Genomic DNA, 125,282 nt, shown 5'->3' on the forward strand with positions numbered 1-125,282 from the left:
GGGGGCCCCATTCTGTGGCAAAAAGGGGTCCAGAGCGCACTAGAGGGGTGCTAAGGTGTCTACATAGTCCAGAAATGTCTCTGGGGAAGAAGGGAGAAATCTGGAGGAGTTGCGAGGAGACTGGAGGGGATCTAAGGGCTGTGGGGGAGCAGAAGAGAGCTGGGGGGCCCCATTCTGTGGAAAAGAAGGCTCCAAAGTGCACTAGAGGGGTGCTAAGGCATCTACACTGTCAAGAAATGCCTCTGCGGAAGAAGGGAGAAATCTGGAGGAGTTGCGAGGAGACTAGAGGGTGTTTAAGGGGCTGGGGGGCCAGAAGAGAGCTGCGGGGCCCAACTGTGTGGAAAAGAGGGGTCCAGAGCACACTAGACGGGTGCTAAGGCATCTACGCTGTCAAAAAATGTCTCTGGGGAAAAAGGGAGAAATCTGGAGGGGTTGCGAGGAGACTAAAGGGGGTCTAAGGGGTCTGGGGGGCCAGAAGAGAGCTGGGGGGGCCCATTCTGTGGCAAAGAGGGGTCCAGAGCGCACTAGAGGGGTGCTAAGGTGTCTACATGGTCCAGAAATGCCTCTGGGGAAGAAGGGAGAAATCTGGAGACGTTGCGAGCACACCACAGGGTGTCTAAGGGGTCTGGGGGCCAGAAGAGAGCTGGGGGGGGCCCCATTCTGTGGAAAAGAGGGGTCCAGAGTGCACTAGAGGGGTGCTAAGGCATCCACCCTGTCAAGAAATGGCTCTGGGGAAGAAGGGAGAAATCTGGAGGGGTTCCGAGGAGACTAGAGAGGGTCTAAGGGGTCTGGAGGTCGCAAAGATATCTGGGGGACACAACTGTATAGAAAAGAGGGGTCCAGAGCGCACTAGAGGGGTTCTAACAGGTCTACATGGTCTAGAAATGCCTCTGGGGAAGAAGGGAGAAATCTGGAGGAATTGCGAGGAGACTAGGGGATGTCTAAGGGGTCTGGGGGGCCAGAAGAGATCTGGGGGGGCCCATTCTGTGGAAAAGAGGGCTCCAGAGTGCACTACAGGGGTGCTAAGGCGTCTACTTGGTCAAGAAATGTCTCTGGGGAAGAAGGGAGAAATCTGGAGGGGTTGCCAGGAGACTAGAGGGTGTCTAAGGGGGCTGGAGGTCCCAAAGATATCTGGGGGGCACAACTGTGTAGAGAAGAGGGGTCCAGAGCACACTAGAGGGGTGCTAAGGGGTCTACACTGTCCAAAAATGGCTCTGAGGAAGAAGGGAGAAATCTGGAGGGGTTGTGAGGAGACTAGAGGGTGTCTAAGGGGCCTGGGGGCCAGAAGAGAGCTGGGTTGCCCATTCTGTGGAACAGAGGGGTCCAGCGCACTCTAGGCGGGTGCTAAGGCATCTACACTGTCAAGAAATGCCTCTGGGGAAGAAGGGAGAAATCTGGAGGGGTTGCGAGGAGACTAGAAAGTGTCTAAGCGGCCTGGGAGAGCAGAACATACCTGGGGGGCACAATTGTGTAGAAAAGAGGGGTCCAGAGCGCACTAGAGGAGTGGTAAGTGGTCTAAACTGTCAAGAAATGGCTCTGGGGAAGAAAGGAGAAATCTGGAGGGGTTGCGAGGAGACTAGAGGGTGTCTAAGGGGCCTGGGGGGCCAGAAAAGAGCTGGGGGGCCCCATTCTGTGGCAAAAAGGGGTCCAGAGCGCACTAGAGGGGTGCTAAGGTGTCTACATAGTCCAGAAATGTCTCTGGGGAAGAAGGGAGAAATCTGGAGGAGTTGCGAGGAGACTGGAGGGGATCTAAGGGCTGTGGGGGAGCAGAAGAGAGCTGGGGGGCCCCATTCTGTGGAAAAGAAGGCTCCAAAGTGCACTAGAGGGGTGCTAAGGCATCTACACTGTCAAGAAATGCCTCTGCGGAAGAAGGGAGAAATCTGGAGGAGTTGCGAGGAGACTAGAGGGTGTTTAAGGGGCTGGGGGGCCAGAAGAGAGCTGCGGGGCCCAACTGTGTGGAAAAGAGGGGTCCAGAGCACACTAGACGGGTGCTAAGGCATCTACGCTGTCAAAAAATGTCTCTGGGGAAAAAGGGAGAAATCTGGAGGGGTTGCGAGGAGACTAAAGGGGGTCTAAGGGGTCTGGGGGGCCAGAAGAGAGCTGGGGGGGCCCATTCTGTGGCAAAGAGGGGTCCAGAGCGCACTAGAGGGGTGCTAAGGTGTCTACATGGTCCAGAAATGCCTCTGGGGAAGAAGGGAGAAATCTGGAGACGTTGCGAGCACACCACAGGGTGTCTAAGGGGTCTGGGGGCCAGAAGAGAGCTGGGGGGGGCCCCATTCTGTGGAAAAGAGGGGTCCAGAGTGCACTAGAGGGGTGCTAAGGGGTCTACACTGTCAAGAAATGGCTCTGGGGAAGAAGGGAGAAATCTGGAGGCGTTGCCAGGAGACTATAGGCTCTCTAAGGGGGCTGGGGGGCCAGAAGAGAGCTGGAGGCCCCATTCTGTGGAAAAGAGTGGTCCAGAGTGCACTAAAGGGGTTCTAAGGTGTCTACATGGTCCAGAAATGCCTCTGGGGAAGAAGGGCGAAATCAGGAGGGGTTGCGAGGAGACTAGAGAGGGTCTAACGGGTCTGGTGGCACAGCAGAGAGCTGGGGTTCCCATTCTGTGGCAAAGAGGGGTCCAGAGCGCACTACAGGGATGCTAAGGTGTCTACATGGTCCAGAAATGCCTCTGGGGAAGAAGGGAGAAATCTGGAGGGGTTGCGAGGAGACTAGAGGGTGTCTAAGGAGTCTGGGGGGCCAGAAGAGAGCTGGGGGGCCCCATTCTGTGGAAAAGAGGGGTGCAGAGCGCACTAGAGGGGTGCTAAGGTGTCTACATGGTCTAGAAATGCCTCTGGGGAAGAAGGGAGAAATCTGGAGACGTTGCGAGCACACCACAGGGTGTCTAAGGGGTCTGGGGGCCAGAAGAGAGCTGGGGGGGGCCCCATTCTGTGGAAAAGAGGGGTCCAGAGCACACTAGAGGGTTGCTAAGGCGTCTACACTGTCAAGAAATGCCTCTGGGGAAGAAGGGAGAAATCTGGAGGGGTTGCGAGGAGACTAGAGGGTGTCTAAGGGGTCTGGGGGCCCAGAAGAGAGCTGGGGGGCCCCATTCTGTGGAAAAGAGGGGTCCAGAGCGCACTAGAGGGGTGCTAAAGCGTCTACACTGTCAAGAAATGCCTCTGGGGAAGAAGGGAGAAATCTGGAGGGGTTGTGAGGAGATTAGAGCGTGTCTAAAGGGTCTGGGGGGGCAGAAGAGTGCTGGGGGGGGCATTCTGTGGAAAAGAGGGGTCCAGAGTGCACTAGAGAGGTGCTAAGGTGTCTACATGGTCTAGAAATGCCTCTGGGGAAGAAGGGAGAAATCTGGAGGGGTTGGCAGGAGACTGGAGGGCGTCTAAGGGGCCTGGGGAGCCAAAAGAGGGCTGGGGGGCCCCATTCTGTGGAAAAGAGGGCTCCAGAGCGCACTAGAGGGGTGCTAAGGTGTCTACACTATCCAGAAATGCCTCTGGGGAAGAAAGGAGAAATCTGGAAGGGATGCGAGCAGACTAGAGAGTGTGTAAGGGCTCTGGGGGGCCAGAGGGGAGGTGGAGGACCCAATGCTGTGGAAAAGAGGGGTCCAGAGTGCACTACAGGGGTGCTAAGGTGTCTACACTGTCAAGAAATGCCTCTGGGGAAGAAGGGAGAAATCTGGAGGGGTTGCGAGTAGACTAGAAGGGGTCTAAGGGGTCTGGAGGTCCCAAAGATATCTGGGGGACACAAGTGTATAGAAAAGAGGGATCCAGAGCGCACTAGAGGGGTTCTAACAGGTCTACATGGCCTAGAAATGCCTCTGGGGGAGAAGGGAGAAATCTGGAGGGGTTGCGAGAAGAGTAGAGGGTGTCTAAGGGGCCTGGGGGGCCCGACCAGAGCTGGGGGGCCCCATTCTGTGAAAAAGAGGGATCCAGAGTGCACTAGAAGGGTGCTAAGGCGTCTACACTGTCCAGAAATGCCTCTGGGGAAGAAGGGAGAAATCTGGAGGGGTTGCGAGGAGACTAGAGGGTGTCTAAGGGGCCTGGGGGCCCAGAAGAGATCTGGGGGGCCCAATTCTGTGGAAAAGAGGGGTCCAGAGCACACTAGAGCGGTGCTAAGGCATCTACACTGTCAAGAAATGCCTCTGGGGAAGAAGGCAGCAGTCTGGAGGAGTTTATAGCACATTAGAGGGTCTAGAGGGGCCTGGGGGGCCAGAAGAGAGCTGGGGGGGCCCAATTCTGTGGAAAAGAGGGGTCCAGAGCGTACTAGAGTGGTGCAAAGGCGTCTACAGGGTCAAGAAATGGCTCTGGGGAAGAAAGGAGAAATCTGGAGGGGTTGTGAGGAGACTAGAGAGTGTCTAAGGGGGCTGGGGGGCCCAAAGATATCTGGGTGGCCCCATTCTGTGGAAAAGAGGGGTCCAGAGCGCACTAGAGGGGTGCTAAGCTGTCTACATGGTCCAGAAATGCCTCTGGGGAAGAAGGGAGCAATCTGGAGGGGTTGCGAGGAGACTAGAGGTTGTCTAAGGGGCCTGGGGAGCCAGAAGAGAGCTGGGGGGGGGCGTTCTGTGGAAAAGAGGGGTCCAGAGTGCACTAGAGGGGTGCTGATGGGTCTAAATGCTCCATAAATGCCTCTGGGGAAGAAGGGCGAAATCTGGAGGTGTTGCGAGGGGACTAGAGGATGTCTAAGGGGTCTGGGGGCCAGAAGAGAGCAAGAGGGCCCATTCTGTGGAAAAGAGGGGTCCAGAGCGCACTAGAGGGGTGCCAAGATGTCTACATGGTCAAGAAATGCCTCTGGGGAAGAAGGGAGAAATCTGGAGGGGTTGCGAGGAGACTAGAGGGTGTCTAAGGGGGCTGGGGGGCCAGAAAAGAGCTGGGGGGCCCCATTCTGTGGAAAAGAGGGGTTCTGAGAGCAGAAGAGGGGTGTTAAGGCATCTACATGGTCCAGAAATGCCTCTGGGGAAGAAGGGAGAAATGTGGAGGGGTTGCGAGGAGACTAGAGGGTGTCTACGGCGTCTCGGGGGCCAGAAGAGAGCTGGGGGGGCCCAATTCTATGGAAAAGAGGGGTCCAGAGCGCACTAGAGGGGTGCTAAGGCGTCTACACTGTCAAGAAATGCCTCTGGGGAAGAAAGGAGAAATCTGGAGGGATTGCCAGGAGACTAGAGGGTGTCTACGGCGTCTCGGGGGCCAGAAGAGAGCTGGGGGGGCCCAATTCTATGGAAAAGAGGGGTCCAGAGCGCACTAGAGGGGTGCTAAGGTGTCTACATGGTCCAGAAATGGCTCTGGGGAAGAAAGGAGAAATCTGGAGGGGTTGCGAGGAGACTAGAGGGGGTCTAAGGGGTCTGGGGGGCCAGAAGAGAGCTGGGGGGGCAAAATTCTGTGGAACAGAGAGGTCCAGCGCGCACTAGAGGGGTACTAAGGCATCTACACTGTCAAGAAATGCCTCTGGGGAAGAAGGGAGAAATCTGGAGGGGTTGTGAGGAGACTAGAGGGTGTTTAAGGGGTCTGGGGGGGCAGAAGAGAGCTGGGTGGCCCAATTCTGTGGAAAAGAGGGGTCCAGAGCGCACTAGAGGGGTGCTAAGTCGTCTACTTGGTCAAGAAATGGCTCTGGGGAAGAAGGGAGCAATCTGGAGGGGTTGCGAGGAGACTAGAGGGTGTCTAAAGGGTCTGGAGGTACCAAAGATATCTGGATGGCCCCATTCTGTGGAACAGAGGGCTCCATAGTGCACTAGAGGGGTGCTAAGGGGTCTACACTGTTAAGAAATGCCTCTGAGGAAGAAGGGAGAAATCTGGAGGGGTTGCAAGGAGACTAGAGGGTGTCTAAGGGGCCTGGGGGGCCAGAAGAGAGCTGGGGGGGCCCAATTCTATGGAAAAGAGGGGTCCAGAGTGCACTAGAGGGGTGCTAAGGGGTCTACATGGTCCAGAAAAGGCTGTGGGGAAGAAGGGAGAAATCTGGAGGGGTTGCGAGGAGACTAGAGGGTGTCTAAGGGGTCTGGAGGCCCAGAAGAGATCTGGGGGGCCCAATTCTGTGGAAAAGAGGGTTCCAGAGTGCACTAGAGCAGTGCTAAGGGGTCTACACTGTCAAGAAATGCCTCTGGGGAAGAAGGGAGCAATCTGGAGGAGTTTCTAGCACATTAGAGGGTCTAGAGGGGCCTGGGGGGCCAGAAGACAGCTGGGGGGGCAATTCTGTGGAAAAGAGGGGTCCAGAGCGCACTAGAGGGGTGCTAAGGTGTCTACATGGTCCAGAAATGCCTCTGGGGAAGAAGGGAGAAATGTGGAGGGGTTGCGAGAAGACTAGAGCGTGTCTAAGGAGTCTGGAGGTCCCAGAGATATCTGGGTGGCCCAATTCTGTGGAAAAGAGGGGTCCAGAGCACACTAGAGGGGTGCTAAGGCATCTACATAGTCAAGAAAAGGCTCTGGGGAAGAAGGGAGAAATCTGTAGGGGTGCCAAGAAGACTAGAGGGGATCTAAGGGGTCTGGAGGTCCCAAAGATATCTGGGGGCCCCATTCTGTAAAAAAGACGGCTCCAGAGCATGCTAGAGGGGTGCTAAGGGGTCTACATGGTCTAGAAATGCCTCTGGGGAAGAAGGGAGAAATCTGGAGGGATAGCGAGGAGACTAGAGGGTGTTTAAGGGGCCTGGAGATCCAAAATATATCTGGGTGGCCCAATTGTGTGGAAAAGAGGGGTCCAGAGCACACTAGACGGGTGCTAAGGGGTCTACACTGTCAAGAAATGGCTCTGGGGAAGAAGAGAGAAATCTGGAGGGGTTGCGAGGAGACTAGAGGGTATCTAAGCGGCCTGGGGGAGCAGAACATATCTGGGGGGCACAATTGTGTAGAAAAGAGGGGTCCAGAGCGCACTAGAGGGGTGGTAAGTGGTCTAAACTGTCAAGAAATGCCTCTGGGGAAGAAGGGAGCAATCTGGAGGGGTTGCGAGGAGACTAGAGGCTGTCTAAGGGGGCTGGGGGGCCAGAATAGAGCTGGGGGGCCCAATTCTGTGGAAAAGAGGGTTCCAGAGTGCACTAGAGGGGTGCTAAGGTGTCTACATGGTCCAGAAATGCCTCTGGGGAACAAGGGAGAAATCTGGAGGGGTTGCGAGGAGACTAGAGGGTGTCTAAGGGGTCTGGAGGTCCCAAAGATATCTGGGGGACACAACTGTATAGAAAAGAGGGGTCCAGAGCGCACTAGAGGGGTTCTAACAGGTCTACATAGTCTAGAAATGCCTCTGGGGAAGAAGGGAGAAATCTGGAGGGATTGCGAGGAGACTAGAAGGTGTCTAAGGGGACTGGGGGGCCAGAAGAGAGCTGGGGGGCCCTATTCTGTGGAAAAGAGGGGTCCAGAGTGCACTAGAGGGGTGCTAAGGTGTCTACATGGTCCAGAAATGCCTCTGGGGAAGAAGGGAGCAATCTGGAGGGGTCGCGAGGAGACTAGAGGGGGTCTAAGGAGTCTGAGGTTTCCGAAGAGAGCAGGGGGCCCCATTCTGTGGAAAAGAGTGGTCCAGAGTGCACTAGAGGGGTGCTAAGGCATCTACATGGTCCACAAATGCTTCTGGGGAAGAAGGGAGAAATCTGGAGGGGTTGCCAGGAGACTAGAGGGTGTCTAAGGGGTCTGGAGGTCCCAAAGATATCTGGGGAGCACAATTGTGTACAAAAGAGGGGTCCAGAGCACACTAGAGGGGTGCTAATGTGTCTACACGGTCAAGATATGCCTCTGGGGAAGAAGGGAGAAATCTGGAGGGGTTGTGAGGAGACTGCAAGGTGTCTAAGGGGTCTGGGGGGGCAAAAGAGAGCAGGGGGGCCCCATTCTGTGGAAAAGAGTGGTCCAGAGTGCACTAGAGGGGTGATAAGGTGTCTACACTGTCAAGAAATGGCTCTGTGGAAGAAAGGAGAAATCTGGAGGGATTGCCAGGAGACTAGAGAGTGTCTAATGAGTCAGAGGGGCCCAGAAACATCTGGGGGGCCCCATTCTGTGGAAAAGAGGGGTCCAGAAGGCACTAGAGAGGTGGCAAGTGGTCTACACTGTGAAGAAATGGCTCTGGGCAAGAAGGGAGAAATCTGGAGGGGTTGCGAGGAGACTAGAGGGTGTTTAAGGGGCCTGGGGGGCCCGAAGACAGCTGGGGTCCCCATTCTGTGGAAAAGAGTAGTCCAGAGCACACTAGAGGGGTGCTAAGGGGTCTCCATGGTCAAGAAATGCCTCTGGGGAAGAAGGGAGAAATCTGGAGGGGTTGCGAGGAGACTAGAGGGTGTCTAAGGGGGCTGAGGTTTCCGAAGAGAGCAGGGGGGCCCCATTCTGTGGAAAAGAGGGGTCCAGAGCGCACTAGAGGGGTGTTAAGTCGTGTACATGGTGAAGAAATGCCTCTGGGCAAGAAGGGAGAAATCTGGAGGGGTTGCGAGGAGACTAGAGAGTGTCTAAGGGATCTGGGGCCCCAGAAGAGAACTGGGGGCCCAATTATCTGTAACAGAGGGCTCCAGCGCACACTACAGGGGTGCTTAGGCGTGTACACTGTCAAGAAATGCCTCTGGGGAAGAAGGCAGAAATCTGGAGGGGTTGCGAGTAGACTAGAAGGGGTCTAAGGGGTCTGGAGGTCCCAAAGATATCTGGGGGACACAAGTGTATAGAAAAGAGGGATCCAGAGCGCACTAGAGGGGTTCTAACAGGTCTACATGGCCTAGAAATGCCTCTGGGGGAGAAGGGAGAAATCTGGAGGGGTTGCGAGAAGAGTAGAGGGTGTCTAAGGGGCCTGGGGGGCCCGACCAGAGCTGGGGGGCCCCATTCTGTGAAAAAGAGGGATCCAGAGTGCACTAGAAGGGTGCTAAGGCGTCTACACTGTCCAGAAATGCCTCTGGGGAAGAAGGGAGAAATCTGGAGGGGTTGCGAGGAGACTAGAGGGTGTCTAAGGGGCCTGGGGGCCCAGAAGAGATCTGGGGGGCCCAATTCTGTGGAAAAGAGGGGTCCAGAGCACACTAGAGCGGTGCTAAGGCATCTACACTGTCAAGAAATGCCTCTGGGGAAGAAGGGAGCAGTCTGGAGGAGTTTATAGCACATTAGAGGATCTAGAGGGGCCTGGGGGGCCAGAAGAGAGCTGGGGGGGCCCAATTCTGTGGAAAAGGGTCCAGAGCGCACTAGAGGGGTGCTAAAGCGTCTACACTGTCAAGAAATGGCTCTGGGGAAGAAAGGAGAAATCTGGAGGGGTTGTGAGGAGACTAGAGAGTGTCTAAGGGGGCTGGGGGGCCCAAAGATATCTGGGTGGCCCAATTCTGTGGAAAAGAGGGGTCCAGAGCGCACTAGAGGGGTGCTAAGGTGTCTCCATGGTCCAGAAATGCCTCTGGGGAAGAAGGGAGAAATGTGGAGGGGTTGCGAGAAGACTAGAGCGTGTCTAAGGAGTCTGGAGGTCCCAGAGATATCTGGGTGGCCCAATTCTGTGGAAAAGAGGAGTCCAGAGCACACTAGAGGGGTGCTAAGGTGTCTACATAGTCAAGAAAAGGCTCTGGGGAAGAAGGGAGAAATCTGTAGGGGTGCCAAGAAGACTAGAGGGGATCTAAGGGGTCTGGAGGTCCCAAAGACATCTGGGGAGCCCCATTCTGTAAAAAAGACGGCTCCAGAGCGTGCTAGAGGGGTGCTAAGGGGTCTACATGGTCTAGAAATGCCTCTGGGGAAGAAGGGAGAAATCTGGAGGGATAGCGAGGAGACTAGAGGGTGTTTAAGGGGCCTGGAGATCCAAAATATATCTGGGTGGCCCAATTGTGTGGAAAAGAGGGGTCCAGAGCACACTAGACGGGTGCTAAGGGGTCTACACTGTCAAGAAATGCCTCTGGGGAAGAAGGGAGAAATCTGGAGGGATTGCAAGGAGACTAGAGGGGGTCTAAGGGGTCTGGGGTCCAGAAGAGAGCTGGGGGGGGCCCATTCTGTGGCAAAGAGGGGTCCAGAGCACACTAGAGGGGTGCTAAGGGGTCTACATGGTCCAGAAATGCCTCTGGGGAAGAAGGGAGAAATCTGGAGGGGTTGCGAGGAGACTAGAGGGTGTCTAAGGGGTCTGGGGGGCCAGAAGAGAGGTGTGGGGCCCCATTCTGTGGAAAAGAGGGGTCCAGAGTGCACTAGAGGGGTGCTAAGGTGTCTACATGGTCCAGAAATGCCTCTGGGGAAGAAGGGAGAAATCTGGAGGGGTTGCAAGGAGACAACACAGGGTGCCTAAGGGGTCTGGGGGCCAGAAGAGAGCTGGGGGGGCCCCATTCTGTGGCAAAGAGGGGTCCAGAGCACACTAGAGGGTTGCTAAGGCCTCTACACTGTCAAGAAATGGCTCTGGGGAAGAAGGGAGAAATCTGGAGACGTTGCGAGGAGACTAGAGGGTGTATAAAGGGTCTGAGGGGCCAGAAGAGAGCTGGGGGGCCCAGTTCTGTGGAAAAGAGGGGTCCAGAGTGCACTAGAGGGGTGCTAAGGGGTCTACACTGTCAAGAAATGGCTCTGGGGAAGAAGGGAGAAATCTGGAGGCGTTGCCAGGAGACTAGAGGCTCTCTAAGGGGGCTGGGGGGCCAGAAGAGAGCTGGAGGCCCCATTCTGTGGAAAAGAGTGGTCCAGAGCGCACTACAGGGATGCTAAGGCATCTACATGGTCCAGAAATGCCTCTGGGGAAGAAGGGCGAAATCTGGAGGGGTTGCGAGGGGACTAGAGAGAGTCTGACGGGTCTGGTGGCCCAGAAGAGAGCTGGGGTTCCCATTCTGTGGCAAAAAGGGGTCCAGAGCGCACTACAGGGATGCTAAGGCGTCTACATAGTCCAGAAATGCCTCTGGGGAAGAAGGGCGAAATCTGGAGGGGTTGGGAGCACACTAGAGGGTGTTTAAGGGGTCTGCGGGGCCAAAAGAGAGCTGGGCGACCCTATTCTGTGAAACAGAGGGGTCCAGAGCGCACCAGAGGGGTGCTAAGGCATCTACATGGACCAGAAATGCCTCTGGGGAAGAAGGGAGAAATCTGGAGGGGTTACGAGGAGACTAGAAGGTGTCTAAGGGGTCTGGAGGTCCCAAAGAAATCTGGGGGGCACAATTATGTGGAGAAGAATCGTCCAGAGTGCACTAGAGGGGTGCTTAGGCGTCTACACTGTCAAGAAATGCCTCTGGCGAAGAGGGAGAAATCTGGAGGGGTTGCGAGCACACTAGAGGGTGTCTAAGGGGTCTGGGGGGCCAGAAGAGAGCTGGAGGGCCCCATTCTGTGGCAAAGGGGGCTCCAGAGCGCACTAGAGGGGTGCTAAGGTGTCTAGACTGTCAAGAAATGGCTCTGGAGAAGCAGGGAGAAATCTGGAGGGGTTGCGAGGAGACTAGAGGGTGTCTAAGGGGTCTGGGGGCCCAGAAGAGAGCTGCGGGTCCCAATTCTGTGGAAAAGAGGGGTTCAGGGTGCGCTAGAGGGGTGCTAAGGCATCTGCACTGTCCAGAAATGCCTCTGGGGAAGAAGGGAGAAATCTGGAGGGGTTGCCTCTAGAGTAGAGGGTGTCTAAGGGGCCTGGGGGGCCTGAAGACAGCTGGGGTCAAGATTCTGTGGAAAAGAGTGGTCCAGAGCACACTAGACGGGTGCTAAGGTGTCTACACTGTCAAGAAATGCCTCTGGGGAAGAAAGGAGAAATCTGGAAGGGATGCGAGCAGACTAGAGAGTGTGTAAGGGCTCTGGGGTCCACAAAAGAGGAGGAGGACCCAATGCTGTGGCAAAGAGGGGTCCAGAGTGCACTAGAGGGGAGCTAAGGCGTCTACACGGTCAATGAATGGCTCTGGGGAAGAAGGCAGAAATGTGGAGGGATTGCGAGGACCATAGAGGGTGTCTAAGAGGGCTAGAGGCCCACAAGAGAGCTGGGTGGGGGGCCATTCTGTGGCAAAGAGGGGTCCAGAATGCACTAGACGGGTGCGAAGGTGTCTACATGGTCTAGAAATGGCTCTGGGGAAGAAGGGAGAAATCTGGAGGGGTTGCGAGAAGACTAGAGGCTGTCTAAGGGATCTGGAGATGCCAAAGATACATGGGGGGCCCCATTCTGTGGAAAAGAGGGGTCCAGAGCGCACTAGAGGGGTGCTAAGGTGTCTACACTGTCAAGAAATGCCTCTGGGGAAGAAGGGAGAAATCTGGAGAGGTTGCAAGCACACTAGAGGACGTCTAAGGAGTCTGGGGGGACAGAAAAGACCTGGGGGAGCCCAATTCTGTGGAAAAGAGGCGTCCAGAGCGCACTAGAGGGGCGCTAAGGTGTCTACACTATCCAGAAATGCCTCTGGGGAAGAAAGGAGAAATCTGGAAGGGATGCGAGCAGACTAGAGAGTGTGTAAGGGGTCTGGGGGGCCAGAAGAGAGCTGGAGGGCACCATTTTGTGGAATACAGGGCTCCAAAGTGCACTAGAGGGGTGCTAAGGGGTCTACACTGTCAAGAAATGGCTCTAGGGAAGAAAGAAGTCTGGAGGGGTTGCGAGGAGACTAGAGGGTGTCTAACGGGTATAGGGGTCCCGAAGACAGCTGGGGGCCCCATTCTGTGGAAAAGAGTGGTCCAGAGCGCACTAGAGGGGTGCCAAGGCGTCTACACTGTCAAGAAATGCTTCTGCGGAAGAAGGGAGAAATCTGGAGGGGTTGCGAGGAGACTAGAGGGTGTCTAAGCGGTCTGGGGGAGCAGAAGAGAGCTGGGGGGGGCATTCTGTGGAAAAGAGGGGTCCAGAGCGCACTAGAGGGGTGCTAAGGCATCTACACTGTCAAGAAATGCCTTTGGGGAAGAAGGGAGAAATCTGCAGGGGCTGGCGAGGACCACAGAGGCCGTCTACGAGGGCTAGAGGCCCACAAGAGAGCTGGGGGGGGGCCGTTCTGTGGCAAAGAGGGGTCCAGAGCGCACTAGAGGTGTGCTGATGGGTCTACACGCTCCAGAAATGACTCTGGGGAAGAAGGGAGAAATCTGGAGGGGCTGCGAGGAGACTAGAGGGTATCTAAGGGGCCTGGGGGGCCAGAAGAGATCTGCGGGGCCCAATTCTGTGGAAAAGAGGAGTCCAGAGCGCACTAGAGGGGTGCTAAGGCATCTACACTGTCAAGAAATGCCTCTGCGGAAGAAGGGAGAAATCTGGAGGAGTTGCGAGGAGACTGGAGGGGATCTAAGGGCTCTGGGGGAGCAGAAGAGAGCTGGGGGGCCCCATTCTGTGGCAAAGAGGGGTCCAGAGCGCACTAGAGGGGTGCTAAGGTGTCTACATGGTCCAGAAATGCCTCTGGGGGAAGAAGGGAGAAATCTGGAGGGGTTGCGAGGAGACTAGAGGGTGTCTAAGGAGTCTGGGGGGCCAGAAGAGAGCTGGGGGGCCCCATTCTGTGGAAAAGAAGAGTGCAGAGCGCACTACAGGGGTGCTAAGGTGTCTCCATGGTCCAGAAATGCCTCTGGGGAAGAAGGGAGAAATCTGGAGACGTTGCGAGCACACCACAGGGTGTCTAAGGGGTCTGGGGGCCAGAAGAGAGCTGGGGGGGCCCCATTCTGTGGAAAAGAGGGGTCCAGAGCACACTAGAGGGTTGCTAAGGCGTTTACACTGTCAAGAAATGCCTCTGGGGAAGAAGGGAGAAATGTGGAGGGGTTGCCAGGAGACTAGAGGGTGTCTAAGGGGTCTGGGGGCCCAGAAGAGATCTGGGGGGCCCCATTCTGTGGAAAAGAGGGGTCCAGAACGCACTAGAGGGGTGCTAAAGCGTCTACACTGTCAAGAAATGGCTCTGGGGAAGAAGGGAGAAATCTGGAGGGGTTGCGAGGAGACTAGAGGGTGTCTAAGGGATCTGGAGGAACCAAAGATATCTGGGGGGCCCAATTCTGTGAAAAAGAGGGGTCCAGAGTGCACTAGAGGGGTGCTAAGGGGTCTACACTGTCCAGAAATGCCTCTGGGGAAGAAGGGAGAAATCTGGAGGGGTTGCGAGGAGATTAGAGCGTGTCTAAAGGGTCTGGGGGGGCAGAAGAGAGCTGGGGGGGGCATTCTGTGGAAAAGAGGGGTCCAGAGCGCACTAGAGGGGTGCTAAGGTGTCTACATGGTCTAGAAATGCCTCTGGGGAAGAAGGGAGAAATCTGGAGGGGTTGCCAGGAGACTAGAGGGTGTCTAAGGGATCTGGAGGTCCCAAACATCTCTGGGGGCCCCATTCTGTGGAAAAGAGGGGTCCAGAGCACACTAGAGGAGTGCCAAGGCATCTACACTGTCAAGAAATGCCTCTGGGGAAGAAGGGAGAAATCTGGAGGAGTTGCGAGCACACCAGAGGGTGTCTAAGGGGTCTGGGGGAGCAGAAGATATCTGGGGGGCCCCATTCTGTGGAAAAGAGGGGTCCAGAGTGCACTAGAGGGGTGCTAAGGCATCTACACTGTCAAGAAATGCCTCTGGGGAAGAAGGGAGAAATCTGGAGGGGTTGCGAGGAGACTGGAGGGCGTCTAAGGGGCCTGGGGAGCCAGAAGAGAGCTGGGGGGCCCATTCTGTGGAAAAGAGGGCTCCAGAACGCACTAGAGGGGTGCCAAGATGTCTACATGGTCCAGAAATGCCTCCGGGGAAGAAGGGAGAAATCTGGAAGGGTGGCAAGGAGACTAGAGGGTGTCTAAAGCGTCTGGGGGGCGAGAAGAGAGCTGGGGGGCCTGATTCTGTGGAAAAGAAGGGTCCAGAGCATACTAGAGGGGTGCTAAGGCATCTACACTGTCCATAAATGCTTCTGGGGAAGAAGGGAGAAACCTGGAGGGGTTGCGAGGAGACTAGAAGGTGTCCAAGGGGCCTGGGGGGCCAGAAGAGGACTGGGGGGGCCCATTCTGTGGCAAAGAGGGGTCCAGAGCGCACTAGAGGAGTGCTAAGGTGTCTACATGGTCCTGAAATGCCTCTGGGGAAGAAGGGAGAAATCTGGAGGAGTTGGGAGCACACTAGAGGGCGTCTAAGGAGTCTGGGGGGACAGAAAAGACCTGGGGGGAGCCCAATTCTGCAGAAAAGAGGGGTCCAGAGTGCACTAGAGGGGTGCTAAGGCATCTAAATGGTCGAGAAATGGCTCTGGGGAAAAAGGGAGCAATCTGGAGGGGTTGCGAGGAGACTAGAGGGTGTCTAAGGGGCCTGGGGGGCCAGAAGAGAGCTGGGGGGGGCGTTCTGTGGAAAAGAGGGGTCCAGAGTGCACTAGAGGGGTGCTAAGGCATCTACACTGTCAAGAAATGCCTCTGGGGAAGAAGGGAGCAATCTGGAGGGGTTGCGAGGAGACTGGAGGGGATCTAAGGGCTGTGGGGGAGCAGAAGAGAGCTGGGGGGCCCCATTCTGTGGAAAAGAAGGCTCCAAAGTGCACTAGAGGGGTGCTAAGGCATCTACACTGTCAAGAAATGCCTCTGCGGAAGAAGGGAGAAATCTGGAGGAGTTGGGAGGAGACTAGAGTGTGTCTAAGGGGCCTGGGGGGCCAGAAGAGAGCTGCGGGGCCCAACTGTGTGGAAAAGAGGGGTCCAGAGCACACTAGAGGGGTGCTAAGGCATCTACACTGTCAAAAAATGTCTCTGGGGAAAAAGGGAGAAACCTGGAGGGGTTGCGAGGAGACTAACGGGGGTCTAAGGGGTCTGGGGGGCCAGAAGAGAGCTGGAGGGGCCCATTCTGTGGCAAAGAGGGGTCCAGAGCGCACTAGAGGGGTGCTAAGGTGTCTACATGGTCCAGAAATGCCTCCGGGGAAAGAAGGGAGAAATCTGGAGGGGTTGCGAGGAGACTAGAGGGTGTCTAAGTGGTCTGGGGGCCAGAAGAGAGCTGGGGGGGCCCCATTCTGTGGAAAAGAAGGGTCCAGAGCATACTAGAGGGGTGCTAAGGCGTCTACACTGTCCATAAATGCCTCTGGGGAAGAAGGGAGAAACCTGGAGGGGTTGCGAGGAGACTAGAGGGTGTCTAAGGGGCCTGGGGGGCCAGCAGACAGCTGGGGGGCCGAATTCTGTGGCAAAGAGGAGTCCAGAGTGCACTAGAGGGATGCTACGGCGTCTACATAGTCCAGGAATGCCTCTGGGGAAGAAGGGAGCAGTCTGGAGGAGCTTCTAGCACATTAGAGGGTGTCTAAGGGGCCTGGGGGACACAAGAGAGCTGGGGGGACCCATTCTGTGGAAAAGAGGGCTCCAGAGCGCACTAGAGGGGCGCTAAGTCATCTACACTGTCAAGAAATGCCTCTGGGAAAGAAGGGAGAAATCTGGAAGGGTTGTGAGCACACTAGAGGGTGTCTAAGGCATCTGGGGGGGCAGAAGAGAGCTGTCAGGGCCCATTCTGTGGAAAAGAGGGGTCCAGAGCACACTAGAGGGGTGCTAAGGCGTCTACACGCTCAAGAAATGCCTCTGGGGAAAAAGGGAGAAATCTGGAGGGGTTGCGAGGAGACTAGAAGGTGTCCAAGGGGCCTGGGGGGCCAGAAGAGGACTGGGGGGGCCCATTCTGTGGCAAAGAGGGCTCCAGAGCGCACTAGAGGAGTGCTAAGGTGTCTACATGGTCCTGAAATGCCTCTGGGGAAGAAGGGAGAAATCTGGAGGAGTTGGGAGCACACTAGAGGGCGTCTAAGGAGTCTGCGGGGACAGAAAAGACCTGGGGGGAGCCCAATTCTGCAGAAAAGAGGGGTCCAGAGTGCACTAGAGGGGTGCTAAGGCATCTAAATGGTCGAGAAATGGCTCTGGGGAAAAAGGGAGCAATCTGGAGGGGTTGCGAGGAGACTAGAGGGTGTCTAAGGGGCCTGGGGGGCCAGAAGAGAGCTGGGGGGGGGCGTTCTGTGGAAAAGAGGGGTCCAGAGTGCACTAGAGGGGTGCTAAGGCATCTACACTGTCAAGAAATGCCTCTGGGGAAGAAGGGAGCAATCTGGAGGGGTTGCGAGGAGACTGGAGGGGATCTAAGGGCTGTGGGGGAGCAGAAGAGAGCTGGGGGGCCCCATTCTGTGGAAAAGAAGGCTCCAAAGTGCACTAGAGGGGTGCTAAGGCATCTACACTGTCAAGAAATGCCTCTGCGGAAGAAGGGAGAAATCTGGAGGAGTTGGGAGGAGACTAGAGTGTGCCTAAGGGGCCTGGGGGGCCAGAAGAGAGCTGCGGGGCCCAACTGTGTGGAAAAGAGGGGTCCAGAGCACACTAGAGGGGTGCTAAGGCATCTACACTGTCAAAAAATGTCTCTGGGGAAAAAGGGAGAAACCTGGAGGGGTTGCGAGGAGACTAACGGGGGTCTAAGGGGTCTGGGGGGCCAGAAGAGAGCTGGAGGGGCCCATTCTGTGGCAAAGAGGGGTCCAGAGCGCACTGGAGGGGTGCTAAGGTGTCTACATGGTCCAGAAATGCCTCTGGGGAAAGAAGGGAGAAATCTGGAGGGGTTGCGAGGAGACTAGAGGGTGTCTAAGTGGTCTGGGGGCCAGAAGAGAGCTGGGGGGGCCCCATTCTGTGGAAAAGAGGGGTCCAGAGCACACTAGAGGGTTGCTAAGGCGTCTACACTGTCAAGAAATGGCTCTGGGGAAGAAGGGAGAAATCTGGAGGGGTTGCGAGGAGACTAGAGGGTGTCTAAGGGATCTGGAGATCCCAAGGATATCTGGGGGGGCCCAATTCTGTGAAAAAGAGGGGTCCAGAGTGCACTAGAGGGGTGCTAAGGGGTCTACATGGTCCAGAAATGCCTCTGGGGAAGAAGGGAGAAATCTGTAGGGGTTGCGAGGAGATTAGAGCGTGTCTAAAGGGTCTGGGGGGGCAGAAGAGAGCTGGGGGGGGCATTCTGTGGAAAAGAGGGGTCCAGAGCACACTAGAGGGGTGCTAAGGTGTCTACATGGTCTAGAAATGCCTCTGGGGAAGAAGGGAGAAATCTGGAGGGGTTGCCAGGAGATTAGAGCATGTCTAAAGGGTCTGGGGGGGCAGAAGAGAGCTGGGGGGGCATTCTGTGGAAAAGAGGGGTCCAGAGCACACTAGAGGGGTGCTAAGGTGTCTACATGGTCTAGAAATGCCTCTGAGGGAAGAAGGGAGAAATCTGGAGGGGTTGCGAGGAGACTAGAGGGTGTCTAAGGAGTCTGGGGGGCCAGAAGAGAGCTGGGGGGCCCCATTCTGTGGAAAAGAGGGGTGCAGAGCGCACTATAGGGTTGCTAAGGCGTCTACACTGTCAAGAAATGCCTCTGGGGAAGAAGGGAGAAATGTGGAGGGGTTGCGAGGAGACTAGAGGGTGTCTAAGGGGTCCGGGGAGCCAGAAGAGAGCTGGGGGGCCCCATTCTGTGGTTAAGAGGGGTCCAGAGTGCACTAGAGGGGTGCTAAGGTGTCTACATGGTCCAGAAATGCCTCTGGGGAAGAAGGGAGAAATGTGGAGGAGTTGCGAGCACACTAGAAGGCGTCTAAGGAGTCTGGGGGGACAGAAAAGACCTGGGGGGAGCCCAATTCTGCAGAAAAGAGGCGTCCAGAGCGCACTAGAGGGGTGCTAAGGGGTCTACACTATCCAGAAATGCCTCTGGGGAAGAAAGGAGAAATCTGGAAAGGATGCGAGCAGACTAGAGAGTGTGTAAGGGCTCTGGGGGGCGAGAAGACAGCTGGGGGGCCCCATTCTGTGGAAAAGAGGGGTCCAGAGCGCACTAGAGGGGTACCAAGGCGTCTACACTGTCAAGAAATGGCTCTGGGGAAGAAGGGAGAAATCTGGAGGGGCTGGCGAGGACCATAGAGGCTGTCTAAGAGAGCTAGAGGCCCACAAGAGAGCTGGGGGGGGGGGCATTCTGTGGCAAAGAGGGGTCCAGAGCGCACTAGAGGGGTGCTGATGGGTCTACATGCTCCAGAAATGCCTCTGGGGAAGAAGGGCGAAATCTGGAGGGGTTGCCAGGAGACTAGAGGGTGTCTAAGGGATCTGGAGGTCCCAAAGATCTCTGGGGGCCCCAGTCTGTGGAAAAGAGGGGTCCAGAGCGCACTAGAGGGGTGCCACGGCATCTACACTGTCAAGAAATGGCTCTGGGGAAGAAGGGAGAAGTCTGGAGGAGTTGCGAGCACACCAGAGTGTGTCTAAGGGGCCTGGGGAGCCAGAAGAGAGCTGGGGGGCCCCATTCTGTGGAAAAGAGGGGTCCAGAGTGCACTAGAGGGGTGCTAAGGCATCTAAATGGTCGAGAAATGGCTCTGGGGAAAAAGGGAGCAATCTGGAGGGGTTGCGAGGAGACTAGAGGGTGTCTAAAGGGCCTGGGGGGCCAGAAGAGAGCTGGGGGGGGCGTTCTGTGGAAAAGAGGGGTCCAGAGCGCACTAGAGGGGTGCTAAGGCGTTTACACTGTCAAGAAATGGCTCTGGGGAAGAAGGGAGAAATCTGGAGGGGTTGCGAGGAGACTAGAGGGTGTCTAAGGGGCCTGGGGGGCCAGAAGAGAGCTGCGGGGCCCAACTGTGTGGAAAAGAGGGGTCCAGAGCACACTAGAGGGGTGCTAAGGCATCTACACTGTCAAAAAATGTCTCTGGGGAAAAAGGGAGAAATCTGGAGGGGTTGCGAGGAGACTAAAGGGGGTCTAAGGGGTCTGGGGGGCCAGAAGAGAGCTGGGGGGGCCCATTCTGGGGCAAAGAGGGGTCCAGAGCGCACTAGAGGGGTGCTAAGGTGTCTACATGGTCCAGAAATGCCTCCGGGGAAGAAGGGAGAAATCTGGAGACGTTGCGAGCACACCACAGGGTGTCTAAGGGGTCTGGGGGCCAGAAGAGAGCTGGGGGGGCCCCATTCTGTGGAAAAGAGGGGTCCAGAGCACACTAGAGGGGTGCTAAGGCGTTTACACTGTCAAGAAATGTCTCTGGGGAAGAAGGGAAAAATGTGGAGGGGTTGCCAGGAGACTAGAGGGTGTCTAAGGGGTCTGGGGGCCCAGAAGAGATCTGGGGGGCCCCATTCTGTGGAAAAGAGGGGTCCAGAGCACACTAGAGGGGTGCTAAAGCGTCTACACTGTCAAGAAATGGCTCTGGGGAAGAAGGGAGAAATCTGGAGGAGTTGCGAGGAGACTAGAGGGGGTCTAAGGAATCTGGAGATCCCAAGGATATCTGGGGGGGCCCAATTCTGTGAAAAAGAGGGGTCCAGAGTGCACTAGAGGGGTGCTAAGGGGTCTACATGGTCCAGAAATGCCTCTGGGGAAGAAGGGAGAAATCTGTAGGGGTTGCGAGGAGATTAGAGCGTGTCTAAAGGGTCTGGGGGGGCAGAAGAGAGCTGGGGGGGGCATTCTGTGGAAAAGAGGGGTCCAGAGCGCACTAGAGGGGTGCTAAGGTGTCTACATGGTCTAGAAATGCCTCTGGGGAAGAAGAGAGAAATCTGGAGGGGTTGCCAGGAGACTAGAGGGTGTCGAAGGGATCTGGAGGTCCCAAAGATCTCTGGGGGCCCCATTCTGTGGAAAAGAGGGGTCCAGAGCGCACTAGAGGGGTGCCAAGGCATCTACACTGTCAAGAAATGGCTCTGGGGAAGAAGGGAGAAATCTGCAGGAGTTGCGAGCACACCAGAGGGTGTCTAAGGGGCCTGGGGAGCCAGAAGAGAGCTGGGGGGCCCCATTCTGTGGAAAAGAGGGGTCCAGAGTGCAGAAGAAGTGTGCTAAGGCATCTACACTGTCAAGAAATGCCTCTGGGGAAGAAGGGAGAAATCTGGAGGAGTTGCGAGGAGACTGGAGGGCGTCTAAGGGGCCTGGGGAGCCAGAAGAGAGCTGGGGGGCCCATTCTGTGGAAAAGAGGGCTCCAGAACGCACTAGAGGGGTGCCAAGATGTCTACATGGTCCACAAATGCCTCCGGGGAAGAAGGGAGAAATCTGGAAGGGTGGCGAGGAGACTAGAGGGTGTCTAAAGCGTCTGGGGGGCGAGAAGAGAGCTGGGGGGCCCGATTCTGTGGAAAAGAAGGGTCCAGAGGATACTAGAGGGGTGCTAAGGCGTCTACACTGTCCGTAAATGCTTCTGGGGAAGAAGGGAGAAACCTGGAGGGGTTGCGAGGAGACTAGAGGGTGTCTAAGGGGCCTGGGGGGCCAGCAGAAAGCTGGGGGGCGAATTCTGTGGCAAAGAGGGGTCCAGAGTGCACTAAAGGGGTGCTACGGCGTCTACATAGTCCAGAAATGCCTCTGGGGAAGAAGGGAGCAGTCTGGAGGAGCTTCTAGCACATTAGAGGGTGTCTAAGGGGCCTGGGGGACACAAGAGAGCTGGGGGGCCCCATTCTGTGGAAAAGAAGGCTCCAAAGTGCACTAGAGGGGCGCTAAGTCATCTACACTGTCAAGAAATGCCTCTGGGAAAGAAGGGAGAAATCTGGAAGGGTTGTGAGCACACTAGAGGGTGTCTAAGGCATCTGGGGGGCCAGAAGAGAGCTGTCAGGGCCCATTCTGTGGAAAAGAGTGGTCCAGAGCACACTAGAGGGGTGCTAAGGCGTCTACACGCTCAAGAAATGCCTCTGGGGAAAAAGGGAGAAATCTGGAGGGGTTGCGAGGAGACTAGAAGGTGTCCAAGGGGCCTGGGGGGCCAGAAGAGAGCTGTCAGGGCCCATTCTGTGGAAAAGAGGGCTCCAGAGCGCACTAGAGGGGTGCTAAGGTGTCTACATGGTCCAGAAATGCCTCTGGGGAAGAAGGGAGAAATCTGGAGGAGTTGCGAGCACACTAGAGGGCGTCTAAGGAGTCTGCGGGGACAGAAAAGACCTGGGGGGAGCCCAATTCTGCAGAAAAGAGGGGTCCAGAGTGCACTAGAGGGGTGCTAAGGCATCTAAATGGTCGAGAAATGGCTCTGGGGAAAAAGGGAGCAATCTGGAGGGGTTGCGAGGAGACTAGAGGGTGTCTAAGGGGCCTGGGGGGCCAGAAGAGAGCTGGGGGGGGCGTTCTGTGGAAAAGAGGGGTCCAGAGCGCACTAAAGGGGTGCTAAAGCATCTACACTGTCAAGAAATGCTTCTGGGGAAGAAGGGAGCAATCTGGAGGGGTTGCGAGGAGACTGGAGGGGATCTAAGGGCTGTGGGGGAGCAGAAGAGAGCTGGGGGGCCCCATTCTGTGGAAAAGAAGGTTCCAAAGTGCACTAGAGGGGTGCTAAGGCATCTACACTGTCAAGAAATGCCTCTGCGGAAGAAGGGAGAAATCTGGAGGAGTTGCGAGGAGACTAGAGGGTGTCTAAGGGGTCTGGGGGGCCAGAAGAGAGCTGCGGGGCCCAACTGTGTTGGAAAAGAGGGGTCCAGAGCACACTAGAGGGGTGCTAAGGCATCTACACTGTCAAAAAATGTCTCTGGGGAAAAGGGAGAAATCTGGAGGGGTTGCGAGGAGACTAAAGGGGGTCTAAGGGGTCTGGGGGGCCAGAAGAGAGCTGGGGGGGCCCATTCTGTGGCAAAGAGGGGTCCAGAGCGCACTAGAGGGGTGCTAAGGTGTCTACATGGTCCAGAAATGCCTCTGGGGAAGAAGGGAGAAATCTGGAGGGGTTGCGAGGAGACTAGAGGGTGTCTAAGGAGTCTGGGGGCCCAGAAGAGAGCTGGGGGGCCCCATTCTGTGGAAAAGAGGGGTGCAGAGCGCACTAGAGGGGTGCTAAAGCGTCTACACTGTCAAGAAATGGCTCTGGGGAAGAAGGGAGAAATCTGGAGGGGTTGCAAGGAGACTAGAGGGTGTCTAAGGGATCTGGAGATCCCAAGGATATCTGGGGGGGCCCAATTCTGTGAAAAAGAGGGGTCCAGAGTGCACTAGAGGGGTGCTAAGGGGTCTACACTGTCCAGAAATGCCTCTGGGGAAGAAGGGAGAAATCTGGAGGGGTTGCGAGGAGATTAGAGCGTGTCCAAAGGGTCTGGGGGGGCAGAAGAGAGCTGGGGGGGGCATTCTGTGGAAAAGAGGGGTCCAGAGCGTACTAGAGGGGTGCTAAGGTGTCTACATGGTCTAGAAATGCCTCTGGGGAAGAAGGGAGAAATCTGGAGGGGTTGCCAGGAGACTAGAGGGTGTCTAAGGAGTCTGGGGGGCGAGAAGAGAGCTGGGGGGCCAGATTCTGTGGAAAAGAAGGGTCCAGAGGATACTAGAGGGGTGCTAAGGCGTCTACACTGTCCATAAATGCTTCTGGGGAAGAAGGGAGAAACGTGGAGGGGTTGCGAGGAGACTAGAGGGTGTCTAAGGGGCCTGGGGGGCCAGCAGACAGCTGGGGGGCCGAATTCTGTGGCAAAGAGGGGTCCAGAGTGCACTAAAGGGGTGCTACGGCGTCTACATAGTCCAGAAATGCCTCTGGGGAAGAAGGGAGCAGTCTGGAGGAGCTTCTAGCACATTAGAGGGTGTCTAAGGGGCCTGGGGGACACAAGAGAGCTGGGGGGCCCCATTCTGTGGAAAAGAAGGCTCCAAAGTGCAGTAGAGGGGCGCTAAGTCATCTACACTGTCAAGAAATGCCTCTGGGAAAGAAGGGAGAAATCTGGAAGGGTTGTGAGCACACTAGAGGGTGTCTAAGGCATCTGGGGGGCCAGAAGAGAGCTGTCAGGGCCCATTCTGTGGAAAAGAGTGGTCCAGAGCACACTAGAGGGGTGCTAAGGCGTCTACACGCTCAAGAAATGCCTCTGGGGTAAAAGGGAGAAATCTGGAGGGGTTGCGAGGAGACTAGAAGGTGTCCAAGGGGCCTGGGGGGCCAGAAGAGAGCTGTCAGGGCCCATTCTGTGGAAAAGAGGGCTCCAGAGCGCACTAGAGGGGTGCTAAGGTGTCTACATGGTCCAGAAATGCCTCTGGGGAAGAAGGGAGAAATCTGGAGGAGTTGCGAGCACACTAGAGGGCGTCTAAGGAGTCTGCGGGGACAGAAAAGACCTGGGGGGAGCCCAATTCTGCAGAAAAGAGGGGTCCAGAGTGCACTAGAGGGGTGCTAAGGCATCTAAATGGTCGAGAAATGGCTCTGGGGAAAAAGGGAGCAATCTGGAGGGGTTGCGAGGAGACTAGAGGGTGTCTAAGGGGCCTGGGGGGCCAGAAGAGAGCTGCGGGGCCCAACTATGTGGAAAAGAGGGGTCCAGAGCACACTAGAAGGATGCTAAGGCATCTACACTGTCAAAAAATGTCTCTGGGGAAAAAGGGAGAAATCTGGAGGGGTTGCGAGGAGACTAAAGGGGGTCTAAGGGGTCTGGGGGGCCAGAAGAGAGCTGGGGGGGCCCATTCTGTGGCAAAGAGGGGTCCAGAGCGCACTAGAGGGGTGCTAAGGTGTCTACATGGTCCAGAAATGCCTCTGGGGGAAGAAGGGAGAAATCTGGAGGGGTTGCGAGGAGACTAGAGGGGGTCTAAGGAGTCTGGGGGGCCAGAAGAGAGCTGGGGGGCCCCATTCTGTGGAAAAGAGGGGTCCAGAGCGCACTAGAGGGGTGCTAAGGTCACTACATGGTCCAGAAATGCCTCCGGGGAAGAAGGGAGAAATCTGGAGACGTTGCGAGCACACCACAGGGTGTCTAAGGGGTCTGGGGGCCAGAAGAGAGCTGGGGGGGCCCCATTCTGTGGAAAAGAGTGGTCCAGAGCGCACTAGAGGGTTGCTAAGGCGTCTACACTGTCAAGAAATGGCTCTGGGGAAGAAGGGAGAAATGTGGAGGGGTTGCGAGGAGACTAGAGGGTGTCTAAGGGATCTGGAGATCCCAAGCATATCTGGGGGGGTCCCAATTCTGTGAAAAAGAGGGGTCCAGAGTGCACTAGAGGGGTGCTAAGGGGTCTACACTGTCCAGAAATGCCTCTGGGGAAGAAGGGAGAAATCTGGAGGGGTTGCGAGGAGATTAGAGCGTGTCTAAAGGGTCTGGGGGGGGCATTCTGTGGAAAAGAGGGGTCCAGAGCGTACTAGAGGGGTGCTAAGGTGTCTACATGGTCTAGAAATGCCTCTGGGGAAGAAGGGAGAAATCTGGAGGGGTTGCCAGGAGACTAGAGGGTGTCTAAGGGGGCTGGAGGTCCCAAACATCTCTGGGGGCCCCATTCTGTGGAAAAGAGGGGTCCAGAGCGCACTAGAGGGGTGCCAAGGCATCTACACTGTCAAGAAATGCCTCTGGGGAAGAAGGGAGAAATCTGGAGGGGTTGCGAGGAGACTGGAGGGCGTCTAAGGGGCCTGGGGAGCCAGAAGAGAGCTGGGGGGCCCATTCTGTGGAAAAGAGGGCTCCAGAACGCACTAGAGGGGTGCCAAGATGTCTACATGGTCCACAAATGCCTCCAGGGAAGAAGGGAGAAATCTGGAAGGGTGGCGAGGAGACTAGAGGGTGTCTAAAGCGTCTGGGGGGCGAGAAGAGAGCTGGGGGGCCCGATTCTGTGGAAAAGAAGGGTCCAGAGCATACTAGAGGCGTGCTAAGGCGTCTACACTGTCCATAAATGCTTCTGGGGAAGAAGGGAGAAATCTGGAGGGGTTGTGAGGAGACTAGAGAGTATCTAAGGGGCCTGGGGGGCCAGAAGAGAGCTGTCAGGGCCCATTCTGTGGAAAAGAGTGGTCCAGAGCACACTAGAGGGCTGCTAAGGCGTCTACACGCTCAAGAAATGCCTCTGGGGAAAAAGGGAGAAATGTGGAGGGGTTGCGAGGAGACTAGAGGGTGTCCAAGGGGTCCGGGGAGCCAGAAGAGAGCTGGGGGGCCCCATTCTGTGGAAAAGAGGGGTCCAGAGTGCACTAGAGGGGTGCTAAGGTGTCTACATGGTCCAGAAATGCCTCTGGGGAAGAAGGGAGAAATCTGGAGGAGTTGCGAGCACACTAGAAGGCGTCTAAGGAGTCTGGGGGGACAGAAAAGACCTGGGGGGAGCCCAATTCTGTGGAAAAGAGGCGTCCAGAGCGCACTAGAGGGGTGCTAAGGTGTCTACACTATCCAGAAATGCCTCTGGGGAAGAAAGGAGAAATCTGGAAAGGATGCGAGCAGACTAGAGAGTGTGTAAGGGCTCTGGGGGGCGAGAAGACAGCTGGGGGGCCCCATTCTGTGGAAAAGAGGGGTCCAGAGCGCACTAGAGGGGTACCAAGGCGTCTACACTGTCAAGAAATGGCTCTGGGGAAGAAGGGAGAAATCTGGAGGGGCTGGCGAGGACCACAGAGGCTGTCTAAGAGGGCTAGAGGCCCACAAGAGAGCTGGGGGGGGGGGCATTCTGTGGCAAAGAGGGTCCAGAGCGCACTAGAGGTGTGCTGATGGGTCTACATGCTCCAGAAATGCCTCTGGGGAAGAAGGGCGAAATCTGGAGGGGTTGCGAGGGGACTAGAGACGGTCTAACGGGTCTGGTGGCCCAGAAGAGAGTTGCGGTTCCCATTCTGTGGCAAAGAGGGGTCCAGAGCGCACTACAGGGATGCTAAGGTGTCTAAATGGTCCAGAAATGCCTCTGGGGAAGAAGGGCGAAATCTGGAGGGGTTGCGAGGGGACTAGAGACGGTCTAATGGGTCTGGTGGCACAGAAGAGAGCTGGGGTTCCCATTCTGTGGAAAAGAGGGATCCAGAGCGCACTACAGGGATGCTAAGGTGTCTAAATGCTCCAGAAATGCCTCTGGGGAAGAAGGGAGAAATCTGGAGGGGTTGCGAGGAGACTAGAGGGTGTCTAAGGGGTCTGGGGGGCCAGAAGAGAGCTGGGGGGCCCATTCTGTGGAAAAGAGTGGTCCAGAGTGCACTAAAGGGGTGCTAAGGTGTCTGCATGATCTAGAAATATCTGGGGTAAGAAGGGAGAAATCTGGAGGGATTGCAAGGAGACTAGAGGATGTCTAAGGAGTTTGAGGGGCCGGAAAAGAGGTGCGGGGCCCCATTCTGTGGAAAAGAGGGGTCCAGAGCGCACTACAGGGGTGGTAAGGCGTCTACATGGTCCAGAAATGCCTCTGGGGAAGAAGGGAGAAATCTGGAGGGGTTGTGAGGAGACTTGAGAGTATCTAAGGGGTCTGGAAGTTCCAAAAATATCTGGAGGGCCCAATTCTGTGTAAAAGAGGTGTCCAGAACACATTAGAGGGGTGCTAAAGCATCTACATTGTCCAGAAATACCTCTGGGGAAGAAGGGAGCAATCTGGAGGGGTTGCGAGGAGACTGGAGGGGATCTAAGGGCTGTGGGGGAGCAGAAGAGAGCTAGGGGGACCATTCTGTGGAAAAGAGGGTTCCAGAGCGCACTAGAGGAGTGGTAAGTGGTCTAAACTGTCAAGAAATGCCTCTGGGGAAGAAGGGAGAAATCTGTAGGGGTTGCGAGGAGACTAGAGGGTGTCTAAGGGGGCTGGGGGGCCAGAAGAGAGCTGGGGGGGGGCATTCTGTGGAAAAGAGGGGTCCAGAGTGCACTAGAGGGGTGCTAAGGTGTCTACATGGTCCAGAAATGCCTCTGGGGAAGAAGGGAGAAATCTGGAGGGGTTGCGAAGAGACTAGAGGGTGTCTAAAGGGTGTGGAGGCCCCAAAGAAATCTGGGGGGCCCAATTATGTGGAAAAGAGGGGTCCGTAGTGCACTAGAGGGGTGGTAAGGCATCTACATGGTCCACAAATGCCTCTGGGGAAGAAGGGAGAAATCTGGAGGGGTTGCGAGGAGACTAGAGGGTGTCTAAGGGCTCTGGGGGCCCAGAAGAGAGCTGTGGGGCCCCATTCTATGGAAAAGAGGGGTCCAGAGCGCACTAGAGGGGTGCTAAGGCATCTACACTGTTAAGAAACGTCTCTGGGGAAGAAGGCAGAAATCTGGAGGGGTTGCGAGTAGACTAGAAGGGGTCTAAGGGGTCTGGAGGTCCCAAAGATATCTGGGGGACACAAGTGTATAGAAAAGAGGGATCCAGAGAGCACTAGAGGGGTTCTAACAGGTCTACATGGCCTAGAAATGCCTCTGGGGGAGAAGGGAGAAATCTGGAGGGGTTGCGAGGAGACTAGAGGGTGTCTAAGGGGCCTGGGGGGCCCGACCAGAGCTGGGGGGCCCCATTCTGTGGAAAAGAGGGCTCCGGAGGGCACTAGAAGGGTGCTAAGGCATCTACACTGTCAAGAACTGCCTCTGGGGACAAAGGGAGCAATCTGGAGGGATTGCAAGGAGACTAGAGGGTGTCTAAGGGGCCTGGGCGGCTCGAACAGAGCTGGGGGGCCTCATTCTGTGGAAAAGAGGGGTCCAGAGCACAATAGACGGGTGCTAAGGTGTGTGCATGGTCTAGAAAAGGCTCTGGGGAGGAAGGGAGCAATCTGGAGGGGTTGCGAGGAGACTAGAGGATGTCTAAGTGGTCTGGAGGTCCCAAAGATATCTAGGGGGCACAACTGTGTGGAAAAGAGGGGTCCAGAGCGCACTAGAGAGGTGCTAAGGTGTCTACACTGTCAAGAAATGCCTCTGGGGAAGAAGGGAGAAATCTGGAGGGGTTGCGAGGATACTAGAGGGTGTCTAAAGGGTCCGGGGGGCCAGAAGAGAGCTGGGGGGACCCATTCTGTGGAAAAGAAGGCTCCAAAGTGCACTAGAAGGGCCCTAAGTCATCTACACTGTCAAGAAATGCCTCTGGGAAAGAAGGGAGAAATCTGGAAGGGTTGTGAGCACACTAGTGGGTGTCTAAGGCGTCTGGGGGGCCAGAACAGAGCTGTCGGGGCCATTCTGTGGAAAAGAGTGGTCCAGAGCACACTAGAGGGGTGCTAAGGCGTCTACACTGTCAAGAAATGCCTCTGGGAAAGAAGGGAGAAATCTGGAGGGGTTGCGAGGAGACTAGGGGGTGTCTAAGGTATCTGGGGGGCCAGAAGAGGGCTGGGGGGACCCATTCTGTGGAAAAGAGGGGTCCAGAGCGCACTAGAGGGGTGCTAAGTCGTCTGCTTGGTCAAGAAATGGCTCTGGGGAAGAAGGGAGAAATCTGGAGGGGTTGTGAGGAGACTAGAGGGTGTCTAAGGGGGCTGGGGGGCCCAGAGATATCTGGGTGGCCCAATTCTGTGGAAAAGAGGGGTCCAGAGCACACTAGAGGGGTGCTAAGGTGTCTACATAGTCAAGAAAAGGCTCTGGGGAAGAAGGGAGAAATCTGGAGGGGTGCCAAGAAGACTAGAGGGGATCTAAGGGCTCTGGAGGTCCCAAAGATACCTGGGGAGCCCCATTCGGTAAAAAAGACGGCTCCAGAGCGTGCTAGAGGGGTGCTAAGGGGTCTACATGGTCTAGAAATGCCTCTGGGGAAGAAGGGAGAAATCTGGAGGGATAGCGAGGAGACTAGAGGGTGTCCAAGGGGCCTGGAGATCCAAAAGATATCTGGGTGGCCCAATTGTGTGGAAAAGAGGGGTCCAGAGCACACTAGACGGGTGCTAAGGGGTCTACACTGTCAAGAAATGCCTCTGGGGAAGAAGGGAGAAATCTGGAGGGATTGCAAGGAGACTAGAGGGTGTCTAAGGGGGCTGGAGGCCCAGAAGAGAGCTGCGGGGCCCCATTCTGTGGAACAGAGGGCTCCAGAGTGCACTAGAGGGGTGCTAAGGCATCTACCCTTTCAAGAAATGGCTCTGGGGAAGAAGGGAGAAATCTGGAGAGGTTCCGAGGAGACTAGAGGGGATCTAAGGGGTCTGGAAGTCGCAAAGATATCTGGGGGACACAACTGTACAGAAAAGAGGGGTCCAGAGCGCACTAGAGGGGTTCTAACAGCTCTACATGGTCTAGAAATGCCTCTGGGGAAGAAGGGAGAAATCTGGAGGGATTGCGAGAAGACTAGAAGGTGTCTAAGGGGTCTGGGGGGCCAGAAGAGATCTGGGGGGGCCCATTCTGTGGAAAAGAGGGCTCCAGAGTGCACTACAGGGGTGCTAAGGCGTCTACTTGGTCAAGAAATGTCTCTGGGGAAGAAGGGAGAAATGTGGAGGGGTTGCCAGGAGACTAGAGGGTGTCTAAGGGGGCTGGAGGTCCCAAAGATATCTGGGGGGCACAACTGTGTGGAAAAGAGGGGTCCAGAGTGCACTAGAGGGGTGCTAAGGGGTCTACACTGTCCAGAAATGCCTCTGGGGAAGAAGGGAGAAATCTGGAGGGGTTGTGAGGAGACTAGAAGGTGTCTAAGCGGCCTGGGGGAGCAGAACATATCTGGGGGGCACAATTGTGTAGAAAAGAGGGGTCCAGAGCGCACTAGAGGAGTGGTAAGTGGTCTACACTGTCCATAAATGCCTCTGGGGAAGAAGGGAGAAATCTGGAGGGGTTGCGAGGAGACTAGAGGGTGTCTAAGGGTCCTGGGGGGCCAGAAGAGAGCTGGGGGGCCCCATTCTGTGGAAAAAAGGGGTCCAGAGCACACTAGAGGGGTGCTAAGGCATCTACACTGTCAAGAAATGCCTCTGGGGAAGAAGGGAGAAATCTGGAGGAGTTGCGAGGAGACTAGAGGGTGTCTAAGGGGCCTGGGGGGCCAGAAGAGAGCTGCGGGGCCCAACTGTGTGGAAAAGAGGGGTCCAGAGCACACTAGAGGGGTGCTAAGGCATCTACACTGTCAAAAAATGTCTCTGGGGAAAAAGGGAGAAATCTGGAGGGGTTGCGAGGAGACTAAAGGGGGTCTAAGGGGTCTGGGGGGCAAGAAGAGAGCTGGGGGGGCCCATTCTGTGGCAAAGAGGGGTCCAGAGCGCACTAGAGGGGTGCTAAGGTGTGTACATGGTCCAGAAATGCCTCTGGGGGAAGAAGGGAGCAGTCTGGAGGGGTTGCGAGGAGACTAGAGGGTGTCTAAGGAGTCTGGGGGGCCAGAAGAGAGCTGTGGGGCCCCATTCTGTGGAAAAGAGGGGTCCAGAGCAAACTAGAGGGTTGCTAAGGCGTCTACACTGTCAAGAAATGCCTCTGGGGAAGAAAGGAGAAATCTGGAGGGGTTGCGAGGAGACTAGAGGGTGTCTAAGGGGTCTGGGGGCCCAGAAGAGATCTGGGGGGCCCCATTCTGTGGAAAAGAGGGGTCCAGAGCACACTAGACGGGTGCTAAAGCGTCTACACTGTCAAGAAATGGCTCTGGGGGAGAAGGGAGAAATCTGGAGGGGTTGCGAGGAGACTAGAGGGTGTCTAAGGGATCTGGAGATCCCAAGGATATATGGGGGGGCCCAATTCTGTGAAAAAGAGGGGTCCAGAGTGCACTAGAGGGGTGCTAAGGCGTCTACACTGTCCATAAATGCCTCTGGGGAAGAAGGGAGAAATCTGGAGGGGTTGTGAGGAGACTGGAGGGCGTCTAAGGGGCCTGGGGGGCCAGCAGACAGCTGGGGGGCCGAATTCTGTGGCAAAGAGGGGTCCAGAGTGCACTAGAGGGGTGCTACGGCATCTACACTGTCAAGAAATGCCTCTGGGGAAGAAGGGAGCAGTCTGGAGGAGCTTCTAGCACATTAGAGGGTGTCTAAGGGGCCTGGGGGACACAAGAGAGCTGGGGGGCCCCATTCTGTGGAAAAGAAGGCTCCAAAGTGCAGTAGAGGGGAGCTAAGTCATCTACACCGTCAAGAAATGCCTCTGGGAAAGAAGGGAGAAATCTGGAAGGGTTGTGAGCACACTAGAGGGTGTCTAAGGCGTCTGGGGGGCCAGAAGAGAGCTGGGGGGCCCATTCTGTGGAAAAGAGTGGTCCAGAGTGCACTAGAGGAGTGCTAAGGTGTCTGCATGATCTAGAAATATCTGGGGTAAGAAGGGAGAAATCTGGAGGGATTGCAAGGAGACTAGAGGATGTCTAAGGAGTTTGAGGGGCCGGAAAAGAGGTGCGGGGCCCCATTCTGTGGAAAAGAGGGGTCCAGAGCGCACTACAGGGGTGGTAAGGCGTCTACATGGTCCAGAAATGCCTCTGGGGAAGAAGGGAGAAATCTGGAGGGGTTGTGAGGAGACTAGAGAGTATCTAAGGGGTCTGGAAGTTCCAAAAATATCTGGAGGGCCCAATTCTGTGGAAAAGAAGGGTCCAGAGTGCACTAGAGGGTTGCTAAGCTGTCTACACTGTCAAGAAATGCCTCTGGGGAAGAAGGGAGAAATCTGGAGGGGTTGTGAGGAGACTAGTGGGTGTCTAAGGCGTCTGGGGGGCCAGAACAGAGCTGTCGGGGCCATTCTGTGGAAAAGAGTGGTCCAGAGCACACTAGAGGGGTGCTAAGGCGTCTACACTGTCAAGAAATGCCTCTGCGGAAGAAGGGAGAAATCTGGAGGGGTTGCGAGGAGACTAGGGGGTGTCTAAGGGATCTGGGGGGCCAGAAGAGGGCTGGGGGGACCCATTCTGTGGAAAAGAGGGGTCCAGAGCGCACTAGAGGGGTGCTAAGTCGTCTGCTTGGTCAAGAAATGGCTCTGGGGAAGAAGGGAGAAATCTGGAGGGGTTGTGAGGAGACTAGAGCGTGTCTAAGGGGGCTGGGGGGCCCAGAGATATCTGGGTGGCCCAATTCTGTGGAAAAGAGGGGTCCAGAGCACACTAGAGGGGTGCTAAGGTGTCTACATAGTCAAGAAAAGGCTCTGGGGAAGAAGGGAGAAATCTGTAGGGGTGCCAAGAAGACTAGAGGGGATCTAAGGGCTCTGGAGGTCCCAAAGATATCTGGGGAGCCCCATTCTGTAAAAAAGATGGCTCCAGAGCGTGCTAGAGGGGTGCTAAGGGGTCTACATGGTCCAGAATGCCTCTGGGGAAGAAGGGAGAAATCTGGAGGGATAGCGAGGAGACTAGAGGGTGTCCAAGGGGCCTGGAGATCCAAAAGATATCTGGGTGGCCCAATTGTGTGGAAAAGAGGGGTCCAGAGCACACTAGACGGGTGCTAAGGGGTCTACACTGTCAAGAAATGCCTCTGGGGAAGAAGGGAGAAATCTGGAGGGATTGCAAGGAGACTAGAGGGTGTCTAACAGGGCTAGAAGCCCAGAAGAGAGCTGCGGGGCCCCATTCTGTGGAAAAGAGGGGTCCAGAGTGGACTAGAGGGGTGCTAAGGCATCTACACTGTCAAAAAATGCCTCTGGGGAAGAAGGGAGAAATCTGGAGGGGTTGCGAGGAGACTAGAGGGGGTCTAAGGGGTCTGGGGTCCAGAAGAGAGCTGAGGGGGCCCATTCTGTGGCAAAGAGGGGTCCAGAGTGCACTAGAGGGGTGCTAAGGAGTCTACACTGTCCAGAAATGCCTCTGAGGAAGAAGGGAGAAATCTGGAGGGGTTGCAAGGAGACTAGAGGGTTTCTAAGGGGTCTGGGGGAGCAGAAGATATCTGGGGGGCACAATTGTGCAGAAAAGAGGGGTCCAGAGCGCACTAGAGGAGTGGTAAGTGGTCTAAACTGTCAAGAAATGCCTCTGGGGAAGAAGGGAGAAATCTGGAGGGGTTGCGAGGAGACTAGAGGCTGTCTAAGGGGACTGGGGGGCCAGAAGAGAGCTGGGGGGCACAATTGTGCAGAAAAGAGGGGTCCAGAGCGCACTAGAGGAGTGGTAAGTGGTCTAAACTGTCAAGAAATGCCTCTGGGGAAGAAGGGAGAAATCTGGAGGGGTTGCGAGGAGACTAGAGGCTGTCTAAGGGGACTGGGGGGCCAGAAGAGAGCTGGGGGGGGGGGCATTCTGTGGAAAAGAGGGATCCAGAGTGCACTAGAGGGGTGCTAAGGTGTCTACATGGTCCAGAAATGCCTCTGGGGAAGAAGGGAGCAATCTGGAGGGATTGCGAAGAGACTAGAGGGTGTCTAAAGCGTCTGGAGGCCCCAAAGAAATCTGGGGGGCCCAATTATGTGGATAAGAGGGGTCCATAGTGCACTAGAGGGGTGCTAAGGCATCTACATGGTCCACAAATGCCTCTGGGGAAGAAGGGAGAAATCTGGAGGGGTTGCCAGGAGACTGGAGGGCGTCTAAGGGGCCTGGGGGGCCAGCAGACAGCTGGGGGGCCGAATTCTGTGGCAAAGAGGGGTCCAGAGTGCACTAGAGGGGTGCTACGGCGTCTACACTGTCAAGAAATGCCTCTGGGGAAGAAGGGAGAAATCTGGAGGGGTTGTGAGGAGACTAGAGGGTGTCTAAGGGGGCTGGGGGGCCCAGAGATATCTGGGTGGCCCAATTCTGTGGAAAAGAGGGGTCCAGAGCACACTAGAGGGGTGCTAAGGTGTCTACATAGTCAAGAAAAGGCTCTGGGGAAGAAGGGAGAAATCTGTAGGGGTGCCAAGAAGACTAGAGGGGATCTAAGGGCTCTGGAGGTCCCAAAGATATCTGGGGAGCCCCATTCTGTAAAAAAGACGGCTCCAGAGCGTGCTAGAGGGGTGCTAAGGGGTCTACATGGTCCAGAATGCCTCTGGGGAAGAAGGGAGAAATCTGGAGGGATAGCGAGGAGACTAGAGGGTGTCCAAGGGGCCTGGAGATCCAAAAGATATCTGGGTGGCCCAATTGTGTGGAAAAGAGGGGTCCAGAGCACACTAGACGGGTGCTAAGGGGTCTACACTGTCAAGAAATGCCTCTGGGGAAGAAGGGAGAAATCTGGAGGGATTGCAAGGAGACTAGAGGGTGTCTAACAGGGCTAGAAGCCCAGAAGAGAGCTGCGGGGCCCAATTCTGTGAAAAAGAGGGGTCCAGAGTGGACTAGAGGGGTGCTAAGGCATCTACACTGTCAAAAAATGCCTCTGGGGAAGAAGGGAGAAATCTGGAGGGGTTGCGAGGAGACTAGAGGGGGTCTAAGGGGTCTGGGGTCCAGAAGAGAGCTGAGGGGGCCCATTCTGTGGCAAAGAGGGGTCCAGAGTGCACTAGAGGGGTGCTAAGGAGTCTACACTGTCCAGAAATGCCTCTGAGGAAGAAGGGAGAAATCTGGAGGGGTTGCAAGGAGACTAGAGGGTTTCTAAGGGGTCTGGGGGAGCAGAAGAGATCTGGGGGGCACAATTGTGCAGAAAAGAGGGGTCCAGAGCGCACTAGAGGAGTGGTAAGTGGTCTAAACTGTCAAGAAATGCCTCTGGGGAAGAAGGGAGAAATCTGGAGGGGTTGCGAGGAGACTAGAGGCTGTCTAAGGGGACTGGGGGGCCAGAAGAGAGCTGGGGGGCACAATTGTGCAGAAAAGAGGGGTCCAGAGCGCACTAGAGGAGTGGTAAGTGGTCTAAACTGTCAAGAAATGCCTCTGGGGAAGAAGGGAGAAATCTGGAGGGGTTGCGAGGAGACTAGAGGCTGTCTAAGGGGACTGGGGGGCCAGAAGAGAGCTGGGGGGGGGCATTCTGTGGAAAAGAGGGATCCAGAGTGCACTAGAGGGGTGCTAAGGTGTCTACATGGTCCAGAAATGCCTCTGGGGAAGAAGGGAGCAATCTGGAGGGATTGCGAAGAGACTAGAGGGTGTCTAAAGCGTCTGGAGGCCCCAAAGAAATCTGGGGGGCCCAATTATGTGGATAAGAGGGGTCCATAGTGCACTAGAGGGGTGCTAAGGCATCTACATGGTCCACAAATGCCTCTGGGGAAGAAGGGAGAAATCTGGAGGGGTTGCCAGGAGACTGGAGGGCGTCTAAGGGGCCTGGGGGGCCAGCAGACAGCTGGGGGGCCGAATTCTGTGGCAAAGAGGGGTCCAGAGTGCACTAGAGGGGTGCTACGGCGTCTACACTGTCAAGAAATGCCTCTGGGGAAGAAGGGAGCAGTCTGGAGGAGCTTCTAGCACATTAGAGGGTGTCTAAGGGGCCTGGGGGACACAAGAGAGCTGGGGGGCCCCATTCTGTGGAAAAGAAGGCTCCAAAGTGCAGTAGAGGGGAGCTAAGTCATCTACACCGTCAAGAAATGCCTCTGGGAAAGAAGGGAGAAATCTGGAGGGATAGCGAGGAGACTAGAGGGTGTCCAAGGGGCCTGGAGATCCAAAAGATATCTGGGTGGCCCAATTGTGTGGAAAAGAGGGGTCCAGAGCACACTAGACGGGTGCTAAGGGGTCTACGCTGTCAAGAAATGCCTCTGGGGAAGAAGGGAGAAATCTGGAGGGATTGCAAGGAGACTAGAGGGTGTCTAACAGGGCTAGAAGCCCAGAAGAGAGCTGCGGGGCCCCATTCTGTGGAAAAGAGGGGTCCAGAGTGGACTAGAGGGGTGCTAAGGCATCTACACTGTCAAAAAATGCCTCTGGGGAAGAAGGGAGAAATCTGGAGGGGTTGCGAGGAGACTAGAGGGGGTCTAAGGGGTCTGGGGTCCAGAAGAGAGCTGAGGGGGCCCATTCTGTGGCAAAGAGGGGTCCAGAGTGCACTAGAGGGGTGCTAAGGAGTCTACACTGTCCAGAAATGCCTCTGAGGAAGAAGGGAGAAATCTGGAGGGGTTGCAAGGAGACTAGAGGGTTTCTAAGGGGTCTGGGGGAGCAGAAGATATCTGGGGGGCACAATTGTGCAGAAAAGAGGGGTCCAGAGCGCACTAGAGGAGTGGTAAGTGGTCTAAACTGTCAAGAAATGCCTCTGGGGAAGAAGGGAGAAATCTGGAGGGGTTGCGAGGAGACTAGAGGCTGTCTAAGGGGACTGGGGGGCCAGAAGAGAGCTGGGGGGGGGGCCCCATTCTGTGGAAAAGAGGGATCCAGAGTGCACTAGAGGGGTGCTAAGGTGTCTACATGGTCCAGAAATGCCTCTGGGGAAGAAGGGAGCAATCTGGAGGGATTGCGAAGAGACTAGAGGGTGTCTAAAGCGTCTGGAGGCCCCAAAGAAATCTGGGGGGCCCAATTATGTGGATAAGAGGGGTCCATAGTGCACTAGAGGGGTGCTAAGGCATCTACATGGTCCACAAATGCCTCTGGGGAAGAAGGGAGAAATCTGGAGGGGTTGCCAGGAGACTGGAGGGCGTCTAAGGGGCCTGGGGGGCCAGCAGACAGCTGGGGGGCCGAATTCTGTGGCAAAGAGGGGTCCAGAGTGCACTAGAGGGGTGCTACGGCGTCTACACTGTCAAGAAATTCCTCTGGGGAAGTAGGGAGCAGTCTGGAGGAGCTTCTAGCACATTAGAGGGTGTCTAAGGGGCCTGGGGGACACAAGAGAGCTGGGGGGCCCCATTCTGTGGAAAAGAAGGCTCCAAAGTGCAGTAGAGGGGAGCTAAGTCATCTACACCGTCAAGAAATGCCTCTGGGAAAGAAGGGAGAAATCTGGAAGGGTTGTGAGCACACTAGAGGGTGTCTAAGGCGTCTGGGGAGCCAGAAGAGAGCTGGGGGGCCCATTCTGTGGAAAAGAGGGGTCCAGAGTGCAACAGAGGGGTGCTAAGGTGTCTGCATGATCTAGAAATATCTGGGGTAAGAAGGGAGAAATCTGGAGGGATTGCAAGGAGACTAGAGGATGTCTAAGGAGTTTGAGGGGCCGGAAAAGAGGTGCGGGGCCCCATTCTGTGGAAAAGAGGGGTCCAGAGCGCACTACAGGGGTGGTAAGGCGTCTACATGGTCCAGAAATGCCTCTGGGGAAGAAGGGAGAAATCTGGAGGGGTTGTGAGGAGACTAGAGAGTATCTAAGGGGTCTGGAAGTTCCAAAAATATCTGGAGGGCCCAATTCTGTGGAAAAGAAGGGTCCAGAGTGCACTAGAGGGTTGCTAAGCTGTCTACACTGTCAAGAAACGCCTCTGGGGAAGAAGGGAGAAATCTGGAGGGGTTGTGAGGAGACTAGAGGGTGTGTAAGGGGTCTGGGGGGCCAGAAGAGAGGTGGAGGACCCAATGCTGTGGAAAAGAGGGGTCCAGAGTGCACTAGAGGGGCCCTAAGTCATCTACACTGTCAAGAAATGCCTCTGGGAAAGAAGGGAGAAATCTGGAAGGGTTGTGAGCACACTAGTGGGTGTCTAAGGCGTCTGGGGGGCCAGAACAGAGCTGTCGGGGCCATTCTGTGGAAAAGAGTGGTCCAGAGCACACTAGAGGGGTGCTAAGGCGTCTACACGCTCAAGAAATGCCTCTGGGGAAAAAGGGAGAAATCTGGAGGGGTTGCGAGGAGACTAGAAGGTGTCCAAGGGGCCTGGGGGGCCAGAAGAGGACTGGGGGGGCCCATTCTGTGGCAAAGAGGGCTCCAGAGCGCACTAGAGGAGTGCTAAGGTGTCTACATGGTCCTGAAATGCCTCTGGGGAAGAAGGGAGAAATCTGGAGGAGTTGGGAGCACACTAGAGGGCGTCTAAGGAGTCTGCGGGGACAGAAAAGACCTGGGGGGAGCCCAATTCTGCAGAAAAGAGGGGTCCAGAGTGCACTAGAGGGGTGCTAAGGCATCTAAATGGTCGAGAAATGGCTCTGGGGAAAAAGGGAGCAATCTGGAGGGGTTGCGAGGAGACTAGAGGGTGTCTAAGGGGCCTGGGGGGCCAGAAGAGAGCTGGGGGGGGCGTTCTGTGGAAAAGAGGGGTCCAGAGTGCACTAGAGGGGTGCTAAGGCATCTACACTGTCAAGAAATGCCTCTGGGGAAGAAGGGAGCAATCTGGAGGGGTTGCGAGGAGACTGGAGGGGATCTAAGGGCTGTGGGGGAGCAGAAGAGAGCTGGGGGGCCCCATTCTGTGGAAAAGAAGGCTCCAAAGTGCACTAGAGGGGTGCTAAGGCATCTACACTGTCAAGAAATGCCTCTGCGGAAGAAGGGAGAAATCTGGAGGAGTTGGGAGGAGACTAGAGTGTGCCTAAGGGGCCTGGGGGGCCAGAAGAGAGCTGCGGGGCCCAACTGTGTGGAAAAGAGGGGTCCAGAGCACACTAGAGGGGTGCTAAGGCATCTACACTGTCAAAAAATGTCTCTGGGGAAAAAGGGAGAAACCTGGAGGGGTTGCGAGGAGACTAACGGGGGTCTAAGGGGTCTGGGGGGCCAGAAGAGAGCTGGAGGGGCCCATTCTGTGGCAAAGAGGGGTCCAGAGCGCACTGGAGGGGTGCTAAGGTGTCTACATGGTCCAGAAATGCCTCTGGGGAAAGAAGGGAGAAATCTGGAGGGGTTGCGAGGAGACTAGAGGGTGTCTAAGTGGTCTGGGGGCCAGAAGAGAGCTGGGGGGGCCCCATTCTGTGGAAAAGAGGGGTCCAGAGCACACTAGAGGGTTGCTAAGGCGTTTACACTGTCAAGAAACGGCTCTGGGGAAGAAGGGAGAAATCTGGAGGGGTTGCGAGGAGACTAGAGGGTGTCTAAGGGATCTGGAGATCCCAAGGATATCTGGGGGGGCCCAATTCTGTGAAAAAGAGGGGTCCAGAGTGCACTAGAGGGGTGCTAAGGGGTCTACATGGTCCAGAAATGCCTCTGGGGAAGAAGGGAGAAATCTGTAGGGGTTGCGAGGAGATTAGAGCGTGTCTAAAGGGTCTGGGGGGGCAGAAGAGAGCTGGGGGGGGCATTCTGTGGAAAAGAGGGGTCCAGAGCGCACTAGAGGGGTGCTAAGGTGTCTACATGGTCTAGAAATGCCTCTGGGGAAGAAGGGAGAAATCTGGAGGGGTTGCCAGGAGATTAGAGCATGTCTAAAGGGTCTGGGGGGGCAGAAGAGAGCTGGGGGGGCATTCTGTGGAAAAGAGGGGTCCAGAGCACACTAGAGGGGTGCTAAGGTGTCTACATGGTCTAGAAATGCCTCTGAGGGAAGAAGGGAGAAATCTGGAGGGGTTGCGAGGAGACTAGAGGGTGTCTAAGGAGTCTGGGGGGCCAGAAGAGAGCTGGGGGGCCCCATTCTGTGGAAAAGAGGGGTGCAGAGCGCACTATAGGGTTGCTAAGGCGTCTACACTGTCAAGAAATGCCTCTGGGGAAGAAGGGAGAAATGTGGAGGGGTTGCGAGGAGACTAGAGGGTGTCTAAGGGGTCCGGGGAGCCAGAAGAGAGCTGGGGGGCCCCATTCTGTGGTTAAGAGGGGTCCAGAGTGCACTAGAGGGGTGCTAAGGTGTCTACATGGTCCAGAAATGCCTCTGGGGAAGAAGGGAGAAATGTGGAGGAGTTGCGAGCACACTAGAAGGCGTCTAAGGAGTCTGGGGGGACAGAAAAGACCTGGGGGGAGCCCAATTCTGCAGAAAAGAGGCGTCCAGAGCGCACTAGAGGGGTGCTAAGGGGTCTACACTATCCAGAAATGCCTCTGGGGAAGAAAGGAGAAATCTGGAAAGGATGCGAGCAGACTAGAGAGTGTGTAAGGGCTCTGGGGGGCGAGAAGACAGCTGGGGGGCCCCATTCTGTGGAAAAGAGGGGTCCAGAGCGCACTAGAGGGGTACCAAGGCGTCTACACTGTCAAGAAATGGCTCTGGGGAAGAAGGGAGAAATCTGGAGGGGCTGGCGAGGACCATAGAGGCTGTCTAAGAGAGCTAGAGGCCCACAAGAGAGCTGGGGGGGGGGGCATTCTGTGGCAAAGAGGGGTCCAGAGCGCACTAGAGGGGTGCTGATGGGTCTACATGCTCCAGAAATGCCTCTGGGGAAGAAGGGCGAAATCTGGAGGGGTTGCCAGGAGACTAGAGGGTGTCTAAGGGATCTGGAGGTCCCAAAGATCTCTGGGGGCCCCATTCTGTGGAAAAGAGGGGTCCAGAGCGCACTAGAGGGGTGCCACGGCATCTACACTGTCAAGAAATGGCTCTGGGGAAGAAGGGAGAAGTCTGGAGGAGTTGCGAGCACACCAGAGTGTGTCTAAGGGGCCTGGGGAGCCAGAAGAGAGCTGGGGGGCCCCATTCTGTGGAAAAGAGGGGTCCAGAGTGCACTAGAGGGGTGCTAAGGCATCTAAATGGTCGAGAAATGGCTCTGGGGAAAAAGGGAGCAATCTGGAGGGGTTGCGAGGAGACTAGAGGGTGTCTAAAGGGCCTGGGGGGCCAGAAGAGAGCTGGGGGGCCCCATTCTGTGGAAAAGAGTGGTCCAGAGCGCACTAGAGGGGTGCTAAGGCGTTTACACTGTCAAGAACTGACTCTGGGGACAAAGGGAGCAATCTGGAGGGGTTGCGAGGAGACTAGAGGGTGTCTAAGGGGCCTGGGGGGCCAGAAGAGAGCTGCGGGGCCCAACTGTGTGGAAAAGAGGGGTCCAGAGCACACTAGAGGGGTGCTAAGGCATCTACACTGTCAAGAAATGCCTCTGGGGAAGAAGGGAGAAATCTGGAGGGGTTGCGAGGAGACTAGAAGGTGTCTAAGGGATCTGGGGGGCCAGAAGAGGGCTGGGGGGACCCATTCTGTGGAAAAGAGGGGTCCAGAGCACAATAGACGGGTGCTAAGGGGTCTACATGGTCCAGAAATGGCTGTGGGGAAGAAGGGAGAAATCTGGAGGGGTTGCGAGTAGACTAGAAGGGGTCTAAGGGGTCTGGAGATCCCAAAGATATCTGGGGGACACAACTGTATAGAAAAGAGGGGGCCAGAGCGCGCTAGAGGGGTTCTAACAGGTCTACATGGTCTAGAAATGCCTCTGGGGGAAGACGGGAGAAATCTGGAGGGTTTGCGAGGAGACTAGAGGGTGTCTAAGGGGTCTGGAGGTCCACAAGAGAGCTAGAGGGCCCTATTCTGTGGAAAAGAGGGGTCCAGAGTGCACTAGAGGGGTGCTGAGGCGTCTACACTGTCAAGAAATGCCTCTGGGGAAGAAGGGAGCAATCTGGAGGGGTTGCGAGGACACTAGAGAGTGTCTAAGGGGTCTGGAGGTCCCAAAGATATCTGGGGGACACAATTATGTGGAAAAGAGGGGTCCAGAGCACAGTAGAGGTGTGCTAAGGTGTGTGCATGGTCTAGAAATGCCTCTGGGGAGGAAGGGAGCAATCTGGGGGGGTTGCAAGGAGACTAGAGGATGTCTAAGGGGTCTGGAGGTCCCAAAGATATCTGGGGGGCACAACTGTGTGGAAAAGAGGGGTCCAGAGCGCACTAGAGGGGTGCTAAGGTGTCTACACTGTCAAGAAATGGCTCTGGGGAAGAAGGGAGAAATCTGGAGGGGTTGCAAGGAGACTAGAGGGTTTCTAAGGGGTCTGGGGGAGCAGAAGATATCTGGGGGGCACAATTGTGCAGAAAAGAGGGGTCCAGAGCGCACTAGAGGAGTGGTAAGTGGTCTAAACTGTCAAGAAATGCCTCTGGGGAAGAAGGGAGAAATCTGGAGGGGTTGCGAGGAGACTAGAGGCTGTCTAAGGGGACTGGGGGGCCAGAAGAGAGCTGGGGGGGGCATTCTGTGGAAAAGAGGGATCCAGAGTGCACTAGAGGGGTGCTAAGGTGTCTACATGGTCCAGAAATGCCTCTGGGGAAGAAGGGAGCAATCTGGAGGGATTGCGAAGAGACTAGAGGGTGTCTAAAGCGTCTGGAGGCCCCAAAGAAATCTGGGGGGCCCAATTATGTGGATAAGAGGGGTCCAGAGCGCACTAGAGGGGTGCTAAGGTGTGTGCATGGTCTAGAAATGCCTCTGGGGAGGAAGGGAGCAATCTGGGGGGGTTGCGAGGAGACTAGAGGCTGTCTAAGGGGACTGGGGGGCCAGAAGAGAGCTGGGGGGGGCATTCTGTGGAAAAGAGGGATCCAGAGTGCACTAGAGGGGTGCTAAGGCATCTACATGGTCCACAAATGCCTCTGGGGAAGAAGGGAGAAATCTGGAGGGGTTGCCAGGAGACTAGAGGGTGTCTAAGGGGTCTGGGGGCCCAGAAGAGAGCTGGGGGGCCCCATTCTGTGGAAAAGAGGGCTCCGGAGCACAATAGAGAGGTGCTAAGGCGTCTACACTATCCAGAAATGCCTCTGGGGAAGAAGGGAGAAATCTGGAGGGGTTGCGAGGAGACTAGAGGGTGTCTAAGGGGTCTGGGGGCCCAGAAGAGAGCTGGGGGGCCCAATTCTGTGATAAAGAGGGCTCCAGAGCGCAGTGGAGGGGTGCTAAGGCATCTACACTGTCAAGAACTGACTCTGGGGACAAAGGGAGCAATCTGGAGGGGTTGCGAGGAGACTAGAGGGTGTCTAAGGGGTCTGGAGGTCCCAAAGAAATCTGGAGGGCCCAATTCTGTTATAAAGAAGGGTCCAGAGCGCACTAGAGGGGTGCTAAGGCATGTAGGTATTCAAGAGATGGCTCTGGGGAAGAAGGGAGAAATCTGGAGGGATTGCAAGGAGACTAGAGGGTGTCTAAGGGGCCTGGGCGGCTCGAACAGAGCTGGGGGGCCTCATTCTGTGGAAAAGAGGGGTCCAGAGCACAATAGACGGGTGCTAAGGGGTCTACATGGTCCAGAAATGGCTGTGGGGAAGAAGGGAGAAATCTGGAGGGGTTGCGAGTAGACTAGAAGGGGTCTAAGGGGTCTGGAGATCCCAAAGATATCTGGGGGACACAACTGTATAGAAAAGAGGGATCCAGAGTGCACTAGAGGGGTTCTAACAGGTCTACATGGTCTAGAAATGCCTCTGGGGGAAGACGGGAGAAATCTGGAGGGTTTGCGAGGAGACTAGAGGGTGTCTAAGGGGTCTGGGGGTCCACAAGAGAGCTAGAGGGCCCTATTCTGTGGAAAAGAGGGGTCCAGAGTGCACTAGAGGGGTGCTGAGGCGTCTACACTGTCAAGAAATGCCTCTGGGGAAGAAGGGAGCAATCTGGAGGGGTTGCGAGGACACTAGAGAGTGTCTAAGGGGTCTGGAGGTCCCAAAGATATCTGGGGGACACAATTATGTGGAAAAGAGGGGTCCAGAGCACAGTAGAGGGGTGCTAAGGTGTGTGCATGGTCTAGAAATGCCTCTGGGGAGGAAGGGAGCAATCTGGGGGGGTTGCGAGGAGACTAGAGGATGTCTAAGGGGTCTGGAGGTCCCAAAGATATCTGGGGGGCACAACTGTGTGGAAAAGAGGGGTCCAGAGCGCACTAGAGGGGTGCTAAGGTGTCTACACTGTCAAGAAATGGCTCTGGGGAAGAAAGGATAAATCTGGAGGGGTTGCGAGGATACTAGAGGGTATCTAAAGGGTCCGGGGGGGCAGAAGAGTGCTGGGGGGCCCCCTTCTGTGGAAAAGAAGGCTCCAAAGTGCAGTAGAGGGGCGCTAAGTCATCTACACTGTCAAGAAATGCCTCTGGGAAAGAAGGGAGAAATCTGGAAGGGTTGTGAGCACACTAGAGGGTGTCTAAGGGGTCTGGGGTCCAGAAGAGAGCTGGGGGGCCCATTCTGTGGAAAAGAGTGGTCCAGAGCACACTAGAGGGGTGCTAAGGGGTCTACACTGTCAAGAAATGCCTCTGAGGAAAAAGGGAGAAATCTGGACGGGTTGCGAGGAGACTAGAGGGTGTCCAAGGGGCCTGGGGGGCCAGAAGAGGGCTGGGGGGCCCAATTCTGTGGAAAAGAGGGGTCCAGAGCGCACGAGAGGGGTGCTAAGTCGTCTGCTTGGTCAAAAATGTCTCTGGGGAAGAAGGGAGAAATCTGGAGGGGTTGTGAGGAGACTAGAGGGTGTGTAAGGGGCCTGGAGATCCAAAAGATATCTGGGTGGCCCAATTGTGTGGAAAAGAGGGGTCCAGAGCACACTAGACGGGTGCTAAGGGGTCTACGCTGTCAAGAAATGCCTCTGGGGAAGAAGGGAGAAATCTGGAGGGATTGCAAGGAGACTAGAGGGGGTCTAAGGGGTCTGAGGTCCAGAAGAGAGCTGGGGGGGACCCATTCTGTGGCAAAGAGGGGTCCAGAGCGCACTAGAGGGGTGCTAAGGGGTCTACATGGTCCAGAAATGCCTCTGGGGAAGAAGGGAGAAATCTGGAGGGATAGCGAGGAGACTAGAGGGTGTGTAAAGGGGCCTGGAGATCCAAAAGATATCTGGGTGGCCCAATTGTGTGGAAAAGAGGGGTCCAGAGCACACTAGAGGGGTGCTAAGGGGTCTACATGGTCCAGAAATGCCTCTGGGGAAGAAGGGAGAAATCTGGAGACGTTGCGAGCACACCACAGGGTGTCTAAGGGGTCTGGGGGCCAGAAGAGAGCTGGGGGGGGCCCATTCTGTGGAAAAGAGGGGTCCAGAGCGCACTAGAGGGGTGCTAAAGCATCTACACTGTCAAGAAATGGCTCTGGGGAAGAAGGGAGAAATCTGGAGGGGTTGCAAGGAGACTAGAGGGTGTCTAAGGGATCTGGAGATCCCAAGGATATCTGGGGGGGCCCAATTCTGTGAAAAAGAGGGGTCCAGAGTGCACTAGAGGGGTGCTAAGGGGTCTACACTGTCAAGAAATGCCTCTGGGGAAGAAGGGAGCAATCTGGAGGGGTTGCGAGGACACTAGAGAGTGTCTAAGGGGTCTGGAGGTCCCAAAGATATCTGGGGGACACAATTATGTGGAAAAGAGGGGTCCAGAGCACAGTAGAGGTGTGCTAAGGTGTGTGCATGGTCTAGAAATGCCTCTGGGGAGGAAGGGAGCAATCTGGGGGGGTTGCAAGGAGACTAGAGGATGTCTAAGGGGTCTGGAGGTCCCAAAGATATCTGGGGGGCACAACTGTGTGGAAAAGAGGGGTCCAGAGCGCACTAGAGGGGTGCTAAGGTGTCTACACTGTCAAGAAATGGCTCTGGGGAAGAAGGGAGAAATCTGGAGGGGTTGCAAGGAGACTAGAGGGTTTCTAAGGGGTCTGGGGGAGCAGAAGATATCTGGGGGGCACAATTGTGCAGAAAAGAGGGGTCCAGAGCGCACTAGAGGAGTGGTAAGTGGTCTAAACTGTCAAGAAATGCCTCTGGGGAAGAAGGGAGAAATCTGGAGGGGTTGCGAGGAGACTAGAGGCTGTCTAAGGGGACTGGGGGGCCAGAAGAGAGCTGGGGGGGGCATTCTGTGGAAAAGAGGGATCCAGAGTGCACTAGAGGGGTGCTAAGGTGTCTACATGGTCCAGAAATGCCTCTGGGGAAGAAGGGAGCAATCTGGAGGGATTGCGAAGAGACTAGAGGGTGTCTAAAGCGTCTGGAGGCCCCAAAGAAATCTGGGGGGCCCAATTATGTGGATAAGAGGGGTCCAGAGCGCACTAGAGGGGTGCTAAGGTGTGTGCATGGTCTAGAAATGCCTCTGGGGAGGAAGGGAGCAATCTGGGGGGGTTGCGAGGAGACTAGAGGCTGTCTAAGGGGACTGGGGGGACAGAAGAGAGCTGGGGGGGGCATTCTGTGGAAAAGAGGGATCCAGAGTGCACTAGAGGGGTGCTAAGGCATCTACATGGTCCACAAATGCCTCTGGGGAAGAAGGGAGAAATCTGGAGGGGTTGCCAGGAGACTAGAGGGTGTCTAAGGGGTCTGGGGGCCCAGAAGAGAGCTGGGGGGCCCCATTCTGTGGAAAAGAGGGCTCCGGAGCACAATAGAGAGGTGCTAAGGCGTCTACACTATCCAGAAATGCCTCTGGGGAAGAAGGGAGAAATCTGGAGGGGTTGCGAGGAGACTAGAGGGTGTCTAAGGGGTCTGGGGGCCCAGAAGAGAGCTGGGGGGCCCAATTCTGTGATAAAGAGGGCTCCAGAGCGCAGTGGAGGGGTGCTAAGGCATCTACACTGTCAAGAACTGACTCTGGGGACAAAGGGAGCAATCTGGAGGGGTTGCGAGGAGACTAGAGGGTGTCTAAGGGGTCTGGAGGTCCCAAAGAAATCTGGAGGGCCCAATTCTGTTATAAAGAAGGGTCCAGAGCGCACTAGAGGGGTGCTAAGGCATGTAGGTATTCAAGAGATGGCTCTGGGGAAGAAGGGAGAAATCTGGAGGGATTGCAAGGAGACTAGAGGGTGTCTAAGGGGCCTGGGCGGCTCGAACAGAGCTGGGGGGCCTCATTCTGTGGAAAAGAGGGGTCCAGAGCACAATAGACGGGTGCTAAGGGGTCTACATGGTCCAGAAATGGCTGTGGGGAAGAAGGGAGAAATCTGGAGGGGTTGCGAGTAGACTAGAAGGGGTCTAAGGGGTCTGGAGATCCCAAAGATATCTGGGGGACACAACTGTATAGAAAAGAGGGATCCAGAGCGCACTAGAGGGGTTCTAACAGGTCTACATGGTCTAGAAATGCCTCTGGGGGAAGACGGGAGAAATCTGGAGGGTTTGCGAGGAGACTAGAGGGTGTCTAAGGGGTCTGGGGGTCCACAAGAGAGCTAGAGGGCCCTATTCTGTGGAAAAGAGGGGTCCAGAGTGCACTAGAGGGGTGCTGAGGCATCTACACTGTCAAGAAATGCCTCTGGGGAAGAAGGGAGCAATCTGGAGGGGTTGCGAGGACACTAGAGAGTGTCTAAGGGGTCTGGAGGTCCCAAAGATATCTGGGGGACACAATTATGTGGAAAAGAGGGGTCCAGAGCACAGTAGAGGGGTGCTAAGGTGTGTGCATGGTCTAGAAATGCCTCTGGGGAGGAAGGGAGCAATCTGGGGGGGTTGCGAGGAGACTAGAGGATGTCTAAGGGGTCTGGAGGTCCCAAAGATATCTGGGGGGCACAACTGTGTGGAAAAGAGGGGTCCAGAGCGCACTAGAGGGGTGCTAAGGTGTCTACACTGTCAAGAAATGGCTCTGGGGAAGAAAGGATAAATCTGGAGGGGTTGCGAGGATACTAGAGGGTGTCTAAAGGGTCCGGGGGGGCAGAAGAGTGCTGGGGGGCCCCCTTCTGTGGAAAAGAAGGCTCCAAAGTGCACTAGAGGGGCCCTAAGTCATCTACACTGTCAAGAAATGCCTCTGGGAAAGAAGGGAGAAATCTGGAAGGGTTGTGAGCACACTAGAGGGTGTCTAAGGGGTCTGGGGTCCAGAAGAGAGCTGGGGGGCCCATTCTGTGGAAAAGAGTGGTCCAGAGCACACTAGAGGGGTGCTAAGGGGTCTACACTGTCAAGAAATGCCTCTGAGGAAAAAGGGAGAAATCTGGACGGGTTGCGAGGAGACTAGAGGGTGTCCAAGGGGCCTGGGGGGCCAGAAGAGGGCTGGGGGGCCCAATTCTGTGGAAAAGAGGGGTCCAGAGCGCACGAGAGGGGTGCTAAGTCGTCTGCTTGGTCAAAAATGGCTCTGGGGAAGAAGGGAGAAATCTGGAGGGGTTGTGAGGAGACTAGAGGGTGTGTAAGGGGCCTGGAGATCCAAAAGATATCTGGGTGGCCCAATTGTGTGGAAAAGAGGGGTCCAGAGCACACTAGACGGGTGCTAAGGGGTCTACGCTGTCAAGAAATGCCTCTGGGGAAGAAGGGAGAAATCTGGAGGGATTGCAAGGAGACTAGAGGGGGTCTAAGGGGTCTGAGGTCCAGAAGAGAGCTGGGGGGGACCCATTCTGTGGCAAAGAGGGGTCCAGAGCGCACTAGAGGGGTGCTAAGGGGTCTACATGGTCCAGAAATGCCTCTGGGGAAGAAGGGAGAAATCTGGAGGGATAGCGAGGAGACTAGAGGGTGTGTAAAGGGGCCTGGAGATCCAAAAGATATCTGGGTGGCCCAATTGTGTGGAAAAGAGGGGTCCAGAGCACACTAGAGGGGTGCTAAGGGGTCTACATGGTCCAGAAATGCCTCTGGGGAAGAAGGGAGAAATCTGGAGACGTTGCGAGCACACCACAGGGTGTCTAAGGGGTCTGGGGGCCAGAAGAGAGCTGGGGGGGGCCCATTCTGTGGAAAAGAGGGGTCCAGAGCGCACTAGAGGGGTGCTAAAGCGTCTACACTGTCAAGAAATGGCTCTGGGGAAGAAGGGAGAAATCTGGAGGGGTTGCAAGGAGACTAGAGGGTGTCTAAGGGATCTGGAGATCCCAAGGATATCTGGGGGGGCCCAATTCTGTGAAAAAGAGGGGTCCAGAGTGCACTAGAGGGGTGCTAAGGGGTCTACACTGTCAAGAAATGCCTCTGGGGAAGAAGGGAGAAATCTGGAGGGGTTGCGAGGAGATTAGAGCGTGTCTAAAGGGTCTGGGGGGGCAGAAGAGAGCTGGGGGGGGCATTCTGTGGAAAAGAGGGGTCCAGAGCGCACTAGAGGGGTGCTAAGGTGTCTACATGGTCTAGAAATGCCTCTGGGGAAGAAGGGAGAAATCTGGAGGGGTTGCGAGGAGACTAGAGGGTGTCTAAGGGATCTGGAGGTCCCAAACATCTCTGGGGTTCCCATTCTGTGGAAAAGACGGGTCCAGAGCGCACTAGAGGGGTGCCAAGGCATCTACACTGTCAAGAAATGGCTCTGGGGAAGAAGGGAGAAATCTGGAGGAGTTGCGAGCACACCAGAGGGTGTCTAAGGGGTCTGGGGGAGCAGAAGATATCTGGGGGGCCCCATTCTGTGGAAAAGAGGGGTCCAGAGTGCAGAAGAAGGGTGCTAAGGCATCTACACTGTCAAGAAATGCCTCTGGGGAAGAAGGGAGAAATCTGGAGGGGTTGCGAGGAGACTGGAGGGCGTCTAAGGGGCCTGGGGAGCCAGAAGAGAGCTGGGGGGCCCATTCTGTGGAAAAGAGGGCTCCAGAACGCACTAGAGGGGTGCCAAGATGTCTACATGGTCCAGAAATGCCTCCGGGGAAGAAGGGAGAAATCTGGAAGGGTGGCGAGGAGACTAGAGGGTGTCTAAAGCGTCTGGGGGGCGAGAAGAGAGCTGGGGGGCCCGATTCTGTGGAAAAGAAGGGTCCAGAGCATACTAGAGGGGTGCTAAGGCGTCTACACTGTCCATAAATGCTTCTGGGGAAGAAGGGAGAAATCTGGAGGGGTTGCGAGGAGACTAGAGGGTGTCTAAGGGGCCTGGGGGGCCAGCAGACAGCTGGGGGGCCGAACTCTGTGGCAAAGAGGGGTCCAGAGTGCACTAGAGGGGTGCTACGGCGTCTACATAGTCCAGAAATGCCTCTGGGGAAGAAGGGAGAAATCTGGAAGGGATGCGAGCAGACTAGAGAGTGTCTAAGGGGCCTGGGGGACACAAGAGAGCTGGGGGGCCCCATTCTGTGGAAAAGAAGGCTCCAAAGTGCAGTAGAGGGGCGCTAAGTCATCTACACTGTCAAGAAATGCCTCTGGGAAAGAAGGGAGAAATCTGGAAGGGTTGTGAGGAGACTAGAGGGTGTCTAAGGTGTCTGGGGGGCCAGAAGAGAGCTGTCGGGGCCCATTCTATGGAAAAGAGTGGTCCAGAGCACACTAGAGGGGTGCTAAGGCATCTACATGGTCCAGAAATGCCTCTAGGGAAGAAGGGAGAAAACTGGAGGAGTTGCGAGCACACTAGAAGGCGTCTAAGGAGTCTGGGGGGACAGAAAAGACCTGGGGGGAGCCCAATTCTGCAGAAAAGAGGCTTCCAGAGCGCACTAGAGGGGAGCTAAGGTGTCTACACTATCCAGAAATGCCTCTGGGGAAGAAAGAAGAAATCTGGAGGGGCTGGCGAGGACCACAGAGGCTGTCTAAGAGGGCTAGAGGCCCACAAGAGAGCTGAGGGGGGGGGCCATTCTGTGGCAAAGAGGGGTCCAGAGCGCACTAGAGGTGTGCTGATGGGTCTACATGGTCCAGAAATGCCTCTGGGGAAGAAGGGCGAAATCTGGAGGGGTTGCGAGGGGACTAGAGATGGTCTAACGGGTCTGGTGGCCCAGAAGAGAGCTGGGGTTCCCATTCTGTGGCAAAGAGGGGTCCAGAGCACACTACAGGGATGCTAAGGTGTCTACATGGTCCAGAAATGCCTCTGGGGAAGAAGGGCGAAATCTGGAGGGGTTGCGAGGGGACTAGAGACGGTCTAACGGGTCTGGTGGCACAGAAGAGAGCTGGGGTTCCCATTCTGTGGAAAAGAGGGATCCAGAGCGCACTACAGGGATGCTAAGGCGTCTACATGCTCCAGAAATGCCTCTGGGGAAGAAGGGAGAAATCTGGAGGGGTTGCCAGGAGACTAGAGGGTGTCTAAGGGGTCTGGGGGGCCAGAAGAGAGCTGGGGGGCCCATTCTGTGGAAAAGAGGGGTCCAGAGTGGACTAGAGGGGTGCTAAGGTGTCTGCATGATCTAGAAATATCTGGGGTAAGAAGGGAGAAATCTGGAGGGATTGCGAGGAGACTAGAGGATGTCTAAGGAGTTTGAGGGGCCGGAAAAGAGGTGCGGGGCCCCATTCTGTGGAAAAGAGGGGTCCAGAGCGCACTACAGGGGTGGTAAGGCGTCTACATGGTCCAGAAATGCCTCTGGGGAAGAAGGGAGAAATCTGGAGGGATTGTGAGGAGACTAGAGAGTATCTAAGGGGTCTGGAAGTTCCAAAAATATCTGGAGGGCCCAATTCTGTGTAAAAGAGGTGTCCAGAACACATTAGAGGGGTGCTAAAGCATCTACATTGTCCAGAAATACCTCTGGGGAAGAAGGGAGAAATCTGGAGGGGTTGCGAGGAGACTAGAGGGTGTCTAATGGGTCTTATGGGCCAAAAGAGAGCTGGGGGACCCCGTTGTGTGGAAAAGAGGGGTCCAGAGTGCACTAGAGGGGAGCTAAGGCGTCTGCACGGTCAATGAATGGCTCTGGGGAAGAAGGCAGAAATGTGGAGGGATTGCGAGGACCATAGAGGGTGTCTAAGAGGGCTAGAGGCCCACAAGAGAGCTGTGTGGGGGGCCATTCTGTGGCAAAGAGGGGTCCAGAATGCACTAGACGGGTGCGAAGGTGTCTACATGGTCCAGAAATGGCTCTGGGGAAGAAGGGAGAAATCTGGAGGGGTTGCGAGGAGACTAGAGGCTGTCTAAGGGATCTGGAGATGCCAAAGATATATGGGGGGCCCCATTCTGTTGAAAAGAGGGGTCCAGAGCGCACTAGAGGGGTGCTAAGGAGTCTACACTGTCAAGAAATGCCTCTGGGGAAGAAGGGAGAAATCTGGAGAGGTTGCGAGGAGACTAGATGTTGTCTAAGAGGTCTGGGGGGCCAGAAGAGAGCTGTTGGTCCCAATTCTGTGGAAAAGAGGGGTCCAGAGTGCACTAGAGGCGTCCTAAAGCGTCTACACTTTCCATTAATGCCTCTGGGGAAGAAAGGAGAAATCTGGAAGGGTGGCGAGGAGACTAGAGGGTGTCTAAGGGGTCTGGGGGGACAGAAAAGACCTGGGGGGAGCCCAATTCTGCAGAAAAGAGGCGTCCAGAGCGCACTAGAGGGGTGCTAAGGTGTCTACACTATCCAGAAATGCCTCTGGGGAAGAAAGGAGAAATCTGGAAGGGATGCGAGCAGACTAGAGAGTGTCTAAGGGGTCTGGGGGGCCAGAAGAGAGCTGGAGGGCGCCATTTTGTGGAATACAGGGCTCCAAAGTGCACTAGAGGGGTTATAAAGGGTCTACACTGTCAAGAAATGGCTCTAGGGAAGAAAGAAGAAGTCTGGAGGGGTTGCGAGGAGACTAGAGGGTGTGTAACGGGTATAGGGGGCCCGAAGACAGCTGGGGGCCCCATTCTGTGGAAAAGAGTGGTCCAGAGCGCACTAGAGGGGTGCCAAGGCGTCTACACTGTCAAGAAATGCCTCTGCGGAAGAAGGGAGAAATCTGGAGGGGTTGCGAGGAGACTAGAGGGGGTCTAAGCGGTCTGGGGGAGGAGAAGAGAGCTGGGGGGCCATTCTGTGGCAAAGAGGGGTCCAGAGCGCACTAGAGGTGTGCTGATGCGTCTACACGCTCCAGAAATGACTCTGGGGAAGAAGGGAGAAATCTGGAGGGGTTGCGAGGAGACTAGAGGGTGTCTAAGGGGCTTGGGGGGCCAGAAGAGATCTGCGGGGCCCCATTCTGTGGAAAAGAGGGGTCCAGAACCCACTACAGCGGTGCTAAGGCATCTACACTGTCAAGAAATGCCTCTGGGGAAAAAGGGAGAAATCTGGAGGAGTTGCGAGGAGACTGGAGGGGATCTAAGGGCTCTGGGGGAGCAGAAGAGAGCTGGGGGGCCCCATTCTGTGGAAAAGAAGGCTCCAAAGTGCACTAGAGGGGTGATAAGGCATCTACACTGTCAAGAAATGCCTCTGCGGAAGAAGGGAGAAATGTGGAGGAGTTGCGAGGAGACTAGAGGGTGTCTAAGGGGCCTGGGGGGCCAAAAGAGAGCTGCGGGGCCCAACTGTGTGGAAAATAGGGGTCCAGAGCACACTAGACGGGTGCTAAGGCATCTACACTGTCAAAAAATGTCTCTGGAGAAAAAGGGAGAAATCTGGAGGGGTTGTGAGGAGACTAGAAGGTGTCTAAGCGGCCTGGGGGAGCAGAACATATCTGGGGGGCACAATTGTGTAGAAAAGAGGGGTCCAGAGCGCACTAGAGGAGTGGTAAGTGGTCTACACTGTCCATAAATGCCTCTGGGGAAGAAGGGAGAAATCTGGAGGGGTTGCGAGGAGACTAGAGGGTGTCTAAGGGGCCTGGGGGGCCAGAAGAGAGCTGGGGGGCCCCATTCTGTGGAAAAAAGGGGTCCAGAGCACACTAGAGGGGTGCTAAGGCATCTACACTGTCAAGAAATGCCTCTGGGGAAGAAGGGAGAAATCTGGAGGAGTTGCGAGGAGACTAGAGGGTGTCTAAGGGGCCTGGGGGGCCAGAAGAGAGCTGCGGGGCCCAACTGTGTGGAAAAGAGGGGTCCAGAGCACACTAGAGGGGTGCTAAGGCATCTACACTGTCAAAAAATGTCTCTGGGGAAGAAGGGAGAAATCTGGAGAGGTTGCCAGGAGACTAGAGGGTGTCTAAGGGGTCTGGGGGCCCAGAAGAGATCTGGGGGGCCCCATTCTGTGGCAAAGAGGGGTCCAGAGCGCACTAGAGGGGTGCTAAGGTGTCTACATGGTCCAGAAATGCCTCTGGGGAAGAAAGGAGAAATCTGGAGGGGTTGCGAGGAGACTAGAGGGTGTCTAAGGGGTCTGGGGGCCCAGAAGAGATCTGGGGGGCCCCATTCTGTGGAAAATAGGGGTCCAGAGCACACTAGACGGGTGCTAAAGCGTCTACACTGTCCATAAATGGCTCTGCGGAAGAAGGGAGAAATCTGGAGGGGTTGCGAGGAGACTGGAGGGCGTCTAAGGGGCCTGGGGGGCCAGCAGACAGCTGGGGGGCCGAATTCTGTGGCAAAGAGGGGTCCAGAGTGCACTAGAGGGGTGCTACGGCGTCTACACTGTCAAGAAATGCCTCTGGGGAAGAAGGGAGCAGTCTGGAGGAGCTTCTAGCACATTAGAGGGTGTCTAAGGGGCCTGGGGGACACAAGAGAGCTGGGGGGCCCCATTCTGTGGAAAAGAAGGCTCCAAAGTGCAGTAGAGGGGAGCTAAGTCATCTACACCGTCAAGAAATGCCTCTGGGAAAGAAGGGAGAAATCTGGAAGGGTTGTGAGCACACTAGAGGGTGTCTAAGGCATCTGGGGGGCCAGAAGAGAGCTGGGGGGCCCATTCTGTGGAAAAGAGTGGTCCAGAGTGCACTAGAGGAGTGCTAAGGTGTCTGCATGATCTAGAAATATCTGGGGTAAGAAGGGAGAAATCTGGAGGGATTGCAAGGAGACTAGAGGATGTCTAAGGAGTTTGAGGGGCCGGAAAAGAGGTGCGGGGCCCCATTCTGTGGAAAAGAGGGGTCCAGAGCGCACTACAGGGGTGGTAAGGCGTCTACATGGTCCAGAAATGCCTCTGGGGAAGAAGGGAGAAATCTGGAGGGGTTGTGAGGAGACTAGAGAGTATCTAAGGGGTCTGGAAGTTCCAAAAATATCTGGAGGGCCCAATTCTGTGGAAAAGAAGGGTCCAGAGTGCACTAGAGGGTTGCTAAGCTGACTACACTGTCAAGAAATGCCTCTGGGGAAGAAGGGAGAAATCTGGAAGGGTTGTGAGCACACTAGTGGGTGTCTAAGGCGTCTGGGGGGCCAGAACAGAGCTGTCGGGGCCATTCTGTGGAAAAGAGTGGTCCAGAGCACACTAGAGGGGTGCTAAGGCGTCTACACTGTCAAGAAATGCCTCTGGGGAAGAAGGGAGAAATCTGGACGGGTTGCGAGGAGACTAGGGGGTGTCTAAGGGATCTGGGGGGCCAGAAGAGGGCTGGGGGGACCCATTCTGTGGAAAAGAGGGGTCCAGAGCGCACTAGAGGGGTGCTAAGTCGTCTGCTTGGTCAAGAAATGGCTCTGGGGAAGAAGGGAGAAATCTGGAGGGGTTGTGAGGAGACTAGAGGGTGTCTAAGGGGGCTGGGGGGCCCAGAGATATCTGGGTGGCCCAATTCTGTGGAAAAGAGGGGTCCAGAGCACACTAGAGGGGTGCTAAGGGGTCTACACTGTCAAGAAATGCCTCTGGGGAAGAAGGGAGAAATCTGGAGGGATTGCAAGGAGACTAGAGGGTGTCTAACAGGGCTAGAAGCCCAGAAGAGAGCTGCAGGGCCCCATTCTGTGGAAAAGAGGGGTCCAGAGTGGACTAGAGGGGTGCTAAGGCATCTACACTGTCAAAAAATGCCTCTGGGGAAGAAGGGAGAAATCTGGAGGGGTTGCGAGGAGACTAGAGGGGGTCTAAGGGGTCTGGGGTCCAGAAGAGAGCTGGGGGGGCCCATTCTGTGGCAAAGAGGGGTCCAGAGTGCACTAGAGGGGTGCTAAGGAGTCTACACTGTCCAGAAATGCCTCTGAGGAAGAAGGGAGAAATCTGGAGGGGTTGCAAGGAGACTAGAGGGTTTCTAAGGGGTCTGGGGGAGCAGAAGATATCTGGGGGGCACAATTGTGCAGAAAAGAGGGGTCCAGAGCGCACTAGAGGAGTGGTAAGTGGTCTAAACTGTCAAGAAATGCCTCTGGGGAAGAAGGGAGAAATCTGGAGGGGTTGCGAGGAGACTAGAGGCTGTCTAAGGGGACTGGGGGGCCAGAAGAGAGCTGGGGGGGGCATTCTGTGGAAAAGAGGGATCCAGAGTGCACTAGAGGGGTGCTAAGGTGTCTACATGGTCCAGAAATGCCTCTGGGGAAGAAGGGAGCAATCTGGAGGGATTGCGAAGAGACTAGAGGGTGTCTAAAGCGTCTGGAGGCCCCAAAGAAATCTGGGGGGCCCAATTATGTGGATAAGAGGGGTCCATAGTGCACTAGAGGGGTGCTAAGGCATCTACATGGTCCACAAATGCCTCTGGGGAAGAAGGGAGAAATCTGGAGGGGTTGCCAGGAGACTGGAGGGCGTCTAAGGGGCCTGGGGGGCCAGCAGACAGCTGGGGGGCCGAATTCTGTGGCAAAGAGGGGTCCAGAGTGCACTAGAGGGGTGCTACGGCGTCTACACTGTCAAGAAATGCCTCTGGGGAAGAAGGGAGCAGTCTGGAGGAGCTTCTAGCACATTAGAGGGTGTCTAAGGGGCCTGGGGGACACAAGAGAGCTGGGGGGCCCCATTCTGTGGAAAAGAAGGCTCCAAAGTGCAGTAGAGGGGAGCTAAGTCATCTACACCGTCAAGAAATGCCTCTGGGAAAGAAGGGAGAAATCTGGAAGGGTTGTGAGCACACTAGAGGGTGTCTAAGGCGTCTGGGGAGCCAGAAGAGAGCTGGGGGGCCCATTCTGTGGAAAAGAGTGGTCCAGAGTGCACTAGAGGAGTGCTAAGGTGTCTGCATGATCTAGAAATATCTGGGGTAAGAAGGGAGAAATCTGGAGGGATTGCAAGGAGACTAGAGGATGTCTAAGGAGTTTGAGGGGCCGGAAAAGAGGTGCGGGGCCCCATTCTGTGGAAAAGAGGGGTCCAGAGCGCACTACAGGGGTGGTAAGGCGTCTACATGGTCCAGAAATGCCTCTGGGGAAGTAGGGAGAAATCTGGAGGGGTTGTGAGGAGACTAGAGAGTATCTAAGGGGTCTGGAAGTTCCAAAAATATCTGGAGGGCCCAATTCTGTGGAAAAGAAGGGTCCAGAGTGCACTAGAGGGTTGCTAAGCTGTCTACACTGTCAAGAAATGCCTCTGGGGAAGAAGGGAGAAATCTGGAGGGGTTGTGAGGAGACTAGAGAGTATCTAAGGGGTCTGGGGGGCCAGAAGAGAGGTGGAGGACCCAATGCTGTGGAAAAGAGGGGTCCAGAGTGCACTAGAGGGGCCCTAAGTCATCTACACTGTCAAGAAATGCCTCTGGGAAAGAAGGGAGAAATCTGGAAGGGTTGTGAGCACACTAGTGGGTGTCTAAGGCGTCTGGGGGGCCAGAACAGAGCTGTCGGGGCCATTCTGTGGAAAAGAGTGGTCCAGAGCACACTAGAGGGGTGCTAAGGCGTCTACACTGTCAAGAAATGCCTCTGGGGAAGAAGGGAGAAATCTGGAGGGGTTGCGAGGAGACTAGGGGGTGTCTAAGGGATCTGGGGGGCCAGAAGAGGGCTGGGGGGACCCATTCTGTGGAAAAGAGGGGTCCAGAGCGCACTAGAGGGGTGCTAAGTCGTCTGCTTGGTCAAGAAATGGCTCTGGGGAAGAAGGGAGAAATCTGGAGGGGTTGTGAGGAGACTAGAGGGTGTCTAAGGGGGCTGGGGGGCCCAGAGATATCTGGGTGGCCCAATTCTGTGGAAAAGAGGGGTCCAGAGCACACTAGAGGGGTGCTAAGGTGTCTACATAGTCAAGAAAAGGCTCTGGGGAAGAAGGGAGAAATCTGGAGGGGTGCCAAGAAGACTAGAGGGGATCTAAGGGCTCTGGAGGTCCCAAAGATATCTGGGGAGCCCCATTCTGTAAAAAAGACGGCTCCAGAGCGTGCTAGAGGGGTGCTAAGGGGTCTACATGGTCCAGAATGCCTCTGGGGAAGAAGGGAGAAATCTGGAGGGATAGCGAGGAGACTAGAGGGTGTCCAAGGGGCCTGGAGATCCAAAAGATATCTGGGTGGCCCAATTGTGTGGAAAAGAGGGGTCCAGAGCACACTAGACGGGTGCTAAGGGGTCTACACTGTCAAGAAATGCCTCTGGGGAAGAAGGGAGAAATCTGGAAGGGTTGCGAGCAGACTAGAGGGTGTCTAAGGGGTCTGGAGTTCCCAAAGATATCTGGGGGACACAACTGTATAGAAAAGAGGGGTCCTGAGCGCACTAGAGATGTTCTAACAGGACTACATGGTCTAGAAATGCCTCTGGGGAAGAAGGGATAAATCTGGAGGGGTTGCGAGGAGACTAGAAAGTGTCTAAGGGGACTGGGGGGCCAGAAGAGAGCTGGGGGGGGCATTCTGTGGAAAAGAGGGATCCAGAGTGCACTAGAGGGGTGCTAAGGTGTCTACATGGTCCAGAAATGCCTCTGGGGAAGAAGGGAGCAATCTGGAGGGATTGCGAAGAGACTAGAGGGTGTCTAAAGCGTCTGGAGGCCCCAAAGAAATCTGGGGGGCCCAATTATGTGGATAAGAGGGGTCCATAATGCACTAGAGGGGTGCTAAGGCATCTACATGGTCCACAAATGCCTCTGGGGAAGAAGGGAGAAATCTGGAGGGGTTGCCAGGAGACTAGAGGGTGTCTAAGGGGTCTGGGGGCCCAGAAGAGAGCTGGGGGGCCCCATTCTGTGGAAAAGAGGGCTCCAGAGCACAATAGAGAGGTGCTAAGGCGTCTACACTATCCAGAAATGCCTCTGGGGAAGAAGGGAGAAATCTGGAGGGGTTGCGAGGAGACTAGAGGGTGTCTAAGGGGTCTGGGGGCCCAGAAGAGAGCTGGGGGGCCCAATTCTGTGATAAAGAGGGCTCCAGAGCGCAGTGGAGGGGTGCTAAGGCATCTACACTGTCAAGAACTGACTCTGGGGACAAAGGGAGCAATCTGGAGGGGTTGCGAGGAGACTAGAGGGTGTCTAAGGGGTCTGGAGGTCCCAAAGAAATCTGGAGGGCCCAATTCTGTTATAAAGAAGGGTCCAGAGCGCACTAGAGGGGTGCTAAGGCACGTAGGTATTCAAGAGATGGCTCTGGGGAAGAAGGGAGAAATCTGGAGGGATTGCAAGGAGACTAGAGGGTGTCTAAGGGGCCTGGGCGGCTCGAACAGAGCTGGGGGGCCTCATTCTGTGGAAAAGAGGGGTCCAGAGCACAATAGACGGGTGCTAAGGTGTGTGCATGGTCTAGAAAAGGCTCTGGGGAAGAAGGGAGAAATCTGGAGGGGTTGCCAGGAGACTAGAGGGTGTCTAAGGGGCCTGGGGGGCCAGAAGAGAGCTGGGGGGGCCCCATTCTGTGGAAAAGAGGGGTCCAGAGCACAATAGACGGGTGCTAAGGGGTCTACATGGTCCAGAAATGGCTGTGGGGAAGAAGGGAGAAATCTGGAGGGGTTGCGAGTAGACTAGAAGGGGTCTAAGGGGTCTGGAGATCCCAAAGATATCTGGGGGACACAACTGTATAGAAAAGAGGGGGCCAGAGCGCGCTAGAGGGGTTCTAACAGGTCTACATGGTCTAGAAATGCCTCTGGGGGAAGACGGGAGAAATCTGGAGGGTTTGCGAGGAGACTAGAGGGTGTCTAAGGGGTCTGGGGGTCCACAAGAGAGCTAGAGGGCCCTATTCTGTGGAAAAGAGGGGTCCAGAGTGCACTAGAGGGGTGCTGAGGCGTCTACACTGTCAAGAAATGCCTCTGGGGAAGAAGGGAGCAATCTGGAGGGGTTGCGAGGACACTAGAGAGTGTCTAAGGGGTCTGGAGGTCCCAAAGATATCTGGGGGACACAATTATGTGGAAAAGAGGGGTCCAGAGCACAGTAGAGGGGTGCTAAGGTGTGTGCATGGTCTAGAAATGCCTCTGGGGAGGAAGGGAGCAATCTGGGGGGGTTGCGAGGAGACTAGAGGATGTCTAAGGGGTCTGGAGGTCCCAAAGATATCTGGGGGGCACAACTGTGTGGAAAAGAGGGGTCCAGAGCGCACTAGAGGGGTGCTAAGGTGTCTACACTGTCAAGAAATGGCTCTGGGGAAGAAAGGATAAATCTGGAGGGGTTGCGAGGATACTAGAGGGTGTCTAAAGGGTCCGGGGGGGCAGAAGAGAGCTGGGGGGCCCCCTTCTGTGGAAAAGAAGGCTCCAAAGTGCACTAGAGGGGCCCTAAGTCATCTACACTGTCAAGAAATGCCTCTGGGAAAGAAGGGAGAAATCTGGAAGGGTTGTGAGCACACTAGAGGGTGTCTAAGGGGTCTGGGGTCCAGAAGAGAGCTGGGGGGCCCATTCTGTGGAAAAGAGGGGTCCAGAGCACACTAGAGGGGTGCTAAGGGGTCTACACTGTCAAGAAATGCCTCTGAGGAAAAAGGGAGAAATCTGGACGGGTTGCGAGGAGACTAGAGGGTGTCCAAGGGGCCTGGGGGGCCAGAAGAGGGCTGGGGGGCCCGATTTTGTGGAAAAGAGGGGTCCAGAGCGCACTAGAGGGGTGCTAAGTCGTCTGCTTGGTCAAAAATGGCTCTGGGGAAGAAGGGAGAAATCTGGAGGGGTTGTGAGGAGACTAGAGGGTGTGTAAGGGGCCTGGAGATCCAAAAGATATCTGGGTGGCCCAATTGTGTGGAAAAGAGGGGTCCAGAGCACACTAGACGGGTGCTAAGGGGTCTACGCTGTCAAGAAATGCCTCTGGGGAAGAAGGGAGAAATCTGGAGGGATTGCAAGGAGACTAGAGGGGGTCTAAGGGGTCTGAGGTCCAGAAGAGAGCTGGGGGGGACCCATTCTGTGGCAAAGAGGGGTCCAGAGCGCACTAGAGGGGTGCTAAGGGGTCTACATGGTCCAGAAATGCCTCTGGGGAAGAAGGGAGAAATCTGGAGGGATAGCGAGGAGACTAGAGGGTGTCCAACGGGTCTGGGGGGCCAAAAGATATCTGGGGGGGCCAATTCTGTGGAAAAGAGGGCTCCGGAGCACAATAGAGAGGTGCTAAGGCGTCTACACCATCCAGAAATGCCTCTGGGGAAGAAGGGAGAAATCTGGAGGGGTTCCGAGGAGACTAGAGGGTGTCTAAGGGTCCTGGGGGGCCAGAAGATAGCTGGGGGGCTGCATTCTGTGGAAAAGAGGGGTCCAGAGTGCACTAGAGGCGTGCTAAGGCATCTACATGGTCCACAAATGCCTCTGGGGAAGAAGGGAGAAATCTGGAGGGGTTGCCAGGAGACTAGAGGGTGTCTAAGGGGTCTGGGGGCCCAGAAGAGAGCTGGGGGGCCCCATTCTGTGGAAAAGAGGGCTCCGGAGCACAATAGAGAGGTGCTAAGGCGTCTACACTATCCAGAAATGCCTCTGGGGAAGAAGGGAGAAATCTGGAGGGGTTGCGAGGAGACTAGAGGGTGTCTAAGGGGTCTGGGGGCCCAGAAGAGAGCTGGGGGGCCCAATTCTGTGATAAAGAGGGCTCCAGAGCGCAGTGGAGGGGTGCTAAGGCATCTACACTGTCAAGAACTGACTCTGGGGACAAAGGGAGCAATCTGGAGGGGTTGCGAGGAGACTAGAGGGTGTCTAAGGGGTCTGGAGGTCCCAAAGAAATCTGGAGGGCCCAATTCTGTTATAAAGAAGGGTCCAGAGCGCACTAGAGGGGTGCTAAGGCATGTAGGTATTCAAGAGATGGCTCTGGGGAAGAAGGGAGAAATCTGGAAGGATTGCAAGGAGACTAGAGGGTGTCTAAGGGGCCTGGGCGGCTCGAACAGAGCTGGGGGGCCTCATTCTGTGGAAAAGAGGGGTCCAGAGCACAATAGACGGGTGCTAAGGTGTGTGCATGGTCTAGAAAAGGCTCTGGGGAAGAAGGGAGAAATCTGGAGGGGTTGCCAGGAGACTAGAGGGTGTCTAAGGGGCCTGGGGGGCCAGAAGAGAGCTGGGGGGGCCCCATTCTGTGGAAAAGAGGGGTCCAGAGCACAATAGACGGGTGCTAAGGGGTCTACATGGTCCAGAAATGGCTGTGGGGAAGAAGGGAGAAATCTGGAGGGGTTGCGAGTAGACTAGAAGGGGTCTAAGGGGTCTGGAGATCCCAAAGATATCTGGGGGACACAACTGTATAGAAAAGAAGGGGCCAGAGCGCGCTAGAGGCGTTCTAACAGGTCTACATGGTCTAGAAATGCCTCTGGGGGAAGACGGGAGAAATCTGGAGGGTTTGCGAGGAGACTAGAGGGTGTCTAAGGGGTCTGGGGGTCCACAAGAGAGCTAGAGGGCCCTATTCTGTGGAAAAGAGGGGTCCAGAGTGCACTAGAGGGGTGCTGAGGCGTCTACACTGTCAAGCAATGCCTCTGGGGAAGAAGGGAGCAATCTGGAGGGGTTGCGAGGACACTAGAGAGTGTCTAAGGGGTCTGGAGGTCCCAAAGATATCTGGGGGACACAATTATGTGGAAAAGAGGGGTCCAGAGCACAGTAGAGGGGTGCTAAGGTGTGTGCATGGTCTAGAAATGCCTCTGGGGAGGAAGGGAGCAATCTGGGGGGGTTGCGAGGAGACTAGAGGATGTCTAAGGGGTCTGGAGGTCCCAAAGATATCTGGGGGGCACAACTGTGTGGAAAAGAGGGGTCCAGAGCGCACTAGAGGGGTGCTAAGGTGTCTACACTGTCAAGAAATGGCTCTGGGGAAGAAAGGATAAATCTGGAGGGGTTGCGAGGATACTAGAGGGTGTCTAAAGGGTCCGGGGGGGCAGAAGAGAGCTGGGGGGCCCCCTTCTGTGGAAAAGAAGGCTCCAAAGTGCACTACAGGGGCCCTAAGTCATCTACACTGTCAAGAAATGCCTCTGGGAAAGAAGGGAGAAATCTGGAAGGGTTGTGAGCACACTAGAGGGTGTCTAAGGGGTCTGGGGTCCAGAAGAGAGCTGGGGGGGCCCATTCTGTGGAAAAGAGTGGTCCAGAGCACACTAGAGGGGTGCTAAGGGGTCTACACTGTCAAGAAATGCCTCTGAGGAAAAAGGGAGAAATCTGGACGGGTTGCGAGGAGACTAGAGGGTGTCCAAGGGGCCTGGGGGGCCAGAAGAGGGCTGGGGGGCCCAATTCTGTGGAAAAGAGGGGTCCAGAGCGCACTAGAGGGGTGCTAAGTCGTCTGCTTGGTCAAAAATGGCTCTGGGGAAGAAGGGAGAAATCTGGAGGGGTTGTGAGGAGACTAGAGGGTGTGTAAGGGGCCTGGAGATCCAAAAGATATCTGGGTGGCCCAATTGTGTGGAAAAGAGGGGTCCAGAGCACACTAGACGGGTGCTAAGGGGTCTACGCTGTCAAGAAATGCCTCTGGGGAAGAAGGGAGAAATCTGGAGGGATTGCAAGGAGACTAGAGGGGGTCTAAGGGGTCTGAGGTCCAGAAGAGAGCTGGGGGGGACCCATTCTGTGGCAAAGAGGGGTCCAGAGCGCACTAGAGGGGTGCTAAGGGGTCTACATGGTCCAGAAATGCCTCTGGGGAAGAAGGGAGAAATCTGGAGGGATAGCGAGGAGACTAGAGGGTGTCCAACGGGTCTGGGGGGCCAAAAGATATCTGGGGGGGCCAATTCTGTGGAAAAGAGGGCTCCGGAGCACAATAGAGAGGTGCTAAGGCGTCTACACCATCCAGAAATGCCTCTGGGGAAGAAGGGAGAAATCTGGAGGGGTTCCGAGGAGACTAGAGGGTGTCTAAGGGTCCTGGGGGGCCAGAAGATAGCTGGGGGGCTGCATTCTGTGGAAAAGAGGGGTCCAGAGTGCACTAGAGGGGTGCTAAGGCATCTACATGGTCCACAAATGCCTCTGGGGAAGAAGGGAGAAATCTGGAGGGGTTGCCAGGAGACTAGAGGGTGTCTAAGGGGTCTGGGGGCCCAGAAGAGAGCTGGGGGGCCCCATTCTGTGGAAAAGAGGGCTCCGGAGCACAATAGAGAGGTGCTAAGGCGTCTGCACTATCCAGAAATGCCTCTGGGGAAGAAGGGAGAAATCTGGAGGGGTTGCGAGGAGACTAGAGGGTGTCTAAGGGGTCTGGGGGCCCAGAAGAGAGCTGGGGGGCCCAATTCTGTGATAAAGAGGGCTCCAGAGCGCAGTGGAGGGGTGCTAAGGCATCTACACTGTCAAGAACTGACTCTGGGGACAAAGGGAGCAATCTGGAGGGGTTGCGAGGAGACTAGAGGGTGTCTAAGGGGTCTGGAGGTCCCAAAGAAATCTGGAGGGCCCAATTCTGTTATAAAGAAGGGTCCAGAGCGCACTAGAGGGGTGCTAAGGCATGTAGGTATTCAAGAGATGGCTCTGGGGAAGAAGGGAGAAATCTGGAGGGATTGCAAGGAGACTAGAGGGTGTCTAAGGGGCCTGGGCGGCTCGAACAGAGCTGGGGGGCCTCATTCTGTGGAAAAGAGGGGTCCAGAGCACAATAGACGGGTGCTAAGGTGTGTGCATGGTCTAGAAAAGGCTCTGGGGAAGAAGGGAGAAATCTGGAGGGGTTGCCAGGAGACTAGAGGGTGTCTAAGGGGCCTGGGGGGCCAGAAGAGAGCTGGGGGGGCCCCATTCTGTGGAAAAGAGGGGTCCAGAGCACAATAGACGGGTGCTAAGGGGTCTACACTGTCCAGAAATGGCTGTGGGGAAGAAGGGAGAAATCTGGAGGGGTTGCGAGTAGACTAGAAGGGGTCTAAGGGGTCTGGAGATCCCAAAGATATCTGGGGGACACAACTGTATAGAAAAGAGGGGGCCAGAGCGCGCTAGAGGGGTTCTAACAGGTCTACATGGTCTAGAAATGCCTCTGGGGGAAGACGGGAGAAATCTGGAGGGTTTGCGAGGAGACTAGAGGGTGTCTAAGGGGTCTGGGGGTCCACAAGAGAGCTAGAGGGCCCTATTCTGTGGAAAAGAGGGGTCCAGAGTGCACTAGAGGGGTGCTGAGGCGTCTACACTGTCAAGAAATGCCTCTGGGGAAGAAGGGAGCAATCTGGAGGGGTTGCGAGGACACTAGAGAGTGTCTAAGGGGTCTGGAGGTCCCAAAGATATCTGGGGGACACAATTATGTGGAAAAGAGGGGTCCAGAGCACAGTAGAGGGGTGCTAAGGTGTGTGCATGGTCTAGAAATGCCTCTGGGGAGGAAGGGAGCAATCTGGGGGGGTTGCGAGGAGACTAGAGGATGTCTAAGGGGTCTGGAGGTCCCAAAGATATCTGGGGGGCACAACTGTGTGGAAAAGAGGGGTCCAGAGCGCACTAGAGGGGTGCTAAGGTGTCTACACTGTCAAGAAATGGCTCTGGGGAAGAAGGGAGAAATCTGGAGGGGTTGCGAGGATACTAGAGGGTGTCTAAAGGGTCCGGGGGGGCAGAAGAGAGCTGGGGGGCCCCCTTCTGTGGAAAAGAAGGCTCCAAAGTGCACTAGAGGGGCCCTAAGTCATCTACACTGTCAAGAAATGCCTCTGGGAAAGAAGGGAGAAATCTGGAAGGGTTGTGAGCACACTAGAGGGTGTCTAAGGGGTCTGGGGTCCAGAAGAGAGCTGGGGGGGCCCATTCTGTGGAAAAGAGTGGTCCAGAGCACACTAGAGGGGTGCTAAGGGGTCTACACTGTCAAGAAATGCCTCTGAGGAAAAAGGGAGAAATCTGGACGGGTTGCGAGGAGACTAGAGGGTGTCCAAGGGGCCTGGGGGGCCAGAAGAGGGCTGGGGGGCCCAATTCTGTGGAAAAGAGGGGTCCAGAGCGCACTAGAGGGGTGCTAAGTCGTCTGCTTGGTCAAAAGTGGCTCTGGGGAAGAAGGGAGAAATCTGGAGGGGTTGTGAGGAGACTAGAGGGTGTGTAAGGGGCCTGGAGATCCAAAAGATATCTGGGTGGCCCAATTGTGTGGAAAAGAGGGGTCCAGAGCACACTAGACGGGTGCTAAGGGGTCTACGCTGTCAAGAAATGCCTCTGGGGAAGAAGGGAGAAATCTGGAGGGATTGCAAGGAGACTAGAGGGGGTCTAAGGGGTCTGAGGTCCAGAAGAGAGCTGGGGGGGACCCATTCTGTGGCAAAGAGGGGTCCAGAGCGCACTAGAGGGGTGCTAAGGGGTCTACATGGTCCAGAAATGCCTCTGGGGAAGAAGGGAGAAATCTGGAGGGATAGCGAGGAGACTAGAGGGTGTCCAACGGGTCTGGGGGGCCAAAAGATATCTGGGGGGGCCAATTCTGTGGAAAAGAGGGCTCCGGAGCACAATAGAGAGGTGCTAAGGCGTCTACACCATCCAGAAATGCCTCTGGGGAAGAAGGGAGAAATCTGGAGGGGTTCCGAGGAGACTAGAGGGTGTCTAAGGGTCCTGGGGGGCCAGAAGATAGCTGGGGGGCTGCATTCTGTGGAAAAGAGGGGTCCAGAGTGCACTAGAGGCGTGCTAAGGCGTCTACACTGTCAAGAAATGCCTCTGGGGAAGAAGGGTGAAATATGGAGGGGTTGCGAGGGGACTAGAGAGTGTCTAAGGGTCTGGGGGGCCCGAAGAGAGCTGGGGGACCCAATTCTGTGGAAAAGAGGGGTCCAGAGTGCACTAGAGGGGTGCTAAGGGGTCTACACTGTCAAGAAATGGTTCTGGGAAAAAAGGGAGAAATCTGGAGGGATTGCGAGGAGAGTAGAGAATGTTTCAGGGGCCTGGAGGACCCAAGGATATCTGCAGTGCCCTATTCTGTGGAAAAGAGGGGTGCAGAGCGCACTAGAGGGGTGCTAAGGCGTCTATACTGTCAAAAAATGCCTCTGGGGAACAAGGGAGAAATCTGGAGGGGGTTGCAAGGAGACTAGAGGGTGTCCAAGGGGTCTGGGGGCTCAGAAGAGAGCTGCAGGGCCCAGTTCTGTGCAAAAGAGTGGTCCAGAGCACACTAGAGGGGTTCTATGGCGTCTACACAGTCAAAAAATGCCTCCGAGGAAAAAGGGAGAAATCTGGAGGGGTTTCGAGGAGACTAGAGGATGTCTAAGGGGCCTGGGGGGCCAGAAGATAGCCGGGGGGCTGCATTCTGTGGAAAAGAGGGGTCCAGAGCGCACTAGAAGGGTTCTATGGCGTCTACACAGTCAAAAAATTCCTCCGGGGAAGAAGGGAGAAATCTGGAGGGGTTGCGAGGAGACTAGAGGGTGTCTAAGGGGCCTGGGGACCAGAAGAGAGCTGGGATCTGGACTCTGTGGAAAAGAGCACCCCTCTAGTGCACTCTGGACCCCTCTGTTCCACAGAATTTGGCCACCCAGCACTCTTCTGGGCCCCCAGACACCTTAGACACTCTCTAGTCTACTCAGAAGGCCTCCAGATTGCTCCCTTCTTTCCCAGAGACATTTCTTGACCATGTAGACACCTTAGCACCCCTCTAGTGCGCTCTGGACCCCTAAGGTGTCTACATGGTCCAGAAACGCCTCTGAGGAAGAAGAGTGAAAGCTGGAGGGGTTGCCAGGAGACTAGAGGGTGTCTAAGGAGTCTCGAGGTCCCAAAGATATCTGGGGGGGCCCATTCTGTAGAAAAGAGGGATCCAGAGCACACTAGAAGGGTGCTAACGGGTCTACACTGTCAAGAAACGGCTCTGGGGAAGAAGGGCGAAATCTGGAGGGATTGCAAGGAGACTAGAGGGTGTCCAAGGGGCCTGGGGGGCCACAAGAGAGCTAGGGGGCCCCACTCTGTGGAAAAGAGGAATCCAAAGTGCACTAGTGGGGTGCTAAGGGGTCTACACTGTCAAAAAATGGCTCTGGGCAAGAAGGGAGAAATCTGGAGGGGTTGCAAGGAGACTAGAGAGTGTCTAACGGGGCTAGAGGCCCACAAGAGACCTGGGGGGCCCAATTCTGTGGTAAAGAGGGGTCTAGAGCGCACTAGGGGGGTGCTAAGGTGTCTACATAGTCAAGAAATGCCTCTGGGGAAGAAGGAAGAAATCAGGAGGGGTTGTGAGGAGACTAGTGGGGGTCTAAGGAGTCTGGAGGTCCCAAAGATGTCTGGGGGGCCCAATTCTGTAGAAAAGAGGGGTCCAGAGCACACTAGAAGGGTGCTAAGGGGTCTACGCTGTCAAGAAATGCCTCTGGGGAAGAAGGGAGAAATCTGGAGGGGTTGCGAGGAGACTAGAGGGTGTCTAAAGCATCTGGAGATCCGAAAGATATCTGGTGAGCCCAATTCTGTGAAAAAGAGGGGTCCACAGCGCACTAGAGGAATGCTAAGGCGTCTACACTGTCCATAAATGCTTCTGGGGAAGAAGGGAGAAATCTGGAGGTGTGGCAAGGAGACTAGAGGGTGTCTAAGGGGTCTGGGGGGCCAAAAGAGAGCTAGGGGTCCTATTCCGTTGAACAGAGGGATCAAGAGGGCACTAGAGGGGTGCTCTTTTCCACAAAGTGGGGACCCCACCTCTCATTTGGTCCCCAGACCCCCAAGACACCCTGTAGTCTCCACAGAAGTCCTCCAGATTGCTTCCGTCTTCCCCATAGGCATTTCTTGGCCACGTCAACACCTTAGGGGTCCAGAGCGCAGTAGAGGGGTGCTAAGGTGTCGACACGGTCAAGAAATGCCTCTGGGGAAGAAGGGAGCAATCTGGAGGGGTTGCGAGGAGACTAGAGGGGGTCTAAGGGGCCTGGGGGGCCAGAAGATAGCCGGGGGGCTGCTTTTTGTGGCAAAGAGGGGTCCAGAGCGCACTAGAGGGGTTCTATGGCGTCTACACAGTCAAAAAATGCCTCCGGGGAAGAAGGCAGAAATCTGGAGGGGATGAGAGGAGACTAGAGGGTGTCTAAGGGGCCTGGGGACCAGAAGAGAGCTGGGATCTGGACTCTGTGGAAAAGAGCACCCCTCTAGTGCACTCTGGATCCCTCTCTGTTCCACAGAATTTGGTCCCCCAGCACTCTTCTGGGCCCCCAGACCCCTTAGACACCCTCTAGTCTCTTCGCAACCCCTCCAGATTTCTCCCTTCTTCCCCAGAGGCATTTCTGGACCATGTAGACACCTTAGCACCCCCTCTAGTGCACTCTGGACCCTTCTTTTCCACAGAATTGGGCCCCCAGCTCTCTTATGGCCCCCTACACCACTTAGACACCCTCTAGTCTACTCAGAAGGCCTCCAGATTGCTCCCTTCTTTCCCAGAGACATTTCTTGACTATGTAGACACCTTAGCACCCCTCTAGTGCGCTCTGGACCCCTAAGGTGTCTACATGGTCCAGAAATGCCTCTGGGGAAGAAGGGAGAAATCTGGAGGGGTTTCGAGCACACTAGAGGGTGTCTAAGGGGCCTGGGGGGCCAGAAGAGAGCTGGGGGCCCCATTCTGTGGAAAAGAGGGGTCCACAGCGCACTAGAGAGGTGCTAAGACATCTACACTGTCAAGAAATGCCTCTGGGGAAGAAGGGAGAAATCTGGAGGGGTTGCGAGGAGACTAGAGGGTGTCTAAGGGGTCTGGGGGGCCAGAAGAGAGCTGGGATCTGGACTCTGTGGAAAAGAGCACCCCTCTAGTGCACTCTGGACCCCTCTGTTCCACAGAATTTGGCTACCCAGCACTCTTCTGTGCCCCCAGACCCCTTAGACACCCTCTAGTCTCTTCGCAACCCCTCCAGATTTCTCTCTTCTTCCCCAGAGCTATTTCTGGACCATGTAGACACCTTAGCACCCCCTCTAGTGCGCTCTGGACACCTCTTTTACACAGAATTGGGGCCCCAGCTCTCTTATGGCCCCCTAGACCACTTAGACACCCTCTAGTCTCCTCGGAAGGCCTCCAGATTGCTCCCTTCTTCCCCAGAGACATTTCTTAACCATGTAGACACCTTAGCACCCCTCTAGTGCGCTCTGGACCCCTAAGATGTCTACATGGTCCAGAAATGCCTCTGGGGAAGAAGGGAGCAATCTGGAGGGGTTGCGAGGAGACTAGAGGGGGTCTAAGGGGTCTGGGGGGCCAGAAGATAGCTGGGGGGCTGCATTCTGTGGAAAAGAGGGGTCCAGAGCGCCCTAGAGGGGTTCTATGGCGTCTACACAGTCAAAAAATGCCTCCGGGGAAGAAGGGAGAAAACTGGAGGGGTTTCGAGGAGACTAGAGGGTGTCTAAGCAGTCTGGGGTGCCACAGGAGAGGTGGGGGGCCCCACTCTGTGGATAAGAGGGGTCCAGAGCACACTAGAGGGGTGCTAAGACATCTACATGGTCCAGAAATACCTCTGGGGAAGAAGGGAGAAACCTGGAGGGGTTGCGAGGAGACTAGAGGGCGTCTAAGGGGTCTGGGGGGCCAGAAGAGAGCTGGGGGGGACCACTCTGTGGAAAAGAGGGATCCAGAGCAAAGTAGAGAGGTGCTAAGGGGTCTACACTGTCCATAAATGCCTCTGGGGAAGAAGGGAGAAATCTGGAGGGGTTGCGAGCACACTAAAGGCTGCCTAAAGGGGTTTGGGAGGCCAGAAGAGAGCTGGGGGGCCGAATTCTGTGGAAAAGACGGGTCCAGAGTGCACTAAAGGGGCAGTAAGGGGTCTACACGGTCAAGAAATGCCTGTGGGGAAGAAGGGAGAAATCTGGAGGGGTTGCGAGGAGACTAGAGGATGTCTAAGGGGCCTGGAGATTCCAAATATATCTGGGGGGCCCAATTCTGTGGAAAAGAGGGGTCCAGAGTGCACTAGAGAAGTGCTAATGTGTGTACACTGTCAAATAAAGCCTCTAGGGAAGAAGGGAGAAATCTGGAGGGGTTGCGAGGAGACTAGAGGGTGGCTAAGGTTTCGGGGGGGCCACATTTCTGTGGAAAAGAGGGGTCCAGAGCGCACTAGAGGGTTGCTAAGGTGTCTACATAGTCCAGAAATGCCTCTGGGGAAGAAGGGAGAAATCTGGAGGGGTTGCGAGGAGACTAGAGGGTGTCTAAGGGGTCTGGGGGCCAGAAGAGAGCTGGGGGCCCGATTTTGTGGAAAAGAGGGGTCCAGAGCGCACTAGAGGGGTGCTAAGGTGCCTCCATGGTCTACAAATGGCTCTAGGGAAGAAGGGAGAAATCCGGAGGGGTTGCGAGGAGACTAGAGGATGTCTAAGGGGTCTGGGGGCCAGAAGAGAGCTGGGGGCCCGATTTTGTGGAAAAGAGTGGTCCAGAGCGCACTAGAGGGGTGCTAAGGTATCTACACTGTCAAGAAATGGCTCTGGGGAAGAAGGGAGAAATCTGGAGGGGTTGTGAGGAGAGTAGAGGGTGCCTAAAGGGGACTGGGGGCCAGAAGACAGCTCGGGGGTCCCAATTCTGTGGAAAAGACGGGTCCAGACTGCACTAGAAGGGTGCTAAAGTGTCTACATGGTCCATAAATGCCTCTGGGGAAGATGGGAGAAATCTGGAGGGGTTGCGAGGAGACTAGAGGGTGTCTAAGGGTTCTGGGGGGCCAGAAGAGAGCTGGGGGGGCCCATGCTGAGGAATAGAGGGGTCCAGAGTGCACTAGAGGGGTGCTAAAGCATCTACATGGTCAAGAAATGCCTCTGGGGAAAAAGGGAGAAATCTGGAGGGGTTGCGAGGAGACTACAGGGTTGCTAAGGTTTCGGGGGGGCACCAAAAGAGCTGGGGGGACACATTTCTGTGGAAAATAGGGCTCCAGAGCACACTAGAGGGGTGCTAAAGTGACTACACTGTCCAGAAATGGCTCAGGGGAAGAAGGGAGAAATCTGGAGAGGTTGCGAGCACACTAAAGGATGTCTAAAGGGGCTTGGGGGGCGAGAAGAGAGCTAGAGGACCCCATTCTGTGCAAAAGAGGGGTCCAGAGCGCACTAGAGGGGTGCTAAGACATCTACACTGTCAAGAAATGCCTCTGGGGAAAAAGGGAGAAATCTGGAGGAGTTACGATGAGACTAGAGGGTGTCTAAGGGGTCTGGAGGTCCCAAAGATATATGGGGGGCCCAATTCTGTGGAAAAGAGGGGTCCAGAGCGCACTAGAGGGGTGCTAAGGGGTCTACACTGTCAAGAAATGCCTCTGCGGAAGAAGGGAGAAATCTGGAGGGGTTGCGAGGAGACTAGAGGGTGTCTAAGGAGTCTGGGGGGCCCTAAGAGAGCTGGGGGGGCCCATGCTGTGGAAAAGAGGGATCCAGAGCGCACTTGAGGGGTGCTAAAGCGTCTACATGGCATAGAATTGGCTAATGTGCTAAGCTGTCTACACTGTCAAGAAATGCCTCTGGGGAAGAAGGGAGAAATCTGGAGGGGTTGCCAGGAGACTAGAGGGTGTCTAAGGGGTCTGGGGTGCCACAGGAGGGGTGGGAGGCCCCACTCTGTGGAAAAGAGGGGTCCGGAGCGCACTACAGGGGTGCTAAGGTGTCTACATGGTCCATAAATGGCTCGGGGGAAGAAGGGAGAAATCTGGAGGGGTTGCGAAAAGACTAGAGGCTGTCTAAGGGCTCTGGGGGGCCAGAAGATATCTGGGGGGCACAATTCTGTGGAAAAGAGGGGTCCAGAGCGCACTAGAGGGGTGCTAAGGCGCCTACATGGTCCAGAAATGCCTCTGGGGAAGAAGGGAGAAATCTGGAGGGGTTCCGAGGAGACTAGAGGGTGTCTAAGGGGCCTGGGGACCAGAAGAGAGCTGGGATCTGGACTCTGTGGAAAAGAGCACCCCTCTAGTGCACTCTGGACCCCTCTGTTCCACAGAATTTGACCCCCAGCACTCTTCTGGGCCCCCAGACCCCTTAGACACCCTCTAGTCTCTTCGCAACTCCTCCAGATTTCTCCCTTCTTCCCCAGAGCCATTTCTGGACCATGTAGACACCTTAGCACCCCCTCTAGTGCGCTCTGGACACCTCTTTTCCACAGAATTGGGCCCCCAGCTCTCTTATGGCCCCCTAGACCACTTAAACACCCTCTAGTCTCCTCAGAAGGCCTCCAGATTGCTCCCTTCTTTCCCAGAGTCATTTCTTGACCATGTAGACACCTTAGCACCCCTCTAGTGCGCTCTGGACCCCTAAGGTGTCTACATGGTCGAGAAATGCCTCTGGGGAAGAAGGGAGAAATCTGGAGGGGTTCCGAGGAGACTAGAGGGTGTCCAAGGGGCCTGGAGGGCCACAAGAGAGCTAGGGGGCCCCACTCTGTGGAAAAGAGGAATCCAGAGTGCACTAGACAGGTAGTAAGGTGTCTACATGGTCCAGAAATGCCTCTGGTGAAGAAGGGAGAAATCTGGAGGGGTTGCGAGGAGACTAGAGGGTGTCTAAGGGGTCTGGGGTGCCACAGGAGGGGTGGGGGGCCCCACTCTGTGGAAAAGAGGAATCCAGAGCACACTAGAGGGGTGCTAAGACATCTACATGGTCCAGAAATACCTCTGGGGAAGAAGGGAGAAATCTGGAGGGGTTGCAAGGAAACTAGAGGGTGTCTAACAGGTATAGGGGGCCAGAAGAGAGCTGGGGACCCTATTCTGTGGAAAAGAGGGGTCCAGAGTGCACTAGAGGGGTGCTAAGGGGTCTACACGGTCAAGAAATGCCTCTGGGGAAGAAGGGAGAAATCTGGAGGGGTTGCGAGGAGACTAGAGGGTGTCTAAGGAGTCTGGGGGGGCCGAAGAGAGCTGGGGGGGGCCCATTCTGTGGAACAGAGGGGTCCAGAGTGCACTAGAAGGGTGCTAAGGCGTCTACATGGTCAAGAAATGCCTCTGGGGAAGAAGGGAGAAATCTGGAGGGGTTGCAAGGAGACTAGAGGGTGTCTAAAGCATCTGGAGATCCGAAAGATATCTGGTGGGCCCAATTATGTGGAAAAGGGGGGTCCAGAGCGCACTAGAGGGGTGCTAAGGCGTCTACACTGTCCATAAATGCTTCTGGGGAAGAAGAGAGAAATCTGGAGGGGTTCCGAGGAGACTAGAGGGTGTCTAAGGGGCCTGGGGGGCCACAAGAGAGCTAGGGGGCCCCACTCTGTGGAAAAGAGGAATCCAGAGCGCACTAGAGAGGTAGTAAGGTGTCTACATGGTCCAGAAATGCCTCTGGGGAAGAAGGGAGAAATCTGGAGGGGTTGTGAGGAGACTAGAGGGGGTCTAAGGGGTCTGGGGGGACCAAAGAGAGCTAGGGGCCCTATTCTGTGGAAAAGAGGGGTCCATAGCGCACTAGAGGGGTGCTAAGTCATCTACACTGTCAAGACATGCCACTGGGGAAGAAAGGAGAAATCTGGAGGGGTTGTGAGGAGACTAAAGGCTGTCTAAGGCGCCTGGGGGGCCCGAAGACAGCTCCAGGTCACAGCAAGCACCCCAGTAGGGGTGTTCTGAGCAGGCGAGGAGTTTTAAGGGGACTAGGTGGCCAAAAACCCAACTGTGGGGAACCAGGACGAAATATGAAAGGTTTCTGAGGAGACCAGCTGTTCTCTAGGAGGCCTGGGGTCCAGAGAACAGCTCTGGGGCCATACCAGCACCCCAGGAGGCATGCTCAGCAGAGCAGAGGGGTCCTAAGGGGCCTAAACAGCCAAAATAGGAGAACTGGCTAACAAGGAAGACCTCAGGAGGTGCTCTGAGGGGACAGGAGGGGATGGATTTTGAGCAGACTAGGGGACGCATAGAGGTATGTGAGGCACAACCAAGGAAGACAGAGGAGCCTTAAGGGGACTGGAAGGAAAGGGGAGCGGAAGGAAAGGGGATCTGATGGGATAGAGGGCACATGGAATGGTCATAGCGATAGGGCATAGAGAGGACTCTACAGTGCAGCCAATGGAAAAGAAGGGCCGTAGGGCATACTGAAAGGGCGCAATGAAAGCATAGGGTTCTGGGGTACCCCCAAGCCAAACCAAGGCGTCCTGAGGGCAGCGTGTGGCACTCAGAGGGGTTCTGATGGGGCTAAAGGGCTAGGAGATGGACCCTAAGGGGCTCAGAGGGCAAAGAGAGGCATCCTGAGAGGACTAGAGGGAAAAGCAAAGGCGCCGAGATGCACCAATGGCAAACGGAGAGGTTTTGAGCAGACTAGAGGGAAAAGAGGGGGGACTTAATAGGACAAGAGGACAAACATAGGAGTCTTGATGCTACCAGAGGGCCTACAGACACCAAATGTCAGAATAACCTTGCAGGAACTAGAAAGAAGCAAAGAATTTTGAAGGGACAAGAGAACAAATGGAGTGCCTTGGAGCATACCTAAAAGCAAATGGATTGGTCCTGAGGGAACTAGGGAGCAAATGGGTGAGTCCTGGGGGGGACGCGGAGGAAAACTGAAGGTTCTGGGGCATTAGCTCACCTGCCATAATCTTCCTGTGTGGAGCCTGCTTCTTCCCTCTGAGAAGTTGGCCTTTGCTTTCATTGCACAGGCAGCTGTGAGCTGTTGCGTAGTCTCGGCAGACAAGTTGGGGATCGCTGCCCAGGCAGTCGTGACCTGCAACACTGCATGCTCAGAACAGTTCTCAGGAAGTCACGCGTACTCATAACCTGAAGAGCAAAAAGCAAATCTCTCTTAAGGTCAGTTTTTATTTCATCATAGGAGCAAGCTTTCCCTCTCTTCTGCACTGTACTGCCTCTAACAGCACACCTTCCTCATCACCATTTTCCCCTGCTCCTTTCACTCCTCTCAGTTGCCCCTGCGTCTTAGATCTCTAAAGCAGCTGTTTCTCATCCACAGGTACTTTCCTGTCCTGTTGCCGATTCACCCCCCGGTTGTCCTATAGCAAGCAGTTGAGACACCTTGGCCTAATTCTTAGCCGCACACGCCTTTTGATCTGGCAAGCAGCTCAGACAGAGCAGAGGGCAGCAAGAAAGGTGGATCTGAATGTAGTAGACTTGGGCACCGAGCAAGATGGAAGCAGCAGCAAGGCATCAAAGAGATGGCATCTTTGTAAAGAAAAGAGATATAGTTCCAGGCTACCGGGGATTCTCTGTACCTGTGGCCAGGGCTCCTGCCTGCAGGCTCTTTCCACACAGTTAAAGGTAGCTGAACGCAGTGCCCTTGGGAGGCAGTGACATGGTGTCCCCGGTACTGCCGTGGGGTGGCTGTTCCAGGGTCTCTCAGGCTGTTTTGGGGTCCTTGGACAGAGACAGTGCTGTTCACATTTCCTTGAGGACTTTCCCTTGTGCTGCACAGCAGGACAGCTCTGCACCGTGCCCTCCCAGCACTGCCACTCCTCATAGCTGCTGCCTAATTGGCCCCAATCTTGAGCAAAGCTACAACTACCAGGAGCCCGCAGCGCCCTCCTACTCTCCCTGCCCTCCCCATTTCCAAGAGGGACGGCCCCAGCCCCTGGGGGCAAGCCTGCCTGGTCACACCAGAGATGGAAAATGCTTCCTGCCTTGTACCAGGGAAAACCAGGGAAATGCCACTGTCCCCAATGACCTATGGGGACTCCTGCGTGAGCGGCACATGTCCAGTAAGGAACAGACCCAGCGGGCCACTGCTGCAGGGCTGAGAAGGCACCGGCACCTGGAACTGCAGCTCCTGGCCTGCCACAGAGCATAACGTGGCCGGCTGGTGAGAACCCCGCTGGCAAAGGACTGCCCCTCCGGCCGCCTCGAGAGGCACAGCATGCTGTCCGAGCAGCCCAATGCGGGAAGACTACATCTCCCGGCATGCCGTTCAAACAAAAAAGGCCTCCCGGAAGCCCGGTGCCGGAAGACTACCGCTCCCGGCATGCCAGCGGCGCCCCCGGCCCCCCCCCCCTCCCTCCCCCCGTAGCGCTAGGTGAAGTTTAACCCTGTGGAGATTCCGTTCCTTTCCGTCCCGCCCCCGTTCCCTTTTCCTCCCTGTCTCCCCGGAATCCACCGCAGAGCCCCGAGCGCGACCCCGCGATCCCCAGCACCGGCCCGGGGCTCCCCCGACACCGCCGCGGCCGGCTACGGGTCAACTCCAACACTGCCCCTGCCTCCCCCCACGACCCTCCCTGCGCTTCCCCTGGGATCCCTCCTCCCCCTCCCCAACGCGGTCCCCAGCGGACATAGGAGACACCCCCCCCCCCCCCCCGTGCTCCTCCGACTGCGCAATAAACCGCACCACAGCCCCAGCGGACCGCCTGCCTTCCCCCCTGCCCCATCCTGGTGCACCCCCCTTCTTCCCCCCCAGCACCACTGCAGACCCACCGCACCTCCTTCCTCCCCACCCGAACCCCAACGCACCCCCTTACCCCCCCCCCCATACCACCACAGCCTCGGCACACCCCCTTCCTCCCTCCCTCCACCTCCATGGCCCCGGAGCACTGCTCTTCCCCACCACATCCTCGGCCCCCACTGCCCCAGCACACCACCCTCCCTAGCCCCGGTGCAGTTTCCCCTGGCCCCAGTGCACCCCAGTTGTGCTGCGCTGCCCGGGACACTCCCACCCACCAGGACCCCCGGCACATGAGGGACCTGCAGCCCGGAGCGCGCACCCCCCCAGCCCCGCTCACCTCCTCCGCAGGGCAGCCGCGTGCCGGTCCCAGGCAGCAGTGCTCAGCAGCAGCTCCATCGTCCAGAACCAGCCCCAGCATGAGCTTGCCCCAAATGCAGCCCCAGCCCAGGCATGTGCCCGCCCTTGCCATCAGCCCCACCTGGGGCTTGTCCCACCTGCCCCAGCCATGGAGCCCCACCTGGGGCCTGTCCTGCCACCCAGCTCCACCTGGCATTCATCCCAGCCCCAGGGCCTGCAGCTGCAGCCCATCAGGAACTGGGGAGAGGGAATGGCCATCAGCCCCATCAGGGACAACTGGGGCTGCCAGGGCAGCAGAGGCACCCCCACTCCTGAGAGCAGCTTCCTGAAAGCTGAAGGGAGAGGCCTGGGGTATAGAGAGGGGAAAGGGGAGTATGCAGAGGACAAGAGAACAAATGGAGAGCTCTGGGTACAACAGAAGTAGAAAAAGCCAATGACAAAGCAAACAGAGTGACTCTGGGGGCACCACCAAGAAGCACCCAGAAAACTCTGGGACAGGAGAGAAAGCTAAACAGAGAACTTTGCAGTGTGCTGCAAAAGAACCACAGGGCCCAACAAAAGGCACACAGAGCCCTTGGGGGCAACCCAAAATGTGAATTGAGGGCTCCGGAGGGCATCAGAGGGCAAATGCAGGGCTCTGGGGCAAAGCAAAATACAAATAAAGGGGCTTAGGGCACACCAGAGGGGCCATAAGGCATGTCACAGGGCTCAGTGCAGCTGACAGGATGGTGCCTGCAGGCTCCCCCCACCCCCATGGAAACTCTATCTCCCCACTCCAGGCACACAGGCCCTGGCACCAGACCCACAAGGGACACTGGGGAGTGCTGAAAGCAAATCCAGAAGCAGTCTGGTGACCTCACACAGCCCTGCAGGGGCCCTGGGTGCCCCCACAATGATGGGAAACACCCCCAAGAGCCCAGGCAATGCAAGGGAAATTCCCCACAGCTCTGTCAACAGCACTGGGTTCCCTGGGAAGCGCAGGCACTCCAAAGTACAAGGGACTCGGGGACCAGCTCCCAGCCCCGGACACAATGTGTAATCTCCTCCCCTGGGCATCATCTTCAGGCAAACCAACAGCAGGAACCACAGAGATGAGTGCAAAGAATAAAGCAACTGTTTATTGTTTTACTGCGCAGAAACAATAGCTGGAAGCAAGTCTGCCATGGAGCTCAGTGTCAGCATGCTTCCCCTTACCTGTGATGCCTGAAGAGTCATCACTACACCAGCGTCCATCCATCCATCAGGGAAGGGTCATCTCCTGCTGCTGCCCTTGATGTGGCAGGTGTCCGAGTAGCTGACAGCCTACTCCTCTGCTTTTTCCTTCAGGGATAGGATTCATCTCAGAGATGAGAGGAAAATGCCTGATCTTGCCTGTCTGCACTTCTGCCCTACCCCAGGCTAGAGCCCTGCAAGACACTTCCACAGCTCTCAGCTCACCCGTCACATTGCCAGTCTCCGTGTGATGGGCCTGCGCCATATCAAATCCAGAGTGCAGGTCGGTGTGCAGAGCTGAACGCTGGGTACAGGGGAAGGTTACAAAGCCCAAAGAAGGGTTTGCAGCCTGCTGCTTAGGCTTCAGGACTTACAGTTCATTATCTAAGGATTTAGCCATTCTCACTTCTCAGCAAGTCATAAGCCCTGAATGCTAAGTGACAAACCGCAAGCCTCGGAACCCCAGTGTTTTCTGAGGATTTAAAACTTACGGATGAGGTTGGATTTTAAATTCTGCGCCCTGATCACTAAACGAGCAAACTGTAAAGCCTGACTGATAAAGACTGAGCCCCATAAAGGAAAGTAATAACCTGTAACTCCTGGGTGAGAGACCCTCAGCAGCAAGCCAAACAATAAACCTTAAGTGAAAAATTCCAAACCCTCAGCTTTAAGCAACAAGCACCAAAGCACCCACGAGCATGGAAACAGCCAAGAGAAGCCAAGGAGTTTTGCCCGCAGCTTAAGAAGTTTCCCCTTCCTTTAGAAGTACAGCAGAATGGGAAGACATGCACCAGAATCACGTTACAGTTGCTGTTCAGAGGCTTAGTTTTAGCTACCATTCAAATGTGAACATGTGCAAGCATCACTCCACAGGACTGCACTAAGCTGCACTTGCACTGAACCTACCTGAAACCCCACAAGCGCTAATTCATCTCTGTGTCAGGCAATTAGTATGTTTGGTCCTCTCAGCTCCGTGGGCAAACGTCCACGGCCAGCAGCACCAGTGACCACACCTAGGGGACAACCGCCTCGCACCTCCCAGCCCCACTCACGTATGATGCAGCCCAGGACTTAGCTGTGTCCATGCCGCAAGTCAGAGCTCATCCTCCACGGCCGGCCGCACATCTCCACAGAGCTCCCAGCTGTGACAAGGCTCCTTTGACTGCCCGACTGGGCTTCGGCACCTGCAAAGCGGCTACAACAGTTACCGAGAGGCCACGCAACTGCACGGCCCTCCTGCTAGAACTGCTCCCTAGTCCAAGGCCCGTGATTGTTCCCTCAGTTGTGACCGACCCTCCGTGCTGCTTCGGTCACCCTCTCTGGCTCCATTTCATCGCAAAGATGTCATAGCAGCTCTCACGGACAGGCAGGCTCGCTCAGGCACCGGGCCACCTCCAGCCTTCCGTAGATGTTCCTCTGCAGGGAAACTCTGCCTCCGACAGACACTCTGAGAAAGCACTGTCCAGCCAAGGCAGGATAAAAACTAAGGCCTCCAAAAACTCCAAACTCCGGAGAGACGGAGCTGATGGGAAACCGACTCGTGCTACCAGCACTGTAGATTATGGTTTTGCTGTGTACTCTGGCGCTGTTGCTTGTACACACGTAACCCCATTTCTCTGCTATAGCAAAGTTACTGTTGTAGCTGGCTCCTAAAAGAAACCGTAACTTGTGACAGCAAAAATCCCGTCTGAGGGCGGTGGTAACCTGTCGCTCTTCGCGGCAGCATACAGTCGTTCCCCAAGGTTCCGAACACCTAGGATTAGCGCAATCTATACATCCAAAAATGCTACCGCTACAGGGTGTAAAGCCAAGCTAAAATTTCTGCAACCGAGAAAATACCTCTTCGCGTCTGACAGAACGAGCTGTACGCACCAGTGCCTATAGCTCAAGCGACCCCTCCCGGGTGACGCTCTTCTGGCAGGCTGCGGATCTGAACTCCTCCCGTCCTGCCTAAGAGTCTCCGTTGGGACACGACGACTTTGCCAGCCAGCGCCTGTTGATGGAGGCATAGTAAAATCCATCACCCTGCAAAAGTACAGAGCAAAGAAAGAAACAAAGAAAAAAAGAAAAAAAAAATCAAAGCTCCGGAGAAAATCATAAGAATCCAAAGTTGTCTGTAAGCACAAAAGCAGATCTAATACGCACACGAGCAAGGTAAATGAGAATATGGGAGCCACGAATACCGCTTCCCCCAGCCCCTGGTTTAGAAGCTACGGCAACGGTCGGGCTTGCCGTGACAGGGAAGTTAGACTAAGCAGCCGCTAGAGATTAAGCTTTCAGAAACCTTCTGCATCCACATTTTTGGCACAACTGTGCTCTGCCCCTCAGTCCATTCAGACGCACGCCAGAAGATCCACTGCTTGTAACACTTGCACAGTAACCACCCCTCTGCCCCCACTCGTTAAGATTAGCACCCACTGTGCCACTTGGATAGATGATACTCTGCTGTCTCTTCATTTCCCTGACGTTACTACTTTAGAAGGTACTGAACAGATTGGCTTGCTCCTGCGCGATCAAAGGTAAAAGTCTCAAAGACGGTTATCAGCCCAGATTGCTACTAAACAGTCTTTCTCACAGTCGGAGAATTTTCATTCCGGCCCCAAAGGGGACGTAAGGTTGAGGCTACTGGCACTCGCTTTCCTTTACTGCCATTTTCTAGTGGTGCTGCTCCCACACAGTCAGCAGATGTGGAAAGCATTACTGAAAAAGGCTTTCCTTGTCCTGGGAATTTGAGGGCAGCAGGTTTTACAGCCACTTCTCCCAGGTCAGCGGAAGCAGCGTCACGTTCCTCCTCCCAGCTCCCTTCCTGACTCCCTCCCAGTACTTTCCACCACGGTCTGCAGATACCGACAAAGCCACCTTAATGCTGCTGGAGGAAACTAAATCCTCCTAAAATTGCTCCAAGTTGGAACTGATGAGAAGGAGCCTTAATTCCACAAGGCTTTAACCTTTCTGCTATCCACCGTCTTCCCGTTTCCCCAAATACCATTGCCAGGTAACTAACCTGGGGCTTGCGCTCATCGAGCCTTCCTGAAATCGATCTCTTAGTTTTACACTTCAGACACTTCTCTCTCTCTTGCTTCCTCTTTAGTAAATCTGGCCACTTGACTACCATTCCCCTGAGATAATAATTTGCTGTCTCGCAGCTCATCAAGTATGATGCGTCACAGACACAAAGTCACACACAGAGATGAATGTACGCAGCACATGTCTCATAACGCGTACAGACCTTCCGGTATACGCTGGCGATCTATTATTCAGATCACTATTAACGGCGATCCTTCCTTGCCAGGAGGAATGGGCTTTCCCTTTTTCCGGCAGAGGGAGACAGCTTTCACTTGGTTCCATTTGATTTTAGTACTTCAGCTTCCTTATATTCATATATAGTCTCTTCAACTTCAGCCATGGCAATTAATCTAAAAAAGTAAGCATTCTATCTTTCCCTTTCCATATATGCATGTACGGTAACAACACAAAATAGAAACAACCAAAGCAAAAGTAAGGCAGATACAGTTAACGATAGCCACAGGGTAGGAACGGGTTACTCGGTCCTCAATGCTGCTTCTGGGAGGCCAAAATAACTAACGGTCATTATCAATAGCTACCTTAGTTACCCGTGCCAGAACACCTCCTGCCGTAGCCGTTTCTGGTGATATTGAGGGTCCGCTGCATTTTGGCTTCCTTGCTTCATCCCGTCCCTTAGGTATTAATCACAAAAAACTGCTTGTCCAGCTTTTCTCTTGGTCAGCATTTGCTATCGTTGGTCCTATCTCTGTAACAAAGAGAGAAACTCCCATTTTACTTTCAAGGAAACAGATTTATGCGGGTTCTTTTTCTCTTCACCATGCTCCTTTTTTTTTTCCCCCCTCTTTTTCCTTCTTCTTCTTTTCCTTAAGGGAATGGTCTTAATACGGCACTTTGCATCATACGTCACAGGGTAAACAGTTTAGAAACATTACACACAGCAATTAAGGCTAGGTTATTAGGCAGGCGGGCACGTCGCCTAATACTTACCTGCACCACCTTCCACGAAACCTTATTTTTATTCTGCTTCAGTGTTATTGTTACTGTTCTCAAACCCTCATATACATGTGCTTAACCGACAATTCTCTCGGTCTTTAACTACATGGAAGAACGATAGCCCTTGATTTGCCTGTCTCCCTTTCAAACCTATTACCTTTTCGATACAGCTCCTAGCTTCCTCTTACGCTCGGATGCTGGCCTCACAGGCGACGACCAAAATGAACAACCAGATCCCTAGGTCTAGTCGCCTCTCTTCAAGATGTCCCCCTTTGGTGGGCTACCCTGCCAAACAAACCAAAAAGACTGCCGAGGCCATGAGGGTATCAGATTTTTGGACTGCTTCTCCGAGGCTTTCAGGGTGACTGACATAACCGCTTCTCTCCACATTACTCAAAGCTACCTTCATCTATTACTTAGGACTAAACTCTTTCTATTTTAAGAGGGCATTGTTGCTTGCTTAAACTTTACGTTTGAACTTTACGTATAGTCCAGGACACGCTACACATCCTTTCTCATTCCTTCTGCTTTCACAACGCTTTTGGTAATTAAAGGTGGTAAATTAATAGTCCCCGTTGTCCTGCAGGCTGGAGTAAGACATTTCTCCTGCTCTGAGGAGGTGCCTAAAAGCCATGCTGTTTTCTCTAGCATCACTGGGGCTTCCCAGAGCCCATCGGTGTTCTCTTTGGCTTTTCCCGAGCCTTTTATTTTTTTAGGAGAGTCCTTAGCCTGCCATTTTACGGTAGTGTTCTCCTTCAGAATAGTGCACAGCATGATTATCCTATATCAGTCACATCTCGCATGTACAGAGGCTTCTGAGAGGTGGCTTGAAAGAAGAGAGAAAAAAATCTGTTTGTCACCTGTGCATCCACCTGTCAACACTCTCCACGAGGAAGTACTGTAAACGCCCTTTTCTCTAAAGTGGGACTGAGTCAAGGCGGAGACAGATCACACCCCATCTTTATTAGAACACCTTACTGCTGTGGGGACCGTGTCTGGGAGTGGTTTTAGCATTGTTTGGGGCTTTAGAGAGAGTTCAGGGGAAGGTCTAGAGTCAGTGACAATGTTGTGGCAGAGCTTAGAGGTGTTTTGGGGTCTGTGGGGGTGTTGGGGCAGGATCTGTGAGTGGCTTAATGGCTTTGGGGGGGGGTGGCTGCAGGAAGGGTGTGACTCTGCAGGGCCCTCAGGGTGGGGGTGCCATCACAGATGCACAGTAAATGCATAGGGGTGCCGCATGTGTCTGTCAGCTTTGCGCGGGGAGCCACTGGTCTCCCACCCCACCAGAGGAGAGCAGGAGGAGGAGGGAGCTACGAGCTCGCAGGGAACGCCAGAAGAGGTGGCAGGGAACTCACCAAGGGCCCCGTATCCCAGAAAAGCGGCGAAGGACCCCGCGTCCCAGACAAGAGCAGGCATCCGGCTGCCGTGCCACCGCTGGAGACATCCAGACCCCTGCGCAGCATACGAGTGCCTGGGGAGACGTCAGAAGCAAGGGAGGACCCATCGACACATGCTGAACCGGGGAAGCCCATGGCTTTGGGGCAGCTGTAAAGGAGGGAGCAGGGCTCAGCAGGGGGTTCAGTCAGTTGGTGCCCGGGTCGGCTGGTGCCCACAGTCTGTGCCTGGGGGTGGTGCAGGCCGCACGCTGCCTGGGAGTGTGTCTTCTACCCATCTTCTTGCTCACCTAACCACAATTCTCAAGTAAATAACTTGGGGCTGCACTAATCGTACCCGACTCAAGTTGACCTTAACCCTGTTTGGTCCACAGGTTTTAAACTTCCTCGTGACTTACCATGACTCCCGGGCACGCCTGCCGCAACGGGAGCCGTTTCCCCCGCCGACACCGTGCCCCAATCCCACTCCGGGGCCCGCCGGCCCGCCTGCCCCCCCCACCGCTCCTGCAGGCTGCGCCCACAGGGGTGAGTGCACACCCCGGCCCGCGCTGGGGAGGAACCGGGGCCCTACAGACGACACACGGAAAAGTCAGAGACGCGCTCCGGCAGCCCCTGCCCCATGCTCCCGGCGCGGCGCGGCGCCGGGCCCAAGCCCCCCCCCCCCCCCCCCGCCATGCAGCTACGGCCCCACCGGCCAGGACACAGCCCCACGCCCGCGGCCACCCGAAGGCACGCGCTCGCCTCACCGACCCCCTCCACCCCGTGCTCCAGTCCAGCTCTGCCCTGCCCGCTCGCCGCCACCTTGCTCCCGCCCGCTGCGCATGCGCCGCCCGCCAAGGGCACGGGGCCGCAGCTGGGAGCCCGGCGCTCGAGCACCCCGCGCATGTGCCGGCTACGGACCGCGCGGGACGGGCGGGGCAGCAGGGGGAGCGGGAGCGAGGCGAGACCCAGAATAGCGCCCTCGCGTGCTCGCAGCGCCGCGCTGCAGCCGGCCGGCTCCCGCGCGCCAACTGCAGCCCGCCGCGGCACCGCGGGGCTCGCAGCGAGCGCCCCCGAGGCTGCTCTGCCCGCGCCCGAGAGAGCGGCGGGGATCAGCGAGCAGGCGCTAGTGCTGCCCCGGTGAGAGAGGCCCGCGGAGCGGCTCCGAGATGGCACTGCCCGTCCCCGCGCCCCCAGGAAGCACCGAGAAGGAAAAGCGCTCTGCGCTCCCGGTCCGTGATCCCCGGGCAGCGGTGTCGAGCGCGGCCCACTCGCTTACCCGTTAGCGAAAAAGCGGAGAGTAGCGGCGACCGGCAGTGCACGTGTGTGCAACGGCTGCTTGCAATGTTCTTCGTATGCGGGCATGGCCGGTGGTGGCTGCAGTACTGGCTTGTCGACACAGCAGCAATGAGCACGGGAAAAAACAGTGCGCATGCGCATCTGTTTCGGGCGCAGCACTGCCTTTTGGATACCAACATGGCTTCCCGGAAGCCCAGTGCCGGAAGACTACCGCTCCCGGCATGCCAAGCAAAGCAACATGCCCTCCCGGAAGCCCAGTGCCGGAAGACTACCCCTCCCGGCAAGCCACGCGAAACAACATGGCCTCCCGGAAGCCCAGTGCCGGAAGACTACCTCTCCCGGAATGCCGCGCGAAACAACATGGCCTCCCGGAACCCCAGTGCCGGAAGACTACCGCTCCCGGCATGCCGCGCGAAACAACCTGGCCTCCCGGAAGCCCAGTGTCGGAAGACTACCGCTCCCGGCATGCCGCGCGAAACAACCTGGCCTCCCGGAAGCCCAGTGTCGGAAGACTACCGCTTCCGGCATGCCGCGCGAAACAACATGGCCTGCCGGAAGCCTACTGCTCCCTGCAGGCTAGCCTTCCTTCCTCCCCCCCCGCCAGCGCTCGGTGAGGTTTAACCCTATGGAGATTCCGTTCCGTTCCGCCCCGCCCCCGTTCCGCTTTCCCCCTATCCCCCAGAAGATGCCGCAGAGCTCGGAGCGCGACCCCGCGATCCCCGGCACCGGCCCGGGGCTCCCCGGACACCGCCGCGACCGGCTCCGGGTCAGCTCCGACACTGCCCCTGCCCCGACCCTCTCTGAGGCTTCCCCTGGGATCCCTCCCCGAGACGGTCCTGAGCTGACACAGGAGACACCCCCAGGCCCCGCACCACTCCGACCGCGCAGTAAACCGCACCACAGCCCCGGCGCACCCCCTTTCTTCCCCCCCCCCCCTCCCCACACCACCACAGCCCCGGCGCACCCTCTTCTTCCCCCCGCCTCCATGGCCCCAGTGCATCGCTCTTCCCCATCACGTCCTCGGCCCCCACCGCCCCGGCACACCGCCATCCCTGGCCCCGGTGCGCCCGGATTGTGCTGCGTTGCCCGGGATGCTCCTGTCCGCCGGGACCCTCAGCGCACATCCCCTGCCCCCGCTCACCTCCTCTGCGGGGCAGCTGCCGTGCCGGTCCCAGGGGGCAGTGCTCAGCAGCAGCTCCATCGTCCGGAACCAGCCCCAGCCCCAGCCCCAGCCCCAGCGTGTGCCCGCCCTTGCCATCAGCCCCACCTGGGGCTCGTCCCACCCCCTCAGCCCCACCTGGGGCCCATCCTGCCACCCAGCTCCACCTGGCATTCATCCCAGCCCCAGGGTCTGCAGCTGCAGCCCATCAGGAACTGGGGAGAGGGAATGGCCATTGGCCCCATCAGGGACAGCTGGGGCTGCCAGGGCAGCAGAGGCATCCCCACTCCTGGAAGCAGCTCGCTGAAGGGAGAGCCCTGGTGTGTAGAGAGGGGAAAAGGGAGTATGCAGAGGACAAGAGAACAAATGGAGAGCTCTGGGTGCAACAAAAGTAGAAAAAGGCAATGACAGAGCAAACAGAGTGACTCTGGGGGCACCAAAAGGAGGGCCCTGGGGCACACTGAGAAGCACCCAGAAAATGCTGGGACAGGAGAGAAAGCTAAACAGAGACCGTTGTAGCATGCTGCAAAACAACCACAGGGCCCCAGGGCGCACCGAAAGGCACACAGAGGCCTTGGGGTTAACCCAAAATGTGGAGTCCTGAGGGCATCAGAGGGCAAATGCAGGGCTCTGGGGCAAACCAAAATACAAATGAAGGGTGTTTGTGCACACCAGAGGGGCCATAAGGCATGTCACAGGGCTCAGTGCAGCTGACAGGATGGTGCCTGCAGGCTCCCCCCCTGCCCACGGAAACTCTATCTCCCCCCTCCAGGCACACAGGCCCTGGCCCCAGACCCACAAGGGACACTGGGGAGTGCTGAAAGCAAATCCAGAAGCAGTCTGGGGACCTCACACAACTGTTTACTAGTTAATGCACATGACACCTGGGAGTGAGTCACATGTAAATTATAAAATGCATCTCAAATGCATGAAAAGCCACACCCACCCACATTGTCATTGATTCATTGCATTATTTAGAAACCAACAGTGTTGAAGGCAGATTGTGTCTTCCCTTTAATGTATTTAAGCCCAGCTTGTGAGGTGTAGCACCAAAGACTATGGAAACAAGAAATACTGTTAGCTGTAAATTGGTTTTATTATTTTTGAAAAATGGAATGTTTCATTAACAGAAACTTTGATGTTTGACCAAGAACACATTTATTACAAAAAACCCAAATGTATTAACATAGTATTTGGCTACAATATGGCAGCAGTTTTGATTTTTGTAATCTTAATTTCAAGGTGACCCTGGCTAATAAAATTCACCACCATTGTCATCTTCCACTGAAAAAAACAATATATACATATAGTGCTTTCAGTAGCGGCGGGTAAAACGGGGATCAGTCAGTCTGTTCGGTCGATCCTGGCCTGCAAACCCTCCTTGTATTCCACTACTCTGCATTATCTGGCTCTGGTTTCCACCTTGTGTGAAGCCTCCACGCCTTAAAAACAAGACCAAGCAAATTGAAAATTGCCAAGAACATACTACTCTGACAAAAGATGTTTGATTATTTTTATCTACTTGCAAATTCATACTTGAGTAGAAGCTGGAAGCATTATTTTTACACAATTGACAAAGAAATTTCTTTTTTTATTCAGATAAGTTAGCTATTATGAAAGCATCCATGAGCACTTGAGCACTCTGACAAAGCTTCTTACCCTGACATCCCTCCTCGATTCATCACATGGCCTGGTCCTGACTGACCAGGCATGCTTCTATCACCACCTGATTTAAAAAAAAAAAAAAAAAAAAAAAAAAAAAAGTAAGAAAATATGAAAGGAAAAGCATGTTTTCCTATTAAAAAAAAAAGCCACCTTGTTCCCAGAATTGTATTTGCTTTCTTTGTAATGCTGTTAAAGCTCTGTAGGAAATTTAACTACTACTAGAAGTTCAACAGCAGCAATTCATAGAAAAACCACGATCACACTGGTAAGCAGCAAGTGTACCTTGCCATCTCTCATGATCCCGTCCCATCATTCCTCCATCCACATTTCCCTGCCATGAACGATCTTGATGCCCCTCTAACTTTCGACCATGATCTCCCCAGTCACGTCCATCTCTTAAAAAAATAAAAGAAAATCTTCTAGGTGTGTCCCTTATTAATTTAATAGCATAGGGTAAAGCCAAATATCATACCCCATACAAAAGTGTATTCAATCGTTTATCAAGCTGTATCTATATCCACCCCATCATTACAATAAAAATTGTTCAAAGAGGGACAAAAAGAAACTTGCTGAAGTGTCCTTTACACAATAAATCTCATCTTTTTCTGATCTACAGAGGCATAATTAGTATGACAGTATGCTGAAACATTTAAACAACAAACAATTAATAGAATTCCATCCCTCCATCTGGGAGTCATAACTAAACATTATATATCTGGAATACACTTAGCTTGATTAGCTGGCTTAAAGAAAAACCTCTAAGATTCCAGAATAGTCTCATTTCCTCACCTTCACTGTCACAGAGGTTCTGACTTGATTTCCCTAAAATCTGACTGCTAGCCACAAATAAAAGTTCTGTTGGCATTACTGGAGCACCCAGTATAGGACTGGATCTCATTTGCAGAAATTGAAGCATTTACAAGAGAACCACAGTTATCAGCCGAGCTACCCGAGTAGCACCTCTTTACTCACTAACAACACTCCATTCTCTTGATGCACAGGGGAGCTACATGTGTTAAATTCCTTGCTCATCCAGGAGATTAGACCCTCGAAGAAACTATCTGGAGAGAGGATTCATACTTGTGAAACTGCTTCCACCATCACCCTTTGGAGGTTCACTGAGCATAAACATTTTTAAGAATCAACAAATTGCTTCCCTTGTTTCATAGGCACTAACCGGGATTGCGGAGGCATCCCTCTCCCTTCAGTCATTCTTCTGTCAGACCCATAGCCACTCCAACCATCTCGGGAGTCCCGGGAGTGACGATCAGGCCCTCCATGGCGTTCATCTGGGTAATGCTGGAAGGCAAGTAGTAGGATAGCAAAATTTTATCCAGCTCCTCTAAGAGGTTGCAATTTTATAAGCTGTTAGAAAATAAAACAGTAGCCATCTCATTCTTCAGTGGTTCCACTGCTGCTGTCTGTGGCTCATTCTAGGCATTAATTTTACAGGGAGTTTCACAGATTTCACATTAGTTTCAGAAATTCTGCTCCAATTTCTCCCCACTATTCTTTAAAGGCTTATTTTCTGGCTCCAGATTTTTCGCTAAAAAAAAAAAAAAATCTGCCTATTTCCTTCCTTTGTCCAGAAAGTATACCATTGCAGTAATCACATATCATCTTTTGCAGTCATTTGCCTGTTGTATTATGTCACCATTTATTTTCTACATACTGTTTAGATATGTTAGATAAGGGGTCCCTTGCCAGGTATGGATACAGTGCTACAGTAACTACCTCTTACATACATTAAAAACACTTGAAGAGTTGACCAGAAAAGTTATCACCACCTATTGGCATGACTCCATACTGTAGCTCCGATCACTCAAAATTTTTTTGCTGATCTATGGCTACTGCCCTAGTGGACAGCTAACTTATGCTTTGCACATCTAACATGCCAAATGAGCTGCTCCTTGAACATCTGCATTTAAGAAGCAGATGGCATGCATGTTGGATGGGTGGGTGTTTCATTGCTTGTTTGTTTTAATTGAGGCTAGCATCTCAATATGACCCACCTGCCCATCTCGATCTGGTATTCCTCTTGAACCATCTCTTCTAGGGGAAAAAAAAAAAAAGTTCAGTCAAATCAACACAGCAATCATAACAATACTAGGGTTTGTATCAAGTAGCACATTGAAATTTACTTTCATTAGGTTGTAAATCTGAGAACAACAGTGTTTATTCAGCAGGAAGCTTTCAAAAGGTTTTTTGTTTCAGCAACCTACCATACGAAGAGACCAAATTAGCATGAGTTATTGTAATATTGTTAAGTGAAATGCCACTGAGGCATGGTCAGGTACTCAAAGCAGGGCACCGTACCAAGCTTGGTAACAAGGAAGGATACCAAGTGAACCTACCAGCATCAGAGGGAAGTCACAAGCAAGTCTGAGAGACTAAAGTCAGTATAAGCTAGGTTGCTAAGATGAGTGTAGGGAAATTTTTAAGGCAAAAGGAAATTTCTAAACCCTAGGCTAATTAACTGGGATTTGGAAACCAGATTTCTGTACCTGCTATTGCAGGATTGCCCTCAGTGTAATGGCAGACGACAAGAGGACTTGGCTTATAATCTTTATGCAACCTCTTTTTGATATATCCGTAAGTGATGAAACTAAAGATTTGCAAATAGGTGTACAATTAGGCTCAAGAAACACACAGGACTTGTTTGGTTTTTTTTTTTTTTTTTTTTTTGGGGGGGGGGGCGGGGGGGTCTTGGCACTGTTCAAGCCAATAGTAAACCAGAAAGGATACCTAATTTCATTAAAGGGATACAAAGAAAAAACACCTTACTGACCTGTCCAAAGAATGATCTTGGTATCTACCACGATCCCTGTGGTCAAAGTCATGGAAGCGATCCTGACGACTAAATTCAGAATGGTATCTATCATCCATTGCCATTCGCTTTGCCTCTGGCCAGTACGGGTCATCTCGCCTGCAAGAAAAGATATCATTAGTAGAAAGCTCCTGACAATCTTCCTTTCTTGCTCTCTTGGAATCAGGCCTCAATCTGATTTTTCAAAGAATTATTTTTGGTTTATGATTAAAATTCCAGGAGTGTTAAACTGACATTTCATTTCAGTTTCAGAGAAGCAGTTAGTTGTAACACCACTATACAAAAGCTTAGTCTCAGCATGTTTTGACATGAGAAGAAAATGAATATCTGTTCCTGCCAGCATCCCTGCTTTAGGGTTTACATCCACAATTTCTATTCTCAGTCATTCCTCTTCGGGAAATAGTTTCTCTTTTTTTTTAAACCCGCTGCAACAAATCTGTGCTTAAGGGTAGGTAAGTAGGACAACAGCTCTTTCTAAAGATCAAGATTTAAGTGTTAACAGCAACATGTAAATAAGCTTTCAGTTGTGAACTCTGTTCAGAACTGTTCTAGTGAAAGTACTTGCAAGTTGCATAGAAAACCATTCTAGAGCCTATAACAGGATGTAGCCAAAGAGTTTGGAATCTCATTACAGTTATTACCTGGCATCAGGATCATAAGGCCTTCTCATCGCAGACCGCCGTTCTTGTTCATAACGTAGCTGTTCTTGCTGACGTCGCAGCTCTTCCCTCTCTCGCTGGATGCGTTCCTGTTCTCTTCTCCTCTCCTGCTCTATGTGCATTCTCTCTCTCTCCAATCTCTCTCTCTCCAAGCGCTCTCTGTCAAGACGCTGCCGTTGAAATTCAAGTCGCTCACGCTCTCTCTGAAGCCTCTGTCTTTCATCCCGTTCATGAATGGCTTGAAGACGCTGCTCTCGCTCTCGTCTCTCTCTCTCTCTAATTGAAACAAATATTTTGTTTTCGAGTGAGCGTCTTAAGACTAGTCCCCCATCCCATCCTGTCCCCCCTGCCCTCACCCTCCCAGCACTAAATATGGATTCCAGGTTATTTCCGCTGCCTGCTTCACCTGAATGGTCTTTTCTCAACTAAATCACAGCCATTCAGAACAGCTATTAAAAAAACAAAAAAAAAAAAAACAAAAAAAACCCCACACCCCCCACACACGAAAGACGGGGAGGTAAACATTCTGCATAAGTAAACAGTATCTGTTCTAAAAGCTCGCTCTCATAAGGCTTTCACAGAATGCAACGTCCTATATGTACTCCTCAGAGGACGGAACAAGTAGAGAGTATTTTCAAATTTCCAGTAATAATTAAATATTATAAAAACTCAAATCTGCTTTAGAAGAGTGGAACACAAGACCTGAAAGTGCCTACAAAAGCTTTTATTCAACAGAAGTCTACTTAAAAGCTTAGATTTAGAGAAGACTGTATAATTTCAGTCGTAAAAACCTTCATAATGTGGCATTGTGTTCATTCTATCAGTAGTTTAGTATCAAATCAATCTGAAATATTAATGATGGGGAAGGGCCAGCACCACACTAAGTTGAAGCCTGTTCAAAACGGCATCTAGGAGGTAAAAACCAAATGCCATTCAAAGATTAGAGCAAAAACAGAAGACTCACCGGCGTCTTTCTGTTTCTCTGATTTCTCGCTCTCTTTGCCTCTGACGTTCACGTTCTCGCTGTTCTTTGATTTTATCAAATGATAAAATATCTGGCTTCTCTTTGCTCTCAGATTTGCGATCCTGACTTTTTGTACTCTATTAAATCAAAACAATACATCAGCTAAACACAGCATACTTAGCTGGAATTCCTAGGTAAAACACCCACCTGACTCCCACCTGAACAAAACAGACTATCATACCTTCCAAGAGGCAAGTAATGTTGGAATTCTGCAAAACAATTATGGAGAAGCACCCATAATTTGGCTAGAACTTCTGAAGAGTTTGAATATATAAACATTAGGGGCACAGGGTCTCACATGCACTAGAGGCAAATGATACACCACTCTAAAGGTCACTGGTCGCCACACTCGGGGAAACATATCATCTGAACACCATTTTCATATTACAACCATACTACTTTGACTAGGGCAGCAGTGACAAAGACTAAAAATAGGTGAAGCATAAGCATTTACCCATATAGCATCTTAAAAGAAAGGGGAGGGAGGGGGGAAGGAAGGGGCACCATTTCCAGAATACAAGGTAAAAAAGGACCTTTCAAATATACACACACAAACCTGTTTTATACCTACTTTTACAAAAAGGGCTGCTTTGAAAGTTGTACGTACCCTCTCTTTTGATGTAGAGGTTTTCACACTGATAACTGGCTCTCCTTTTGATTTATCCATTACTACCGTCCTTTCAGTTCCTCGACTTGCTATAAAAAAAAAGACACAAGAATAAATGATAATACATCAGACATTTAAATTACAGTAAAGCAGTGTTTTCTGGAGAGTATGACAATTAAAAGAAAGCAAATTTAAGTTCATTCCTGTGCCTGTATAATATATATTTGTGTCACCATTAAAAAACAAAACAACACACACATACAATCATTCATTGGTTCTAGGCCCAGTGATAAGGTTTTACAAAATTCGCAGACTGCCTTACAGAGTAGCTAAAGTCCAGTAATTACAACACCATTGCTAAGCTACTAGCATTCTATGCTGGGGGGTGGGGGAGAAGTTTACCAAGGTTTTTTCTGGTGCAGTTTTTTGTTAATTGCAAAGACTTAAGTATTAAGAAGTACAGTTCATAGTCTTTTTCTGAATTATGAACCATCTTTAATAAGAACACACCAAGTCTCACAGACGTTGAAGTTTTGTAATCAGCCACGATTCTGAATGCTTAAGCTTGTTATTCTTCCATTTCCTACTTAGCTGATGGATTTGGGGATTAAAAAAACAAAACAAAACAAAACCCCCAAAGCTTCACCACTCATATTCTTTGTATGTTTGTTTCTTTTTCTAAAAAAGTATCCTTGAAAACATTTTAACCTTTTTGAACAGCAGTTAAAGTTACCTGATTTGCTTGCCCTAGACCGATCTGAGGATCCAGTTCTCTGTTCATCTTTCTCTTTTCCTTCATCCTTTCCATCTTTCTCTGATTTCTTAGCATCATCCTTTTTGTCCATCTTCTCATCCTTTTTAATACCAGCAGACCTATAGGTAAACTTTGCTTTACTAGAGAGGCTAACAGAGCATATAACCACCCTTTTTGACCAAGTCAACCATTCAGAACTAAACAACCCCCAAAACACTCCCAACATCTTCCACCCTGCTGAGCTGAAGCCAATGCAAACTTGTACATAATTATGTTTAAGAGAAGCAACCAATCCTAAGCTGAAGCAGTCTGAAAATGAGAAACAACAGCTGATCCTCCTAAATATTAGGAGAGTTTGAGAGTGCTGGAAATAAAGTATTCTGCTCTGTCTGTAAAGTTTATGCTTAGCACTGGGAGACGAGGCCACCCAGAAAGAGGTTGAGCTCCACCAAAAGAGCAGATTTTATAAACAAATACCTCAAGCACCTCATACAAGCAGGCCAGCCAGCCAAAACATCTTCTTTGCCAAATTTTTAACAATTTTACATGGAAAGAAAAAGTAGTAAAGCAGAACTCCTCTTTCAAAAGCAACAGGCCATGTGAGAGAACAAATACTGAAATAGAAATCTTGAACTATGCAAACAGCTATTCAACAAGATAAGCCAATTACTAGAAAGATTTCAGTTAACAGAACTGACCGTGTCAGAATCAAATTAGAGGACGAACAATCCCGAAAAACGTACTGGTTTACCGAAAATCAAACATGTCGGGTATCTCCTGACATAACTGACAAGTTTTGATACTGAACCCCAGAGAGGTCCAAATTTTTGAATAGAGGACCCATTAAGAAAGCAACACTTAATACTATAGAACACAGATTTCAATTTTTCCAGTACTACTCTTACTTCAGATGCACTATGAAGCAGCAAATCAAGACCTATTACAGTCACTGTTTGCTTTTGTCACACAGTCACCTTTCAAATGAGTGGTCTTTAAACAAAGAAAAATAGCAAAATCACATTACTTCTCAGACTTGGAATCTGCAGAATGGTGTCTGTCTTTTTCCTTCCTTGCTTCACCTTCCTTTTTGTCTGAAGGCTTTTTCCCAGCTGGTTCATTTTTTGCCTAGAATGTTGTTAGCCAAAAATATTTTTTGTAATAAAGACAGACATTAAACTTGTGGACTTTTATTTTCAATATACTGTCATGGATAGCTACCACTTACCTTTTCCACAGAAATCATTTTTCCATGCAGCTCCGTTCTGTGGAGGTGACTAATACACTTGGTGGCTTCTTCAGATGTTGACATTGTAACAAAGCCGTAACAGCGAGCACCAGGACTGCGAGCATTTGTCACTACTTTTGCACCAACCACCTTAGCCAAAAAACAAACAAACCAACCCTAGGTTTGCAGATCTGTGGCCAAACAAATTCTGATCTATTTACCATTTGAGTTGTTCTATCTACTGGTAACACACAGTAGAGTGCCTATCCACCTTTAACAGTGAGAAACATCCTTGGCTCACAGCATTATGCCAGTATTCTAAGACGACAAAATTGCTAAGCTCATCTGACAAGAAGCAAAAGGTTACAGTTTTAACCCAACCCCTATACTGTTTGGCCAATAGTGTTCTAGAAGTGCCTTACAAAGGCTACTTCACAAAATATGATGCTAATAGTGTTCACACCTAAGTCAATAGCAACACAACCACAGCTGAAAAGGTTCAAGTTTAAGATTACCCCACATGTACTCCAAGAAAAAGTATAAAACAAATGCAGAATTTAATGAAGCAGAGAAATCAGATTATGGAAGAGATTTAGATATAGTTCTGCTGATAAAGCAACCAACATAACCATGCTCAGAACAGTTCATCTTTAAGTAGCTGAGCAGGTAATTAAAGGAGGAAATACACAACCAGGAGAAAAAAGAAAATCATGAATTTTTCTTTCCTTACAAAACATCTATGTTAGTTTCTATCCAATGAAAACAGTATCTGAGAGTGCACAGGCAAGCACGTAGCAACACAAAACTTAGTATCACGTTCAGAGAAGCCTTAGGAGGAAGGGGAGATGGCCATCTGAAACAGTCCCCTTTCACAACTTCTCGTCCCATAACCTTGCTGGCACTGCAGAACAAAGGGAAGCCTGTCCTCATAGACTGAGTATTTCAAAGGAATACCACTTGAACCAGAACAGTTTAAAACAGCACTAACTATTACTAAACAGCCAAGAGGTAAACCAATAATTAAATTACAGCATGCTAGATGCTGGCCCAACAGATTGTCCTGTCAAGAACTGCCAAATTTTCAGAAGAATCTTTGCACTTATTCTATAAAACCTGTATTTTATTTTTCCCTGTATTTCAGGCAACATTTTAATGAAGAATAATGCTTTCAGATCAGAGTTTAGAAAAACACAAAAGAGTTAAGTACTTTATTGATTTGTTAGAGTACTGATTTGTTAGAAAAGGCAAAAGGCTAAATTTTAGGTCACCCTTTAATTTGACTAAATGGTTTGTTAATGGACATATCCACTACATACCTTTCCATATTTGCTGAAAAGGTTCTTCAAGTCTGTAGCTCTAGTAGAGGAGGAAAGTCCACTAACCCACAGATTTCTGCCAGAACCGCTACTTGTGCGGCCTAATATTTAAAGAAAAGTAAATTTTAAAAATCCACTAACACAAACGCACTTCACTTTATTTTTCTCTTATAACTTATGCAAATGCAATTTTACTCCTATCTCTTCCAATACTTAAAATCAACTGACACATTTAAGCCTTCAAAAATTAACTTTTGATCTCAATAACTCACGTGTATTTGTACAGAGTCATAAGGGGTTTTAATCTACACGATGTTGTCTTTGCAGATTTCAATCACTTTGATGAGTATTACAAAGTAGTTAATATTAAATCACAAGAGATACTTAAAAAAAGAAAGTTACCAGTTAGTAAAAGATTTACAGAAGTTAGGTGAACTGAAATTTATAATTCATGCTTTGAAAGTCTGCTTATGTTATGATAGCACTCAGCCTTCACTGTATTAGCAATCTTCATCAGAATCACCACGCAGAATATAAATCTACGGAGTTTAGGCTCTTTGGGGATTTTCAGAGAAACCCCAGTTTTGCCAGCATCTATACTACTTTGTGAAGCTAGTGGGACACTACAGCAGGACTACTACAGTGAAGGTACACACATGCTTACATAATTCAAAAGCAACCAAAACAACCCAAAAAAGGCAAGTCAATGCACTGAAAAATGAGTCAGACTATTATTCCATTTATTCATTTGAATTTTTTACTTACTACAACTGCCTCACAAGAAATGGCTAGATATGACCCAATAACATTTTTTCAAGTCAACTGTGCATTGTTTTTTGAAAACATACCTTTCTCATCTTTTGAGATTATCTTTGTATCTGCATCCTCAACAGGGCTAAAGACAAAAGATCATGTTATTCAACCAAATATCAGCAAAAATAAATTTGAGATCACACACACTACAGTTTTATACCTACCAGTAAACTAGTTCTGAAATAAAAGATACGTTTGCAAATTTGTAGAAGAGTGACAGGAAATACGGGATTCATATGCTTAAACAGACAATTAGTTCTGTTTGGCAGATGACAGAAATTAGAGTAATTTAAGAAAACAACCTTTGAAGGTTGAGGAAGGAAAGAAATCAAACCCTCTGTGTTTACAAAAGATCTGCACAAGGAGAAATAAAACAGATTCTTTAGGAATAGGCTACAATTTCACCAGTCTTGGTGGCCAATTGAAGGAAACAGCTTATTCGCATCACTTAATGACCAATGAAAAAAGATAGCATCTGGTCTAGAACGGAGAAAAAACAAACCTCTTTTTCTGATCACCGCCCTCACTGGTTGAGGACTCTTTAGTAGCAGGGGATTCCTCAGAATTAGCTTTGTCTTCTGTTTTCTTGGCATCTTCTTTGCTATCTTTGGCTTCGGGACCTGCGCCTTTTTCCGCTGTTTCCCCACTAGAGACTTCCAGGCCTTGGGATCGCTTGCTACTCTGATCGCTTAGGGTCTCTACCACTAAAGATTCAGAGTCCGGTTTCTCTTCCTCTATTGTCTGTTCACTTGTCTCCCCTTTTGCTACAACTAAACGCTTTGCTTCCTTCCTTGCCAAAGCTTGTGCTGATTTGCTGTCCAAATCTAAAGCATCTTCCTCCAACTGAGCAGCAGCAAGAGCGTCCTCTTCCTCGGCTAGCCTCTTGCCTGGCACCACGTTACTTGCTTCCTGTGCATGTGGCTGCTCCACTTCGGAAGTTTCTTCGTTAAGTAGTTCAGATTTACAAGTTTCCCCCAAAATGTCGAGTATTTTCTCATTTTCTACGGATTTAACAGGAATAGAATGGCACAAGATTTAATCACCAGGGAAATACAGCAATCACAAATGTGGAACTGGCATGGCTGCCACACTAACACCAAGAGAACTTCTAAGCTACACAGAGATTGGAAAACCCTAGTGTACACAGTGTTAAAACTACTACGCTAGCTGCAGTCTGACAAACTACTGTATCAACCCTAAAATGTTACAGGGAAGAAAAATGCCCCCACAGATTTAACAAAAACCTTCTGGCTGATCCTTGACATTCTTCATGAAATCGTTCAGGTCTGTTTCTTCTCTATTTAGCTTCCAAAGTCCAAGATGCTTAACTGATTATATCAATGCATTGAAAGTTCAGTTTCCTAATTTCCATGAAATTCTTTTAGCAGACAGTCCAACACGAGAACTGGGCATCTTCTGATGGTGCATGAGTGTGTTTGCAGTCCGCAAAGCGAATGTGATTTGTAGAAGATTCCCATGATGAAATTGTTTTCCTTCTTCTGAAGTTCAGTCACTCTTTAATTTCTGTTCAGTATCAAAGCTTCATATTACCTGCACTCCTGTATTTACAGAATTACAGTACAGTGTGATATCACAAGATCTGTTTTATTTTCAGAACCTTTAGATCCTTAAGGCTCATTCTTTAGCTTCACTGTAGTTAAGAGTTCTATGCAACCATTTCATCGTATTTAATGCATGTTCTCAAGCAGCAGTTATTCACAGATCTGGTGATATGACTGGGTTTCCAATCTCTATGACCCTGCATGACCTGGCCTGTCCACCGTAACAACGTATACTACAGTAATGCACTTACAAACCAAACAGGGATACAAAAAAGAGTAAATGAAGAATGAAACTGTTTCAAAACCTAGGATTTGTTTTTTTTTTGTTTGTTTGTTTTTTTTTTAAAGGCAACAACAACAACAAAAACACAACAGTACCTGGGTCCAAAGGCAGTTCTTCAATTTCCTGCAGGGAAAAAGACAAAGGAGAAATATCACTACTTCATAAGAAGTGAAGATGTTAGCTTGGACACAACAAAATAAAAAATAAAACAGTCATAGGAGAGAATTTGAGGGAGGAGTTACTATAATTAACCTTTTTCAGCCTTGAAAAGGTTAAATTTTATATAAGTTTCTTATAAGAAAGCTTTCAGTTACTTTTAAAAGACTTTAAATGTTATGAAACAAGGATTAAAATTTCACAATCTCTTGAATTTGGATACATGCTGAACACATGCTGGTCATTTTCAAGCAAGTATAGCACAGATATCACTTTTCAGGGTTTGTTTTTATTTTATTTTTTTTAACTCAGTAATACTTCTGTAACCATACTGCACATTCACTTGGGTAAATAAATCAGTACATATTAGTGGTACAGAGTAATGTGGTACTAAAAGTTGATGCTTGTGCTATCCTTCCCTAAATAAATTCTACTTTACAAAGTCTACTTTCTGAAAATGGGAGCTGCAGAAGTACCAGCTCAACCTGCAATTACAGGTGATCTGAAACAATTGTGATTGATCTGGAAACAAGGCTCACACTTCAGGGATAAAATCAGTTTTAGTTCTACGTCAACACTGGATACCTACACATCTAGTGGAAGCTAAAATATAACGCAGGCCATTGTTTTGGTATACACAACAGATAACAAGACTCCCAACTCTACACACAAATTCAACAGGACTGTTCACGTGCTTAAATTAAAAAGGCATTTATTTCCGGTCTTTGAAGAATGAGAATGCATTACTTTGTACTCCCTGTAAGTATATCGTTTCAGCATATAGTTTACATGGTATGCATTATCCCTTTTTGTTTGTAAAGAATAAAATAAGGGACAATTTACCTTTATTACAGTTAAATCAGATGAAACAGCATCTAAACTGTTCCCAGTATCTTCAACCTCTACCTTGAAAAAAATAATTAGAAGGCATTTCATTATCTATAGAATGCTATTGTGAATGAAACCTGAACAAGAAATTGAAAGATTAGAAATGATTTTCATAAACAACTGACATTAAGGAAGTATTTCTAACATCCAAAACAACCAATGAAATTAAAAACTGACCAATTACCCACACACCTCTTCCACTCCCCAGTGATTGAATGAGCTTTCCCATCACCTCCAAGACATGCTGGTCTGCTCACAGAAACTTCTAAGGATATAGATTGTGATGGCAAAGTTTCTCTTACTATTTATATATATATATATATATATGTGTGTGTGTGTGTATGTATATACGTATATATATTTATAGCAACAACACAGAGCCAGAAGGTCTATGTGACTGGGTAACTATTTACTTTAGTGGGAAAAAAAAAGATTGTAGGAGAACACCTAGACTCTGATAGTTTTATCACTGAAAAGAACTACTTGCTGGGTATTTCTGTTTGAAGGACAGGAGGGAGGGAGTGTTCCTCAGGAGTGGGGGATTAATCTTACTTCTCCAATTTTCAGATTTAGGGGGGAAAAAAACCCACCCAATTCTGGAATCCTAAAAATCCAGAATGACGACAAAGTGTTCACATAATAAACAGCTATGCTCCGTATTAGACTGGGTAAGAATAACTTTCTTCAAATGCTTTGTTGTATGTTTCAGGAGAAAAAGCTTTGACTGTGGCAAAAGTTTATCTTCCAGCACAGATGGACAATGTCATAAAAGCAATTCACTATCAAGACAAACACAGAAAACCAACAACAAAAAAAACCCTCTCAAAACCTGAACAACAGTGAGGCCCAATCTTAACCCCCCTCCCCCCAACCCAAAAATCTAGGATATAGTTCCCAGTATGTTGCTGTTCAGTCGAAGTTAGTGAAGTAAACAAAACTATGGCATTTGTATGCCTCACAGTGTCCTCCTAAATAAAGGAAAGATATGAAGATGGGAATGTAAATATCACATAAAGCAGAGAGTTTAAAGCACAACTAAAACAATGCTTTCTTGATTACTATTAATTGGTATAGTAATATGATGCATGCAAACAACATCTAAACATTTTAAAATCAAGAATACTATTTCCACAAACATGTAAAAGAAAAACAAACAAACAAACATAAAAAAATCAATGATCATAAGAACTGGTAGAGCCCCAAATTATTTCAGCTATTCTTTAGGTACTATCTACTATTTAATTTGAAGGAAAAAAAAATCTGATTCCACACATGTAAGAGATGCATACCATCACTACTGGTATTTCTCTTGATTCTTCTTTAATTTCTGAAAATTGTGGGGATGCCTCCAAGTTACCTACAGCATATTCTGTAGGCTGATCTGGAAGTTCTTTCATTTCTGCATCAGCATTTTCTTTACTATCACACAGTGAGTCAAGAATATTATCAGCACTGTAATCCTCTCCGCAATCTACAGCATTGCCATTATCTATTTCAGCTTCATCTAACACACTAATATCCATCATGTCAATATCCTGCAAGTTATCCAAACTTGCTTCAATATCCTCCTGTAAAAAGAAAAAAAGTATGTATAATAGTCATTGTAACTTGAATGCAACACTATTATATCTCACCTCAAACAAGGCTTCACATACCTGTCCATCTCCTGAATCCTCTTCCAGGCCATTATCTTCAACTCCCTCTTCCTCTGGTCTACGTCCTAGTAACATTATGATTGTCAGAATGAAAAAGGCAAGAATATGCATCCTTCAAGCTCTAGTTCTTTTTCCCAGATTAGATAACTAAATTGGATGGAATACCTATTTTTCCTTATTTTTGACAATCAGTATTTATGTAGCACGCCAGTTCGGTAAATGACAAAGTTACAAACAAGCTGCGGTCCAAGATCCTTCATGAGATTTAAAGAAGCGCCACTGCGTACTCCCCACGATATTTGACTTAGCCGAGACTACAATAATTTAGTATCTCAAGCTTTCACTTCTTTCCAGAAGTTTACTAGGGGAAGAAGGACCTCCCAATACACAACAACAGCAAAGAATCTAAAGATAAGTCTTACTGCAGCACTCCATTCATCAGCTGGACACGTAAATCGTAAGTGACCAATTACCGAAAACAATATGCTAGTTTTAGCACCAAATAGTAACTCCTCATAAACACAGACCTAAGGAATTATTGCTTCATCTTTTACAAATGTGTTTTCCTCAGAAAATGCAAGCACAGTATAATTAAAAAAAGGGAAAGGGTTTCAGAGCTAAGAGGAACACTTCAGCTCAGGCATTTTCATCCCAACACTGAAAGTGCTATACTGTAACATTAAGTATTTTTCTGAGAACTGAAACCAAACGTGACTACCAAAGATGTCACTGCTTTTACAGTTTTGAAATTTGTTTTCTTTCCAGTTACGATTACACATTTTAATTTGCAAGCAAATGAAATGCCACTCCAAGTTGGACATAACGATTTAGTCAGACAAGAATTCAAGCCTCACCCCGAAAATTTACATTTAATTATAATCCTTCATTCTAACTAGTTATTTTGTTCAGCTCTAATATAAAAGCAACTTTCAACACTATTCTTATACAGGAAAATATCACAAACTGTCCTAAGACATAACTAATTTTAGAAATATAGCAAAACATTCTTTAAAAATAAGCATTATATTATAAGAGTATTTTTCACCATTGGAAAGTTACACATGGGGAAAGCTTTCAAAAAGAAAAAAAATCAAATCTCAGATATTGCTTGAAAACTAATCTTCCAGGGAAGAAATGAGACTGCTATTAGCTATGGAAAACACAAGCATAACCAACTACACAGAGCTAGTTAAATCTGCCAAACTAGTATTTTTACCTTGAGGGAAAAAAAAACCCTGTAGTGTTTCTCAAAATAAAAGTACAGTAACATAAAGAAACAATGATCGAGTTTAAATACACTGCTTCAGCAGTACATATTAATTCCTGCTATTTCAGGGAACTTTGAGAACAAACCACCAAATATTTTGGGGGGAACAACTCTAGCCTTATGAAACAATATGAAGTTCTATGAATAAATGACTGATTAGTTATTACCATACCACCAATCTCCAGAAATCTAGACACGAATGTGAGGAAGGGTACCAGCAACATATGGCATCAAAGGTTAAGGACTGAGGAAGAGAGGCTTCACCTATGCTTAAGTTTTTCCAGAGCACCAGTTTGACCTGAATCTGGCTCAGGCAAGTACTATACACTACAGTTTTGGGAGCACAAAACATTCAGCAACAGTGCAAAAATTAAGCAAAGCACTTTTCCAAAGGGAAAACCAGGCATAACAAGGAAAATAAGCAAAGCTCCGCTTCATAGATAAAAGTTGCCAGAAAGATGAGGGGGTCCTCTTTAACTCCCCTGTACCTTTGCTGCTTCTTTTTGGAGTTTTCTTGATGATGTTTTCTGAAACCACTGGAATTTCATCAGGATTCCCCCCTTCCTCCTCAATAGCCTATTAGGGGGAAAAGATAAAAGACATCTAAGACAGATAAAAAACCTTTATTTATGCATTTCTATTGAGTTAGGAGTTGGACACCAGAGGGAGAAAAATACTAAAGCAAGAATCTTTTGCTTTGAATTACATAGAAGCAACTTCAATACGCAATATAAAGGAGACCAGATCAAAGCATCAACCACAGTAGAAACAGTAACATGTTGGAGTCAGTTCTGGAAAACAGTCAGCAGCATAACCTATAGACAGAAAAACAACTGCCTCGGTTTTAAGGAAAACAGAGCAAAAATTTGATAAGTAAAGCAATGACATTCAGACCATCAATTAGCTTGCACCAGCCAGTCCTATGGCATTTGCAACAGCACACAAGTACCTACAGTGTTGTGACAGAGGAAGAATCTCAGTTCTCAGCGACAGCAACGGTCAGTCATATGAAAGAGCCCTACAGCTGTTAACATGCCAAATATTCTGGTGAAGTTGTAATGTACAGCTACCAGCTAGAAACACAGGGAAGAAGTACACAGCAGAAAGCCTAGCGGACAGCGTGCAGGTCTGGAAATCCAGGTGCTCAACGCATAGCACAGTGATGCAGAAGACCGAAGCCCCCTGGGCTGAACACCGCGGCAGGCACACTGTGCTGAGCAGGACCAGGAAACGCTGGCGGGGACCTCACTGAGTGGCTGGAAACACCGGGCCCACACACCCCAAGCCCCGCCGCGGCGTCCACCTCCGCTCCCCGTCCCCCCTCCGCAGCCATTTGGCGCCATTTTCCTCAGGCGCCGGCGGCGCCTCCGCTCGGCGCGTCCCCCCCGCTCACCTTCCTCAGCCGCTCCATGAGGACGCTCTTGTTCCCACCGCTGTCCAAATTGCGGCGCCTGAGCTCAGCCCGCAGGTCTATCACGCGCAGCTCGCTCAGCCGCCGGGTCTCAGGCTCCGAGCTGGGGGCTCCGGACCCACACAGGGACGCAGATTCTCCCTGCCCGGCCGCTGACTGACTTTCCGCCATGGGGCCGTTTTTTCGACTCGCACGCACCGAGCTAGGCACGATAAAAACAGCAACAAGCAGCCGCCACTGCAGCACAAAATGGTGGCGAAACTGAGACGCGCTGAAGAGAGGCGGAGGGAGGGGATGAATCGAGCCCCAGTCCGCAGGCGCGCTGAGGGGACAGCCCGGGCTGAAGAATTATGCGCATGCGCTCAGGAACCTCGCTGCTCTGGAAACAGCTACGGCAGACACGCCGGCGAAGGAGCGCCCTCCGCTGCCGCGCTGCGGGAGCGCGCAGCCGCAGTCCGCCTGAGGCACGGACGCGTGCGCCCGGGCTCGCAAGTTGGGCTCCGCAGCAGTAGACGCCTTCTGCGCCTGCGCGAAGGCCGTCACTCACGTGTTCCTCCAGCCCCCCCCCCCCCCCCCCCCGGTTTCGTCGCCCTTCTCACCGCGCCTGCGCGCAGCGGGTTTTCTCCCCCTCCCCTTAGCGCGTCTTGGCCTCCCCACCATTTTGTGCTGTGATCGCTACGTTAGTTGCCTGATTGTGCCATATTGCCCCGTGTGTTCGGGCTCGAAGCAGAATACTGAAGGGGCTTTGATGGCGGAGAGTCAATCAGCGGCCGGGCTGGGGGACTTCACATCCCTTGGTGGGGCTGCGGCTGCCGTCTCAGAACCCGAAACCCGGCGGCTGAGTGAGCTGCGGGTCATCGACCTACGGGCCGAGCTCAAGCGCCGCAACCTGGACAGCGGCGGCAACAAGAGCGTCCTCATGGAGCGGCTAAGGAAGGTGGGGGGCGAGCCCGGCGGGAGAGGGGCGGGGGAGGGGTCATCCGGGCCCTTTGTCCCCTGCCGGAGCGCCTTCGGCGCATGCGCGCTTGGGCCCCGACACCGTGCCGAGGGAGGCCCGGAGGGGCGCCTGGCACTGGCCTGCCGCGGCGCGCCCGCCAGCCCCAGGGGTGCGTCACGCGCCGGCCCCCCGGGAGCCGCAGGCTGTCTGCCAGCACCGGCGCCCCCCTTTCCTCGGCCGCCGCAGGGCCGCTCCCCTCGCAGGGGCCGCTGGCAGCCCCCCCGCAGCGCGGCTTTGTGCCATCGCCCCGAGCTGCTTGCGGAGGCCGCAGCGCCCGGGCTGCCGCCCTTGTCTCCCCTTAGTTCTCAGACTTGCTACTTCCCGATTTCACTCCCCGGTGGCCGTGGTCTTCCCTCCCCTCCCCCCCCCCCCCCCCCCCGGTCCCTGATGTGCATACATCCTTCCCTGACACCCAGCACACACACACACGGCGCCCTGCCACTGATCCCGTCTTCACCACCCTGCACGCACACTCACCTGGCTTCATCTCTCCCACCCTTCCCTAATGTGATGTTTTCACTGACTTCTTTGAGGCCAGTGTAATGCAGTTGGTCCTGCTCCTTTTACGAGTTGTATTAGGCCTGCACCTTGAGAAGAAAGCGCTGCCGCATACGCTTGAGTTCCTGTCACTCTCGATTTTGTACAGATGAAACACTTGTCCCCTGGATAGGGAGCTGACTCTACAGGGGAGCCTCACCCCTAATCATAGCCTGGTCTGTCTGGGGTAGTGCTGCGCTGGCCTTTATTGTTCTCTGTAGCTGATGGATGGTAGGGCTGACTGGCTCTCTGACTTCCAAGGAGGGTGAGACTGTAATAATGTTTCCATCTGACAAATCCTTAAAAGTTGATAGAAACAAACAAAACCATAGATAAAATGCTGCTGTCTCCAATAGGCCATTGAGGATGAAGGAGGAGATCCTGACGAAATTCCTGTGGCTTCAGAAATGACCAACAAGAGAATGCCAAAAAGAACTAGCAAAGGTACAGAGTCCAGACAAATACAGTTTCTTGGTTTACAAGTAGCTGGGACTTAGAGAAAAATCTTGATTTATTCTATTTCACGAAAATAATTAAAAAAAACCTTTTCATTTTCTGTTTTTTTTCCTTCATGGAAAACTGTAAAACTTTGTTGCATTAGTCAGGGAGGGCAAGTTTAAACAATAACATGACCCAAGCATAACTCTGCTAGCTTGTCTTGAAACCTGTAGGCAAGACTTTAAGTCACAGGTGTATTTTTAGTACTTGTGACCCTGAGTGCAGAATTGTGCCAAGCACAGAGCAAGCAGCTGCAGTGTAAGCTCCCATGAAAAGATCTGCAAGCGCATATTAATCCTGATCTACAACACCCCGATTACTAATTCCCTTGCCATAGCTATGTTTGTATGTTTTCCATTTTTCATAAAAGCCCTTGAACCTCCATCATTACTGGGCTATGGTTTTAAGTACAACAAATTATAGTGCTCTGGAAGTAAGAAGAATCATTGCTGCACAAATACAAATGCATATAATATTTGTTAGTATTGTATTTATTTTATAATTGTTGTTTTGAAAATAAACTATTCTCGTTTTGAAAATAAACTAGTCTGTATAGCTCATTAGTCATTGGAATATGTTTTGCTTCAAAAACTTCACATACTGATGTGGGCCATGTTAGGCATGATTTATTTTAATTGTTCATAGCCAGTTCTTCAAAGACACTTTTGGAAATTTATTTTCAAGCCACTTCCCTTTGAGATAATGCGGTAAAAATACAGTTCAAAGACACTTTTGGACACTTTTTTATAAACTACTTCCTTTGAGATAATACAGTGAAAGTACAGAAAGGGCAGTTTTCGAAGAGTCATTACGAGTTTGCTGGTAACAAACATGGCTAAACATGATTTGTTTGTCCAAGATCTTAAACCTGAAGACTAATTCTACATCACTAGCTGCATAGACTGCATGAAGCATGAGGATAGACATTTTATGCTGCCAATATTCATTCCATTTTGTATAATAAATAGACTTAAACGGTAAGAGGGAGATTTTTGTGGTAATCGTTATAAGGTCGTTCTTTTAAGTGGAACATCTTCCTAGTGAGTGTTTTCTTTTTATGTACTGCAGTGTTGTGGAATGAGAGGAGTGTAGGTGTTGAAAAATATAGCTGCTCACCTAACTATTTCTGCTTCACCTGCTATTTCTAGTTCATGCTCATGCCAGTTACCTTCACTGAGTGGTAAATCATCCTCAGTTATCTCCAGACATAACTGGACTTCTGGATCAGGGCCTTAATGATTATTTGTTGAAACAGACTCAGCCTCGAATAGCTAATATAGCAAAGAGTACAGATATTATGATATTTAGTGATATATTATGGTATTTAGTGCTATTTCTCACTTCAGTAATACTATTTTTAGGAAGAAAACCAGAAGAAGAAGGTGTTGAAGACAATGGACTAGAAGAAAACTCTAGAGATGAGCAAGTAAGTGATACTATGATTGCAGTTACTAAGCACATGCATCATTTAAACCATAATAAATATACATGTGCCCTTTCTCTTTCCGCAGGAGGATATTGAAGCAAGTCTGGATACCTTGCAGGATATTGACATGATGGATATTAGCGTGTTAGATGAAGCTGAAATAGATAACGGCAGTGCTGTAGACTGCGGAGAAGACTATAGTCCTGATAATATTCTTGATTCACTGTCAGATCATAAAGACAATGCTGATGCAGAAATGAAAGAACTTCCAGATCAGCTAACAGAAAATGAAGTAAGTGATTAGAAATCTCTATAATTTTCAGAAGGTAATTAATAAGGATATGGCCACACAAACAAGTTACTTCAGTGTAATATAGGACATGAATTTAATGTGGATTCTACTTCACATTAACAGCTCTTGTGTCCTACTCTTTAAAAGGTAAGTGCTCTTGCATCTATTAGAGGCTTAGAACATTCATAAAGCAGGGTCACAGCATGCTTTACCTTGCACTAACTTTGTTTGCTATGAAAGAGATGCTGTTATTCTGGAATTGAAGATAATATATTTCTCTTCCCATTTATATATGTTTCGAGATATGCACATACACAGATATCCTTCTATCTAGATACGGAGAGAGAAGTATGTTTTCCATGCAGAGAGAATGTGGATATCTTTTTGAAAGTATTTAGGTTGTACGGCTTTCTCATAGAGACTATTAAAACACGAAAATCTTTATGTACTGTAGTTTCTCCTATTCTGACAATGCCAGTCTTTTGACTTGGTTTGAGAGCAATGTGAAATGTTTTTTATAGCAGAGTCTCCTGCTACTAAATGAACAGAGTAACTATCTGTTCTTGCCTCCTTACCTCTTTTATTTTGGACATATCATGACTGTCTCAACTTTTTACCATTTACCATATGAAGTACACTGTCATTGCAGTAATGTCCAGTTAACCTGAAAGGCAAATCTTTAGTATTCTGTAAATTTGAGCTGTTGTGAACCATGTGACTGATGAGCTTTGTTGAGTCTTAAAATCACATCTTAAGGAAAGAGGACTTTTGGGAAGTGTTTTGTTCTCAGAAAACTGGAAACCTAAGTCATTGTCATTTCTAACTTTTTGGGGGGGGGTTAGAAACTAAAGAAGGAAAAAAGTGGGAAGTTATGTAAAGTCACCAAAGAAACATACATTAACATATCTCCTCTCTAAATCAGCATAGCTTTGAAGTTGACAACATCATTTTGAAATTAAAATAAAAGGTAATTGGAAAAAGTTACTCATTTGCTAATATCATCAAGAATATTTGTATGTCATTCCTCATTCTTGGGTAACATTCTGAAGTAGGAAATGAGATCTTTGGGATATTGGAAAGTATTTCTTATATTATTCCTAGGGAAAATTGAATACAGTAATATTTCTCAGTAACCTAAGTTACTTTTTTTCCTGTAAGGAATGCTATAATTCCTTTTTTACTCTTTTAGGAAGATAATGATGAAATTGAAAACAATTTAGATGCCTCTTCTTCTGAACTAATTGAAATGAAGGTAAATTGAAAATGTAGCTGTATTTCAGATTAAGAATATTCACTCTGTGCTCATACTACAAAAGAGAAAACATGACAAAACCCAACATTTTACCAGAATTTAGCACATAACTGATCTTACTTCTATCTGCCAAATGACAGTGTCATCTGTTTGTCTCTACTTTTTCATTTGCTATTAAGACTTCCTCCTGCTCCACTTCTGTTGCAAAGAATGTTCTTGTACTAGAACAAAAACTGTGCCCCAAAATAAAGTATTCCAAGAGTATTCTGATGCTTTTCCTTGCTTGGGAAAAGTAGCGTTAGTTTGATTTTCAAAAATGGTTTCATCTTTCTCCTACTAATTATATCAAGTAGTACAAATATGCAATATGGGGTATTTTTTTGTTTTCACTCTGTAGTTGATGTGATACACAAAAGTGCTTTATTGCTCTGTTTCTTTAACTTTCCACATCAGCTACGAGGACACGATTGTGGTTGAAATTTTGATTTTGCTTTAGTTTGGAAAAGAAATATATATATAAAAAATACTCAGTTCAAATGGACTGTGAAAACCAGAGTGAACTGTAGTAGGCAAATTGGTATAGTTTTAAATCTTCTGGGGGGGGGGGGTATTATTCTGTGTTGCAATATATATTTATAAAAATCCTGATTCTGTGTTCATTTTCCCATACAGAAAATGGAGAAACTACACTTGGAGCCAGGTACTGTTAAAGAAAAACATATTCCTGTCTTTTCAACTAATACTTTTTAAACCATTAACTAGTAAAAAAAAAAAAACATATAATTTGCATTATTTTTATGATGAACAATCCAGATCATGCAGGGTCATAGAGATTGGAAACCCAATCATATCCCCAGATCTGTGAAGTAATGCTTGTCATCTTTGAAATATTTTCAGTGAAGTGAAATGGTTTAAAAACCTGTTAAACTACATAAATGGATTTAGAGAAGTTAATCACAGTCTAAAAGCTAAAGATTCTACTTGTAAACAGATCTTGTGATATCGCATACACCTTAACTCTGTAACTGAGTAGAGAGCAGTGAAAGCAGTAAAAAGATATTGTAGGGCATTAAAATTTAAAGATTAGTTACTGGATACAGAAGAAAGAAGAGAGTTTCTTCCTGGAAATTCCATACAGATACTTTTCAATTTCTGGACTGCAAACACACTCATGCACCATCAGAAGATGCCCAGTTCTCATGTTGGACTGTCTGCTAAAAGAATTTCAGAGAAATTTAAAAATTGAACTTTCAATGCATTGATATAATCAGTTAAGCATCTTGGACTTTGGAAGCTAAATAGAGAAGAAACAGACCTGAACGATTTCATGAAGAATGTCAAGGATCAGCCAGAAGGTTTTTGTTAAATCTGTGGGGGCATTTTTCTTCCCTGTAACATTTTAGGGTTGATACAGTAGTTTGTCAGACTGCAGCTAGCGTAGTAGTTTTAACACTGTGTACACTAGGGTTTTCCAATCTCTGTGTAGCTTAGAAGTTCTCTTGGTGTTAGTGTGGCAGCCATGCCAGTTCCACATTTGTGATTGCTGTATTTCCCTGGTGATTAAATCTTGTGCCATTCTATTCCTGTTAAATCCGTAGAAAATGAGAAAATACTCGACATTTTGGGGGAAACTTGTAAATCTGAACTACTTAACGAAGAAACTTCCGAAGTGGAGCAGCCACATGCACAGGAAGCAAGTAACGTGGTGCCAGGCAAGAGGCTAGCCGAGGAAGAGGACGCTCTTGCTGCTGCTCAGTTGGAGGAAGATGCTTTAGATTTGGACAGCAAATCAGCACAAGCTTTGGCAAGGAAGGAAGCAAAGCGTTTAGTTGTAGCAAAAGGGGAGACAAGTGAACAGACAATAGAGGAAGAGAAACCGGACTCTGAATCTTTAGTGGTAGAGACCCTAAGCGATCAGAGTAGCAAGCGATCCCAAGGCCTGGAAGTCTCTAGTGGGGAAACAGCGGAAAAAGGCGCAGGTCCCGAAGCCAAAGATAGCAAAGAAGATGCCAAGAAAACAGAAGACAAAGCTAATTCTGAGGAATCCCCTGCTACTAAAGAGTCCTCAACCAGTGAGGGCGGTGATCAGAAAAAGAGGTTTGTTTTTTCTCCGTTCTAGACCAGATGCTATCTTTTTTCATTGGTCATTAAGTGATGCGAATAAGCTGTTTCCTTCAATTGGCCACCAAGACTGGTGAAATTGTAGCCTATTCCTAAAGAATCTGTTTTATTTCTCCTTGTGCAGATCTTTTGTAAACACAGAGGGTTTGATTTCTTTCCTTCCTCAACCTTCAAAGGTTGTTTTCTTAAATTACTCTTATTTTTAAACTTCTTCCAAATATAAGGCTGTTTAAGAATCTGACGTGCCTTATTTCCTGTCAGATTTCTTAAATCAAGCATACAAAGGTGTGTTTTTGTTTGCAACATTTTTTCTGGTAGGTATTTAATTTTAGCATTTTCATAATTTATAGTTAGTCATTTTTCCTTCTGACTTGAATAACATGATCTTTTGTCTTTAGCCCTGTTGAGGATGCAGATACAAAGATAATCTCAAAAGATGAGAAAGGTATGTTTCTTTTTAAAAATGAAAGTTAAAAAAATCTAACGATTGTTTTGGTAAACACTGGTTTTGTATTAGATGGTATATTTTGGTAGGAAAGCATTGGAATCTATGCAGTTTTTAAATATCCAGAATTGCCCTCCTCTTTCTGGATAATATTTATTTATTTATTTATGCAAAGGAAAAAAGAGGTCTGCTTTTCTTTTTATGTATTTTTCTAAGAATATCTGTGGTGCACCCTTCTGTTTTTCTCTTGATCTTTAAAGGAAAGATACCTGAATAAAGATAGCATGTAAGAAAGGTTTTGGAAGAAATATTCCCGCTCAGTGAAAGCAATTCTGAGAAATTTCTTAAACCTCCAAGGAAAATAACATGTGGCACAAATGCAGATAGCTAGACTGAGACCTGCTTCACGCAGTTTGTAGGAGTCTATGCAACTTAACGCTATCAAGACTAATAAAAGGACAGTAACGATATTTCAGAGGAGACTGGAATCAGTATCCCAACTTAAGTGCTTCAAGTTGACAAGCAAATACTAAAATTTGAGTAAATCATAACCTTTAGAAAACAGATAAAGATTCTTCCCTGGTTTCACTCTTCAGTAAAAGAGAACTCAACTGGGAATCAGTGAAATTATGGAAGAGCTGGTTGGACTTGTCACAACTGAGTTTATGGAGATGAGCCTAAGTCAATCATTCAGTGCAGTCTGCCAGCTACTAGCACCTATTCTCTTTCCCTCAAGCAGCAGAGATATCTAGAGTATGAGCAATAGAGAGATATCTAGAGTATGAGTTCTTATATATGAGTTCTTATACTACCTAAGAACTAATTGTGCTTTAGAGATTCGTATGTCAGCGTTTGAGTTCAACTTGAAGTCTTTTTAATCACTAGGCCTTGGATTTTCAGATTTTGCGAGTTCGTAAGCATTTGTTTATTTAAAAAAACAACAAAAAAACCCCTAGTTCCAATGCCAGATTAGGGGTCCTGCAATTCTTATGTAGTTAAATTAAACCAGGACTTTTCTGACTCCCTCAACTGAAGCGATAGGTGAACTCTTAGTACCCCTGTTGGGATCCATGTGAGCAGAAATTCAGGGAGATTTTCATGCTTTCTTTATGGTGAATGTCATTTCTTGAGAGTTATGGTTAATCTGCATCCCATCATCACTTCTTTGGAGTCTTGGAGGTAAGGAGGGCAAGACATGAGCACACAAAGGTAGTAACACAGTTCTGCAGACCTTGCAGGTCTTCAGCGTTTTTCTTTAAGTGCAGAGTTATTGGGATCTCTCCAGACACATTCTGAAGAGCCACAGTTACTCCAAATAACAAACTGTTTGGACTAAGGCATCTCTGAAGAATGACATAATACGCTTCTGTCGCACCAATCAAAGCTTGTAGTTTCATCTTAAAAATTTTGGACTTCAGTACTAACTGCCTTTAGGAATATGAAACACTGGAGGGGAGTGTTACACGTTACACTTCATTTGCTCTGTGATTTAAAACATGCAAGGTTTGTGGAACTGCTCCTTTTTGATTTAGAAATTGCTGAAATAATCAGGGGTCTGGGTTTTGTTTTGTTTTGTTTTGTTTCTAATTAGGTCGCAATACTAGCAGTTCTAGTAGAAACTTTTGGGTGAGTGGACTTGCCTCCACTACCAGAGCTACAGATTTGAAGAATCTTTTTAGCAAATATGGGAAGGTAAGTCTTTCAGTATTTTCACTTGAATCTCTCTTAATAAGGCTTCCTATGTTCCTGCCACAGAGAATACCAGTGAAAAGAACGGAATTATCAAAAATATTGTAGAACAACAAGAAAAAAGTTGCACAAGTTCCCACTGAATGACTGCCTAAGCTTTTCTTATTGTATTTTTCATTGCTAAATAAAAGTAAAATTCCATTTCCAGTTCTTTATTTGAAACAGCTAATGGCTGTTTGAATATGTTTGTCTCCTGTGCTGTACTATCATAATATCTTCACTCATTGAGAATTCACAGTAAGCAGTGAGTTTAATGCTATTTACTAAAGGCATTTTAGGCCTGAGTAAAATATGCAGTAAATGTTGAAACATACTTATTGTGGAGCATTTAAGAATTGTCTTCAGTACTGGAAAGCTTATTTTTGTCTCAAGAGGACACCGTTGCTTAAAAAAGCACCTCTTTGGATGTTTTCACTGTAGTTATTAATGATAGACAAAATGGCAAATTAAATCTCCCTATCAATTGGGAAGTTGAAAGAACTAGTTTAATAGAAGACAGGTGCCAGCAGTAATAACTTTTCTTGCACTGAGATGATTATTAAGTATTTTTCTAAAAACCTTGCAACATATTTACGGATGACTTTGTCAGCAGGTTGTAGTTAGAGAAAGCTGTATGTGCTAGCAATGGGTTACTGAATGTTTAACTAAAGAAATACTGTAGAATCTACATTGCCACCTTGCAATAAACACAAAAATGAATTAAGTGTAGTACAGCTATGAGATTGTTTGAATGTCGTGCAACTACTGCTGTTTGCAAATTAAATCAAACCTTTTCCCCTGCATACCATTAAAAAAATGCAGTATTTGTCTTCCATTTATCTGTTCAAAATTCCATCTGGTAAGCTGGAATGTGTTGACCGTAGAGAAGTAGCACAGAATGTAAAACATGTAATTAAAAAAATTTGTGACAGCTACCTTAGTATTTGCCTCTGCTTAGGTGCCTTAGTAACGTTTAGTCAGTTAAAATAAAATTATTGTTCTTCTCTTTGGAGTATTAGCAGAGGCAGAGCTTCCAAGAGGTAAAATTATATCTGCAGTAAATGCAGTGCTCAAAAGTATGTTCTTTATTCAACTGTACTTTAAAATATGAAGCTTCTGTGAAATTTATTTCTATTAATACAAAGTGAGCTCTATTAAATCTATCTGCATAAGTAGACAACATTTACGAAAAGACTTGTGTGTTTTATGTAGGCCTTTCAAAGCTATGTTTCTTTGGGAAAACTTCCTGTTTCTTAAACAGGATTACAAAAAACATTCTGTGTCTGCCTCTTAGCAGTGACTCAAAAAGCAACATTTTTTTTGAAGGGGAATGGGACTTAGCAGGTTGTTGAGCAAGCATTGGCACGTGGGTGGAAGTTTTCTTACAAATGTGTGCTAGGGTCTTATTCCCTTTGTTGCCCTTCAACAAAATGATGTTGTTGATGTAAAGGTAACCTCCCCCCTCCCCCCCCCCCCCCAAACAGAGTTTACTCTTTGAGTGCCCTCTGTTGATTCAGGTTTTGCAGCATTGCATTGGCAACAGAAGAATGCTTGGCGCCAAAAAATATTTCTTTTGTGTTTGTTCATCTGTTAAAAATAGACCTCTCATAAATGATGATGGACAGGAATAAAGCAGAGTAGAAATGGAGCTTGCACTTCTTGCTGTTAAATGGTGGGTACTCATTACAGTGAGGCTAATGCATCTTTCTTCCTTTTGGAAAGGTGGTTGGTGCAAAAGTGGTCACCAATGCTCGTAGTCCTGGTGCTCGCTGTTATGGCTTTGTTACAATGTCTACAGCTGAGGAAGCAACAAAATGTATTACTTATCTCCACAAAACGGAGTTACATGGGAAAATAATTTCTGTAGAAAAAGTGAGTACTATTCCCCAAAGATATCTCATCAGCATTAGATTGTGCAAACAATTGAGACCACATTCTCAGTTGCTGATGTGCAAAATAAATTTCAGGCAAAAAATGAACCTGCTGGGAAGAAGCCGATTGAAAAAAAAGAAGGTGACGTGAAGAAAGAAACAGTCAGTGAGAGGTATTGTTTTACAAATTCTGTGTCTGTTGATGTTTTGCTTTCTTCAATTTAGGTTGATTTGTCAGGAAAAACAAAGTTAAGAAACCTCTGTGGCAAACGTTCAAAAAGAGTTCATCTTTGCAATTTTTACTACAAAATATACTGCTGTTGATGTTCAGTCCCTCACTTTCATGTTTCCATTATGTGCTTTAAGCTAGTCAGTCGAATCTTGCATTCTCAAGCATGCCTTTTATTTTAGCTACACTTGTTTTTCAGAAGAGATTGTGGTACTCTGTTGTCATAAATCTATGGAAAAGGCCACCTGAGAATTTTGATCAACGTGTCACTCTGTTTTTTCTTTAAATCCTACTCGTGAGAACAGGGCTTTCTCATGTTGATGCCATCACAGTTAAAGATCAGTTTTCCAAGATCCTTTTCGCAGAATGTGTTCTTCTATAGCACTATGCTTTTTTCCACTTTAGTATTAGTGAGAGTAGCTGAAAGACATTAAGTCCTTTGCTTTAATTATTTTCTTGCATAATAGTTCCTATTAAATGCTATTTGCTGACAGACTTTCTGCCTGTGTTTCATCTAGTGCTCAGAAAGGCTTGCCTGGTTACTGTGTAGTAGTAACTTCCTTGTGTTTGGCAGCAGCACCACAAAAATGCTTCACATTTGCACTTCATAAATTGTCATGTCTTCTTATAAGAATCTTTGTGGGCATTAAGCACATGGTGGTATAGATTTTTTAATTTTGCATATAGTTGAATTACCTGAATCTCAGCTAGCTTTTTATGAAAACTGCATAGCATGGTCTGATTATATATTATAGCAGAAGAAGTTGTAGAAGAAAATCTGTAGAAATCTAATTATGACTCTTTTGGCACATCAGAACTCTACTTCGTTATTGTGTTGCTAGCATTTTTTTCCTCTCCCTCAATTTTCTTTTCTCTTACTGTATATCACTCTAATCTCTATCGATATCTATTTGTAGAGCTGGCAGTGTTAAAAGGGATGAGAAATCTGACCAAAAAGATGATTCTAAAAAAGCAGAAGACAAAGATGAAAAAGAAAGAAAAGATAAAGATGAACTGAAGCCTGGTTCATCAGATCAACCTAAAACTACCAAATCAGGTAATTTTGCTACTGTTTTTTCAAAGTGTAAAAAACACAGTTAAATGTGAACAATTGATAGCAGTTAGTTATTTTCAAACCTGCCAGTGTTTCGGGAATGTGTTGAGGTTCTCGGGTGGAAATCCAAATAGTGTAATTTGAGGGGATGGAGGGGGTGACATTATTTCATCCTTAACAGAAATGCTTGGGATAATTGTAGGTGATTAAATGTTTTTTGACGAGAGGATTAAATGCCTGTTTCACATTTTAGAGGAGATGACTTCTAGAACTGAAAGGAATGACCTGTGTAATAGAGTTCTTCCCCCCTCCCCTCATCTCTTCCCCTTCAACCTCCAATTTATTTAGGAAGTAAAGGAACAGAAAGAACAGTAGTAATGGATAAATCCAAAGGAGAACCTGTTATTAGTGTGAAAACATCAACTACATCAAAAGACAGAGTAAGTAATGTTTCTGCAGAGGAACACTATATATAAGTTTTGCTTAAAAACAGATACTGAATCCTGCTGAGCAACATATAACCTACACTTACTGATTTGTCTGATGACAGTTTCTATAATACGGATTTAGATCTTAATTAGTAAAATACTTTTCATATGGCTGATACCATATTCAGCAATGAAATCCAGCCAAACTAAATGAGGGAACCTAAGTCTTCTGTGTTAATATATGATGTTTCTGCAATGTTAAAAAAGCACAACTTTTTTTTTTTTTAATGCGAGGACCAAGCTTCGACACGTGTATGGATGGAAATACTGCTTAGAGTATTGTTTGTTACAGTTTTGCTTTTGTAAATGTACTCCCTTAAGTTTTTCTATTTCAATATTAAATACAGAGCATTAAGAGTCAGGATCGCAAATCAGAGAGCAGAGAGAGACAAGGCATAGTGCCATTTGACAAAATTAAAGCACAACGAAAAATGAGAGAGGCAGAACAGCGCCGGTAAGAGCAACAGTGAAATTGTTTGATTTTTTTTTCCCTAGAATGAAGATAACTTTCTTTTAATTTAAGTGATTAAGAAATGAAAAGTTTTCTAATTTGTTCTCTATTTGTAGTTAGTTATATGTTTCTGGGTCACATACCTATTGAATTGGAAAAGCACTGATTGTTGACACTACTTGTTTTGAATATTAAGCTTGAAATCCTTTGGTGTTTTTTCCATTTTGTAGATGTTGGTTTTTAGATTGGTTAAATATGCTGCTCTCCTTAGCAGAGAATACATTTTAGTAGAGAAATGGTAATTCTGAACTCCCTGCACCCAAATATACCAGGAAAGGCCAGGAGAAGGCTTATCTTTCTCAAAATAAGACCTTGCCTTGTCACAGTATTCAGAGTCTCCATAGCATTTGAAATAAAACAAGATGAATATTTTTGTATTTAAATACATTGTGTCTGTAGAGAACTTGTGGGATTTTTCAGCAACCCTTCAAAGTTTCCACTTTGGATCCTTTTAATTAAGAACCTAATTCGGGTACTTAATTACATTTGAGGTTTTTTTTCTTTTCATGATGTTTGATACAGGAGAGAGGTGGTAATGGCTATACTTCAAATTCCTTGCTAGAGCTGTGGTCTGAATTCCATGTTGAGGCATTTTCCAGTCGTTACAGAAGTTTGTAACTTACCTAAGGAAAGCTGAATTGGGTAGGGGGGGAAATGCTTTCATCATTCTTAATGGAGATAGAAAAGCTCATCTATCCTAAGTGGATTTCTGAGCTGTAGTAGAAGCATATTACCCAGCTCATCTTTCCTGCTTCTTTAGAGCTGGATGTTATATTTGAATAGAAGGAAAGAGCTTGGGGCATTTGGATTCAAATTCTCATGACGGTACAGGATTATTTGCCCCCACAAATGGATACTTTGGGAGCAATACAATCAGCCGCCGAATAAAGTAATTCGTGTGTATATTGGGTGTCTGCCCTCCCTGTCCCCCTCCCCTGCATCTAATTTAGAGGAATTGACCCAACTTTGCAAATATTGTGGATTTAATCTTCTCTTCCCTTTACCTTCATTTACTTGTTTAAGTATTAGATCTGTAACCTTTCATTTCTGTTAAAATAGCACACGTGAGCGTCGGGAAAGACAGCAGCACCTGCAAACTATCCGGGAACGAGAAGAAAGGGAGAGGCTTGAGATTGCTCGTGAGAGACTGGAAATTGAAAGACAGCGTCTTGAACGAGAACGAATGGAAAGGGAAAGACTGGAGAGAGAAAGAATGCACATAGAGCACGAAAGGAGAAGAGAACAAGATCGCATTCAGCGAGAAAGAGAAGAACTGCGACGCCAGCATGAGCAATTGCGCTATGAACAGGAACGTCGGTCTGCAATGAGAAGACCGTATGACATAGATGGCAGGTAAAGCCAGCAAATACAAGTGGCAAACATGTTAAATACAATGGAAAACATGCTGCTAGGTTCTGTCTTGTCAGCCTGCACTATGAAAAGCTATCTTTCTCCTTCCATACACTCTCAGCTTCCAGTATTCTGCAGCGGTAGGTTGCATTGAGATGATCGTGTTTCATAGCCCCAACAACCTACCTCTCTGAATTTGTCTAATCCCTTTTTGAACTTATTTATGTGCTTCTGGCTTGCATGGTTTAGAGGGAGAGAACAATTTTAAAAATCAGTCTCAACTAAAATGAATATGCTTTTTCTCTCAGGAGAGATGACCCATACTGGCCAGAAGCAAAACGTATGGCAATGAATGATAGGTACCATTCAGATTTCAGTCGCCAGGATCGCTTCCATGACTTTGATCATCGGGATCGTGGCCGTTATCAAGACCACTCAATAGACAGGTTGGTGTTTTACCTTCACTGTGTTGCCTGAAACCAAAAGGCAAAAATGTGTTTAATGTTGCATTTTGCTGCCTTTTGTGTACTGTGTGTTTGTTTTGCACTTTATTTTTTAAGTGTGGCTTAGTGGCTGTGGACTTGCTTTTGAAATCTTATATAACCCTGAAGAGATCTGTACTATGCCATGAGTTAAACCTTTTGGCAGGCTTGTTCAGAATGTTCTGCTTGTGATGCTGTTTCACACTTTTTTTTTTTTTTTTGGTAGGATTCTGAAAAAAATCTAAATAATACTGTAGACACCTAGCATTTTCCACCAGGGACCTATCTCAAACCAAGAATATTCTGTTTTATACCTTAGGACTGATTATGTTTTCCAGCAAGCTAAAATGTGTCATGGCTTCCATATATTCCAGCTATTTGTTGGCACTACATGGAAGCAGGATTTTTCATCTGTGAAAGTCCTACACTAATTGGGTTGTTACAGACTACTGTATATTTTACTAATGGAATCTGATTTGAATTGGCTGTTTGTAGGAGAGATGGATCAAGAACAATGATGGGAGATCGGGATGGACAAGTGAGTTGCTTTTAGATAATTGCTTTATAAAGCTACAAAATGTCTAATTTTTTATAACCCAGATTCCCATAGTGTGTGTCAGATTAAATTTCAGTAGTTAACAAGTAAATTATGTAGACCGAAATACATATCCATTATAAGATTGTTCTTTTTTCTTTAGTAGGTAAGGATGAATAGTAGTTTGGATACTTGTTCATTATAAAAGTCAGATACAGTTATTTTGACATGCTGTAAACAAAACAAGTGAAGCATGCCAAAAGAGGTAGACTATTGCAAATGATTATAGAGAAATTGCAGAGGTACAAAATACCCATGGAACTAAGTAAGCAGGTCACTGAGGAAGCTTCACTCTACTAGGTCATTTGGAAATAACAGCAAAACTGGTAAAGACGTTTGCAGGGTTTTGAGTGGGCAGGGGGAAAGGGGAAGACTATCAGGGCAGATTCAAGCAGTGAGAGATGATTTTTGTGGAGTCCTGGAATCCTCAAATGCCCTTTGCTGATGGCTAAGCTGTGAGATTGAGTAATTGCAGCTGAGTTACTTTTAACAATTATAGAGTCAGATTTGGGCATTCTTATAAATGTTTTTTGTCTTCTAGCATTATCCAGATGAGCGCCACGGAGGACCGGACCGACATTCACGGGACTCTCGGGAGAGTTGGGGTAGCTACGGATCTGACAGAAGAATGAGTGAAAGTAGAGGGATCCCCCCACAGTCCCGGTAAGTATGCATGAGAATGTTTTTTCATGTGCACCTTATAAACATTTTCATGTGTAAAACCTGGATGCAGTTTTGGAAGCACAGTTTTACTTTATCCACGTTTTACCTGAGTCTGTCCTCTGCTGGATGGACTACAAATGAGTGGTTCTTTCAATTGCCTTTGCATCAAAACATATATCTTGGCATGATTTTTTTTAAACAACTTCACATCTGGAAGTCCTCATGGTTTTAATTAACTTTTGCTTATGTTTCTATCAAGGCTTCACATTTTCGTGGTAGTCTTTCTTCCCTGGTTTGTAATTTGTAGCTGTTGGCAGGACCATCCTGTCAGCCTTTGAAAGGAAAACAAGTCAGTAAAAGATATGCACTTTTTTTTTAATCCTATGAGTAAGCCAACCTACAGAACACACCAAAAATAGTTTGATGGTCAAAACAGAAAGCTGGGATATTTGGAGAAAGAATCGGGGGGCATCAATGTAGTGTGAACCAGATTAAGAAAATCCTGTTTTTTATATGTCATGGTAGGGAGATTTGTGCAGAAGGCTAATTAACAAGATTTGACTAAACAGGTGTCCAGTATAAATATAGGATAGGCATGCATCTTGGTAAATACTTTGAATATGTTTGTGGTGTTCTATTTGAATCTATTTTGTATGCTCCAGCTAACATGAAATTACATGAATTTAATACCTTTGCAGGGATGGACGTGACTGGGGAGATCACGGTCGAAAGTTTGAAGGACATCAAGATCGTTCATGGCAAAGCAATGTGGATGGAGGAATGATAGGACGGGATCATGAGAGATGGCAAGGTATGCTTTTTGCATAAGAGCTCATTAGGTGTGCTACCTCTAGCAGAAATTACAGGCATTATTAGCCTTGGAGATGAAGTAAAATTGTTACTATGGATATAAAGGAAGTGAACTTTTTGAACTTTTGAACTTTTTTAGGTGGAGGTAGAGGCAGACCTGGCCATGTGATGCATCGTGGAGGCATGTCAGGGTAAGAATGTTATGAGGGGCAAAGCATTTGTTCTTGTTCCAGTTTCCCTTGTCCTTAAAGGACATCTGTTGTATTTAAATTAGCGCCCTTCCCGCCCGCCCCCCCCCCCCCCCAAAAAATGGAACATTTTTATGAGAGCATCAGTTATCTGATTTGTTATTTAGATGCCAGGGAATAATAAAATATTCCCATGGTTTTTATCTAGTGCATCTTACTGAAGAGTGAAAAATCACACAGGAAGTGTAAACAACATGCATTCTCTCAGCCTTACAGCCAGAGTCACAAGAGAAAATTAAAATTTTTTGTAGGCGTGGAGGTTTCATGCAAGGTGGCAACCAAAGCCAGATGATGCATGGAGGAGGAATGCAAGGAGAAGGATTTGCTGGCCAGGAGAGAGCAAACAGACCCAATGATCCCCGTTTCAACCGTCGCTACTGAATGTGTTTTAATTTTTAATGCAAGATGGCAACAGAAATGAATCTGTTACCCAGGGTTACCATTAATCGTAACTTATGGGTTACTGTAAGTGTAATTTTTTTCTTTTTAAGCTGCTGCCATATTATATCCTCAAGCCAATGTGAACTCATTTGTTTTGTAATGTGTTGTTCATATCCCAATTAAAATGTTTGTTAATGAAGCATTCCATTTTCCATAAATAAAAAACAGTTTACAGTTAATTGCTTTGTTTCAGCAGTTACTGGAAGAGGTTTTTTGAAAATCAAGTTAACTCAGCTATATGTTAAATCGTGTAACTTTTTTTCAAAGATGGAGTATGAAACTGCTTTACAGGTCTCCCTTTGTGCTTTCAGTAAGAGCTCCCAGAAATACACTGATGTATTTTGTTACTTTAGAAATCTTAAAATTAACTTGCAAATTCAAAAGCATGCAAGAATGTTAGTAGACTGCAAATGTCAGAGTTTGAACAGCCTGTCCCAGCAAACTGTGACTTACCATCCTGTAGGACAAGTGGTAAAGACTTTTTTTCACTGTCTCATGTTGGGAGGTACTGTGCACCGTAATGCTGTAAATTTAGTTTACTTTACCAGCAGAGCTTCTGTAAGAGAAAATACACAGGTAGTAGTGGAAGTAATGACTTGCAGAGGCAAGTCAGAATTATTTCTGTTTAGCCTCTAAAGTGTCAGGATAGTCCAAAACTCTGCTGGTTTCAAGCCATTAAGAGTATATTTACCTAGCAACCTATAATTTCTTTGAAGAAGTAGATCAGATACAGCCATTAGCTGTGCTTTCGTATAATTTTCAGAATTTGTTGAACTAATACAATCAGGACTGGTGCAGAGATGTGTGACTTTGTCATACCCAAATTATATTTTATCTTTGTTTAGTAATCTCTGGGTCAATGTGGCCTGACTTACTCACCAAGCTACTCTGTATTGATGCTGTAGGAGCTCTGTGAGAGCACTGAGAGATGTAAAAACCTGCCACCCTTTATTAGAAATTCTGTTACTTTCACCAGTAGGGTCACTGCTTTTTTTTCCATCTTCAGCGAGGGTTTTTTTTCCCAGTTGCCTGAAGAAATTTCCCTTCATTCCTTAAAGCCTATGTTGTTACAGAAATGAAACTCTTACAGTTTATGTCCCACAGTGGAAGAGGATCGCAGTGGACAAACCAACTGAATTCTAAAAGGCTGCTTTGACCTCAGTTGCTCAAGGCAGTCTGGATTCAGGCCCACTAACTTCAGTATAGAAGTTGTTTTTGTTTTAATGGTGAAGCTAAGGCCCAGAAAGACTGAGTCATTTGTTAAAGAACACATAAGCCAGGAATACCACCAGAAAGAAATGATTCCCAGGCTCTCTTATAACAACTAACTGTAATAATTATGTGGGTCAGGCTAGAATCTAATGCCTCCTTGCTTTAATCCTTTAGATATACACCTCAGACTTGGAGATAGAAAACAAGAGTGGGGATTCCCAGGCCTGCTCTGCTTTGCCTGTAAGCATGAGGACAAGTGAATCATTCCCGTAGAAATGCCCTCTGCCTGTTCCTATTCTTCTGTCTCAAGCTTCTCTGCAGGAATTGCATGGAAATGTAAAGCTCCAGCACAGCCAGCCTGTCCAGTTCAGCTTTAAGGGCAGCATCTCCCTGTCCTCAGCATGTAGCATCCCTGAAGGCCTATGAGATTTCCCCTCCACACAGGGCAGGCTCAGTCATTCATTAGAGGACATCCCCACCTTCTCACTGGTCTGCTCTACTGTTTGAGGAGTCTGGAGAATTCTATGACCCTGACCATTATATTGACAACCTACCTTGCAGGTGATGCAAAAGGAGTGTAGTTTATCATCTGGGGAGACAACTGTTCTGACAGAAGAACTCTTTTGACCGCTAAGAAAAAAGAAAAACTTCTGTTAAGACTTCTCTGATGTTGTTTCCCTTTATATCTCCTTATGATGTTTACTGCATCTGAAAATCAGATTTAACTTAGGATAAAGGGATTCTTTCCTTTCCTCTAGGTTTTTAACCAAACTGCATTTACCTCTAATCCTGCTAGATGGCCACATTGAGCACATGCATGTTTCTAATGACTGGTGATGGCTGGTCTCTTAACCATTGATGCCAGTCAGTGGATCTGGTATCTGTCTTCATTAAATCCAGTGTATGGAAGTAGTTTGACAAATTCTGCATTGTTTTGTTTGCCTGGTGCAAAGATTTCCATTGGCTATCAAAAACACATCCATGCACAATACATAGAGACAAAGCTAAATAGCTGTCCTCTGTTCCCCAGCTCCAGTAAACTCAGGATAGACAATGGGACCAAACCTCAGCAGAACCCCAGAATGCCCATTACTGGTGTAGGCAAGTTGCATCTGTATGATTAATTATTCTTTTAGACACAGCACATTTATTCTGGTCAGACCCAGTATCTTAAAAGCACCTGCACTGGAAGACAGATGCTAGCAGCAACATTTGCAATTTGACTTACATAGGAATAGGAATCTGCATGTTTTAGCTAGCCAAGAATGGCATCAAAGATGCATCGAGAAAGGTTTTTGGCAAAAATACAACAAAATCTGCTAAGACATAAATCCATTCATATCTCTTCCTCCTGGTTGTTGTTCATTGTGCCAGTTTAGATAGATAGACAGATGTATATTTATGCAGTATCTAGAAAGATGCTGCTTCTTTTTCTGTTCCCAGATACTACTGTAACTTGTAAAGCCACAATAAAACTTCTTAAATATACTGATTAAATCAGATTTGGATAGGGATTTTTGTTCAAATGGCAAATGTGAGTTCGCTGAGTTTAAGAAATCCTCATTCATCTAACTTTTGCGGGTTAGAGTCCTCAAAAGTAGTTCTAATAAATGTCCCAAAATCATTCAGATGTTTTTTAAAAATGTGCCTGTTAAATGTGTTTATGAATCAAAACAAGAAAAAGTGATTTTAATGCTGCTTATGTCTGCTTTATTCATTAACCTTACTGACTCTGTAAATCTATATGGGCATCAGCAATGGAAGGACAACTTCGAGGCTGGTTCCAGCTTTTCCTGTTCTTAAAATTAAGTCCAGTGACGCATGCAAACTCTGTGATGAGAAAAGCAAAGTGATTACATTCAAAGGAGGTGGAATAGTCCTATTAACTGAGAAGCAAAAGCCAGGTGTGTTTTAACACTCCAGGTACTAGGACTAATGCTAATATCCCAGTCATTTCAAGCTGATACACAAAAGCCACATACCTGCTCCACAGATGCAGATTTTTTTGATGTTAATGAGTCTGTGCAAGCAAGATCCCAGGCAATTGTCTGTTTCCAATTTAATTGCCCTCCAACGAGAGATCTAGCTACTACAGTGCAGTGCCGTGAGCTGCTTGCTCTACCATGTTTGTGCCTCAGTGCTTTGGTTTAGTATTATGCAGTATTGCTGTCAAAGGCTCCTCAGCTGATAGCTCAGGTGAGAATATTTTTGCTCATTTTTCTTTATCTGTGACAGCTATAGCAATGTGAGGAGTTGCTCTTACTGAGGATATCGACTGCAGCTTTGTTTGCAAAAGGAAGTAAGGCAAACTCTAGCGGGGCTATCCAACTGAGTCACGTAACAGCTCTGTACAAAGAAGAAAAACAATCTTTGTAAGTTGTGTGGGGTTTGGGTTTGGCCTGGTACTTGCGTAACTTGCAAAGAATGGTCTATGCTGCTAGCACAGAGGGACCCTTGCTGCCTCTAGCTTTTAAACAGCTTTGCTAGTGAGTCTGTATTAGAAGCTTAGCCTCTCTTTATCATCAGTGGAGGGAAACAATTCCTGACTGATCTGGAGGCTTTCACTGACTTTGTGTAACTAACTCTGATGCCATAGTTTGATGGCATAAACCCTCCTCCATAATTCACTTTTACTCCATAAACATACTATAGATGCTGATGGCACAGGGCACCCATGCTCCTTGGGAACTGTGCTGGAATGAC

The 125,282-nt window shown here is 50.6% G+C and overlaps 2 protein-coding genes and 1 long non-coding RNA gene across 7 annotated transcripts; 1 reads left to right on the plus strand and 2 right to left on the minus strand.

Moving 5' to 3' along the window:
- Positions 1-77,253: 77,253 nt before the first annotated feature.
- Positions 77,254-84,316, minus strand: LOC112991222 (uncharacterized). Its single transcript, XR_010385084.1, has 6 exons — positions 84,039-84,316; positions 82,742-82,931; positions 80,975-81,141; positions 80,599-80,785; positions 79,242-79,394; positions 77,254-78,553 (listed from the first exon to the last, which is right to left on the minus strand). It is a non-coding gene; the product is annotated as an uncharacterized LOC112991222 (long non-coding RNA).
- A 1,973-nt stretch (positions 84,317-86,289) lies between these two features.
- LOC112988074 (scaffold attachment factor B1-like) lies at positions 86,290-103,671 on the minus strand. Of its 4 annotated transcripts, none has more exons than XM_064497519.1 (21): positions 103,312-103,671; positions 102,407-102,494; positions 100,652-100,716; positions 100,286-100,564; positions 98,952-99,014; positions 98,048-98,075; positions 96,610-97,108; positions 96,143-96,189; positions 95,295-95,395; positions 93,979-94,128; positions 93,778-93,878; positions 92,733-92,872; positions 92,000-92,088; positions 91,333-91,469; positions 90,351-90,644; positions 89,671-89,808; positions 88,895-88,931; positions 88,060-88,181; positions 87,165-87,277; positions 86,877-86,943; positions 86,290-86,659 (listed from the first exon to the last, which is right to left on the minus strand). In XM_064497519.1, the coding sequence occupies exons 1-21, from the start codon at positions 103,498-103,500 to the stop codon at positions 86,533-86,535; spliced, it is 2,874 nt and encodes a 957-aa protein (XP_064353589.1). In that variant the 5' UTR covers positions 103,501-103,671; the 3' UTR covers positions 86,290-86,532. The 4 variants fall into 4 exon arrangements, 3 of the variants coding, with proteins under 3 accessions (XP_064353589.1, XP_025964079.2, XP_025964080.2); XM_026108294.2 differs by having other exon boundaries at positions 88,895-88,934; positions 103,312-103,670; XM_026108295.2 differs by lacking the exon at positions 100,286-100,564 and having other exon boundaries at positions 88,895-88,934; positions 103,312-103,668.
- Positions 103,672-103,916: 245 nt separating this feature from the next.
- Positions 103,917-121,546, plus strand: LOC112988075 (scaffold attachment factor B1-like). 2 transcript variants are annotated; one of them, XM_026108296.2, is made up of 21 exons: positions 103,917-104,266; positions 105,220-105,307; positions 106,723-106,787; positions 106,873-107,079; positions 108,269-108,331; positions 109,004-109,031; positions 109,930-110,428; positions 110,851-110,897; positions 112,489-112,589; positions 114,348-114,497; positions 114,593-114,669; positions 115,643-115,782; positions 116,128-116,219; positions 116,615-116,721; positions 117,838-118,131; positions 118,437-118,574; positions 119,106-119,148; positions 119,747-119,868; positions 120,567-120,679; positions 120,818-120,869; positions 121,178-121,546. In XM_026108296.2, exons 1-21 carry the CDS (start codon positions 104,078-104,080, stop codon positions 121,305-121,307), a joined length of 2,745 nt encoding a protein of 914 aa, XP_025964081.1. In that variant the 5' UTR covers positions 103,917-104,077; the 3' UTR covers positions 121,308-121,546. The 2 variants fall into 2 exon arrangements, with proteins under 2 accessions (XP_025964081.1, XP_025964082.1); XM_026108297.2 differs by lacking the exon at positions 121,178-121,546 and adding an exon at positions 121,075-121,160.
- Positions 121,547-125,282: the final 3,736 nt, after the last annotated feature.

Source organism: Dromaius novaehollandiae, chromosome 25 (genome assembly GCF_036370855.1).
Source record: "Dromaius novaehollandiae isolate bDroNov1 chromosome 25, bDroNov1.hap1, whole genome shotgun sequence".
NCBI classification, from domain to species: domain Eukaryota; kingdom Metazoa; phylum Chordata; class Aves; order Casuariiformes; family Dromaiidae; genus Dromaius; species Dromaius novaehollandiae.

Bases quoted from the DNA above. Each gene is read 5' to 3' on its own strand.
- LOC112988075 (XM_026108296.2), top strand. From the start codon at position 104,078: ATGGCGGAGAGTCAATCAGCGGCCGGGCTGGGGGACTTCACATCCCTT. The intron at 108,332-109,003 runs GTAAATTGAAAA...TTTCCCATACAG, and splicing joins CTGAACTAATTGAAATGAAG to AAAATGGAGAAACTACACTT. The intron at 114,498-114,592 runs GTGAGTACTATT...AATAAATTTCAG, and splicing joins AAATAATTTCTGTAGAAAAA to GCAAAAAATGAACCTGCTGG.
- LOC112988074 (XM_026108294.2), bottom strand. From the start codon at position 103,500: ATGGCGGAAAGTCAGTCAGCGGCCGGGCAGGGAGAATCTGCGTCCCTG. The intron at 94,129-95,294 runs GTATGTAGTGGA...TTTTTGGCTAAG, and splicing joins TTTTCAGCAAATATGGAAAG to GTGGTTGGTGCAAAAGTAGT. The intron at 92,089-92,732 runs GTAACTTTAACT...TTTTTTTTATAG, and splicing joins GTCTAGGGCAAGCAAATCAG to CAAGTCGAGGAACTGAAAGG.